This window comes from Mytilus trossulus, chromosome 5 (assembly GCF_036588685.1).
Source record: "Mytilus trossulus isolate FHL-02 chromosome 5, PNRI_Mtr1.1.1.hap1, whole genome shotgun sequence".
Lineage (NCBI taxonomy): Eukaryota > Metazoa > Mollusca > Bivalvia > Mytilida > Mytilidae > Mytilus > Mytilus trossulus.
The window spans coordinates 75,837,106-75,980,389 of NC_086377.1; the positions used below are offsets into that span (position 1 = coordinate 75,837,106).

Genomic DNA, 143,284 nt, shown 5'->3' on the forward strand with positions numbered 1-143,284 from the left:
TGAAATTAAATGATCTACCTACTGTGATCTGAAGGTTTATTACAAATAAACTCATCATAGACACCAGGATAAAAATTGTATATTGGTGTCTTCTCTTTCTTTGATTAGGTGGGTTCGATTGCTCAGTCTTCTACGTTGTGTTATGTGTACTGGTGTCTTCTCTTTCTTTGATTATGTGTGTTCCTGTTGCTCAGTGTTCTATGTTGTGTTATATGTACTGATGTCTTCTCTTTCTTTGATTTGGTGTGTTCCTGTTGCTCAGTCTTCTATGTTGTGTTATGTGTACTGGTGTCTTCTCTCTCTTTCACATTTAATTTTCGACTTATGAATTTGCATGTTGGTATCTTTCCCCTGTTCTAAGAATCCACATATGGTTTATTCAATGTTTGCAAAAATATGTTTAATTTTTGTAACAATAAACGAAACGTCCTATGCCCCACATTGGTCTGCGCGTCCACTCGTTCCTCTGTTTGTCCTGCTTCAAAATAAAGAACGATTTTCAATGCGACAACTATCTAGCAAAGACCAAACAAATACGTATCACCAACTATAGGACACCATACAACCGTCACCAGTAATCAAAAGCTCTACATGAAAAATAGGGCCTGGTATATGATAAAGCAATGAAGATAAAAAACATTATGGCAGATATCGACCAACGACAATCACAGAGTTTTAAATAGCGACGGACATATTTGACTTTATTGATAAATATATAAGGTAAAATCCAATAAAAAACATGATAGCACAATTATTGTCAGTTTCATTTGGTCGTAAAAATATTCATGATAATGTTAATATAATGAGTGAAAAAATAGAAATATGTCATTAACTAATTATGTTTATTTTTTTCCAAATTGCATTTTCAGGCACTGATCATTTGACTTTTTTTTCAGAAATGTGGATTCGGTGGATCTGGTGGTGGTGGTGGCTGTGGTGCCACTACTGCCACAACTGCATTCCAAGTGTTGTTTAATTGAAGGAATAAATATTCAGCCATTGTTTGGTCACTTTCACCGACACCTTGATAACAAAATATATGACATATAATGAACAAACTAGACATCTACATATCTATATATTTATTTCTCTAATTCTTCACTAATTTATCCCTTTTTACACCCAGTTTTCTACACATAATTTATTCAACGTGTGGTTCGTATGATCTCAGGTCTTCATTGACTAAAATCCGAATATGACGTCGAAAGTTCTTGCTTTCCTCTGAATGTCCTATTGTGACGGCAGGACGGCAGGACAAAATGCGACCGTGCCTGATGACGCCACATATAAAGAACACATCTGTTCGCTGGTCGTTCGAAAAGAAGGAATACTTTCTTTTGCCTGCATATTGTTTGAAATCATTAGACAAACGGAATCTACCACAAAATCTCGTGTAATACGATATCTTTCCAGCCTCACGTTTAAAAATTTTAAAATGTAACTGTCTCGAGTGGATAAATATCGTATTACACTCGATGCAGTGGTAGAATCTATATTTATTAAACCGACTTTAATATGAGATATTTTCATCAGCATATGTTCATCTAACTACAATACAAACTGCAATATTTGATATAGAATGTGAATAAATGAAAGCATTAAAACACAGACAGCCTTTAACATGATATTATATTTAAAATAAAACTATAGTTTTTAATCGAACATCTACATTAAAACATAAACAATGTTGATGAATTACTGTTCAAAGCTGTTGACATTATACAAAGAAAATAACTTAAGATTATCGTTAATTAGTTAATTAATCCTTATAGGCTGTACTCTGACGATAAATAAAGACAGCAGCAAATTTACTGCACCAAAAACCGATTCAGCAACAAAGAGCTCTTCAGTCATGTACAAGACCATTTATATAAAAGTTCTAGAAAAGAAAAAAAATCTGTATACAAAATTCTTACCGGTTTTCTCATTAAAATCATCTGTAAATAAAAAAAAAAAAAGGTTAATAGTTACTAGTATTTGAACAAGGTGCAATTGTATAGATTTTATTTTTGCAATTCATCTTTATACATTTTTGCATGTTTTGCAAACGTTTGTAAATATTGATCGGTATGGTATTGATTATCTACTTATCCAAGAACGCTATTATCTCTGATGGTTTTTTTATTAAGAATTTGATGGACCACAAGATGTCATAGCACATAACAAAAGATATTCACTATACACAAGAAAATGTGGTATGATTGCCAATGAGACATCTCTCCACAACAGACCAAGATGCCACAGAATTACAGAACATCTATAGGGCACCGTACGGCCTTTAACAATGAGCAAAGCCCATACCGCATTGTCAGATATCGTTAAAAGGGCCAGAAATGGCAATGCAAAACAATTCAATCAAGAAATATAACGGCCTTATTTAATTACAAAAATAAACGAAAAACGAATATGTAACAAATAAACAAACGAAATCACTGAATTGCAGGCTCCTGACTTGGGACAGACACTAACATCTACAATGTGGCGGGGTTAAACATTTAAGCGGGACCCCATCCTTCCCCTAACCTGGTACAGTGTATACCAGTGCATCATAAGAACGTTCTATAGATATCAGTCGAAAACGTGTTTAGAAAAGTTAAGTATGATTAACAATGGTGTATCTTTTATTCATAGAACTTGTATCACAAATAAAAGCTTTATTCCATTAGTCCTCAATATTCAGCCACATAATTGCTTTTACATATTGCGAGTTATTTTTTCATAGATGTTGTACTTGTAATAAGAGAAGGGAACTAATTTAAAAGGTTTGGCATGCGTGACGTTCGGAAACGAAAGACATGATGAAAAAGAAAATTGTTATGAGATATTGTAGTCTAAGTTGTCATATATATATATTCACTCCGGACTAAATGTCATGTGGCTACACATGATTAAGGATGTAGTCAGTTGAAATTAAAATAAAATCTTGATTTCAAATTGATACTTTAAATCAGAAGAGCATTTATATGTATACCGTGTGTATCATGGAAGTTTGTATGTCATTTCGTACACATATAAGATTTACATTTCTCCCCTTTCTTACCTCTTTGAATTATTATATGTATGCCATTTCATACCCCGTGAAAGATTTATATGTGTTTCAATTCTTGGTGCAAATATTTTAGTTCACCTTTTGTTGATTTTTTAAATCAGTATAACTTGGGATTTATGATATTTCTTTCAAGTATTGGAACGCGCTTTAGTTCAAATTATTGCGCTATAACATTGATGTTGTTACTTTGTAAACTTGTCAATAAAGCCACGTGTCGAACTGGCGTCTCGAGACTGGCATTAATACATGATAATATACGAAATGACTTGCTACCGAGTAACTTAAATACCACGGACAACCGATGTCGTGTACTCATTTCTTCGAAATTCGCTTAAGACATTTGTAATATCTGTTATTTTAGATAATACATACCATCTCCTTTGGGTTCTGAAAAAAAATGTATCATATTATTACAAGAAATCATACAAAAATGAGTTCCGCTTTTTAAGTGTTTAGTTTGAATATTTGTGACGTCGAATAATTTAAAAAAAAAAGAAACAGCAAGTCGACCATAGAGCTGAAAACCACCAAAGGGTCTAATGAAGCGAGAAACTACCGCACCTGGGGGAGTCTTTCAGCTGGTCCTTATACACATATGTATACTAGTTCAATGATAATGGACGTCATACTAAACTTCACATTATATACCGGAAACTAGAATTTAAAATTATACTGACATAGGGCAGAGGCTTGGGACAGGCGCAAACATGTGGCGGGGTTAAACATGTTTTTGAGATCTTAACCCTCCCCCTATACTTCAAGCCAATGTAGAAAAAAACCGCACTAACTACTCATTTACCAACATTTTGCATGTAACTCCAACGTTACGATGTTTTCATATTGATGTGAGGGTTTGATGTTGGAGCTGTGTGGTGTCGTAGAATCAGTCCCCGTGCTTGAAGTTATTGCCCTCTTAGTTTACAGTTATTGTTTTTTGCTCGTAAAGAGTTGTTCACTAATTACTTTGATGTATAGTTGTTTGCTTGACAATCATACCACATCTCCTTATGTTTTATATAGATAAGGTCGAATTAATAGTGACTCAACAAAATCTTTTCATTTAAATCATCATAATTCATACTTTTTTTTCTGGTATGCCTGAAGTAATCAAACGACCAACTGCAAGTCCTAAACCAATAGCAACGGTGATTTCTAGGCTTTCTTTGAACATTGTGATTGATGTGTCCTTTCTTAAAAAACGGAAAATAGACAAACAAAAATAAAATGAGAAAAAAGCTTTCAAATCACCGATGAAAGAAAACAAAATAGTTTCATTGTTGTATATCCCAAATCTCCTTTATTTCGTTTGGTATACATATAGTGCCAAATATGTCAATCCATGGGGGATGAAAGCAAGAATCGGGACATTTTTGTCTTCATTTAAAAACACCTGTACCAAGTTAGGAATATGACAGTTGAATTTGTTGTCCATTCGTTTGATGTGTTTTGTCAACTGATGTTGCCATTTGATAAGGGACTTTCGGATTGAACTTTCCTCAGAGTTCAGTATTTTTGTGATTTTACTTTTGGGATGACTTTTTTGGGAAAAGGTCGAATGATTGTCTATGTTGATCCGGATATGAAGTGTCAGTGTCAATCTGGGTATTCCATAAATCAGTATGTTCTTCTAGATACTACGTGTAATGAAATCTGGCAAACACATAAACAAAGAAAATAACAAATCATGCAGAATAATATGTTTCTGTATGTGTACTAACTGTCTTAATATTCACCAAATAATCTGCAGGGAATGTTCTGTTTATTAAATAGAGCACTAGTTTTGATCAACATAATTAATTAAGGATACAATTTCATGCAAAATAATACAAAGAACACTGGATGGAAGGTGTAACATTGGACAACACGATTCTTTGGATTTAACCAATGGAAATACATGCATTGTACAGTTTGACCGTTTTCAAAACATTGTTCTGGTCATAAAATAAAGACAATGTCATATTGTAGTTCCACTTGATATTTTAAGTGTGTATTTTATTTTCATAATACTATTGCTTACAGTAAATACACTCATCATAGATATCAGGACAAAATTTTGTATTAGGCCTGTCACGCATTTCGTCTACAAAAGACTCATCAGTGACACTCGAATCCCAAATAGTTAAAAAGGCCAAATAAAGTACGAAGTTGAAGAGCATTAAAGACCAAAATGCCTTAAAGTTTTGCCAAATACAGCTGCGGTAATCTATGTATAATAGTTATCAAAGGTACCAGGATTGTAAATTTGCCAGAAGCGCGTTTCGTCTACACAAGACTCATCAGTGATGCTCATATCAAAAAATTCATAAGGCCAAACAAGTACAAAGTTGAAGAGCATTGAGGATCTAAAGTAGTTAACGTTTTTAATTTTCAATTTGAATCTAAATTATGTCATTGCTTAATTTTTGAAGAAAATTAACGAAAACAGTTTTAAATGAAATCTCAAGATTTCTCTGCATTATTTATAGCAGATATTTTGCCTTCAATTGTCTCACCCAATATAGGTTTTATTTAATAAAAATACTTCGTCTTCATTTAACCGAAACACTTGCTGTTCAGTTTTTAAATTTTCTCTACAAGCTTTGGATTTCAAATGTTTTTGACACGAGCATCGCTGAAGAGAAATGTATTGTCGAAATGCGCATCTGGTGCAGGAAAATTGGTACCATTTATGTTATTATAGTTGACAAAGTATTTGAATGTATTTAAAAGTTATCGATCTTAAAAAATTATAAAGTAGCTCTAATTATTTTTTCGTATACATCATTGCATAAAGGTCTCGGTTGCCAAGTGGTTTATGTAGTCCTACTACTAGCCAGTCAACACTGAGGATGTTAGTCCGAACCCCGCTCGTGCAGGTGCATTCGAGTCCAATCTTAATTGACTGTGATTGTCAGTTGTCCTTGGTTTTTCAGGCACTTCAGCTTCCTACACTTATAAAAAATGACTCCAATTAATCAATAGCATATAATAACTTGCAAGTTCATTGATCCAAGTATAAATGATCTAGATCTCCGAAATTATAGATCTACACGTTGTATACGTACCTATATGTAATATATTTTGTAAAATATAGTGTCCACTAATCCGAATGTTGTGCAAGATAATATAACGTGAACATAAACAATCTGAAACACCAAAATGTGAACATCCAAGGTGAGATGTTATCTGCAGATGACTAGATGTTTATTTTTTGAAAAGTAAAATCACAAAAAAATCTGATCTACGAGGCAAATTCAAAATGGAAACTCCCTAATCAAATGACAAAATCAAACGATAAAACATATCAAACGAATGAACAACACCTGTCGTAGTCCTTACTTGTAGAAAATGATGATAAATTGTTTGTTATGATATAACTTAGCAAAATATCATTATCTAATTCCTTTTGCGTTGTTCAACATATTAGTCCACTTTTATACAATGCTGTGAATGTGGATAACATATTTATATTTGTGTAATACATTGGTTTATAATTATCATATGCTAATATATTTAGGTAACATATTGGTCCATTTTTTAACAGTTTCAATATGAGAGTTAATGTAATAGTATGTGGCTGTTGATTTGTTCCTCCTTTTATAACACAATCAAAGTTTCCATACAAAGGTATCCACCAATGACAGCTAATGTACTAGTATGTGGCTGTTGATTTGTTCCTTCTTTTATAACACAATCAAATGTTTGATGCAAAGGTATCCACCAATGACAGGCAATGTACTAGTATGTGGCTGTTGATTTGTTCCTTCTTTTATAACACAATCAAATGTTTGATGCAAAGGTATCCACCAATGACAGGCAATGTACTAGTATGTAGCTGTTGATTTGTTCCTTCTTTTATAACACAATCAAATGTTTGATACAAAGGTATCCACCAATGACAGCTAATGTACTAGTATGTGGCTGTTGATTTGTTCCTTCTTTTATAACACAATCAAATGTTTGATGCAAAGGTATCCACCAATGACAGGCAATGTACTAGTATGTGGCTGTTGATTTGTTCCTTCTTTTATAACACAGTCAAAGGTTGCATACAAAGGTATCCACCAATGACAGCTAATGTACTAGTATGTGGCTGTTGATTTGTTCCTCCTTTTATAACACAATCAAAGGTTAGCATACAAAGGTATCCACCAATGAAAATAGTACACCTTTAGATTCCTTGTAATGTCTATGTATTCTTTTTCTTATTATGTATACTATTTAACTATATTTTATAAGATTGAAAACAAATCTTTACGACAAAAGAGATGATTTCAGCTTTCCAATTGTGAACTTTCCATTTCTCAGTAGCAACATTCCAGCAGCATCTGCATACGGGGTTGCTTGCATTTTCTATCATGATTTTCTTGATAGAGGGTTGCTGCTCACAAGGAAGCTATTAAACCAAGAGTTCCAAATAGTGAAGTTGAAATCATCCCTTCGTAAATTTTACGGACGCCATCACGAGTTGGTTGACCGTTAGGTAATAACCGTTTCACAAATGATATCGGATATGTTCCTTACGTCGTAACTACAATCCCCTTCCCTTTCATGAATGTGACCTACCGAATTAGACTATTTATCGGATGTGTTATCACATAAGAACTCGACGGGTGCCAAATGTGGAGCAGGATCTGATTACCCTTTCGGAGCACCTTAGACCACCCCTAGTTATTGGTGGGCTTCGTGTTGTTTATTCTTTAGTTTTCTATGTTGTGTCATGTGTACTATTGTTTGCCTTTTTGTCTTTTTCTGTTTTAGCCATGGCGTTGTCAGTTTGTTTTATATTTATGAGTTTGACTGTCCCTTTGGTATCTTTCGTCCCTCTTTTCAAAACCACATATTAAATAACAAGAAACCGAATTATTTGCATTTGAGTTTTTATAAAATCTTTTGGGTTCATAATCATCAACTTATGATATGAATGTGAAAAAATGAATACGGACCTAAAATTGCACTACATGTACTAGTAGTAGATGTATTAGACATTATACAGAAATAACTATTACCTTCGTATCAAAACTTTTTTGTCGAGTGTTGAGATAACCTTAGCTTTATTAGGCATACCTTTTTGGTATTTAGGGTCATCAATGTTCTTCAACTTTGTAACTGTTTGGCTTTCTAATGTTTTGGATCTGAGCGTCACTGATGAGTCTTATGTAGACGAAACGCGCGCCTGGCGTATTAAATTATAAGCATTGTACCTTTGATAACTAATTAAATCGGTCACTTGTGCAAGGTTAGATTTCGACTTGATTCTAAAAGATGAACATACACATGTTGACATTGATATAGAAAGCATGTATTTATTGTGTGATATGAGGGTCGTAGAATTTTATCGCAAGTCCAAACATTATCGCAAAAGCAAAGACAAAATTATCATGTTAGCTAGTGTGTGATTAAATAGTAAAATGAACTTAAAGCCCATACAAAATAGGACCTACGGTATATTGACTTGAGATCCATGAAACTATACAATTTTAGAATCAGTATATGAAGGAACAGTGGTGGATCGAGAACTTTTTGTACGGGAGGCGCTGACTGACCTAATGGGCGTCCGTTCTAGGCACGCTTCTGTGATTCCTTTTTTAATACCGTTTAATATCTGCAGAAGTTAATTCTCTCCTAAAATATGTTTTCTTCAAATTTTCTATAATTATGTTTAAAGAAAATCTATAACACTTGACCTAAATAAAGTGAATTTGTACCTTTACTTAAGATAGAATTATATCTGCAGATATCTTATCTGTCTACTACCAATGAATTAGATACAAAGGGTTCAAATCCTTGACAGTATTTGATGCAGGTCTTCTATATTTCTCCGCCATATTTTTTTTTGTAAAACAGTAATGGTGGGCACGTCACGGTAAGGTAAACATAATCAATGTTTGTGTCCAAGCCACAATCCAGTAACAATGAACATGTATGCAGGTAATACTTTAGAAAAACAAATGTTTGCAACTATAAGACACAAAACGTTCTTAAAGTGAGAAAATAGTCATCAGTGATATCATACTTATTATTTAATACGCATGACGCATGCCTCGTCCAGATAAGACGCTCAGATTAAATAAGTGTAAAAGCCAAACAAGTATAAAGTTGAAACCTGTAAGCTATAAAAAAAAAAGATCCAACATGACAAAAAAAGATCATTTCAAACGCTCAAAAAAAATATGGCGGGCACATTTGACTACAAGTACAGCTATATGATACAATACGAGCACAACTAATGCTAGTTTCATCTGCTCGTAATGATGTTCATATATATTTACATAATGAGGATTCTTAATTTAGTTATAGTGAATATAAAACAAGATATTTTTTTTCTATGTTCATTGTAAGGCAGTATAAATTTGAAATCTGTAAGTTATAAAAAAAGATTCAACATGACAAAAACCAAAAACTTTTCAAACGCAAATACAAAAAAACCACAACAGACTGCGAGCACATTCGACTACAAATACAGCTATACAACACCGTTAGAGCAAAACTAATGTCATAATGATTTTCATATGAGTTCTTACATGATAGAGATAACTTCTAATGTTTATAAAACAAGACAATATTTAAATAAATTTATTGTAAGGTAGTGTGGATTAGGAGGGTCTGGTGGTGGTGGTTGCTGTGGTGCCACTACTGCGACAATTGTATTCATTATGGTAACTAATTTTCCCAAAAAAAAATTAGCCATTATTATGTCAATAGCACCAACACCTGGATCAGCAACAAATATATAACATATTCATTGAAAAGAGTAGATCAAACCATTTCTAATTAATCAATTAAGAAAAAAAAAGAGGTAAACCGATTTTTATCATGGGTGTTTTCATTTTCATAATTCATTTATCTTCAAGCCAAATCATTAGTCGTTAGACAGGGGAATTCTGCGATATTTGAAATTAGATCTAATTAAATCAAATGAACAAAGCTAATGATAACTTTTCACTCCATACTATGTGTTAAAACCTTACAATCCATCTTAACAATTAATATATATATATGAAAGCTATAAAGGGATAAATAAAATAATCGTGAACTTTGATTAATAATCCGTTATACTGGATAATCATCTGTGATAACAAGTATTCTTGATCACGGATGGACGGTCCTTTATCTCGATTTTCACCATGCAAAAAAAGATTTCAAAAAATGTTTTTCATAAATTTTTGACACTTATACAGTCATTCTGTTTTGGTAATTGAAAATTTGGTTACGTTAAGGTATCAAATATCATGTAAATCTACAATTCTTGTGTAGGATCGTTACTGCTGCCCAATTAAAAGGCATTGATTTCTGCTTTGTTTTGTCCTTTTTGCATGAATTGTATCTTTATATGTAATATTCATGATGTTAGCAATAAGGCATCCATGATTTTGATCATTAATCCAAGATCACTGACTTGCAATCCGATATATATATATATAGCGGATTATCAATCTATGATCACGGATACAGAATCACAAATTTGGAATCTGCGCAAACATATTATTAATCCAAGATATCGGATTAGGGAACAAATACAACGATTTATTAATCAAAGATCACCATTGCTTACAAAAAGCTTACCAACTTAGGTATGACACAGTTACAGTGATGATAATAACACAGTAACTGTCGGTACTTGCATTGGAATAGGGATTATATGCTATAAGAATAAGCTGTCACAACATTTTAGAAATTATTTCAAATTAAGTAATGCATCTCTCTCATACAAACCTCCTTGCCAAGATTTCACTATTTTCACTGTTTTGTCTTTTTCGACTAATATCTCTTCGTATTTTTGAGAAGTTTTAGATTTTCAATGATTTTGGCCTCGAGTATAACTGAAGAGATATTGATTTTCAAAATGCGCATCAGTTGCAGAAAAATAACACTCATTCCGTAGAAACCAATCCGCTGTGTATGCAGTTTATATTGTGTATGTTGTAAGAAATATTAAAATGATTGCACTTACACGTTATATGCGACTTCTTCATACAAAACAGTTATAATTGCATTCAAAAAGGGAAAGTAAACCATCCTCGTGATTATATAACGGTCGTTTTGTCTGAATGTTCATTCGTAAATAAAGGCAACAGTAGTATACCGCTGTTCAAAATTAATAAATCGATAGAGAAAAAACAAATCCGGGTCACAAACTAAAACTAAGGGAAACGTATTACATATAAGAGAACTACGACACAACAGAGACACAACACCGAAACGTAACACACAGAGGAACGAACTTTAATCTAACAATGGCCATTTTCCTGACTTGGTACAGGGCATTTTATGAAAAAAATGGTGAGTTTAACTTGGTTTTGTGGCATGCCAAACCTCCCGCTTTAATGGCAGTGTTAATTGTCAGTAATGTGATTTTGGTGCATTCTGGTTAAGTTTATTCAAACGAATGCATTACAATACTACATTTTTGATGGTGTGGATGGGGTTCACAGAAAAGAAAAAATCGCCAAAAAAAAAAGGAAAGAGAAAATGAGCAAAATAAAATTCAGAAAATACAAATGAATGAGATACAGTAGAATAAAGAAACACTGTTAAAATATAAACAAAAGTGAAGGGTTAAAGTTACTGATAACAGAATCGAGTACAGAATAAAGAAATCATATAGTTACAAAACAAATAAAATAAATCGAAAAGAGGTTTAGCTAGCAATACAACCAGGTTTAATCAATATTTAGCAGGAAAAGTTTGTACTAAGTCAGTTGTAAGACAGTTGGATTTTATTCGTTTGATGTATGTAAGCTATTGACTTTGCTATTTTGGAAGGGATTTTCTGTTCTGAATTTTTCTTAGAATCCGTTTTTTTTCTTTTACCTTTTGTGCTTCAGTTATTTAGTGTTTGTCGTTTTAATTCTCTCTGTGATGATTAAAGTATCTAAAACAGTGTTTTAAGTAATGTACTATTTGACTTCATCTTATAAACTATAAAATTAAGTTATATGAAGAAACAAGCGCAACGATTGGTTTCTGACTTCATTCAGGAATCTCTATCGAAGAAGTAGGCAATATCCTTTAATTTTACGTTCCGTTATATAGAGGATGTTCTCTCACAAAAATAATACGACATTTGGTGGCTAGATTGAACGACCTAGAGATAAAGGATGCTACAGATACGTTCCGTTATATAGAGGATGTTCTCTCACAAAGTAATACGACATTTGGTGGCTAGATTGAACGACCTAGAGATAAAGGATGCTACAGATACGTTCCGTTATATAGAGGATGTTCTCTCACAAAAATAATACGACATTTGGTGGCTAGATTGAACGACCTAGAGATAAAGGATGCTACAGATACGTTCCATTATATAGAGGATGTTCTCTCACATAGTAATACGACATTTGGTGGCTAGATTGAACGACCTAGAGATAAAGGATGCTACAGATACGTTCCGTTATATAGAGGATGTTCTCTCACAAAAATAATACGACATTTGGTGGCTAGATTGAACGACCTAGAGATAAAGGATGCTACAGATACGTTCCGTTATATTGAGGATGTTCTCTCACAAAGTAATACGACATTTTGTGGCTAGATTGAACGACCTAGAGATAAAGGATGCTACAGATACGTTCCGTTATATAGATGATGTTCTCTCACAAAGTAATACGACATTTGGTGGCTAGATTGAACGACCTAGAGATAAAGGATGCTACAGATACGTTCCGTTATATAGAGGATGTTCTCTCACAAAATAATATGACATTTGGTAACTAGATTGAACGATTCTATCCCATCGAACTAGAGATAAAGGATGCTACAGATATAGTTAAGTATGCCTCATACCATTGACTAACATATACAAATTGACAATGAGGGTCGGTGTTAAACAAAACTTTACGACACAAGAGATAATTTCAGCTTCTAAATTGTGAACTTTACATTTCTATGTAGCAACATTCCAGGAGCGCCTTCATACGGAGTATATATCTTTTAATGTTCTGATTGCAACGATATTCCCATGCTTGTATTCCCTATCGTAATTTCCTTGATTAAGGATTGCTGCTCACAAGAACACTTTTAAACCAAGAGTTCCAAATAGTGCAGTTGAAATCATCCCTTTGTAAATTTTACGGATGACATTACGAGTTGGTTGACCATTATGGAATAATCGGTTCACAAATGATATCGGATATGTGCCTTATGTTATAACTACAATACCTTTCCCTTTTCACGAATGTTGCCTACTGAATTAGACTTTTTACCAAATTTACCTAAACTCATGGTGGGATTCCTGTTACTTAGTCTTTAGTTTTCAATGTTGTGTCTTCTATACTATCATTTATTTGTTTGTATTTTGATTGTTATCCATGGCGTTTTTATATCATTTTCTATCCATGAGTTTTACTTTCCCTGTGGTATACCTCGTCCCTCGTTTTGCAGCCTGAATTGGTCAACCACTTTAAATGGTTTAAATATATTAAGTTGGTACAGAGCATAACATGGAAATGTAAAAACAGTTGAACATTTTAATCACTTTCTATTGTTTATGAATAGCTTCTGACGCATGAAATCTAGTGTTCGTCAAACTGCTATATACACAAGGAAATGGTTCCTATAAAATGCAATTTTTCGAAATATTTATGTTATTGTCCTAGGGTTAAAGTAAATACTATGTGAAAGTTTTATGAAATTTAAAAAAAAAATTTTTTTGGAAAGATGTTTCGTTCAACTTTAACTTCCCAACCACCATCCTACGATGTATTTATGCCACAAGGATTATTCAGAAGAAAAAAATGAAGATTACCATACCATGAAACATAGGCCTTTGGAGGTCTTTGGTAGTGTATTAGATTGAGTCGAGACTTAAAGAGGAACAAGAGATACAAGAGGGAGAGTCAAACAACGCCATGGCTATAAATGAAAAGACAAACAGACAAACAGACATTGCACATAAAACAACATGGGAAACCAGAAAATAAGTAACACGAATCCCACAAAAAACTGGGGGTTAACTCAGTAGCTCTGGAAGAGTAAGCAGATCCTAAAATACACATACAACGAAACTACATATTATCGAGCAGATGTCCTGTAAATTGATTTTCTTAGACTATTTATACTTTAGATTAATGTTTTACATTATAAAATATCAAATATGAGAGTTTGATTCATGTAGATAAACATAAATTTGACAGGTAAGTGGCCCTTCAAGGATCAAAATTTAAGAATACAAAAAACTGTTAATTTACTCACTGGAATGTCATAAATGTTGTCTAATTACAACGATCACCACTTTGAGACAACTAGCAAAAGCCTAGATACGAGCAACTATACGACATTAAACGACCTGAAAAATAAGCATATTCTGTAAGGTATGAAGAAACTCTAACATGACAAAACTAAAATCAATTCAAACACAAAAAAGGCATTATTGACCTTCCCAATAAACGGTAAAGCTAAATGATAACATATGAGCACAGAAAATAATAAGGACTTATGTAAATGGGATGTGAGGTTAACTTATAATGTATATTTAACAAAACGTGTGTTTTTTCGTACATTTATTTAAGGCTGTGACGTATCCTCAAATGTTAGGATTCGGTGGATCTAGTGGTGATGGTGGCTGTGGTGCAACTACTGCCACAACTGCATTCACAATGTTATCTAATTTTCGGAAGAATACATCAATCACTGATTCGTCCCCATCTCCAACACCTGGATCAACAAAATGAAAAAAAAGGAGAGCAATGTAATATGTTAACTAACGAATATATACAACATACCAAATAGCGGGTTATTTTCGCGGGGTACAAGTTTTCTCTGGAATGAAATTCAGCTAATTTAAGAATAAATAGCCAATGTTTTTTTTTTTTTATAAAAGTAATGAATCCGCCAAAAGATTAACCGACAAAGTATAACTTTTTTTTCAATTTGAACGTACAGAGAAATGCAGTTAATGTGAAATTACAATATAATGTATGCACAAAGTTTGAATAACATTAGTTATTTGATGTTGCCATGTGATTATGGATTTTCCGAATTGATTTTCCTCTAAGTTCAGTATTTTTGTGATTTTACCTTTTACCTGCATGCATGTCAGGATCACAGAGTACTGAGAAGAGGATAATATACTCAGCGGAATAATGAAATTTGCGTTACAAAAGAAACAACTAATGACTCTTTCGTCATGCGTGAGGTCAAACATTTAAAAATACTTTAAATAAAACCATAACATTCTGTACAGTACTAACCGCCTGTCTCGTTTAGATCATCTGCAACAGAAACATATATGTGTGCATTTTCTTTATGTTTTATTCTAAATTTTGAAAAGAAATCTCTGATTAATTTATAACGATTACTACTATGTACAAATAACGTTCTTTTAAATCTTTAGACGCGTTACGGACGCAAATTCAGTGACAGAACAATGACACCATATGTAGGGACCAAATAACAGCACCCTCCAAAAAGGAAACAATTGATAATGATGAATCAACATTTCACTTTTTTTCTTTCTTTTTAAAGATTTACGTAAGAATATCTGCATTCAAAAAAGACACTTCGATTCTGCCATCGATTTATTTATTTGTATACCATGCTTGGATTTTCATTGTCATGTATAGTTTCGAATTCTTTACGTACAAATATGATTTCACTCAGTACAATTTATTTAACGTGAACCTATCATGGTCTTGATTTGTATGTTTGTCTTGTGTTAACGTTTGCGTATCATGTTCTATTTTTAACTTTATGTCTGATAGTTACAGAAGTATTTGAGTCAAATAAAGACAACAGTAGTATACCGCTGTTCAAAACTCATAAATCCATGCACAAAAAACAAAATCGGGGTAAAAAACTAAAACTGAGGGAAACGCATTAAATATGAGAGGAGAACAACGACATAACACTGAAATATAGCACACAGAAACGGACCGAGCATAAAAAAAAACCACGAGAATAACAAATATAACATCAAAACCAAATACCTGAATTTGGAATAGACAAGTACCGTGACACGTCTTATCGCAATGTGAATTTACACTAAAAAATAACAGAAAACAAACGACGCTACTTTAAAATGTCACACACACACACACAGAGAACCGAACTATAATATAACAATGGCTATATTCCTGACTTGGTACAGGTCATTTTTAAAGGGAAAAATGGTGGGTTGAACCTGTTTTTTTGGCATGCCAAACCTCGCACTTTTATGGCCATGTGAAATATAACATCAAAATGACAACACACCACCACAGGACTACAATATAAATAAATTGGAGAACACAATTAACAAAGATTTAAAATGACAAGAAAAACTAAGGTCTTATACTCCTTCCGAAGAAACTGTAAAAAGAATGAACAAAGTATAATCATAAAAATACTGAAATGGGAATTGTAATATTATTGATTCGAGAAATCGTACACACAAACATATGGAAATATCAGATCATTATTACGATAAGGCTGCATGGTTATGTCAATGCATATTTATGGGTCTTAATGAAAGGGGTCTTTTATATATGTTTTTTTTAATTGTCGTATCAATTTTTATCTATTCTGTAGACTTATACTATTTTTCTTTATTCCTTAATTTTTAACAAATCTTGTAGATAATGTATTCTATAATTGTTAAATCTATTTTTCACTATTCCGTAAGCTATCCTCTTTTGCTATATTCTTCAGTCTTTAACACACCATTAATCTATATTCTCGGCGAGGGGTAAAAATAGTAATATAAATGCCCAACCTATAGTCAAACGAAAACAAATCTATTGCTGCCATGAGTTATTTCGATTCTAATGGGACAAATTCGATATTTTTTAATCTTGAAAGCTCTATATGCAGGATACTGTGTTTGGCTGTTCGAATTACCCCCATATGATAACATTTCTAAATTTATATAATCCCATACTCATTTTTTTTAATCGCATTTTTAGCTATATATGTTCTTCTAAAGTAAATTAATGCATTCTGAGGCGTACAAGAAGCTCGGTGCTTACCTTTGTTTTTTTGTTTAAGGATACATACATATGACGTAACCTTGTTTCGGAGTCATGCAAACCCGATGACATCTTTTCGCGGAATTTACGTTTTATGAAAATTTACCATTAAAAATCATTTTAAATAGACTAGCTATTTATTTTGCTTTAGAATAGAAATATCTGCATTGTAAACTGAATCTTGGCTTATGTAAACTGTGGGTTCTAATGTCAAAAATAGAAAATATCTGTTGGTATATTTAAGTTTGGAGTGACGCCGCAAAGCCAGTTTTGTGTGTAGTTTGCATGCGCTTGCGCTAAAAGTACTCATACTGTGATTATACTGGTTGACGATAATAGGTCGTCATATTAGAATTATAAATAACGTATAAAGGAACTGAACTTTACAGCAATAATATGTTTATTAGAAACATCAAGACAAAATTTATAATGGTGTTTTGAAAAATAATTTTTTTTTAAGTCATTTACGTTTTCACTAATCGATCGATATCTCTTTCGCTAGAGTTTTCCATGCGATGCTTCTTATATTTTATTTTAGTTAGAGTTCATATTGTAAAGAAACCTGGATTCACTTGGTCAGACACAACAGAAGGGTTACAATTTCCAGAATTCATAAGGTTCATTCATAATAGGGTATGCCTTTTCATGAAAGTAAGAAGCATGAATTTCAATGATGTCAAAGGTTTTGTTCGCAATTCTGAGTTACCCACAACAAAATGGTACCGTTAATTTTGCAAAATGCATTTGCAATTATGTAACGCTATTAATCCTTCTGCACCAGAAAATCAATTGTTTATTCAGTGATGCTCCCTGCCATGATATTTGAAAATAAAAAGCTTGAATAAGATGAAGAAGATGTAGGAAGATGTGGTATGAGTGGCAACGAGACAACTCTCCATCCAAATAACAATTAATAGAAGTAAACCATTGTAAGTCAATGTACGTTCTTCAACACGGAGCCTTGGCTCATATCAAAGAGCAATCTATAAAGGGTTGCCGAAATTACTAGTGTAAAACCATTCAAACAGGACAACCAACGGTCTGATCTACTTAAAAAACGAGAATCGAGAAACACATAGTAACTACCAAAACAGTCAATAAATACTGTTCATCAGATACTGGGAGCTATAAACAGAAAAGGACAAAAATGATTAGCAAAAGTCAGCCGAGGAATCAAAGATTTGCAAAAATACACAATGAAAGCTGATTTTATAATGCAAAAATATAATGTTCAATCACTAAACAAATATCATGTGAAATGCTATTTATTATCGAAAAAAATTAAACTAACAATACTGTTGTAAAATTCAATTTTATTTTATTTTGGCGTGTGTTTTGCTGTAAATCTCTGTCATTAATGATTATCCCATAACGGTTTTTTACTTTTATACATACAGTAATAAATAAATGAATAAAAGCAAAGAACAAAGTTGAACATAGTATGTTGAATTAAAATCATGTAAACAGAGCGGTGTTATATTAGTGAGGTTCTTCGATTATACTTAGTCGTAAATCACTTCACGAAAGCAATCTCTCAAAAATATAACTGACGTTAAGATAGAAACATAGATGTTTTTTTTCTTCATGTTATTCTACTCTCTACGTAATATGAATATGCCTGAATTTATATCTACAACAGAATACCTACCTCTTTCGTCTCGTAGATTTTCATGTATCCAACGACGAGCTGCACGTCCTAAGCCAATCACCCAATTACTCATTATGAATGCTGTGTCCTTTCTAAGATAAATAATTCTGACTTTACAAAAAAAAACGCATTTTAAATTACTGAATCTTTCTATTATCGTTTGCTTGCTGTCGCATTGTGATATACACTTAGTCTTCTGTTATGGACAGTTACAATATGGAAAAGTTTCAAATGTACATGTAAGGAACATTTATATATCATTGATTTATTGATAGATTGATGGTTGCTTAACGTCCAGTGGCAACTATTTCATGCATGTTCAGGACGAGAAAAATTAACAATAAATACAATAGGTTGGTCTCATCATAATAGAGGGCATTCGGGATGGTGGTCGGGGAAATGTGGACTGTCACTGGAAAATTAGGGTATATTGGATAGGAACAGAAATCTTAGATATTATTGATTTTGGTGATGAAATTCCATTATTCGTATTTGTACATAGTTTTAGATATGCGTATGAGGCTGTCTGTTTAAGACTAAAGCAGTTTTCAGATGCTCAAATCTAATAAATTCATCAGGAAGAAACAATGTATGTTTAAGTGATTGATATTACTATAAATTTCCACTACCTCGTACTATAAACATTAATATTATTTATGATAGATACTTCGAATTCCTTTCTTCATTTGAACTGTACATATATACCGTACATTTACCTGTGATAATTCAGAAAATGGCGGATTTAATTAGTTCAAGCTTTTTTATTTCTTCACATTTCACAGCGGAATAATACTGTAACTTTTCATCCCTTATTTTATTGATTTTGTATTTACATGGTACTATAATTCAAATGTATTCGTAAGTGTATGTCCACACGTGTTATTATGTCTTTTGATTGATAAACGCCATTTCAACTGATGTTTTATATTGCGTCTTTCTATGTTGTGACGTTTCACTATAGTTTCAGATACGGGTGAAGGTTTGGTACCTCAATACAAAGATTTTTTCTGATAACAAAATGAAATATATACTTAATCTAACCACTAGTCAGCAAGTGAAATATGCAGGCTCCTTTATTAAACAGTTTATGGAACTGAGGACAGGGGGCACTTGAGGTTATTTCTTGGGTAAAATCTTTTGGTTAATTTTTATTTTTTATGAAAATTATAATGTCTTTATTACATTATTGTTATTATATATAGTTATAAACATAGTATATATATAGTGGTATACAAAATTCTAACTGACATGTAACTATCGAAAACCGATGATAAAGAGTAAAATTATGTCAGAGATATTTCATACTGTAGTAAAAAGTAAAATTACAAAATACTGAATTCCGATGAAAATTCAAAACGGCAAAATCAAATAATAAAACACATCAAACGAATGGACATAAACTGTCATATTTCTGACTTGGTACAGGCATTTTCAAATGTAGAAAATGGTGGAATGGACCTCATTTTATAGCGCTAAATTTATATGTAAAGATATATACATTTCAATTGGCTGCTTGAAGAAAAGCAGTACAAAGAACTTTTTATACATTTTATACATTGTGACTTCGATGGAGAGCTGTCTGATTGGCATCCATACTGCATATGCCTATTTATAAACCTTTCTTTTATTTACGAATGAATATTGAAATAGTATAAATATTATCATATCATTACACTAGTTGGAAAATACCAAATAATTACAACATTATAACTTAATTTTGTGTCAAGTTGTTTATATATCTCAAATAGATTTTACACAGATAAACTAACAAAAGATAAACATTCTAAAGATATCCGTCCGCCATTTTTGTGGTTATTGATATATTTGATACACTTCGTTATCAAATGTAAATAATTGTACTTACACGCAAGTAAGGACTTCCTTATACAGAACAGTTTTAATTGATTGCAGTGAATGTAAAAGTAAACCAACAACGTATTTTTTTCCGGACTTATTTTTATTTTCCCGAACACTATACTTATCACTAGGAATTTTCAATTGTAAATAATGTGATTATGTTCTCATATAATGTTTACTCATATAATGTTTATTTATGCAATATAAAATAACCAGTCATAAAGATCTGATTGAGATTTACAATCGCCAAAAAAATGATAAATAGAGAAAAATGAGCAAATTAAATAGAGAATAGAGAATATATGATTGAAAAGACTAAAGAAGCACTGTAAAAAGAATTAGACATTATGGATGATCAATTTACTGATTACAGAACTGCGTATACAATGAAGAATTCATGTATTGACAAAATGAATACAATGATCAAATGATTTGCATTGGAAATTTACAGAATAAGGGTTTTAATAGTTATGTTATTTTACAACTAAGATGTACAATGAACACACGCTGTTCTATTCATATCTATTCATAGCTTGCTAAACGTCCCACTTATAAGACATATGTTATAGTTCCGTTATAATGACACAATTGTGTGAGCAACCCAGAAATAATAATTGTTAAACGTGACGATAATAAAGATCCAGCCGTAAAATACTCTTGTAGGTATCCAGAAGTTCACCAACTGTGCGTATTTCATGTCAGAACTCTAAACTATAGATCTTGGTATTTTATATCAATTTTGATATACACATTTAATAAATAAATGATTCTTGAATATTGCTGCACCTCATACATGAGTGTTGCCAATGTTTACTTACATCTCTGACAATTAATGTATTGCAGATAACTCATTCCGTCTCCAGTTTTCTTAATAGTAACTGTATTGAATGCGACTGTCATACAATTGATCAATGACACCTTTAGCTAGCAATAAACCAGTTTTAATCCATTTTTTACAGGAATTGCCTGTACCAACTCGGTAATATGACCATCGTTATTCATTCGTTTGATAATATGAGCTTTTCATTTTACCATTTTTGAAGGGATTTTCCATTTTGAATTTTTCGTTGGCGTTTGGAAATTTTTGTAATTTTACATTCTAAATTTTAGTTATTCGAAGTTTTTCGTTACATATGTATCTTTGATGATCTAAAACAGTGTTCTTTTGTCATGTTTATAGCTCGACTGTGCATCTTATTGTTAAGAACAGGTCATGCAGAAAAGCACATCGATACATAACAAGTGTAACAAACGGTATCATTAATTACATTTTTAGCAGCTTATTTTGGTCAATCAATATACATGTTTTATATATATCAGGATGGTACATAATACTTCAGGGAGATAACGTTTTATTAAAGTTTTATTGTTATTGGACAAATTAAGCTTCTCAGTCATTTAAATTGGCGTTTCATGTGTTTGTCAAACAGTTTTATATCGAATGAAACATTCCCGATAAAATTCGTGGTTCAAGTTTTTTGAAATATTAATGTTATTGCCGAAAGGTCAAAGTTAAACATTTATGAAATGTAGAAAAGGAAAAAATAAAGATGTTTGGTTCCACCTTCAACTGTGCTGACCACCATATTTATCTCTGTTCTACGAGCTATTCATTTCATCAGTATAAAATAAATGCAAAAGATTGCCAAACAACAAAAGGCGAAAGCTACAAATAAAAAAATTGAGAATGCCGAAAACTGTTCATTTACTCATTGGTATTTCACAAAACGCATGTTTTCTGAAAAGACAAAAACATATTTTTTTTTAGAAATGTGCATTCGGTGGATCTGGTTGCGGTAGTGGCTGCATTCACAATTTGATTTGACACCATGTCTCTGATCGTCATAGTATGGTCAACGTCTGAAGATATAAGATATATACTGAACTTTTTATATCTCTTGAATCATTTGATTCCACCCGGCCACCAATTTTTGGCCCCCATCACAAAATCCCGACCACCAATTTTTGCCCACTACATTACCTGTATTACTCTTGAATGATTTGATTCTACCAAGCCACCAATTTTTTGGCCACTTTTAACTTTATATATATCTCTTGAATCATTTGATTCCACTTAAACAATCCTTATACAATTATACACTCAAATAGCAAAAGTCACTTTTACAAATAACCTTATCAGCACGATTTAAGTATCAACAACAACAAATATACTACTTCTAAATTCAGTTACGTGTAGCCCTATATACAAGCATGCAAAGGAGCCTATTCAACAAGAACAAACAAATTAAATACATGTCACTAACAATTCAATCTAAATCAATTCTAAAACATATCATCAAAATTTCAAAGTTATTTAATATATTGTCATACAAATATTTTTCCATCTACAACCGTCTATGGTATCCAAAGATTGGTAATTTGTTACATTTATATGTTGGCGAGACAATTTTCAAACACTCACTTTTGAAATCTTGTGGCGAGGCAATTCTCAAACACAAGTTTAACTTCGTTCTGACTATCTGTTGCGAGGCAATTCTCATACACAAACACAAACTTCATTTTGAATATCTGTGGCGAGGCAATTCTCACACACACATCAAAACGATTGAAATAATGCTGCTTGGTTTTGGTGGCGAAACAGTTTTCACACACAAAAATAGACTCACAGTATCATTGGAGAAAACGGATTAAAATGTATATGCACTGGATCTAATATTTAACAGCTCAGCGGTTATCGGTTTTATTTTACATTAAAAAATGATTTTGAAACTAATAGATGTAAAAAAAAACCGAGAGAGTTTCATACACTGGCCTACCTCTAATATGGAAATGAAAATCCATCGTTAAATGTAACGTTCAGAAATAATAAGATGCATGTCCACAATACTATATAAAAACATCACGCTGCCGTATTTAATGTTCCTGAAAAGTCATTAGTAGGTAATAATTATATGTTTCAGTTGCTTACATCGCCGTTCTATCTCTACAGCAACAGCAGCACCTACGATATCCACAAACTGTTATAAAATCAGCCAACAAAAAAGTAAATAAATCCAAAGAAAAAGTTAGTGTATCCAGGAGAAAAAAACAAGCCATTATGAACTGTTTAAACAACTACCACGATATTAAAGTCAAAATATTAATAAAGACAATTTGAGTTTTCCACCCTGATCAGGCTGATAGATCCGTGTTTTACTTGCTCGAATTATAATCATTAATAACACTATTTTTGTATCTATACTATATTTTCAAAACTACATATGCACAGTTACGCTACAATTCTACAACTCGTAGTTTATGGCTACACTTGCTGATCTTATTCATCAAGTCATGAATATGCATTAGCTATGTAGGCGTGTCAAGATCGTATCATACGCGATAATGCCAGTCAGTTCACACTGCATCTCTGCACTGTTATGATTTCATTAACCAGTATAAAAAGATAAATATAACAATAAGAAGGAGTTATATGGAATAATTTTAGTTATAAAAATAAATTGCAATGGACGTTTTGCAGGAGACAGACCAAGTTGTAGAAAAATTGCACATCAGCACTGAGAAAGGTCAAAATGTCACAAGAAACAAAGGGGACAAATTCTTGGCAGTATATAGACGAATTGTAGATCCTTATCAACAAGCAGACAAAACTAACATGGATAATTCATCGCAAAGGGAGATTACAGGACAGACATATCAAATTATGAATACTTGATCGGTGTTATTACAGAAATTGTGTCATTAGCATAAATTATAATGATTTACTGTAAACCAACAAATTGTAGAGAGTGAATTATTTCAATTAATTTGTGAGATAGATAAAAAGAAAATAATGTGAATATAAAACATCATGTGAAGGTTCAACTTTGACCTTTGTATATATGCATACATCAACAGAGTTAGGAGAACATATTAAAACATGAAATTTGGCTAGTAAATGATTAACTAGACTAGAAGCTCTCAAGAGCCTGTGTCGCTCACCTGTGTCTACTGTGATTTTAGAAATAATGTCAAATAAGGTTAAAATCATAATTACTAGGATAATATACCCCAACAATGATAAGATACTAAATTTGTTTTAATTATGCCCAGTAGTTTAAATAAAGGCAGGTCATCTCATTGTAATGTTATTGTAGAACCCTTATCATTATTTTAATTAGTTTTTAAGTTTTCTATTGAACATTTTACATTTAACAATTTGCAAATAGACTTCTCTGGGCCAGAAGGGGTGAGAGACCTTTTCTCATCACTTCGCAGCTAGCAATGTCTTTTGTCCGGGAAACTACTCGGCAACCAAACGTTGCCAAAATTTTCATTATGTATCTACTACTACAGTGCACCCAATGCTCCCACCTTACCGCAGTCATAGTCGACATCTTGAGAATCGCATCTATCCCATCGAATTGGAGATAAAGGATGCTACAGATAAAGTTAAGTCGGCTTCATATCTTGACTTACATCTAGAAATTGACAATGAGGGTCGGTTGAAGACAAAACTTTACGACAAAAGAGATGATTTCAGCTTTCCAATTGTGAACTTTCCATTTCTAAGTAGCAACATTCCAGCAGCACCTGCATACGGGTTATATATCTCCAAATTGATACGATATTCCCGTGCTTGCATTTGCTATCATAATTTTCTTGGTAGAAGGTTACTGCTCACAAGGAAGCTATTCAACCAAGAGTTCCAAATGGTGAAGTTGAAATCATTCCTTCGTAAATTTACGGACGCCATCACGAGTTGGTTGACCATTATGGAATAACCGTTTCACAAATGATATCGGATATGTTCCTTACGTCGTAACTACAATCCCCTTCCCTTTCATGAATTTGACCTACCGAATTAGACTATTTACCGGATTTGTAATCACATGAGCAACACGACTGGTGCCGCATGTGGAGCAGGATCTGCTTACCCTTCCGGAGCACCTGAGATCACCCCTAGTTTTTGGTGGGGTTCGTGTTGTTTATTCTTTTGTTTTCTCTGTTGTGTCACGTGTACTATTGTTTTTCTGTTTGTCTCCTTTTATTTTTAGCCATGGCGTTGTCAGTTTGTTTTAGATTTATGAGTTTGACTGTCCCTTTGGTATCTTTCGTCCCTCTTTTGTAATAGACCAAACGCACAATAAAAGGTAGATTTAGGCTTATCAAGTAGAACATTTTCTATTGTTAGCCTGTATATAAACTGTCTGACATCCATGAAGACCTTGCAAGGTATGTACATACTAAATAAAGTTACCTTAGTATACATAATAAGAAATAAAGTAACATTTAAATAAAAAAATCAAGTATTTACTGAACCATGAACATGATGTCAAGGTCAATGGTCATATGGCAGATGGAAACTTCATAACATAAGGCATGTATACAAAGTATAAGGCATCCAGGTTTTTCACCTTCTAAAATATAAAGCTTTTAAGAACTTATATGTGTAGTTGACGCCCCTGGACTACTATCTCTTTGTCGGGCTTTTCACAACAGAAGTGACAGGCTCGACAATAAAACTTGTAATTATCAGATTGTTAATTTAATTGATCTTGTCGATTTATTTGTGAACTATATTGAAATTTTTCTCAGTTGATCAAAGCAAATTTTAATAGGGACTGTTTTGCAGGAAGTGTTCTGTTATTTCCATGTGGTCGAGATATAGCTACTGATTGTATATGATAACTATCTAACATGGATGAAGGATTACACTCATCAAAACCCCTGATGAATTTAATGTTCGAGACGATATTTCACTCAACGAAACCACAGTGTCAGAATCAATACATATTTAGATAGGAACTCTTTTTGGAGAGAGCGGTCTTGTGAAACCATCTGTTCATGTCAGCATGATATAACTTCCATGTTTAATATGATCCATATCATTGGCGGATGGAGATTTACACTCATTAAAACTCCTGGTAAATATAATTTTCAACCTCTACTGTCTAGAATGATTGTTTGATTAGGGAATTGTACAAATGACCAATGCTTTTGTTTCGCCGCAAAGGAACCTTTATTTTCATCAATAACGAAAAGTACATCCCTTTCATTGTTCGAAAAAAATCTTCTAGCTACCAGTTTTTGGTGCTTAGTCTAGTTTTTTATGTTACATTTTGTAAACTGTTGTTTATCTTTTTGGTCGCATTTATTTTTGCCATGGCGCTGTCAGCTCGTCTACAAATTATGAGTTTGAAAATGCCTTTGGTATCTTTCACCTCTGTGTGATTTTGTGGATGGTTGGACTGTCAGTCTCACCGTGTCGATGCTGCTTTGATTTCTTGGCACATAAATGAAAAGAACATGCATGTAGTTTTGATTTTACCTTTAAGGGTAGTAGAATGCACAAAAGTTTAGACATATCACAAGTATTATAAAGGGTAGTAAAATGCACAAAAGTTTAGACATATATACAAGTATTATAAAGGGTAGTAGAATGCACAAAAGTTTAGACATATCTACAAGTATTATAAAGGGTAGTAGAATGCACAAAAGTTTAAACATATCACAAGTATTATAAAGGGTAGTAGAATGCACAAAAGTTTAGACATATCTACAAGTATTATAAAGGGTAGTAGAATGCACAAAAGTTTAAACATATCACAAGTATTATAAAGGGTAGTAGAATGCACAAAAGTTTAGACATATCACAAGTATTATAAAGGGTAGTAGAATGCACAAAAGTTTAGACATATCAAAAGTATTATAAAGGGTAGTAGAATGCACAAAAGTTTAGACATATCACAAGTATTATAAAGGGTAGTAGAATGCACAAAAGTTTAGACATATCACAAGTATTATGAAGGGTAGTAGAATGCACAAAAGTTTAGACATATCACAAGTATTATGAAGGGTAGTAGAATGCACAAAAGTTTAGACATATCACAAGTATTATTAAGGGTAGTAGAATGCACAAAAGTTTAGACATATCACAAGTATTATAAAGGGTAGTAGAATGCACAAAAGTTAAGACATATCACAAGTATTACAAAGGGTAGTAGAATGCACAAAAGTTTAGACATATCACAAGTATTATAAAGGGTAGTAGAATGCACAAAAGTTAAGACATATCACAAGTATTACAAAGGGTAGTAGAATGCACAAAAGTTTAGACATATCACAAGTATTATAAAGGGTAGTAGAATGCACACAAGTTTAGACATATCACAAGTATTATAAAGGGTAGTAGAATGCACAAAAAAGTTCATCGTAATGTACCAAGACCTTGTTGATTAATATTTCGTATCAACTTCACAAATAATGCATGATGATCTTGATATATAGATTCTGCGTACTGACGTTGTTTATCATCTTTATAACGTGTTATATTGTTCTTTTATTTGTGTTTGTTCTGTTATTATTATTACTTTCACTTTTTGGTCTGTTTTCTGTGATATCTATTTGACATGGCTCGGTACTTACACATCCCGTCAATGTGTTGTTTGTATGATCTTTTATTTTTGTTGGTGTGTTTTGTACGTGTAGCTTTTTGTGTTTCTTGGGTACATAAAACGTGGCTCTGTACTTTTAAACATCATGTCATTATGTGACTATTCTACCATGATGCCATTACATTTTTTTTCTATGATAATTCTGAAATTATTTTACTTGCTTAATGGTATTAACCATAATTATTTGGATTTTTAAAAATTCTAAAGAACTTCCTGATAATTTTAAATCTCGGTGTTTTTTTCTGAAATTAGTTTTAACACAACTTTTAATGTTTCAACCCTGTATACCACCATCCCCTATGTGAAATTTAAATTTTGAAAATACTTAAATTATTTTATATTTCTTCCTGTGTGACATTTACATTCTGCCGTCAAACACGCGAATCTACCCTCGAGTTGATGTGAATCCAGTTACAGGACTTCAATTATTTTAATTCTTTATGGGTTGATTTAAAATACTTATATAATTAGTTATCAAAGGTACCAGGATTATAATTTAGTACGCCAGACGCACGTTTCGTCTTCATCAGACTCATCAGTGACGCTCATTTATAAAGCCAAACAAGAACAAAGTTGAAGAGCATTGAGGATCCAAAATTATAAGTTAGCAATGGATGTGGTTGTTAAATTTGATAGATTATGTTGGTGCTTCTTTGTTAAATATTTGTTTGCGTTTGTTTTAATTGAGATTGTGACACAGTGATGATTGCTGTAATCCTATTTTGACTATTTTACCTGTTATGTCTGTATTGTTCATGCATCGTTGTAAATATAATGGAATTTGATTCGACGGTCATACAAGTGAGATGCTTAGCGCTTTAAAACCAGGTTCAATCCACCATTTTCTACATTTAAAAATGCCTGTACCAAGTCAGGAATATGACAGTTGTTGCCCATTTGTTTGATGTGTTTTATGGTCTGATTTTGCCATTTGATAAGGCACTCTCCGTTTTGAATTTTCCTCGGAGTTTTTATAAATTTTTTAGCGAAGGCGTTTTCAGTTTATTATCGATTCATGAGTTTGACTGTCCCTCTGGTATCTTTCGCCCCCTTTTTAAAAGATTGTCGTTTGAAAATATTCTGGAAATCATTTTGTACATTTGCTCATGTTTTGACTGATGATTTTAAACATGTGCTACCTGGAACAATTGTTTGATTAGTGACTTGTAAAAATATACAATGATAATTTGTCACCGTAAATGAACCTTTATTTACATCAGGTGTTATTCATCTTTGAAAGAATGTTTCTATTGATAAACATGGGGTAACCAAAGTATGTACCTTTTATTTTTCAAAAAAAAGGGTTTCCATTTTTTTTAAGTCTTTGTGCTTCTCAGTCTATTTTTTATGTTGCATTTTGTAAACTGTTGGTTGTATTTTGGTTGCATTTATTTTTTGCCATGACATTTTAAGCTTGTCTTCGACTTATGAGTTTGAATATGACATTTGTATCTGTTAACTAGTTTCTGTTTTCATTAATGGTTGGACTGTCATGATCACTGTGTCGCTGCTTCTTTCATTTTGTGGCACAATAAATAAGAACAAGAACCTTTATTTACTTTTGATTTTACCTTTAAGGGTAGTATAATGCACAAACAGTTTATACATATATACAAATATAAGACAGTTCTTACACACATAAAGTGCTACAATAATCACATCAACAACAAAAACACAACTGTATCATATCATATCAAATTTGTAAATAACAAAGTTTCTATATATTTAAAACAGTTGTATTAATTTATAGCTAACTGTTTGAAGGCAAAATGTATAAGCATTGAAAAAGGCTGACAAATTGATGACACATCTGGCATAAGATTTTATAGTACACATTTGGGGTGATTGAGTGCAAGGAAAAAAATATAAAGCATGAAATCATACTATTAATATTGTTGCAAAATCATATCCGACAAAAAGCCTCCTCGTGGGGTTATTGGGTATTTCTTTATTCAGCTGTTTTTATAGTGGTTATTTGGTTATTTGGTTACCAGACCAAATATTTTATGATTATTTAAATATTTGATAATCTAGAACTCTATTTTTGATTATTTGATTATATTGTTTAGAAAAATAATTAATGAATCTGTGATTATATTGTTAAAAAAATTGTGATTATATGATCACTCGTACACCCCCATGAGAAATGCATGAAAGACAAGATTCGGTCTCTGATTTAGTTATTTCATATGTGCATACTTTAGTACCCATTAGACTTAAATTTAGAACTAAATTAACTATTAAGGTATTATTGAACAGCTTTATTTACTGGTATGATCTCTATAGTTCATCTCAAAGATACACACCTTGGGAATTTAACTAGTATACATACACATGAGTAGCAGTCAAACTAAATTCTGAGTATGACCAAACGTGAAGGGTGAGAAAGTACATAATTTGTGTATCAGTTTAAAATCTTATAAGTTTAAGGTATTTAATTGTTGAAAATATGCTGCACAGACTTACGTTTTGACCTTTCAAAAAATAAAAGTGCTAATGAACTTTCCATTCTTGGATTTAAATTCGTACGAAACTTCAGTGTAAAAATGGTACAGTTAAAGCTGTAAAAGAAGCTGAGAAATCACACTGTTTATATTTACAGAAATGCAACCTTTGTAAATGGGGAATTACAAATACAGATGGATACTTGTATACACATCACGGAAAGAAAGAAATTATAATAGCCATGTATTTGCAAACAATTTCAATCTAGCAGTTTATCAGTTGATCTCTGTCCGACATGTAAATGGTATTATTTAACTTTACAAATGATGATAAGTTTAAATTTAATTGATTTCTAAACACAGCTCATTTACCCACCAGCATAACAAATTAAGTATACTTTACGAGTTTTTACAATCAACGGGTTGATGCCACTGCTGGCGGTTGTTACGTTCTAACGGGTATAACCAGCGCAGTAGGTATGACATATCACGTGTGCAAATTATCTGTTTACTAAATTTTGTATTATCAAAAACACTAAGGTTTGTTCACATAGACGTATGTGGCCTTAATAAACTCGGAGAAATTTTCAAAATGGAAAGTCCGTAATCAAATGGCAAAATTAAGAGCTCAAACACACTACATGAATGGATAACAACTTTCATATTCCTGATTTTGTACAAACATTTGCTTCTGTCGAAAATGGTATATTGAACCTGGTTTATAGCTAGTTAAACCTCTCACTTGTATAAAAGTCGCATACAATTCCATTATATTGACGCCAATGTGCGAACAAAGCAAATAGACATAATAGGTAAAATTGTCAAAAATTAGGATACAGCAGTAAACATTGTGTTATAGTCTAAATCACTATAAAAAAATCAAAAAGGCATATAAACAAAGCATATTGGCAAAAACAAAAGCGAGAATACAAAAATTTACCATAGCAAAATAACACAATGACGGGCTGTATAACTACCACGCCACGTCAGATAAATATTGGAATTGATGTTTAGGAATCAACTCTTATAAAAGGGGTTAGTACATATTTTAGCTTTGTCCTAGCCATGGGTGACACTCACACATGAAATATGTTTAAGATAAAAGATTGTTATCACTATTACATTGTGATTCATTCACATACTGTACATTCAGAAATTATTTCGAGGTTTTTATTATAAATGTAAATAACCGCAGAGGTCGAACCCTGAACAGTTCGGGCAAGTATGGACACAACATCCAAGCTTGATACAGGTCTGAATTTGGATTGTGATTAAATATTTGACACAGCATAGGTTTCTGACACAGAATGAATGTGGCCTAAGAACTTAAAAATTTTAAATTGGACATTTACCTATTATGATCCAATATCCAAAATCTAAATACATGGTTAGATTCAGCAAATCAAAGAACCCCATATATTCAATTTTTGATGAACTCAAACAAAGTTTAATTTTGGACCTTTTGACCTCAATGTGGACAAATTTGATAACTAGGTCCAAAATCAATAATCAAAAATCTTAATACATGTTAAAATTCAGCATATTAAAGAACCCCAAGGATTCCACTTTTGTTGATATCAAACAAAGTTTAATTTTGGACCACGATTTGGACCAACTTGAAAACTGGGCCCATAATAAAAATTCTAAGTACATGTTTCGATTCAGCATATCAAAGAACCCCAAGGATTCATTTTTTGTTGAAATCAAACACAGTTTAATTTTGGACCACGATTTGTACCAAATTGAAAACTGGGCCCATAATAAAAATTCTAAGTACATGTTTTAGATTCAGCATATCAAAGAACCCCAAGAATTCAATTTTTGTTAAAATCAAACTTAGTTTAATTTTGGACCCTTTGAACCTTAATGTAGACCAATTTGAAAACGGGACCAAAAATTAAGAATCTACATACACAGTTAGGCATATCAAAGAACCCCAATTATTCAATTTTTGATGAAATCAAACAAAGTTTAATTTGGGCCCCTTTTTGGCCCCTAATTCTTGAACTGTTGGGACCTCAACTCCCAAAAATCAATCCCAACCTTCCTTTTATGGTCATAAACCTTGTGTTTAAATTTCATTGATTTCTATTTGCTTATACTAAAGTTATTGTGCGAAAACCAAGAATAATGCTTATTTGGGCCCTTTTTTGCCCCTTTTTCCTAAACTGTTGGGACCAATCCTCCCAAAATCAATCCCAACCTTCCTTTTGTTGTCATAAACCGTCAAAATTTCATACATTTTTATTTACTTAAACTAAAGTTATAGTGCGAAAACCAAGAAAATGCTTATTTGGACCCTTTTTGGCCCCTAATTCCTAAACTGTTGGGACCAAAACTTCCAAAATCAATCCCAACCTTACTTTTATGGTCATAAACCTTGTGTTTAAATTTCATAGATTTCTATTTACTTATACTAAAGTTATAGTGCGAAAACCAAAAGTCTTCGGACGCCGACGACGACGACGACGACGGACGACGATGCCAACGTGATACCAATGTACGACCAACATTTTTTCAATTTTTGCGGTCGTACAAAAAGTCAATAATAAATGCACGCAATAATTTCTGAATTTACAGTGGATCATTTAAGTGACAAAATCGTGATGCATTGGATTGACAATACCTCCTTCTATTGATTGTTAAATGATGGTTTTCCTAGCTGTTTTTTTTCTGAAAGAAATTACATTTCTTTTATTTCAAGCATTTATGAAGGGTTGCCATATCTGTGCTAGTAACTTCTGTCTTTTCTATTTGCTCTGCTAGGTATGCATAAATTGAGTCTTTTCGAAGGGCTTTGAGAAATTCATTAAATCCCTGTTCATTTTTACGCAAAAGCATGTCCATCAAATTCCTGTTCTTTTCCTGTGGTGTTTTACCCGATTCTATCTTCTTCCCATCATCAACTGACACTACCTCTCTTGATATTAGATGATCTACTATGCTTTCATGTTGTATATCGGTGATAACCTTAACGTAATTCTTTTGTAGACGAACTTTATACAACGGAACATTCCAAACTGAAAAGCCTACAAAATATAAAAAGAGAGATTTTATTTTCTTAAGTGCTATAGAATGATAGAATGATGAAATTTTACAAAACACAAATGTGTCCTACCTTTTTGTATCAACATCAACGAAAACGCACAAAGTTTACCCCAATTATACTATTCCTTCTACAGTAAAATATGGCCTTAACACATATTGTGATGAGATATATTCTACCCATGGTGTTAATTAGATTCTCAACAATTCTAAAGATCTACTGCTTAATCTCGGATCACAATCTCTGAAATTCTGTAGCAACATTAAGACTTTTCATTTTTCTACGCTTTACACTGCTATTTCCCATGGTCAATTGATAGATCGACTTCGCCATTTCATTAATCAGAGCTTTTTGTATATAAAAATTGGAATCGTAGATACAAATTTCTTGTTTTTGGTTATAATTATTCTTATTTTGTAAAGAACCATACTGATTCTAGCAGAAAATATACCGAAAATGATACTACCAAAATGATTGACTTTTTGATCGACAATATATTTGTTGAGTTTGGAAAATGATAATTCAACAGAAAGTCGGTATTCCAATGGGTACTAATTGTGCACCCTTACTGGCCAATTAATTTTTATACTCGTATGAAGCAGAATTCATTTTGAATCTTCTAAAAGACAATAAGAAAATCACCTTGCAAGTTTCTTTAATTTTACTCTCAGATATACTGATGATGTCCTATCACTGAATAACCTATATTCAGCCAGTACTTACATCTGATATATCCCAGTGAAATAAAAATTAAGAATACTACTGGCATTCGAAGGACTGCTTCATATCTTAATCTTTTCCTCATTATTGTTACAAATGATTGACAATGGTCAACTTCACACTAAAATCTATGAGAAACGAGTCGATTTAAACTTCCCAATTATCATTATATAGACTCCATATCCAGACGTGTGCTCCTACCCTAAAACTGCTCCAACAAAGTTTTGAGAAGGATATATTATTAGTTACATAGTGTGCTAGTGACCTTATACGATATATATGGGGTCAGTGAATTCCATATGGGGTGAGAGCGAAACCCCATATGGAATTTATTGACCCCATATATATTGTATTAGGACACTAGCACACTATGTAACGAATTTATCTCACCTACTTTCTTAACATGTGATATTTAGACAAGTGGCCTATAAAAATTATCAACTCTTCGATACCATTAGTATTAAGAATCTACTTCCATTAAACTATACAAAGAAAAATACCAACAATAACAATTTGTTAGTCTTAAATGTGTTTTATTAATTTATTCCAAATACATGAAAATATGAGAGAGAAACAAGTATGTGTCCATTATACACAGATGCTCCACTTGGATTATTATTTTCTATGTTCAGTGAACAGTGAACTTGGGGTAAAAAAAATAATTTGGAATAACATACAAAATATAATATTATCGGGAACATGTACTTCGTTTCAAATTGATTGGATTTCAACTTCACCAAACACTATCTTAACCCAGTTTAATCTGAACCGGGAACGAGAGACAGACGACCGGAGGGAGAAATGTACAGACAAACTAACAGACGGACGGCCGGAGGGAGAAATGTACAGACAAATGAACAGACGGACGGCCGGAGGGAGAAATGTACAGACAAATGAACAGACGGACGGCCGGAGGGAGAAATGTACAGACAAACGAACAGACGGACGGCTGGAGGGAGAAATGTACAGACAAACGAACAGACGGACGGCCAGAGGGAGAAATGTACAGACAAATGAACAGACGGACGACCGGAGGGAGAAATGTACAGACAAATGAACAGACGGACGACCGGAGGCAGAAATATACAGACAAATGAACAGACGGACAGCCGGAGGGAGAAATGTACAGACAAATAAACAGACGGACGGCCGGAGGGAGAAATGTACAGACAAATGAACAGACGGACAGCTGGAGGGAGAAATGTACAGACAAATGAACAGACGGACGACCGATGCAGAAATGTACAGACAAACGAACAGACGTACGATCGAACGGACACACACACAGAAATAACATAATGCTCATGGTTTGGGCATACACACAGTCAACAATACTTCATATTTATCATTCGTCAATAAACATTTATTTTTTTCTATAAGCTGTATCACTATTGAATAAAGTATTACAGGTAATACCAAGAACTTCAACTGTTATTGCCTTTTTTGGCAGCCAATAACGGATAATTTAGGCATTATATTATCTATCAAACGAGTTGATACGGATAGAGATGTTTAGTGTATTAACAGAGATGGCTTTAATTTTATATAAGAACTATTTTAATGCATTGTTTTCTTTAATTTTACTTAATGGATATGTATTGAAAGTTCATATGTTTCATTAATACAAATTTATTGATACACACCTATTGTATCTATAAAGTTTAGTCTTGATGCAGTGAAGATGTGTTTACCTTAATGCGGGAAACTATTGAAGAACAATTTATTTCTCATATATATGCAGTGATATTGATTTTTGCATCATTCAGTGGATTTTGATTTTCTATTGTTTCAAAATGAACCAATCCAAAAGAAATCAATTCCATCTGAGGAACTTTTTTGCATCTACAAAGTATTATCAAATCAAATACACTCTGTGTCGTGTGTTACACTAACATGCACAGAAGTACCAAAATATTTTATGTTTCAGTATAAACACTCGTTGCTTGTGTTTATGACCCCTTTAGTCATACCTTCATTTTCAGCAGATACTAATGTTGGACTTGGACTGATATCGTGTGTTACACATTCCAAATCATTAGCGATATCTTCGTATCCATAATTACGTAATCCATCAACAAACACACTGTAAGCAGGTTCTCTCCTTTTAATCACAATATCCAGCAATGCTTTGTTCTGGTCATCATGTCGAGGATAATGTTCAATATCAAGTCTGTCGTCTGCTGATATCACCAGATGTGTCATCATATGGTCTAAAATTTGACTGATTTGTATGTCCTGTATGATTCTGTCTGCATTATCTCTGATTTTATCTGTAATTGTAGTAATACAAAATTTCGGTTAGCATGTAAGTTGACTTACGATATCAAAATGTTTATATTTTGTATTCAGTCAGCATACTGCATGTACTGATTTCTTTTCAAAATATGTATTATCAAGCAAACGAAAAGTCTGAACTTTAGTTCAAGTTTTGAAATTGCACGCATACAAAATATGGAATATAAAAGCAACTATATGAGGAAAACAATGGAACAACAGAAACTCTGAAATGCTAAAAAAAAACAAATGCCTGCATACATAGAAACGGACTATTTGGTATCAATCTGACGAGTTAAGCACAGAGAGCCTTTTATTATTTGATTTTTATATATTCCTTTTACACAACTGTCACAGGTTAAAGGAAGGTTAGTTTTCAAGATTATTTCTAAATATAGAACTTAAAATATCAAACAATTTTCTGACACATATATATGCATTGAATTGACATGAACCAACACTAAACAAAGGAAACGCAGGTCATAACAAATGAAAAAAAAATTGGAGTGCATTACTTCACAAGAGTAGTATACCAATACTGCTAAAACATTTCAAAGAAATTAAATCAAAACCAAAAAACAAACCTTAACAACTAGAAGCAAAGATATACAAATAGTTTTAAAAAGATTCCTAGATGATTCAAAATGCCACCTGTATACAAATTGTCTGAAAAGCTACAGAGTTGACAGCAAGTGAATTGTGACGGAATATGACGGAATTATCAAATTTCAGATTAAGATTCATTTACGAATGCTACCTATTCCGTAAATAAAAATCTACTGAAAAGTTTCCATGCCTGTTTTCTGTCGCAGCATATTATTACCTGTAACTATTTCCACAGCTCTTAATGTTTTTGCATCTATGTTCTTCACAACCTCCTCTAAACAACGTACACCTTTTCTTATATTAACTAAAGCTTGTTTAATGACCCGTATTGTAGGTTTTACTGATCTGTCTTTTCTCCAAGTAAATAACACTTCCTTATTTTGGGCTGTCAAATTGGTACTACATTTGTCGATATTTTCTAAATCCGCAATGGACAATCCGAGTTCTGTTCCAAGTTGAAAAACCATTTTTCCAATCTGTGGTGCTAGCTTGTCTAAAATTTCATCTGTAGGTATACAATCTAATATATCGTCTGGAATTTCTATAAGAGAATTCAGATTTAAATAATACATGTAAGTGAATAATTTTACATGGACTCATGGACATTAGTCTAAAAGGAACTTTTTAAAAACCTTGTTCTTGCTTCATTAAAACAACAAGATTTCCTGAATCTCGATCAACTTTTAGTGTCAAATGGTATTTAATGACTCGATTCTGAACATGCGTTTTTCTTGTATTCGCATTCAAACTTTTTGCAAATTATACATTAATCACAATTCAATCAGGCCGTTACTCACACTGCCAGAAATCCAGAAGATCTTTTCCTTCAAATGATGTTTTAAACAATCATTATATTTTCTGGGACTTGTTTTAGCTGAAATGAACAACACGATGGGTACCTTCTGTGTACCCTTCTGGCGCACCTTAGATCACACACAATGTTTAGTGGGATTCTTGTTGCTTAGTCTTTAGTTTTCTGTGTTTTGTTTTGTATACTATTGTGTTTCTGTATGTCCTTGTCTTTTTAGCCAAGGCATTGTCAGTTTATTTTCGACTTATGAGTTTGAAAGTCCCTCTGGTATCAGTCGCCCCTCTTTTTGAAAGTGCTGTTTGTAAAATGCTTATCACATAATGCACAAATGTTATCAGTGCAGTTAGCTTTTTAGCTGGCATGATTAAAATCAAACTTTTTTCTATTAAAAGTATTTGTTGAAATGTTTAGAAATTATTACGGAAATAAAGTTCCCTCAGGCAAAATGGACCTTTAAAGGATTTTTCTAGGTCCTTTTTAGTCATACTGCTTCCCTTGTAAACAGCCTCTGAAAATTTACTTTCTTCACAAATAGACTCACAAGTGCACATGTGTTATCTCAGTGAATGACAAGAAAGCAAAGGGGCATACATGATCACTAGCCAAATCATTGGTCTAGTAAGAGTAAACAATAATGACAAAGTGATTATAAATAAGAAAAAAAATGCCCATTAATTGACAAAACATCACTTTCAATATAAGATCATGTTTGTGTTTTTTTCTAAACACAACAATTAACAAACACAATTCATGTTTATGCTTCTGTCAACTTAATTTCTATGAAAATACGTGCATTACTTAACAACATATGCAGTTTCAATGATTTTAAACTGAATGTTACTGTAAGACATTAGTTAATAAGAAGAATGAATAGACGGACATAGCACTATAGCCAACCCCACACTACGTTTGACCATGGGTTAATAAAGTCACTGTTAAGCATCATTTCTGTTGACAGTACAGTAATACAAAAATACTAGATTTCGTTTAAAGTACATGAATTCTTAAGATACATTTTACTTACTAGATTTCACTTGTTTTCTTCTCCGGACCTGAAAATGAAGTCGTATAAAACTGTATAAGCATTTATGAGGAGATCTGCAAACTTAAGAGAAGTTAAAAAATCAAATTCTTACTATTTAATATTATTCTTCCGGTGTATCTTTAATGATTGCCTCAATTCAATTCACAAATAAGTATCATCAGCATTGTTTTGTCATACAGATGTAAAAACATGTGTATAATATCGCGATTATTTGAGGACCATTTTCCAATAATATGGAGGCATTTGTTGTATTTCGTTATGTTTACATAATTTGATAAATGGCGTTAAGTATAACCGTTTATTTAAAAAAAAAAATTACCCAATAATTAAGAAAACATATACCACATGTTCATATCTATATATATATGGGTCATTTCTCCTGCTGAGTCGGCAAAGCTTGGGAAATAAACCTGATACATATTTAATGAAATATCATTAATAGTTATGTAACACGATATTAAATATCAATTATTGACACTGTAGTTTATTTCAACATTCCAGCGATCTAATTGTGAAATTTAAGTACATATGTTTGATGTAAGCAGCTCTAAAACTTGGATTTGATGTTGTCAAAATCGTAGCTAATATACTTTGAAGTGGCCATAATTGAAAGGGAGATAATAATTGCAAAAAAATACACTTTATCTCTATATAGCTTACCATGCATAATGTGTGTGTTGTTATTTTCATTTCTTGCAAACTTTTGTCTAGATCTCCAAAACATATTGAATAATTCTCTTTCAAGTGAATAAGTGTCAAAAACTTGACCATCTGTGTATTTCCTGTGTAATTCTTGCCAATATCTCTCCAATCTATCTCTTCCATTCCAAGACGAAGTGCTAATTCATGTATCAAGTCTTCCTCACAATTACCAGACAAACGAAGCAACTCGGGGTTACTTGGAGTTTGATCTAAAGAATATTCACTCAAACCTACAAGTTGTATAAAACGTAAACATTGTGAAAAGATAGTAATAATTATGTAAATGTGACGATACATTACTAGAACACTATTAGTCAATATTGGCAACAAATATGGATAGTAATTATATTTCAGAACTGTCTACCACCAAGAATAATTATCTATATTTCTATGGTCATGTCTGGCTATTCTATGAATAATATCTATATGGCCTTGTCTGGCTGTTCTAATATAAGATATATATTTATGACTGTGTTTGGCTGTTTTTAGGATATTCTACCATCAAGAAAAATTATCATTTTTATCTGTATAACCATGCAGTAAAGGGTACTACTTTTACAAGTTATCTTTATTTACTTGAAGAAGTCACAAAAATATACTTTTTCAAGTTAATTCTAATGTTTGAATAATCTCCCCTTAATTTTCTCAAAAAATTCTCTAAGTGAAATATTTTTACAATCCTACAAAAATTCTCCAATTTTGAGATGTAAAATTTTGGGGCCCTTTATAGCTTGTTGTTCGGTGTGAGCCAAGGCTCCGTGTTGAAGGCCGTACTTTAACCTATAATGGTTTAATTTTTAAATTGTTATTTGGATGGAGAGTTGTCTCATTGGCACTCACACCACATCTTCCTATATCTCTTTAATGATTTTTCCCAGGTTAGCTCGTAATTTTCTATTACAGTTCAATGTTTCATCTCATTAACTCAACAAAGAAACTGATTGCGCAAAGATCTTAAGTAATTGCGCAAGGCCTTCAAAAATTGCTCCTTGGGGGCTTGTAAATGAGCAATATTTTGAAGATAACAGACAAATGGGATTTCTTGCTTTTGAGCAATACACTGTGCGCTGTGCTGTTGTGCATTACTTAGTAAATCTGTTTTCAGACTATAAATAAAGAATTAGCAATTGTGACCCCCAATATTTTTTTTATATAACTCAAGAACTGTAAAAGTGACGCTCCCAAAATTTGTTCTTGATCTAAGCTTTTTGCATACGTTTTGTAACATTTGGTTGACAAAAACTAAAGTTAGAGAAAAGACACAAATATTTCAAGAATTTTTCCATTTGTAAAGAGGCATAACTCTAGAAAGGTAAAAGCAATGCCACCAAATTTCAAACTTGAACTGTGTTTTGTAGTAATAAGCATTGTGTATAAGTTTCATAACATTTGGTTGAGGCAAACTGAAGTGAAGGATCGGAAACGAACAATTCAGCAACTTTTCCATTTGTAAGGAGGTATATCTTTAGAACAGAAAAGTGACGCCACCAAAATTGTAACTTGATCTGTAGTTTGCAGTAATAAGCAATATGTATAAGTTTCATAACATTTGGTTGAGGCAAAGTAAAGTTGGAGAACAAAAACGAACAAGAGGCTCTCAAGAGCCTGAATCGCTCACCTTAATTCTTTTGGTTAAATCTCTCATCAATGATTATTTTGGCTTTTCAATTTATTTAATTGTTTTTTGGAGCGTCCTATTTTCTTCAAAAGCAAAAAAAAATCATTTTCTCCCATGTTCTATTTTAGCCATAGAAGCTATGTTTCTTGACATACAAGGAAATAAAATATAAAATTTATACTTGATACTATGAAACTTATTTAGCCTAAGTTTGGCTGAAATTGATACAGCAGTTTCAAAGGAGAAGATTTTTTAAAGTAAGTCAACATGATGAACAAATTGTGAAAAAAGTCTTTAAAGGGCAATGACTCCTTAAGGGGTCCATTGACAATTTTGGTCAGTTAGACTTATCTGTAGATCTTACTTTGCTGAACATTATTGCTCACTTTACAATTTATCTCTATCTATAATAATATTCAAGATAATAACCAGAAACAGCAAAATTTCCTTAAAATTATCAATTCAGGGGCAGCAACCCAACAACAGGTTGTCTAATTCATCTGAAAATTTCAGGGCAGATAGATTTTGACCTGATTAACAATATTACCCCTGTCAGATTTGCTCTAAATGCTTTGGTTTTTGAGTTATAAGCCAAAAACTGCATTTGACCCCTATGTTCTATTTTTAGCAATGGCGACCATGTTTGGTGATAGATCCAAACCTTGGATACAATTTATAAACTAGATACCCTAAGGAACATTCATTTAAAGTTTGCAAGTATTTGGCCCAGTAGTTTTAGAGGAGAAGATTCTTGAAATAGTTTACGACGACATACGACAACAGACGACGGACGACGACGGACGTCAAGTGATGGCATAAGCTCACTTGGCCCTTCTGGCCAGGTGAGCTAAAAATTCAGCAATTTTTCTATTTGTAAAGGGCATTACTTTAGAACAATAAAAGTGATGCCATCACAATTCAAACTTGTTCTGTGTTTTGTGGTAACAAACATTGTGTATAAGTTACATAACATTTCTCAGAGGCAAACTAAAGTTAGAGAACGAAAACCAATTTTGGGAATCCAAGAAGACGTACGTACAGACGGACAAGGGTAAAACTTAATGTACTTTCCGCTATGGTGGGAGCATACAATTAGTCCCCCCTTTTTTTTCAACTCCCCCCCTAATTCCAGAAAAAAAAATTTTGAAAGAAAAAAAACTTTACTTTTTATAAAATGTGGTACAGTTTAAGAGACATCAATGTACTAAAACAAGCATTATTGTCTGAAACTAGAAAAATGTTTGCTTTAGACCCTTTTGACCCTAAATTCATGTACAGATTGGGCATTTACCCCCAACATGAATCCCAATCTTCAACTTGTGGTATAGAACCTTGGGTACAATTTCAGAGCAATCAAAATACTTATACACAAGTTATTTTTCTGAAACTAGAAAAACGCTTGCTTGGGGACAATTTTCAACCCTAATTCCTAAACGGTTGGGACCATCATCCCCAAAAACCACACCGACTTTCCTGTTGTGGTATTAAACCTGTTGCTTAAATTTCATAGAGATCCATACACTTAAACTTAAGTTATTGAAAAACGAAATGTCGTCGGATGACGACGACACAGACAATGACGCCGATGAAGACATGATAGCATTTTACGATCCCTTTTTTTTTGCAGTCGTATAAAAAATATAAAAAGTATAATGTGTTCTCAAATAAATGTAAATGTTCTGTCAAGAAGTGCTGATTTAGAGTTTAAAATAGTGATAATCAAATGGATACATTTAAATTTGTATTTCATTTATTATCAAACTAGTTAGTTCATAATCTATGTTTCAAAGAGAACTATGAACTGAGTCTGCATTTCATATTATTACGATCGTTATGAAAACATGAGTAAGGCAATGTGTTACCTTTATACCTACTAAAGTATTGATGTTGACAACATTGCAAACCATTTTTTTTATATCTACCCATACAATCCAAACACTCTATAACTAAGCAATTTTCAGTTACATTTATCTTAAGACATACATGCAGTTCAATGTTCCAAATTATACGCTTATAAAACACCAATTTCTACAACAATGCTTTTTAACGTCGCTGATGAGTCTTTCGTAGAGGAAATGCGCATCTGGCGTAAAAACAAAATTTTATCACGGTATCTATGATGAGTTTATTATAGTGACAATAGAATCAAAATTTAAAAAAAAATCACATCCAAACTGTTCATGAGTTTACTCCATTATTAATAAATATGCCTTGATTATCATAACAATGCTATTTTTGCGCTATAAAACCAGGTTCAATCCACCATTTTCTACATTTGAAAATGTCTGTACCAAGTCAGGAACATGACAGTTGTTGTCCATTCGTTTGATGGGTTTTATCATTTGATTTTGCCATTTGATAAGGGACTCTCCGTTTTGAATTTTCCTTGGAGTTTAGCATTTTTGTGATTTTACTTTTTAGTAAACATCCTAACAATATTGGTAAGCAAGCCAACCAACTTTGGACCAACATGGAGTAGTGAAATCATGACAAAAACAGTAAAGGTTTGTATGCAAGTCAACTCTTATATATATCATGCAGATAAACTCATCATAGATACCAGGATTATTTTGGGATTTACGCCAGACATGCGTTTCGTCTACAACAGACTCATCAGTTACGCTTGAATATTTGCTGAGATTTTTTTGTGGTAATGGAACACAAATATAGCCGATACACATTTCAATTCCAAATGTTTAGAACTGGATTATTGTGAATCTTACTAATGTTTTGTATCTATGTTATCAGCTCACAATATAAGAAACCTCAAATAAAAAAAAATAATGCATATGTTTTTTTTTTATAACTCAATGGATAGTTTTCATTATAAAACTGATGTACATATACTTTTTTTCTGAAGAAAATTCTTTAATTTATTCATATTTAGAAGAAGTTTACTTTATTTTAATTGCTTCCTTGCAGGAAACAATTCCCCGACATATTTTCCGTATGCAAAGTGACCACAGGGTGACCCATCTCTTAAAAATCCCGTGATCACAATACGCATGGATGTCCTTTAAATAGACTAGTATCTGAATTTACATGTTAAACACGTGCTCAATTTCCATGCTTTTTTTGTTGATTTTTTGTCGATTGTTGACAAACAGGTGACAATCGTTAAACTTCGGCTTCAAAACACAAACTTTAAAAAAATTTGACGATTATAAGAAATTTACAGGAAAAAAAATAAAAAAATTGTGCACAGAAGACTAACCTTATGATGTTTGTATGCATAGGTTCAAGAATTGGAAGAACATTATTTTTCACCATGTTAAACATGTTAAATGGAAATGAAATATACTCCTAAGATACATATTTTACTCGAGAAGGAATTATGATATATTTGAGATCTTTTAACAGAAAAAGAAATAGTCAATACATTTACCTGGACAACTAGGATCACACTGCATTTGTTCCTATAGGAAAAGAAAAACCTTTTTATTATTCTACAATTATTTGTAGCTAACGTAATCTGGCTAACATACCAAGAAACAAAATCATACAATCTGCTTCTAAGTTAAATGTTAGTATAATGTTAGACTAGTGTTGATAACTATGCTGAACAAGTTTAATCAAGGCACAATTTGTATGTGCCTGTCCCAAGTCAGGAGCCTGTATTTTCGTTGTTGTAATTTGTTTGGTGTACATCCTACTTTTTTTCGTTCTTTGTATTATGCATGAATCAGTTCGTTAGTTTTCATTTTTGAAGTGTTTTACATAGATCTGTCTTTTCAGGGCCCTTTATAGTTGAAAATATGGTATGTTTTTTTTTCTAATTAGTGAAAGCCATACCATGACCTAGCATTGCGACTTTGTCAATTGATCTCTGGTGGAGAGCTTTCTCATTGGCAATCATACAACATTGTCTTGTTTTCATATTAATCATAATATTTGGAATTACAAAGTTACACCAATGAGGCTACCACAAATACCTTTATCTGACTTTTTTGGAGGGATTGTATGGTTTGTTGTGCGACCTTTTAATACACTGATCGTGTTGTCCTACCTATTATGACATTTTGAGTAAGTGTAAATTTGCATGGTGGTTGAAGCAGGCATAAGAAAAGAACACCATCATGTATAGCAACTGGTCTCTTTTTGTAGTTCGAAAGATTCTCTCAGTTTTGTGTTTTTTACTTCAGTTTGTAAGTTGTAAATGAATTTTCGAGATTTAAACATCATTCTGCTCAAAAAAAATGTCTGCGCCTAATGTATACTATTCATTACACTGTGTCTATGAATTGCAGCACATTGATTAGGGGTTTTATCAAATAATTGCTACACTGGCATTGCTGTTAATTATACTCCAAAAAGTTACGAAAAATATCAGATGGAAAGCTAGAGTTGAAAAAAAAAAATGATTGTTATCATACTGATGAATAAAATTGTCCTTGTATTTTTTTCTTTTATGTTTCAGCTTTAAATTTTGCGATTTGATAGGGGACTTTCCATTCCGAATTTTCCTTAGAGTTCCGTATTTTTGTATTTGTTTTTTTTTATTTATTTCTTTATAAAGAAACAAACCAACTATATCATGTCCATAAATATCTGTCTTTTATGCATCATAAGAAAATATTCAATATGAAAATAATTAAAGTAAAGTACATACCAGTTTCTGATTCCAAACTCTCCAGTTGTGTTTAATGTTTTCACCATGTTCGCAAAGAAATTCCTCTGTATCTACAACCATATATTCTTCTGGAGTAAAACAGTTTAATTTTGAGCAGGAATACTCAGTGTGGAATGGTAACTTGTTGTTGGCTTTACAATGGATAGTTGACTGATAAAATTCAGATATTCTCTCCAAAGTGACAAACAAACAATCCCGGACACTGGTGGCTATATCAGGTATTATCAGGCCCTTGGAGCGCTTGTGGACAAGGTGCAGTAAGATCTTATTTCCTTCTACACAGACAACAATATCATGCTCTTTATCAAATGATAACCCAACAAACCCAGAAAACATAAGTTTCCGTCCTTGGTATTCTTTTAATGTCCACATACTCAGACATGCACATATTAGACGGTTTGGTAAGGCTGGAGGTATGATGGTTCCTTTGAAAACAAAGGCCAAACTTAGTGTCCTCTCTGGTGTACATTCTTGTTTCAAGAAATCTGTATCATTTCTTTGGGTAAGCATACAGGGTACAAAGAAGTTTTCTATTAGTAGACGACTTCCTGTTTTTGTATCATATCTCCGTTGTTCGGATATGATATCTAGATGTATTAGCATATCAAATATGTACTCTTTAAATGGTAAAATCTGACAGAATTCTTCTTGTTCCCAAATCTGGTAGAGGTCTACTTTTTGTATCATTCCATTTTCAGACATCTTTTGAAAGGTTTTCCTTGTTTTATTTTCTTTGGGCCAAAATGCAACATCTATAAATATGAAATAAAGAAGATGTTATCAGACTTAATATATAGTTTATATTATGAGGTAATACCGGTCTATAAAAGCTAAATGATCAAACAATTGGTATCGCTAACTTAGATCATCACTGGAAAAAAACAAATTATTCTAATATTTAAATTGAATGTCCTTTATGTCAGGATTTGATGATCAAAGTTGAATTATTTACCATTTGGAAGAAAATAATCTGAAACAAGGCTTGCATGTGCTGTGGGAAAACTGCAAGTTTTCAACTGTTTGCATGGTTTCTACATGTTTTATTAGTTTTGAGGTAAGTTCCCAAGCTGTGATCGTATATATAAAGAAGACAACTATGTTAAACACACTGAATGTGTTTTTTTTCCTTGACAAATTCATGAAATATATTTATAAAATAGAAAAAAGACAGACAAAATATACCAGAGGGATATTTAAACTCATAAACTGAAAATGCCATGGCTAAAAAAGAAAAAGACAAACAGACAAATATGATATTATAAAATAGGGGCGAAATATAACAGAGGGACATTCATACTCATAAACTGACGTTGCCATAGATACGACATAATCCGTTATCATCTGTCAAACGAATATTTAATTAGACTATTTACCGGATTTGTAATCACATAAGCAACACGGCGGGTGCCACATGTGGAGCAGGATCTGCTTACCCTTCTGGAGCACCTGAGATCACCCTAGTTTTTGGTGGGGTTCGTGTTGTTTATTCTTTAGTTTTCTATGTTGTGTCATGTGTACTATTGTTTTTCTGTTTGTCTTTTTCATTTTTAGCCATGGCGTTGTCAGTTTGTTTTAGATTTATGAGTTTATTTTCCCTTTGGTATCTTTCGTCCCTCTTTCATAACAGTCAACCAACTCGTGATGGTGTCCGTAAAAATTACTTTCAACTTCACCGTTTGGAACTATTGGTTTAATTTAGCAGGCATTTCTGCTCTATTGGTGAGGTCTCACATTTCTGGATGAAATTTGTTCCCTCATATACATAGAAAGTGACACAGATACAACATGATGGGAGAACTAAGTATTAATAGTTGATATTTCATGATTATGAAGAATAAATGTCTGCAGACTTTCAGACAATTGATTAATCCAGGATATCTTCCATTAAAATACAAGTTTCATTTAAATCTGTGTATAAAACGTGTTGTATCTTTTGACAAATATTTCAAAAATGGGAACCAATGAATAATTTTTAACACTAGGCATCAATATGGGCACTTATACCATTTTGCAATTGTGTTTCATTTGTGGTCAAAATGCATTGATCCTGCAACAAAATTGAAAATACAAACATGGAATGCGCTTAAGAGACAACTACCTGACCAAAATGCAGAAAGCAGTCAAAGGCCACCAACACATCTAAAAAATCTCGTAACCCTAGGGGTGCATCAGCTGGTCTCTAAACAATAATGTATGTTAGTTTAGTGAAACTGAATGTCACACTAGCAATGTCTACATTCACCTTCTATAAAAAGCCTAGTATAAGAGTTTCAGTTTAAATATATAAAAACTACACATTGTTTTCTTAAGACATAATTGTGTTGGAAATCAACTCATAACGAGATAGAACTACTTGCATTCTCAAAGTTTTTTAGCATTTTTCAAATATATCTTATATTTTGAAACCATGTAGTTCTATAGTCATACCGATACCTTAATACTAAATAAATATCAGTTTCAGTTTAAATTGAAAAAAAATATATTATATTTAAGTTTCATAAAATTTTGATGAAGTAAACTTAAGAAAGAGAACAGAAACGAAAAATTCTGCATGCTTCCATTTCTAAGAAGTATAACTCTAGAATGCTAAAAGGGAAGGCACCAAAATTCAAACTTGATTTTTGTTTAGTGGTAATAAGCATTTTGTATAGAATTCATAAAGTTTGGTTGAGGCAGGAACTTTCTATACTAATGGGACTAGTCACTTATAACGATATCTATACACATTATTAGACTGATCTCGGTTGTAGCTGATGTCACTTGACTTTATAGCAAATCATTTCACATTTACGAAGTATTTTACATGAATACAAATAAACTATATATTCAAGTTTAACAAAAAATCGTGTTTATGAAATTTTATACATTTTGTCATTGCAAACTGCTTTTCATGTTTTTCAAAAGATTTCTCGTCTTTTAAATATTGATCTTTAAACTTTGAGGAATTTGTTCGTTGAATTTTCAGTGGCTGCCATCTTGTGTGATATGGTAACCATTTTACACAACTGGGGTGTGCTTCAAAACGATACGTCTCAGTTAAATGATTCATCATTCTTTCAAAATCTTATATTTTTTGTCATCTTAAATCGCTATTAATCAGATTTTATATATACAATTAATAATAATTATACAATTACAATGTACTGTGAAGTACGCAAATATATACTAGCATTGTATATCAGAACTAAGTTTATAGTTGGGTGGTAGCTTTAAGCAGGAGGCTGAGTAATCAGTTAAAATCAATAAAGACGAGTCCCGTTAGTATAGAAAGTCCCTGGTTGAGGCAAACTTAAGTAAGAAAATGGAAAAAAAAAATCAGCAATTTTCCCATTTATAAATTAAAGAGACATAACTCAAGTATAATAAAAGTGACGCCACACAATTCAAATCTGATCTAAGTATCTAAGTAAACTCCTCGGTTGCCTGCTGCCGTACATCACCAATTAAAAAACAACATTTTCATTCAGAAATCTGTTAAAAAATTGCATGCATTTCACATTTTTTAACAATGTGGATAAAAAAAAGATTAATCATTTTACTAATCATATTACATAAAAGTTCTCACATACCAACATAAATATTAGTATAAGATACTATCCAACAGTCTGTCACGCTCTAATAAAAGGTAGGTAAACTCTTTTTGGATATTGGAACATTTTTACATGCAATATTTATATTCTCTACACAATGAAAATACACACACCTGTGATAAAAGATCTCATAACTTCCACCATAAGAAGAGGGTTGATCATTACAATATCTCTCAGCTGGGGGGTATCGAAATAAACAATCTTCCCCAGGGAATGATGAAAATGTAGAAAATCAGTCAACTGCTCAGGGGACAGGACAGACACCTCGCTGATAGCATTTAATTCTTTAACTTCAGCCAATGACATTATTTGTTTTCCTTCTGCCACTAGTTCAGCGATCTCTAGCTCTAGTGGAACACAAGTATTGGGCATTCTTTCACCCCAGCATGGGTGGTCGAATGTAAGTTCTGTTATTGTTTTCTTCAGAACTTCTATTTCTGGGTCGGCTTGATCTTTGGCATTGACAAATATTAGAGGTCTAAGGACCAGATGATGTTTTCCCTCGTGGTCTTTAAACAACTCCTCAATTCCTCTGTAAAGCTCTTCACGTCTGGTCTCAATATTCTCCTGTTAAACATAAAAAGTTGACAGATTAATACACTGTAAAGATACTGTATCGCTCACCTGGTGATGTAAATGCATCTTCAATGGCGGAATAACAACAACAACAACAATACTTTATTTTAAGACAGTTCTTTGTCTAATACGTTCTCATATTTATTTGTATTGTAGTCCTGTAATATTATGTTGTCATTTCAATGTTATATTTAACATTGCCATTAAAGTGCGAGGTTTGGCATGCCACAAAACCAGGTTCAACCCACCATTTTTTCCTTTAAAAATGTCCTGTACCAAGTCAGGAATATGGCCATTGTTATATTATAGTTCACTTCTGTGTGTGTTACAATTTAACGTTGCGTTGTTTGTTTTCTCTTATTTTTGAGTGTAAATTGACATTGCGATAAGACGTGTCACGGTACTTGTCTATCCCAAATTCTTGTATTTGGTTTTGATGTTATATTTGTTATTCTCGTGGGATTTTGTCTGATGCTTGGTCCGTTTCTGTTTGTGTTACATTGTAGTGTTGTGTCGTTATTCTCCTCTTATTTTTATGTGTTTCCCTCAGTTTTAGTTTGTTACCCCGATTTTGTTTTTTGTCCATGGATTTATGAGTTTGAAAAGCGGTATACTACTGTTGCCTTAATTACACAATTAGCTAATCTTCCCTGAGGTCCTCATCATGAAAAAAAGAACAAAATGCAAACATATACATTGCATACATTAGTATAAAAAGTCAAGTATGATAATAATGTTCAATACAACTTGATAAAATGTGATGAAAAAATAAACATGATGACATAATCAGTTTTTAATATTATTTATACAGCTAGGTTGATTTCAATAAATGATCTGTTATAAATGTTGTATTTGAAAGAATTAACATTTGTAATATTTCTTCACGGTATTGGCAAAGTATTCCACATGAACGGTCTAGAATACATAACATTTTTTTTTGAACAATTCTGTTTTTGGTTTAGGGAGTATGATGTTTCCTTGAACAGCATTTCTCAAGGGGTATGTATTTCTGTCTGCAACATAATGATACTTGTCAGTTAGATATGATGGGGCATCATTTTTAATGCACTTAAATGTCATCACAAACTTGTGATATTTTATTCTCTGTTCAACTGTCAACCAGTTTAAGTGTTTGAATAAGGGCGAAGAAGGAGCGAAAGGGTCGGTTTCTAGTACTAATCTAGCTGCTCTCTTTTGTAATTTTAATATCCTTTTTAAATCCTCACTGCTACAACTACTCCACACTAAACAACAATAATCAATTGGTGGCAAGATAAAACCATTATAGAATATTTTTCTGCATTTTAGATTTAGAAATGTTTTAATCTTTAATAGTAGATATAGTCTAGAGGATATTTTTGAGCAGATCACATCAATTTGGATTGTCCATGTGAGGGAAGGGTCAATTTTAATGCCTAAAAGACTTTCGCATGTGGAAGATTGTATCACTTGATTGTAAATATTTAAACAACTGTCATTGTAATGTGGCTTTGCTCTTTGCTTCGTTCCAATAATCATATATTTTGTTTTATTTTTATTGATGAACATATTGTCATCATTGCACCATTCCTCAACACCATGTAAATCTTTTTGTACCTTTGAGTGTAGAGTTTGATAACAATGACCAGACAGATGTAAAGTTGAATCATCGGCATATAACAGTGAAACAATTTTTCATATAAAAATGAAGGTCGTTTATGTATAATATAAACAGAAGGGGGCCTAATATGGAGCCTTGGGGGACACCTTACTTGATATAATTTTTTTCAGAATGAGCATTACCAATTTGTACTTCTTTAGTTCTTTCATTCAAATATGATTTTAAAAAAGAAACAGCAGTATTATTAAATCCATAAATTTCAATTTTTTTACAGAGAATATCATGATCTACTAGTACTACATCAAAAGCTTTCTTAAAATCCAACAGGACTGCTAAGTTGATATCACCATCATTCATAACGCGTTCTACAATTAGATTTATCTCAAATTTTCAAGTGACATACATCTTCTCTCAAAGGTCAATTTTACACTTTTAACCTAGATCTTATACTTTCAAAGATAACAGACAGAAACTGTTATCAGTTGTTAAATCTTACACTCCAAGGGAAATAAAATGAAAAGGGTATTTTGAAAGAAAAACTTGCTATTGATATTTTTGTTTTGTAATTCATTTTACCTACCTAGTAAAGAAACACAAGTAAACAAAAGACACAATTAATAAGTTGGCAATAAATCTAAAACAGGTCAAGAGGGTATTTGCATGAACATAAAGATATTGTTTAATTTCCATTTTTTGTTGATAAAAATTGTACTTATTTTAAAACAAATCATGAATCGTCCGTCCTCATGCATTCCCTGTCACAATATTTTATTTCACAAACTCATCAACATTTGTATTACGTTTTGGAATTTCAAATATTTTGGCCTCTAACATCACTGAAGATACATTTATTGTTAAGACCTTCATCTGGTGCAGTACCACTAAATGCTAAACTTTCTTATTGTCAACATATTTGTTGAAATAAAACTGACTTAAAAAGAAAATACAAACTTTAACATTTAAACTGAGCAACTGTTTAAACTCAATAGACCATGACCGAGAGTGACACGGTAAAGAATCTCCATGACAATGAGATATATCAAATTGAATATTAATACAAATGCTAACCAATATCATTTTCTTATCTATAAGTGTTTCTTCATATATTCTACTCTAGTTATAGGCCCTGTAATCTGATCTTAATATTCTATTACCCACAAATCAATTAGGATCTTGTTCTTTCGAAAGTGTAGATTTATACGAAGTTTGGTCAAGTTAAGACATATGCCTTGGGCATATTATCATTATGTAAGCAGTTTTTACACATTATTCAATTGTTTCAAATGGCAATGACTTACTACTATATTTCTAACATAAGATCACTCACCATTGGTACTTTGTCCTTGTGAGTGGCAACAAACAAGATTTTTGGAATGCCTGCATATACAACCTTACAATAGGTCAGGATGGAATTGACCCAATATTGCAAGAATACTACAAAATAAAATCAGAATCTGTCATAAAAAAAGTATAAACTAGAGGTTCTAAAGAGGCTGTGTCTCTCACCTTGGTCTACGTGAATATTAAACAAAGGAAGAAGATGGAATACAAATTCATGACCAAATTTAAATATAGTCTAACTATTGCTTATAGTATCTAACAAACAAACTTAACCATGAAAACTAAACATTGATAAATGATCCATGACAATAAGGTCAAGGTCAGATGATACATGGAGACTGACATGTACATCATAAAATATTACCATACACCAAATATAGTTGACCTATTACATATAGTATTAGAAAAATTCGTGAGGGTTCCGAGGAACCCAGTGTCTAGCCTACTTTTGCTGTTAATCGCAGACTCAACAAAATGAGGAAAAACATCAATAAAAATTTCCCTCTCGATACTGTCTTTTGATTGAAAGAAGATTCCAAGTTTGGTAAAACAATCCAGGATAGTTTATGAATCTAATAAATGTTGTATAAACTTTAACTGCAGACTGTATGTAATGTTAACTAGAAGAAAAACTAAGTCCATTGATAAGTAAAATACGGAAAAAGTGAATTTTTTTTTACAAAATTTACTTCTGAATAATATCTGATGATCAGAAACAAGCTTATGTCTAAGTTTGGTAGAAATCGAGGATAGTTTAAGAACATTATAAAAAAAAAATTTAAAATTTTAAAAACTTAAACCACAGAGTGAATGTTTTGTTTCTGGTAAAAAAACTAAGTCCATTTATAAGTAAAATACGGAAAAGTGGAAATTTATTTTTACAAAATTTTCTTCTTGATACTATCTTATGATTATAAACAAGCTTCTGTCCAAGTTTGGTACAAATCAAAGATAGTTTATGAAAGTTATTAAAATTTTAAAAACTTTAACCACAGAGTGAATGTAATGTTTCCTCGCAGAAAAACTAAGTCCATTTATAAGTAAAATACGGAAAAGTGGAAATTTATTTTTACAAAATATTCTTCTTGATACTATCTTATGATCATAAACAAGCTTCTGTCTATGTTTGGTACAAATCAAGGATAGTTTATGAAAGTTATTAAACATTTTAAAACTTTAACCACAGAGTGAATGTAATGTTTCCTCGCAGAAAAACAAAGTCCATTTATAAATAAAATACGGAAAAAAATTGTAAGGGTTCCGCGGAACCCAGTGTCTCGCCTATTTGTTGCTGTAAATCGCAGGCTCAATAACAATGAGGAAAAAAATCAATAAAAATATTCCTCTTCTTACTATTTTATGATTGTAAGAAAATCTAAGTCCATTTAAAAGTAAATTACAGAAAAATTTAAGTAATTTTTTACAAACTTTTAAATACTTCTGGATACAATCTTATGATCATAAATAAGCTTCTGTTCATGTTTGGTACAAACCCAGGATAGTTTAAGAAAGTTATTAAAATTTTAAAAACTTTAACCACAGAGTGAATGTAATGGTTCCCCGCAGAAAAACTAAGTCCATTTAAAACTAAAATATGGAAAAATGGATTTATTTATTTACAAAATTTACTTCTGGATACTATCTTATGATTATAAACAAGCTGCTATTTAAGTTTGGTACAAACCCAAGATAGTTTCAGAAAGTTATTAAAATTCTAAAAACTTTAACCACAGAGTGAATGTTTAGTTTCCCCGCAGAAAAAACTAAGTCCATTTATAGTAAAATACGGAAAAAATGGAATTTCATTTTTACAAAATTTACTTCTGGATACTATCTTATGATCATAAAAAAGCTTCTGTCCAAGTTTGGTACAAACCCAGGATAGTTTAAGAAAGTTATTAAAATTCTAAAAACTTTAACCACAGAGTGAATGTTTTGTTTCCCCGCAGAAAAAAACTAAGTCCATTTATAGTAAAATACGGAAAAAATGTAATTTTATTTTTACAAAATTTACTTCTGGATACTATCTAATGATCATAAACAAGCTTCTGTCCAAGTTTGGTACAAACCCAGGATAGTTTAAGAAAGTTATTAAAATTCTAAAAACTTTAACCACAGAGTGAATGTTTTGTTTCCCCACAGAAAAAACTAAGTCCATTTATAGTAAAATACGGAAAAAATGGAATTTTATTTTTACAAAATTTACTTCTGGATACTATCTTATGATCATAAACAAGCTTCTGTCAAAGTTTAGTAGAAATCCAGTATAGTTTAAGAAAGTTATTAAAATTTCAAAAACTTTAACCACAGAGTGAATATTTGTTGACGCCGCCGACGACGCCGACGACGACGGAATGTAGGATCGCTTAGTCTAGTTTTTTCGACTTAAGTCGAAGGCTCGACAAAAATGGAATTTTATTTTTACAAAATTTACTTCTGGATACTTTCTTATGATCATAAACAACCTTCTGTCCAAGTTTGGTAGAAATTCAGTATAGTTTAAGAAATTTCAAAAACTTTAACCACAGAGTGAATATGTGTGGACACCGCCGCCGCCGACGACGCCCACAGAATGTAGGATCGCTTAGTCTCGCTTTTTCGACTCAAGTCGAAGGCTCGACAAAAATAATAAAACTCAATGAAATGAAAATGAGGTTTAGGTCAGATCACACCTACAATACTGTGCAATTGAAGATTTCTTGCTATTGTGCAATACTGTGCAATTGAAGATTTCTTGCTATAGCGCAATACTGTGCAATTGAAAATTTCTTGCTATTGCACAATACTTAATATAATAATTCACATATCCTGTTTGGTGTGTATCTCCTGCCATATCATTATTATTTGCTTTTATATATATATATATCAGACATTGTCAGATATAAACAAATTAAAATTAAAAAAAATAAAGAAAAAAAAAACAGAAAAAAAAATCCCCCCCAACTCTTTTGAACCCCTTATGATTCATCACCCCAAACTCAATCCCAGCCTTCCCTTTGTGGTATAATACATTGCAGTACAAAATAAGAGATCCATACACTTGAACACAAGTTATTGTCTGGAAACTAGAAAAAAAGCTTTTGTATGTCCTTTTTGGTCCCAAATTCCTAAATATTTAGGGCAACTGCCCCAAAACTCAAACCCAGCATTCCCTTTGTGATATGGAACCTTGTAGTATGATTTCAGAAAGATCCATACACTTACACAAAAGTTATTGTCCTGAAACTAGAAAAATGCATGTTTTTTTACCCTTTTTGGCCGCTAATTCCAAAAATTTTGAGGCAATTACCTTCAACATCAATCCCAGCATTTCCTTTGTGATATGGAACCTTGTGGTACAATGTCAGAGAGATCCATACACTAACACACAAGTTATTGTCTGGAAGTTACAAAAATGCTTATTTTTGGCCCCTATTTCCTTAAATGTTGGTACCATAACCCCCAAAATCAAACCCACCCTTCCTTTTGTGGTATTGAACCTTATGGTAATATTTCATAGAGATCCATTACTTAAACTTAAGTTATTGTGCAAAAACCAATATGTCTTCCGACGACGACAACGACGCCAACTTCATACCAATATATGACCGCAAAAATATAATGTTGTCTGTCAATAAATGCAACACTCTGTTCATGCTTATGATAACATCATCAGCTCCTTTTTTGTAAGAATTTACTCATTCAAAAATCTAAAGCACTTTCCGACGTACAAAAATTCAAACCTGGTATCTTTGATAAATATTATTGTCTTACCTCATATCAATGTTTCAAAAAGTGAGACATATTGAGGTTAATATTGTAGTTTGTAACAAGCTCAAAGTGGCAATGTAAACAAGTTACGTAAACATTTAGATTGGCTTAAATATGTAGACAATTTCAATTGTTTTTTTGAATTATCACCTTGCTGTTATAGAAATGTATCCTGTTTGCATTATCGGAGTGTAAATAACATGCACATTACCTGCTGGCGTTGGCGTCATGTGCTGCCCTGGAAAACACATCACATCAGGGACCTGTTCATGCAAATCTTTGCTCCCATCAAATACTACAAGAAACAATGCCCGGAACGTCATGAAGGTCTGGTGTGTTGTTAAATAAACGTATTGTCCACCAAAATCCCAGAAGATAAGACGTCCAACTTTCATTTTATACTTCCCACTTTTGAGGACCTTTTCCATTTTCTTTCTAATTTCTTCTTTAGTCATTCTTGTTTTCATTTTCTTTTCCATCTGTTTTACCGTGTGAGGCACATTGGAGGATTTCGTAGATGGTAGAGATTGGGCTGCTGCAGACCGTTCTGAGGTCAAAGAGGACTGTGTGGCTTTGGCATAACCAGTTGGGCTTGTTTCTGGAGCTTTGATGATCTTTTTGGTTAGTTCACTTTCCTCCTCTTCTTCCAGAGAGGTCATTAAAACCTTATGGTACACAACATCAAGGGCATTATCAGAGTCTGAAATTATATTTAATACATCAGGTAAATCAAACCCAAAACAGCTGCAGGCTGTCAAAATCAAGTGAAGAATGTAAGAAAAATCAGAATTAAGATAAGAATCATATCGTATCAGGTGTAACATTTACATAATGCTATTTACACATTTTAAAGAGAGTCATATTTTAACTGATTGATTGATGAAATTATTGATTATGGAAAATAAATGTTAATTCATTGCATAATTTAAACATTTAAATTCAATTTCAAAATATAAAAACCTTAACATCTTTCTAATGAGATTAGTAATGATGTTAAGATTTTCATACAAAAATAATATTTGGTATTGAATTAATATGGTGCGTGAAAAGAAGGCGCAAACAAAAATGGCTACAATGTGAAACTAATTTAAATCAGTGCTATAACATGTCTGCTGATAGCCCAGTCCATGCAATAGAGTTTTTTTTTAATGTGGTCAGATGTTTGTACTTATGCCCTTTCTCACCTGGATCAACAAGAATCCACTCTTTTGTAAGAATATCTAGGCCACAGCGACCTTCTACCAGAGAAATCCCATCTGTCGGGTGTCGACCATCAGGTATAATTTCTCCAGCTAACAGCTTAACAAGAGTCGACTTCCCAACAGAAAATTGGCCAGTTACCATGCATCTCATATCAAATGATTCATAGCTGCCCTTCCCTAATAAACGATTTAACATGGCAGACTGTTGCCCTTTTCCGATGGAATCTAAAAAAAAATAAAAAAATTGGAAAGTTTTGATTTGTTCATGTTGTGAAAAAAAAAATGTATCCATACAAACACTCATCATGCTCATAGATAATTTCTCCTCATTTGTTGGTTAATATGTTGATATGTCATCTTTTCGAAATGTCAATGTGTTAAATATGTCACAATGTCTTTATGTCTATGTGTTGATGTATTAGCCTGTTTATGTATTGAATGATTGGTGTAATGATGTAGAAGTCTGTTAATGTGTTAAGTTGTTAGTGTTTTAATATGTTAATGTGTTGATATATGAATATTTTAATGTGTTGAAATGTCAGTGTGTCAATATGTCTGTGTCGATGTATGAGTCTGCATGATAATGTGTTAAAATGTCAGTTTGTCGATATCTGTGTGGATGAATTTATCTGTTAATGCGTTAATTTATAAGTGTGTTGATATGTCTACATGTTGATGCACAAGTCTGTTAATTTGTTGATCTGTTAGTGTGCCAATATGTCAAGGTGTATGTATGAGTCATTCCAGCATTCCCTTTGTGATATGGAATCTGGGTAAATTTGGACTCAATATTTAAGCTTGATGCTGTCTGAATTTCGATTGTGATAAAATTTTTGAAATTATATAGGTTTCTGACACAAAATGAATGTGGTAAAAGACCTTAAAAATCTATTCTAAAAACTTTTCAAAAAAACCTTGTGGTACAATGCCAGAGAGATCCATACACTAACAAACAAGTTCAATTAAGTTATTGTCTGGAAGTTACAAAAATGCTTATTTTTGGCCTCTAATTCCTTAACTGTTAGTACCAAAATCTATCCCCACCTTTCTTTTGTTGTATTGATCGTAAAATTTCATAAAGATTCATTTACTTAAACATGTTAAACTTAAGTTATTGTGCGAAAACCAATGTGTCTTCGGACGACAACAACACCACCAACGTCATAACAATATACGACCTCAAAAACTTTTTGCAGTCGTTTAAAAATATGATGTTGCCTGTCAATAAATGCAACAAAAAAATCATCAGCTCCTTTTTTGTGAGAATTGTAATGATGTAGAAGTCTGTTAATGTGTTAAGTTGTTAGTGTTTTAATATGTTAATGTGTTGATATATGAATATTTTAATGTGTTGAAATTTCAGTGTGTCAATATGTCTGTGTCGATGTATGAGTCTGCATGATAATGTGTTAAAATGTCAGTTTGTCGATATCTCTGTGTGGATGAATTTATCTGTTGATGTGTTAATTTATAAGTGTGTTGATATGTCTACATGTTGATGTACAAGTCTGTTAATTTGTTGATCTGTTAGTGTGCCAATATGTCAAGGTGTATGTATGAGTCTGAAATTTTAGTTAATATGTCAGTGTGTCAATATGTTTATGTGTCGATGTATGAGTGTTAATGTATTGATATATCAGTGTGATAATGCATTGATGTTTGAATCTGTTAATGTGTTTATATGGCAATACCTTGATTTTTAAGTCTCTCAAGGTATCAATATGTCATTGTGTTGATGTATGAGTCTAGTTCTATGTAGATCTGTCAGTGTTTTGATGTATGAGTGTTAATGGGTTGATTTGTCAGTGTGTTGATGTATCAATGTGTAGATGTTTTAGTATGTTAATGTGTTGATATGTTGATGTTTTGATATGTCATGTGTAGATTTATGAATCTGTAATAGTGTTCATCTGTCAGTGTGTCAATATGCAAATGTGTTGCTGTGTGAGTCTGTTAATGTGTCGTAATGTCAACTTGTGGATGTTAGAGACTGTTAATGCGTTGATTTGACAGTGTGATGATGTAGAATTTGTTAATGTGTTGATTTTGTCAGTGTGATGATGTAGAAGTATGTGTATGTCTTGATTTGTCAGTTTGTTGATGTATGCATGTTAATGTGTTGATTTGTCAGTGTGGCGATGTGTCAATATGTAGATGTTTTAGTATGTTAATGTGTTGATATGTTAATGTGTTGATATGTTAATGTGTTGATATGTCATGTGTAGATTTATGAATCTATTAAAGTGTTCATCTGTCAGTGTGTCAATATGTCAATGTGTTAATGTATGAGTTGTTCAATATGTTTGTGGTTCAATCTGTCAAGAGTGTCTATATGTCTATGTATTGATGTATGATCCTGTCAATGTGTTAATATGTCGACGTGTGAATATTTTAGTCTGTTAATGTGTTGATTTGTCAGTGTGTCAATTTGCCAATATGCAAATGTTTCAGTCTGTTAATGTGTAGATCTGTCAATGTGTCAATGTATGAGTCTGTTAATGTGTTCATCTGTCAATGTGTTTATGTTTGAGTCTGGTAAGATGTTGATATTTAGTGTGTCAATATGTCAATGTGTTGATGTTTGAGTCAGGGAATGTGTTGATATGTCAGTGTGTCATTATGTCAATGTGCTGATGTTTGAGTCAGGGAATGTGTTGATATGTCAGTGTGTCAATATGTCAATGTGTTGATGTTTGAGTCTGGTAAGATGTTGATATTCAGTGTGTCAATATGTCAATGTGTTGATGTTTGAGTCAGGGAATGTGTTGATATGTCAGTGTGTCATTATGTCAATGTGCTGATGTTTGAGTCAGGGAATGTGTTGATATGTCAGTGTGTCAATATGTCAATGTGTTGATGTTTGAGTCAGGGAATGTGTTGATATGTCAGTGTGTCATTATGTCAATGTGCTGATGTTTGAGTCAGGGAATGTGTTGATATGTCAGTGTGTCAATATGTCAATGTGTTGATGTTTGAGTCAGGGAATGTGTTGATATGTCAGTGTGTCAATATCCAATGTGCTGATGCATGAGTCTATCAATGTGTTGATCTATTAGCGTGATGATGTATGTGTGCCAAAGTGTTGATCTGTCAATGTTTCAATATGTCAATGTGTTGATGTATGAATCAGGTTATGTGTTGATATGTAAGTGTGTCAAGTTGTCAATGTGTTGATGTATGAGCCTTTCAATGTGTTGATCTATCAGCATGATGACAAATGTGTGTTAACGTGTTGATTTGTCAGTGTGTTGATATGTCAAATTGTTGAAGTGGGAGGCTGGTAATATGTTGATCTGTCAGTGTGTCAATATGTCAATTTGTTGAAGTGGGAGTCTGGTAATATGTTGATTTGTCAGTGTGTCAATATGTCAATGTGTCTGTTCAATATGTCATTGTGTTGATGTACGAGTCTTTTAATATGTTGATCTGTCAGTGTGAATCTTTTAATGTGTTATGTTGGTCAATGTGTCAATATGTATATGTGCTGATGTATGGATCTGTTTATTTGTTGATTTGTCAGTGTGTCAATATGTCAACTTGTTAATGTTTGATTGTGTGTAAATGTTGATTTGTCAGTGTGTTAAAATATCAATGTGTTGATGTACCAGTCTGTTAATATGTTGATCTGTCAGTGTATCAGTATGTCAGTGTGTTGATGTGTTAAATCTGTTAGTGTGTCAATATGTATATGTGTTGATGTGTGAGTCTGTTAATGTGTTGATCTATCAATGTGTTGATATATCAAATGTTGATGTATGAGTCAGTTGATGTGTTGATCTGTCAGTGTGTCAATATGTTTATGTGTCGATGTATGAGTGTTAATGTATTGATATATCAGTGTATTAATGTTTGATGTTTGAATCTGTTAATGTGTTAATCTGTCAGTGTGTTTATATGGCAATGCATTGATTTTTAAGTCTCTCAAGGTATCACTGTCATTGTGTTGATGTATGAGTGTTGTTATATGTAGATCTGTCAGTGTTTTGATGCATGAGTGTTAATGGGTTGATTTGTCAGTGTGTCGGTGTATCAATGTGTAGATGTTTTAGTATGTTAATGTGTTGATATGTTGATGTTTTAGTATGTTAATGTGTTGATATGTTGATGTTTTAGTATGTTAATGTGTTGATATGTTGATGTGTGAGTCTGTTAATGTGTTGATCTGTCAATGTGTTGATATATCAAATGTTGATGTATAAGTCAGTGGATGTGTTGATCTGTCAGTGTTTCAATATGTCAATGAGTCGATATATGAGTCTGTTATTTTTTCTAATCTGTCAGTGTGCCAATATGGTAATGTGTTGATGTATGCATCTGTTCAAGTGTTGATTTGTCAGTGTATCGATATGACAATGTGTTGATGTATGAATATGTTTATGTGTTGATTTGTCAGTGTAGCAATATGCCAATTGATGAGTCTGTTTCGTGTTGATCTGTCAGTTTGTCGATATGTCAATGTGCTGATGTATGAATCTGTAAAAGTGTTAATCTATCAGTGTGTCAATATAGCAATGGGCAGACCTCGACAATAACGCTTGTCCAATTGTCCGGTACCAGAGGGAAAAAAGGTTGGACAAGTACAATTATTCTGCAGAAAAGAAACTTCATCCAACTTTAATGAACAAAGTATAATTATAAACAACAAACAAACAAAACAAATATTAATTTGACATGTTTCTGTCACGTGGTTTCTGTATTCTGTCTATTCAAATGCAAAACCTTTTTCTTCGACTTGCAATCGATAATTTTAAACTGGTTCTTTGTCAGGTACTTTTTAACAGGTCAAAAGTATACTATTCTCGGAAACCAGTCTTACTGATCCGAATCAATGCTGCGCTTTATAGATAAGGTAACTTTATAGTACAGTTTGTCACCTGGACAGGTTTAGCTCGAAGTTTAAAACAGTTTGGCACCGTAGGACACATATTTAGTAGACATGATTGATAGACAGTTTGGCAAGACAGGAGACAATTTGGGACCAAGACAAATCAGTATCTCATTTTCTTACCTTATTATGTTCTTTTTTAATAAATACCATATGAGTTTTCTCATTGGCAATCAGACCTCATCTTCTTTTTATTGATTGCATTTGAATAAAACTTTTTTCAACTAAAAAAAAATCCAATGAGTGTACAAGGCTATCAGATGGTGCCTAATGTTTAGATTCTGATGAGACTGGCATTGGTGAAAACTAGAACCTAAGTCCTGTGACATGACTAGATTCAGTTGTACTTGACTCATATTTTTGAATCTTTTTCAAAAGAAATTCATCAAATTCTATTCTATTATTTAAATCCGTTTTGTTCCTTTGATCAACTTAGAATTTAAAAAGGTTATTTTTAGTTAAAAAAATTTTGACAAGTAACAATTTCATTGGGACAGGTAAGTTTTGGTATGTACTTGTCCTACCGGACAAGTTGAAAAAAAAGTTATTGTAGAGGCCTGAATGTGTCGACGTATATATGAGTCTGTTATTGTGTTGATCTGTCTAAGTGTGGATATGTCAATGTGTCAGTATATGAGTCTGTTTAAGCGTTGATCTTTCAAGGTGTTGATGTGTAAAAAGCTTTAGAACTGTCAATGTATTTATATGTCAATATGTTAATTTGTCAACTGGTCAATGTGTCAATATGTCTGTGTCAATGTTTGAATTTGATACTCTTTTGATACCTCAATTTTGAGATGATGATCTGTCAATGTTTTAATATGTCAATTGATTAATATGTCAATTTATTAATAGGTCAACTGATCAATGTGTCTGTCTGTCTATGTGTCAATGCATTAATATGCCAAAAAACTACTTATTCTGTATAATCCAGTTAAGCCGATAGCTGGTTTTCAGCAATTCAACTTCCTCTTATTCGCATAAGAATCAACATCAAGACAAACACAAATCCATTAAAAACATTAAACATGAAATTGCAGATAGAGCAAAAAAATCTTACCAAACGTCCATGAGAACAATTATTGATCCACTAGTGGCGTCCATCAGTTTGTACTTGCAAAGAAACCCTTCAATACATAAGTATGTGATATCCTGTCTTTTAACTTAATTTATTTTATTAATCCACACTTTGTGAATACTGATAGTTTATTTTAGTGAGACATCAATTTTCACTGAACTTGTATACATTAAAGCAGCCTCTAGGTGTGGGATTTTCTCGCTGTGTTCGAGACGAATTGGTGGCCTTGGGCTGTTTAATGCTTTTTGATCTGGTTGAAGTCTCTTTGACGCATTCCCCGTTTCCATTCTCAATTTTAATCAAATATTCAATTGCTTGAGTTATATATTAACTAAGTTTCAAGTTGATGTGATCACAAACTACATGTTTATTTCAAAACTTTAACTTGATACTGGGACAGACGCACAAACCAGAAAACATCATGACCCTCTACTATTGTAGGCAGAACTTAAAACATCCATTTACTTGTCTTAGGCAGATCAGCTATATCCCACTGTGGCAATACTCTCAGAAAAGTATGGATGTACTTGGGACAACAAATATCCGTATATTAGAAACAAGTAATTATAAATCATTTCAGCCGGTATCTGAATGATTAACATTAGATAATTACCTTCAACTACTGGTGCTGCAGGTTCCTGTAAATGGGTGTCAGGAGTTACTTCTGGGGATGTCTTTGACATGACAGTCTACAAAAGAAAAATATGCTATAGACTATCATGTCCCATGTGAAAACTTGTCAAATAGTTTAATACCCCTACAGAAAAAAAAGTTGAGGGCCAGTTGAGGGCTAGCTGTTTTAAGCAAAAATAGTTAAGGGCTAGGTGTTGAGCAGCTTTATTTGGTTACATCTTCTGACATCCGACTCGAACTTCTCTTGAACTGAATTTTAATATGTATTGTTATGTGTTTACCTTTCTGCATTAGCTAGAGGTATAGGGGGAGGATTTAGATATCACAAACATGTTTAACCCCGCCGCATGTTTGCGCCTGTCCCAAGTCAGGAGCCTCTGGCCTTTGTTAGTTTTGTATTATTTTAACTTTTAGTTTCTTGTGTACAATTTGGAGTTTAGTATGGTGTTCATTATCACTGAACTAGTATATATTTGTTTAGGGGCCAGCTGAAGGACGCCTCCTGGTGCGAGAATTTCTCGTTGCATTGAAGACCTGTTGGTGACCTTCTGCTGTTGTTGTCTCTTTGACACATTCCCCATTTCCATTCTCAATTTTATAGCTCAACTCAAACCTTGTCAAGCACTGTATGTTTGATAGATGTCGCTCAACTGGCCCTCAACTGAACCTGGCCATTAAGTTGAGGAAGAGTTGAGCAATTGATCTTTGGTTTTCATATAGTTGAGCATTTGATCTTTGGTTTTCATATAGTTGAGCAAAAGTTGAGCATTCAGACTTTGATTTTTTTTTTTTGGTAGTTGAAGAAAAGTTGAGCAATTGATCTTTGATTTAACTTTTCATGTAGTTGAGCAAAAGTTGAGCAAAATTTGAGCAATTAGAAATATGAGCTGGTGATATCAATGTTATGTGGTCCATCTGTTTTCAATTTATCTCTGTGTACATGTGTAAAGTACAAGAAGACAGGAAATTGTATTGTAAATGTACACAGAGTTTGAGGCAAAATTAAGGGAAGCACATGTTTTTATATATTTTTCTTCAGGTATTTACTTAACTATAACTCATAACATAAAAATAAAAAAACAAACAGTATTTTTTTATTATAAGATCAAATATTCAAGATTTTGGTAATTAAAATAGTTATTATTAGGAGCAAATGTTAAAGGGATCACACTGTCACAATACCCTAAAAAACCTCAATCAAAGTTAAAATTTGAACTGGGCTCGAGCATGCACATGGCAAGCAAAGATGTCTTCTAGCTATCATGAATAAAATAAGAATTTTACAATGAATGTTTACTAATAACTGTTTAGACATTGAATAGTGCAGTGTATTCTTCTGATGGCATGACTTTTGGATTTAGGAAGATTGATGTTTTAACAAATATTTATGGAAACATCTTTTGGTAAGTACATTGCATTAGAATTTCCACCATTTTGAATAAGTGTGTATGCACATTTAGTTCAAAATAGTGATATTTAAAGTGTCTTCTTAACTTTTTACAGTGAAGAAAAAATTTAGACAATATATTTATGCATTAATTTATATATTATCAAGTGTGTAAGACAGGAGACATATTTATTTTATAATTAAGAGAATTTGTTTTATAAAGTATTACTAATATACTAATAAGAATATTCTAATACCGGTACATATATAATGAATATGGTATAAAACTATAGATATCTGGAGTAAGACTGCCAATAAGACATCTATCCACAAATGACAGATATATATATATATATATAACATCTTCATGCCTTATATAGCATGTACTGTAGTACGCCGCTAGATTAAAACTGACGTGGAAAGGTAACATATGCCCACCGAAAGCTCTTTTTTTGAGAGCGTAGGTGGTCGTGTGGTCTAGCGGGACGGCTGCAGTGCAGGCGATTTGGTGTCACGATATCACAGTAGCATGGGTTCGAATCCCGGCGAGGGAAGAACCAAAAATTTGCGAAAGCAAATTGACAGATCTAACATTGTTGGGTTGATGTTTAGACGAGTTGTATATATATATATATCATTTAATATCAGACTAAACAATCATCGGTCGTTTTATACAAAAGGAAGAAACTGTCCAATTACGAGACACCTCTTAAGAACAGGACATACTTTTGAAAATATCACCTTTCAAATAATTGAGGTAAACCAAAATTGGGACTCAGAAATGAGAAAAAAGAGAGAAAGGTTCTGGATGCATCAGCTACGTACTCTTGAACCTGATGGACTTAATGAGAGGGATGAAAAACAGTTCTACCCGAAAGCAAAGGAATAACTCATCAATTTTACTTCTATTTAACTAAAACAACTATTTGTTTTAATTTTTGAAAAAATTGTTTATGTACAATAAACGGCAAAAAATTGTTTTATACAGATCATTAATCAATATGTTAAACTTTTGTGTAGCTCAAGCTACAAAGATATTTTTTGTCATGCATCCGATTTCACCTTGATAGATGCACACGCCCGATGAAGCTAATTTGTTTAGCGAAATATTGCGTGAATAATATATAAAATATAACACCTAATTTTATAACACTCATTAGTGTGTTAAAGTTACATTCTTAGACACTTATATATATATATATATATATATCTTTTTTTTTCTTGTTAGACATGTTGAACAACACTTTCTGTTTTGAGAATTTCAATATATATCTAAATACTTCTCCTTCCATAAAAATTAATATGGCTGCATGATTAACTAGATTTATTTACTAGATAACTTTTAACTAAAGTCTCTAAAGAGCCTGTGTCGCTCACCTTGGTCTATGTGCATATTCAACAACTGACACTCTCCAACATTGTAGACAAGAATAGAATTCATTACAAAAATCAGTTTAGATGATCTTGTATTGCTTATCATTTAGCCTGTTTACTTTCTATCTAACTTCTTTAGTTTTTGCTCAAAACACAAAAGAAGATAAACAAAATTCTCATTTAAGGGCAATCACTCCTATAAAGAGTCAGTCTATTTAACTATATCGGCAAAATTTAAATTGTAAGTAGATCTTGACTTGCTGATCATTTTGTGATTTAAAGTGTATCTTTATCTATTATAATTTTCTATCATTTATGACAAAACGCAAAAAAAGGTGAAAATCATCTTTTAAGGGCAATAACTCCAAAAAGGAGTCGTCTGACCATTTCCTCCATATTGTCTTCATTGTAGATTTTGCTTTGCTGATCGTTTTTGTCTAGCTAATTTTCTATCTGTCTAATATAGTTTTAAGATAAAAGGCAAACAAGAATGTGTCCAAAGTACACGGATGCCCCACTTGCAATATCATTTTCCATGTTCCATGGACTGTAAAAATTGGGTAATAATCTAATTTGGCATTAAAATTAGAAAGATTATACTATAGGGAACAAATGTACTAAGTTTCAAGTTGATTGGACTTCAATTTCATCAAAAACTACCTTGACCAAAAACTTTAACCTGAAACTCCCTCTTTCATTTTCTATGTTCAGTGGACCGTGAAATTGGGTCAAAAGACTAACTTGGTTTTAAAATTAGAATGATCATATCATAAGCAACAAGTGTACTAAGTTTCAAGTTGATTGGACTTCAGCTTCATCAAAAACTACCTTGACCAAAAACTTTAACCTGAACAGACGCACAGACGAACAGACCAAAACACTAAAACTTAACATTGACCAATGAACCATGAAAATGAGGTCAAGGACAAATAACACCTGCCAGTCAGACATGTACACCTTACAATCATTAATCCATACACCAAGTATTGTTGACTTAACATTGATCAATGAACCGTGAAAATGAGGTCAAGGTCAGATGTACCCCTTACAATCATTCTATACACCATACATAGCTGACCTACTGCTTATAGTATCTGAAAAATGGACCTAATCACATAACTTTAACCTTGATCACTGATCCATGAAATGAGGAGGAGGTCAGGTGACCCCTATCTGACGGACATGTAGACGTTGCAAGGAACCCATATAGTCCATCAGCTGGTAGGGCAAAAATTCAGTTCTGTGTTACACCCCAGGGTACCGCAATTTTTTTGCATAAATTTAAAGAGTAATATCTGAAGAATATTTTAAGAGGTGTTAGACTTTTGAAAAAGTGTCCAAAAGGGGTTAAAAGGTGACTTATTTCAGGGTATATCAAAAGTTTTGTTTTGCACATTATTACAGAAAAATGTAAAAATAACCAAGTATTCAGTACTATACTTTTTATTAAATGGAACACATCATATCTTATTAAAACGCAGGCTAATTTTTAATTAATTTTTAAATCGTAGAGGACCAAGAAAAAAAGGGAGAGAGTCAATTTCCAAAAGTCATGATTTTGAATGAAAAGAAGCATACGTACTAATTTTCTTGATTAAATGGTATATTTTTTCACATTGAAACATATAGCATAAGTATATAAAGCCTGTTGGAAAAAAATTTAAAGGTAAGAAACAAAAACATAGAATCAACGACAAACACAAACATAGGCAATCAGAAATGCATGATTCTCTCACAAATTTATACATCGCATTCATGAAATAACTCACATATTAAAACACACAAAACTGTCAGGGTTTCTAGATTTCTAATTTTTTTTTAATTTAACAACCGCATCACCACATTTTAAGGTCACACATAAGGTCAATCCATAGAATCATTATCAGTTTAGTCACCTGCATCTACCGAAATATCATTATCATCTTTTCCATTATCTTTGTCGTCATCATTAGCAATATCAACGATTTGATAATGCTTATATCTACAAGCTTTCGAGCATTAACATACAGCTATCTGTTCAGGATAAACCTTGTTGAACAAATGAACATCTTTTTTGGCTCAACCAGCTTTACACGAACAGCACATCAGAATTACCAAAGCATCTAACGCTGGTGGTTGGTCTAGAAAATTGATACTGATTAAACCGCTCTAAACAATCCAACCATATTTGTTTGGCAACAGACCAGTGTTGTGTTTAAAAGCAGATTTACAAATCTTCGTCTGAAAGTTTGCTTGTTTAATGTGCTTTAACATTGCATCTTTTGCATTTCAAAATATTCTGATCTTTATTTATCGATATTTTTAATTTCCTAGCCATATATAGAACACGAAGACCTCTCGAGTGTTTTGACAACTCTTCGCCAACCTCTTCCAAGGTTTCACCAAGATGGAATAGACCTTCTAAAAACTCCACATAACGTTTAAAAAAGCCGAATGTTTTGCCTTTTTTGTACCAGACAAAACACTTACTGAATCACAACCTGTATTGGCGAAAAATCCTGGCAGTTTTCTACAAACATTCTCACCAAATTTGCACACATTGATTGCACATTTAATAATCTGCATTTGGGGGATGTATCTGTCAGACTTACAATGTTAGAATTGATATGCAACTGTGAAAATAGTAAGCACATACTTCCACAACAGTGTCAGAAGGTTTTTTAACAATGGAGTCGTAACCTTTGTCAGCTGCTTGTTTTTGCATTTTATTAAGAAACATTTTTTATCGGAGTCTTCCTGTTTAATTATAACCTAAAACCATTCTACGCTATTTCATTTTCAACATATATTTTGTGGCACATACTTCCTTGTGATACAGATAAATCAATACATTCAAGTGTACATCTATAGGATTGTTTACTCTTTTCAAAACAAAAGAATTCAACAAAAGCAACTTTGTTTCCCCCAACTAACAAACATTTCTTCCATTCCCAAGAACACAATTGTTATGGTTTAGAACTTATGGTAATGATTTGCCCTCCCAAGGACCTGCCGTTCTAATTTCGTTATGAATATTGTGCGAAACTATTCAGAGACAAAATCAATGCAGTACCACTTTTCGTAACTTAAAGAATGGTTTTTAAAATAACAATTGCCAAATCAAAAAAAGTGCTTGGTATCCTAGTTATGGTTTGAATAACTGCCATGTCATCAAATATCCACATATACTTTCCTTAGGAATGAGCCTTTACAGGACAGGTTTTTATTTTTCATTACATGTGTACCATCAAAGTTTGCAAAAAAAAAAGAGACATTGGAAGAGGGCCTAATTCAAACTAGAGAACCTATCGCATAACTTGTCTGGGATATGACAAGCAGGCGACATTTTTTTTCATCTGCTCTCAATGTTTTGTTGTTCTTATCAGCCATTAACTGCTTGCATTTTATTTCCTTTTTTGAATATGTAAGCAATGATTTTCTTTTGAGTGTTTTGAAGATATCGGTTGACTTTTGAATAAGCCGTTCCGTAATGAAAATTTCTGAAGCAAAATTACCTTTTTCATACGCATTAAAAATGTCGCACATTAATTTCGAAGAAGCAACAGAACTCGAGAACAAGCCATATAACTGCTCAGATGTTACAATGGAATTGGCCAGCTTTGCAGTGTCTGAAACAGTTTCAAAACATCAGTTTCGACTCGCTTCATTGGAGTTTTTCTGAGTTCTTTTGGGGTGGATGTTTCAGGGTTAGCCATTCTTACCAATTCTCGAAATTTTAATGATATTGAAGCTCTTTCATGTGCATTTATCAAACAACGTTTATCAGAATCTTTATTTTAACTGAAACCAACAAAGCCATTTGTTTGTATCTCTAAGAAACCTAAGAAAGTAAAAAGTATTGCCAAACCCTACAACTGACTATTTGACGTTCGTTCAAAGCGATGTTTGTCGAATGAATGACTTAACAATCTAAAGTCAATCACTTTATAGCTAAAACACAAAATGTTATCAAGCACACCTTTATTGAGTTCGATAGAGTGCACCTTTTTTGAACGCAAAAAAAAATCACCTTAATTTGTATTTTTTTCATAAATATTTCGTTACACATTTACTATATAAAATAACTTGACTCACAAAAACATCATAAATCGACAATTAAATGTTTGTTTTCAGTTGCAAATTGATAATGCTATTGTGTGAATACATTGTACATGTTGTATACTGAATCAAAGACGGTAATTTGATGATTTCCGGTATTTCACGAGTATTTGCACGTACATATATTTTATTAAATAATTCATATTTTAGATGATAAATAAATACTGCAAATGATTTAAACATTGCATAATGATTAATTCTCAAGTTTAATTAACTAAAACGGGTAATTGTATAACGAATGTCTTTACGAAAGGAGAAAATATGCCTTAATTTGAACCCAAAAAATCGGATTGTTTGTAATGTAAAAAACATTTTTTTTAAACAAAAAATCTTCCATGTTACATTTAATATGATAAGTTTTGTATCTGTTTTAGTTGTTTAAACCTATACTTTATTTTTTTTTAATCGATTTGTATTAAAAAACTTAATTAAAAATTAAAAACCAATTGTTCAGAGAACAATTGAAAGTCTTTCCACAGCAAAGAAATTTGGATAAGAAGGTAGTTTCTTCATACTGATGAGATAAATAATGGCTTAATTATCTTTTTGAGTGATGTAAGGGAGATAATATGCTACTTCCGGTCTCATTTGATGGCTTCTTTCACACTGATTCCAAAAATATATAGTTTCTATATACTTTTGTATGTAGAATTGGAGATAATTGGTCACTTCCGGTTTGTTGGAAGTCATTTTTAGTCTTCAGTCATCAGTTTATGTATATATATGACAAAATATATGGATTCTGAGTACTTGTATGTGAAAAAACTGCAAAAAAAGCTACTTCCGGTTTTCTCAAGGTCACTTCCGGTAGCCATTTTTCAAGGTGTTTTGTCACTTAACTTATTGTATAAGGTCAAATGTCTTTATAATGAATTTACTTGAAGTTATAATCAAATAACCTCATATCAAGACATTTCAGGGGCACCAACTCCTATAAGATGCCATTTAGTTGTATAAGACTAAATGTAGCATATCTTCATTACAATTAAGCAGACATTTTGCACTTGTTCTTTCATATGTATCTCTCAAAGTGAGGGAGAAAATGCAAAAACTAGCAAAAGTCACAATTGAGAACTTGACCTTGGACCTTGACCTCATATTTTAAGTTAGGACCTAGGGGACTCAAATAAAAACATTCCAGGGTTATACGGTTAACGGTTTATGTGTTGAAAAATCAAACCGAAAAATTTATTCCGTAAAGGTAGATAACTCCCATAAAATTTCATCGAATCGCTTCGATCCAAATACGCCATATATTAATGAGGATGTAACGAACATTTTTTTAAAAGCATTTTGTCGCTATCATTTTTTGTTACGAAGGAGATGCACACAGATGACAAACAGTTAATAGGGAGATAACTCTTACAAAGAAAATGGTTCGGCTTAGCAGGGTGAAATTTAAAAGCGAAAAACAATACGATACAATCTGAGAAATATCTAAGCGACATATTGCGAAACAAACATTTATCGCAAGAACAAAATTTGGCGGAAAAAAAAAAAATAATAATCAGAAGAAAAACAATAAGTCTTTCCACAGAAAAGTGGAAAGACTTAATTACTTAGTTGTGATTGCTAAAAGAGGGGACCATTGGAAGGGACGTTTTTAATTCTCTTTTGGACACTTTTTTTTTAGTCTAACACCTTGTATTTTATCAATAAGATAATGAAGTTGAATTCTATCAAAAAAAATCGCGGTACCCTGGGGTGTAACACAAACTCCTTAACTAGCGCGCTTTTGAGAACTAGCTGATGGACTAATATACCAAATATAGTTATCCTTTTACTCATAAGTGAGAAATTCACATAACAAAAAATTCAATTTTTTTTCACGCAGTCGCTGAACCATGAACATGAGGACAAGGACAATGGACATATGACAGAGGGAAACTTCCTAACATAAGGTATCTGCATACAAAGAATGAAGCATCCAGGTCTTCTACCTTCTGAAATATAAAGTTTTATACAAATAGTTTATGCCGCCAACGGATAGTAATACACATGTCTCACTCTACGACTTTCGTCACAGGCGAGACAAAAATGGAACATATATCCGGAGTCAAGAGTCAGTAATATGAAAATAGTCTATTTACAACAGAACCTTTTTACAAAATACTCAATAACTCAAAATAAAATTTTGAGTCATCACCAAAAAGTACACAGATCTTTAGATAAATATAACAAAGAGGTGTGTAAAGTTTTACGCAATAATCATAAATTAATTTTGAGATACGGCGCAACATGTAAAAAAAACTCCCCCTTTTTTACAAAATACTATGAAATTTTGAATCATCACCAAAAAGTGATAAACAGATATTAAGATTAATGTAACTAAGACGTGTGTAAAGTTTTAAGCAATAATCAAGCAATAATCAAGAATCGTTTTTGAGATACGGTGCTACATGTGAAAAAGAATCACACCACTGTTTTAGTTACAAAGTGCCATAACTCATAAAGTTTAAATCTTATTTTCACCAAAAAGTATACAGATCATTTGACCATCATAAGAAACAACTATATTCTGACATCAGACTCGGACTTCTCTTGAACTGAATTTTAATGTGCGTATTGTTATGCTTTTACTTTTCTACACTGGTTAGAGGTATAGGGGGAGGGTTGAGATCTCACAAACATGTTTAACCCCGCCGCATTTTTGCGCCTGTCCCAAGTCAGGAGCCTCTGGCCTTTGTTAGTCTTGTATTATTTAAATTTTAGTTTCTTGTGTACAATTTGGAAATTAGTATGGCGTTCATTATCACTGAACTAGTATATATTTGTTTAGGGGCCAGCTGAAGGACGCCTCCGGGTGCGGGAATTTCTCGCTACATTGAAGACCTGTTGGTGACCTTCTGCTGTTGTGTTTTTTTATTTTGGTCGGGTTGTTGTCTCTTTGACACATTCCCCATTTCCATTCTCAATTTTATTTTAAGTTTCATGAAATTTAAATAAGGTGTTCTCAAGTTATGGTGCAACATGTTTACGCCGGCAGGGATGATTCCAGTTGTTTTCAAATGGGTCCCTTCACCATCAAAATTGGGAATTTTCACCAAATTGGGAATTTTTTTCTGCATAAATTCTATGATGAAATACTATTATTTTCCTGTAAAAACGTAAATTGTATCAAGTTTCACCTGTTCCATAATGTGTGGATATACTATTTAATCATGAATGATCTATCAACATGTACATTGTACAATAATGTATTTTCAAAAATGCTCAGACAGAAGGACTCAGTGGCAGATCTAGAAATGTTCAAGCAAGGATACAGGTAGTCCAAATAATTATGACGTCTTGAAAGGCTATTCAGGGATGATTCCAGTTGTTTTCAAATGGGTCCCTTCACCATCAAAATTGGGAATTTTCTCCAAATTGGGAATTTTTTTCCGCATAAATTCTATGATGAAATACTATTATTTTCCTGTAAAAACGTAAATTGTATCAAGTTTCACCTGTTCCATAATGTGTGGATATACTATTTAATCATGAATGATCTATCAACATGTACATTGTACAATGATGTATTTTCAAAAATGCTCAGACAGACGGATTCAGTGGCAGATCTAGAAATGTTCATAAGTGGGGGCCCACTTACTGACCTAATAGGGGACCCGCTCCAGTCAAGCTTCAGTGATTCCCTATATAAGCAACCAAATTTTTTACCCAAAAAGGGGGGGGGAGGGGGGGGGGCGGCCCCCTAAATCACCCTCTGGGACTTTTGATTTGAGAGCCAGACAGAAATATTGATTTATATTTTTCATAAACATATTATAGGTTCTGTTGGGAGATCTGCTTTTACAAGATCGGCGCCCATTAAATTTATAAGTTTTACTCCCTGTTGAGGTCCACTTTCACGTGACACATTTTGACAAAAAGCATCTATTATCGATATACTTTAACGAGATCAAATACTTCCATAGCATTTTCTTCAATTTAATTGAAGAAAATGATTACGAGATCAAATACCTCCATAGCATTTTCTTCAATTTAATTAAAGAAAATGCTATTGGAATATTTGATCTCGTAAAAGCCTATTTCATTTATAGGTCTGCTTTTACGAGAACAAAGGTATTGAGAAACGTCTCAGATAACCACATAATAGCAATTATGATAACATAACTTATCTTAGCAATCTTCCGTTTACATCATTCTTATTCGGAATTTAAAACACTTTGAAGACAAATGGGGAAAATTGTAATTGCCTAAATCCGTGACGGAAACAGTTCCGGAAAAAAAAATTCTGAATTGGGAATTTTATTTTCACACAATTGTTTGGTGCCGCTGGAGGAATTCAGGGCCGCTCAGCGGCCCTAAACTATATAGTAGAATCATCCCTGGCCGGACAGACACCGGTCATTTGTATCCCATAATATGTCCCGTCAAAATGTTGACTTGCATATAAAACTAGAGGCTCTCAAGAGCCTGTGTCGCTCACCTTGGTCTATGTGCATATTACACAAGGGACACAGATAAATTCATGACAAAATTGTGTTTTGGTGATCATGATGTGTTTGTAGATCTAACTTTACTGGACATTCTTCTTGCTACAATTATCTCTATCTATAATGAACTTGGCCCCGTAATTACAGTGGAAAATATATTCTAAAAATTACAAAAATTTATGAAAATTGTTAAAAATGACTATAAAGGGCAATAACTCCTTAAGGGGTAAACTGAAATTTTGGTCATGTTGACTTATTTGTAGATCTTACTTTGCCGAACATAATTGCGGTTTACAGTTTATCTCTAGCTATTATAATATTCAAGATAATAACCAACCAGATGCTCCGCAGGGCGTAGCTTTATACGACCGCAGAGGTTGAACCCTGAACGGTTGGGGCAAGTATGGACACAACATTCAAGCTGGATTCCGCTCTAAATTTGGATTGTGATTAAATAGTTGACACAGCATAGGTTTCTGACACAGAATGAATGTATTCAAATGAACTCAGTTTTTTTGTTTTCTCTTAGAGCAATTCACTATGCTGTTGAATATTAATCCTCTCAAAAAAATGTTTGAAGAAATTTTCTTTTATTTATGAAATTTCAAATGAGAAAAATTGAACCCAATTTTTTAATCACATCCCCCTTTCCCTTATTCCAAAACTAATTTCAATTAAAATATTCTAATGGAGTTTGCAACAATTACTACTCATTTAAATACATCATAAAATATTAAGATGTAAAAAAACTGCTTGTTATCACTGAATGGTAAAGATTATTTAAATTTATCAGTTGGTAGTAAAAAGTGAATATACATTGTATATTGTATATAACAAAGATTTAAGTTGATTCTGGACAAAGAAAGATAACTCCAATTAAAAAAAATTATTGCAGATATTTCTTGCTTACTATACTGGACAAAGAAAGATAACTCTTATTTAAAAAATTTTTGCTATTTCACAATATTGTGAAATTAGATATTTCTTGCCATTGCACAATACTGTGCAATTGAAAATACTTGCTATTGCACAATACTTAATATAATAATTTTAGATCCTGATTTGGACCAACTTGAAAACTGGGCCCATAATCAAAAATCTAAGTACATGTTTAGATTCAGCATATCAAAGAGGCCCAAGAATTTAATTTTTGTTAAAATCAAACTTAGTTTAATTTTGGACCCTTTGCACTTTAATTTAGACCAATTTTAAAACTGGACCAAAAATTAAGAATCTACATACACAGTTAGATTTGGCATATCATAGAACCCCAATTATTCAATTTTTTATGAAATCAAACAATGTTTAATTTTGGACCTCGATTTGGGCCAACTTGAAAACTGGGCCAATAATCAAAAATCTAAGTACATTTTTAGATTCAGCATATCAAAGAACCCCAAGGTTTCAATTTTTGTTAAAATCAAACTAAGTTTAATTTTGGACCCTTTGGACCTTAATGTAGACCAATTTGAAAACGGGACCAAAAATTAAGAATCTACATACACAGTTAGATTCGGCATATTAAAGAACCCCAATTATTCAATTTTGATGAAATCAAACAAAGTTTAATTTTGGACCCTTTGGGCCCCTTTTTCCTTAACTGTTGGGAACAAAACTCCCAAAATCAATACCAACCTTCCTTTTATAGTCATAAACCTTGTGTTTAAATTTCATAGATTTCTATTTACTTATACTAACGCTATGGTGCGAAAACCAAGAAAAATGCTTATTTGGGTCCCTTTTTGGCCCCTAATTCCTAAACTGTTGGGACCGAAACTCCCAAAATCAATACCAACCTTCCTTTTGTGGTCATAAACATTGTGTTTAAATTTCATTGATTTCTATTTACTTTAACTAAAGTTATTGTGCGAAAACCAAGAATAATGCTTAATTGGGCATTTTTTGGCCCCTAATTCCTAAACTGTTGAAACCAAAACTCCCAAAATCAATCCCAACCTTTCTTTTGTGGTCATAAACCTTGTGTCAAAATTTCATAGATTTCTATTAACCTAAACTAAAGTTATAGTGCGAAAACCAAGAAAATGCTTATTTGGGCCCTTTTTGGCCCCTAATTCCTAAAATGTTGGGACCAAAACTCCCAAAATCAATACCAGCCTTCCTTTTATGGTCATAAACCTTGTGTTAAAATTTCATAGATTTCTATTTACTTTTACTAAAGTTAGAGTGCGAAAACTAAAAGTATTCGGACGACGACAACGACGACTACGACGACGACGACGACGACAACGTGATAGCAATATACGACGAACATTTTTTCAAAATTTGCGGTCGTATAAAAACTACAAAATGTCCTTAAAATTACTAATTCTGGGGCAGCAACCCAACAACAGGTTTTCTGTTTTGTCTGAAAATTTCAGGGCAGATAGATCTTGACCTAATAGATTATTTTACCTCAAGTCAGATTTGCTCTAAATGCTTTGGTTTAAGAGTAATAAGCCAAAATCTACATTTTACCCCTATGTTCTATATTTAGCCATGGCTGTCATCTTGGTTGGTTGGCAGGGTCACGCCACACATTTTTGTTAACTAGATACCACAAAGATGATTGTGGCCAAGTTTGGTTAAATTTGGCCTAGTAGTCTCAGAGGAGAAAAGTTTTGTAAAAGAATACTAAAATTTACGAAAAATGATTAAAAATTTACTATAAAGGGCAATAACTCCTAAAGAGGTAAACTGAGCATTTCGGTTATGTTGACTTATTTGTAAATCTTACTCTGTTGAAACATATTGCGGTTTACAGTTTATCTCTATCTATAATAATATTCAAGATAACAACCAAATCAGTAAAATTTCCTTAAAATTACCAATTTAGGGGCAGCAACCCAACAATGGGTTGTCCGATTCATCTGAAAATTTCAGGGCAGATAGATCTTAACCTGATAAACAATTTTACCCACGTCAGATTTGCTCTAAATGCTTTGGTTTTTGAGTTATAAGCCAAAAACTGCATTTTGCCCCTATGTTCTATTTTTAGCCATGGCGGCCATCTTGGTTGGTTTGGCAGGTCACTGGACAAAATTTTTAAACTAGATACCCCAATGATGATTGTGGCCAAGTCTGGTGAAATTTAGCCCATTAATTTCAGAGGAGAAGATTTTTGTAAAAGTTTACAACGCCGGATGACGCCGGACGCCAAGTGATTGGAAAAGCTCACTTGGCCCTGTGGGCCAGCTGAGCTAAAAATAAGAGACATCCAACAGATCAGAACACAGATTTTAAACATTTGTCTTTCACATATGGCAACATGTATATCAGGCAACAAGCTTGGAATTGTCAAAAAAAGAGGGACGAAAGATACCAAAGGGACAGTCAAACTCATAAATCTAACTTACATTGTTAACTGACAACAATTACTACAATGACATTGAAAACTACAGGCAAATGTTTAATTGTAATTTCTTTGTACCAAGTCTGTTTTGTCTCTCATAATCTGTAAATATCTTTTAAAGTAAGACAAGACTATTTACCTTAAGGAAGTCTATCACTTCTTTCTTCTCCTCTTCAGAACCATACCCTGATATTGCCAGATCATAAGGAGTCTCACCCTGAAATACAATCAAATAATCTTTCATTAATTATACACATATATATCTTTTATTTCAAAAACTATAAAACATTAAATAATAGGTAACTGTTGAATAAATTTTACCTATACAACATGTACAATGTAAAACGATAAATAATAGGTAATTGTTGCATTAATGTTACCTGTATAATTCAAAACGATGAATAATAGGTAAATTATTGCACTAATGTTACCTTTATAACATGTATAATGCAATAAAGTAATAGGTAACTGTTGCATCAATTTTATTTATACAATGCAGAATAGTCTTATTTATACTTGACATAAAGAACAGTGAACCTAAACCAACAACAAATATGAAGTAACATTATAAAGAAATCAATGAATAGTATTTGAGATTTTACTGTTAAAGAAATTATTGCAGTATGTAAAATATCACATTAAAACCAAATAAAATACGAGAAATCAATCTATCTTTATGATAATTCAACAATCTGTCTGGAAACTACACTTAATTTTGTCTGTGTCATTAACTTGTAATAAGTAACAACAGAGTGTAAGGGATTCTACTAACTCTACATATTTGAAACATATGAAAAATCTCATATTACTGGTACAACTGTTATATTAAAATACATTCTGCAAAATACAGCTGGGATTGTTTCTTTACTCACGTGATTTTTGTTTGATTCACATTGACAATGACAGTAATATTATTCTAGTAATTGCTTTATTTACAACTATGACACATGAGTAAAAAGTTTACATATGTTACTGTGGAGTGTTATTATTCGTGATTTTTGTTCGATTCACATTGACAATGAGAGTATTATTATTCTACTACTAGCTTTATGACAACCACTATGACACATGAGTAAAAGGCTGACACATGTTACTGCAGAGTATCATTTTTCGTGCTTTGTGTTCGATTCACATGAATAATAATATCATTGTTCTATAATGTGCTTCATTGAAAACCACTATGACACACAAGTAAAAGGCTAACATATTATGTTACTGTGGAGTGTCACTTTTCTTGTTTGTGCTCTTTTCAATATAATATTAATGACACATGAAGAAAACTGTAATATATGTCATTTTTCTTGTTTGTGCTGTATCTGCATTATAAAAGGCTGAAATATGTGGGCAACACTGTTTTTGTTTTATACTTTTTATATATATTGGCTAATTGATTAATTAGTGAATGCTTGGTATCAAGTGTGTTGGTAAAGTATAAGATTGTAGTTGTGTTGGTAGTGTATGATGTGTTGCTGGAGTAGGATTAGATCATAGCTTTGTAAGTAGTATATAATTGGTGTAAGGTATGTTGGTTGAATGTGATTAGATAGTAGTTATGATGGTAAGGTTTGATTGGATGGTTGATATGCTGGTAGTGTAGAATTTGTGTTAGATGTGTAATTGAACTATGATTAGATGGTTGATGTGCTGGTAGTGTATGATTGGTGTTAGATGTGTAATTGGATTGATGTAGGGTGTGTTGGTAGAGTATGATGAGATGGTAGTTGTGTCAGTAGTATATGATTGATGTAGGGTGTGTTGGTGGAGTATGATGGGATGGTAGTTGTGTCAGTAGTTTAGGATTGGTGTAGGGTGTGTTGGTGGAGTATGAGGAGATGGTAGTTGTGTCAGTAGTGTAGGATTGGTGTAGGGTGTGTTGGTGGAGTATGATGAGATGTGAGTTGTGTCAGTAGTTTAGGATTGATGTAGGGTGTGTTGGTGGAGTATGATGAGATGGAAGTTGTGTTAGTAGTATATGATTGATGTTAGGTGTGTTGGTAGAGTATGATGAGATGGTTGTTGTGTCAGTAGTTTAGGATTGATGTAGGGTGTTTTGGTAGAGTATGATGAGATGATAGTTGTGTCAGTAGTTTAGGATTGATGTAGGGTGTGTTGGTGGAGTATGATGAGATGGTAGTTGTGTCAGTAGTATATGATTGATGTTAGGTGTGTTGGTGGAGTATGAGGAGATGGTAGTTGTGTCAGTAGTTTAGGATTGGTGTAGGGTGTGTTGGTGGAGTATGAGGAGATGGTAGTTGTGTCAGTAGTGTAGGATTAGTGTAGGGTGTGTTGGTGGAGTATGATGAGATGTTAGTTGTGTCAGTAGTTTAGGATTGATTTAGGGTGTTGTGGTGGAGTATGATGAGATGGTAGTTGTGTCAGTAGTATATGATTGATGTTAGGTGTGTTGGTAGAGTATGATGAGATGGTTGTTGTGTCAGTAGTTTAGGTTTGATGTAGGGTGTATTTGGTAGAGTATGATGAGATGGTAGTTGTGTCAGTAGTTAAGGATTGATGTAGGGTGTGTTGGTGGAGTATGATGACATGGTTGATGTGCTGGTAGTGTATTATTGGTGTTAGATGTGTAATTGGAGTATAATTAGATGGTTGATGTGCTGGTAGTGTTTTATTGGACTTAGATGTGTAATTGGAGTATAATTAGATGTTTTGATGAGCTGGTAGTGTATTATTGGAGTTAGTTATCAAAGGTACCAGGATTATAATTAACTACATCATATGCTACTGACACACCTACCACCAATCCTACACTACTGATATAATTACATGTGTAATTGGAGTATAATTAGATGGTTGATGAGCTGGTAGTGTATTATTGGTGTCAGTAGTGTAGGATTGGTGTTAGGTGTGTTGGTGGAGTATGATGAGATGGTAGTTGTGTCGGTAATGTACGATTGGTGTTAGGTGTGTTGGTGGAGTATGATGAGATGGTAGTTGTGTCAGTAGTGTATGATTTGTGTTAGGTGTGTTGGTGGAGTATGATGAGATGGTAGTTGTGTCAGTAGTGTACGATTGGTGTTAGGTTTGTTGGTGGAGTATGATGAGATGGTAGCTGTGTCAGTAGTATTTTATTGGTGTTAGGTGTGTTGGTAGAGTATGATGAGATGGTAGTTGTCAGTAGTATATGATTGATATAGAGTGTGTTGGTGGAGTATGATAAGATGGTAGCTGTGTCAGTAGTATATAATTGATGTAGGATGTGTTGGTGAAGCATGGTGAGATGGTATTTGTGTCAGTAGTATATGATAGGTGTTAGGTGTGTTGGAAGAGTATGATGAGATGGTAGTTGTGTCAGTAGTATATGACTGATGTAGGGTGTGTTGGTGGAGTATGATGAGATGGTAGTTGTGTCAGTAGTATATGACTGATGTAGGGTGTGTTGGTGGAGTATGAGGAGATGGTTGTTGTGTCAGTAGTTTAGGATTGGTGTAGGGTGTGTTGGTGGAGTATGATGAGATGGTTGTTGTGTCAGTAGTTTAGGATTGATGTAGGGTGTGTTGTTGGAGTATGAGGAGATGGTAGTTGTGTCAGTAGTTTAGGATTGATGTAGGGTGTATTTGGTATAGTATGATGAGATGGTAGTTGTGTCAGTAGTTTAGGATTGATGTAGGGTGTGTTGGCGGAGTATAATTAGATGGTTGATAAGCTGGTAGTGTTTTATTGGACTTAGATGTGTAATTGGAGTATAATTAGATGGGTTGATGAGCTGGTAGTGTATTATTGGAGTTAGTTATCAAAGGTACCAGGATCATAATTTACTACATCCTATGCTACTGTCAGTAGTGTAGGATTGGTGTTAGGTGTGTTTGCAGAGTATGATGAGATGGAAGTTGTGTTAGTAGTGTAGGATTGGTGTTAGGTGTGTTTGCAGAGTATGATGAGAAGGAAGTTGTGTTAGTAGTGTAGGATTGATGTTAGGTGTGTTGGTGATGTATGATGAGATGGTTGTTGTATCAGTAGTGTAGTATTGGTGTGAGGTGTGTTGGTGATGTATGATGAGATGGTAGTTGTGTCAGTAGTGTATGATTGGTGTAGGGTGTGTTGGTGGAGTATGATGAGATGTTAGTTGTGTCAGTAGTTTAGGATTGATGTAGGGTGTGTTGGTGGAGTATGATGAGATGGTAGTTGTGTCAGTAGTATATGATTGATGTTAGGTGTGTTGGTGGAGTATGAGGAGATGGTAGTTGTGTCAGTAGTTTAGGATTGGTGTATGGTGTGTTGGTGGAGTATGAGGAGATGGTAGTTGTGTCAGTAGTGTAGGATTGGTGTAGGGTGTGTTGGTGGAGTATGATGAGATGTTAGTTGTGTCAGTAGTTTAGGATTGATGTAGGGTGTGTTGGTGGAGTATGATGAGATGGTAGTTGTGTCAGTAGTATATGATTGATGTTAGGTGTGTTGGTAGAGTATGATGAGATGGTTGTTGTGTCAGTAGTTTAGGTTTGATGTAGGGTGTATTTGGTAGAGTATGATGAGATGGTAATTGTGTCAGTAGTTTAGGATTGATGTAGGGTGTTTTGGTAGAGTATGATGAGATGATAGTTGTGTCAGTAGTTAAGGATTGATGTAGGGTGTGTTGGTGGAGTATGATGACATGGTTGGTGTGCTGGTAGTGTATTATTGGTGTTAGATGTGTAATTGGAGTATAATTAGATTGTTGATGTGATGGTAGTGTTTTATTGGACTTAGATGTGTAATTGGAGTATAATTAGATGTTTTGATGAGCTGGTAGTGTATTATTGGAGTTAGTTATCAAAGGTACCAGGATTATAATTAACTACATCATATGCTACTGACACACCTACCACCAATCATACACTACTGATACAATTACATGTGTAATTGGAGTATAATTAGATGGTTGATGAGCTGGTAGTGTATTATTGGTGTCAGTAGTGTAGGATTGGTGTTAGGTGTGTTGGTGGAGTATGATGAGATGGTAGTTGTGTCGGTAATGTACGATTGGTGTTAGGTGTGTTGGTGGAGTATGATGAGATGGTAGTTGTGTCAGTAGTGTACGATTGGTGTTAGGTTTGTTGGTGGAGTATGATGAGATGGTAGCTGTGTCAGTAGTATTTTATTGGTGTTAGGTGTGTTGGTGGAGTATGATGAAATGGTAGTTGTCAGTAGTATATGATTGATATAGGGTGTGTTGGTGGAGTATGATGAGATGGTAGCTGTGTCAGTAGTATATGATTGATGTAGGATGTGTTGGTGAAGCATGGTGAGATGGTATTTGTGTCAGTAGTATATGATAGGTGTTAGGTGTGTTGGTAGAGTGTGATGAGATGGTAGTTGTGTCAGTAGTATATGATTGATGTAGGGTGTGTTGGTGGAGTATAATGAGATGGTAGTTGTGTCAGTAGTATATGACTGATGTAGGGAGTGTTGGTGGAGTATAATGAGATGGTTGTTGTGTCAGTAGTTTAGGATTGATGTAGGGTGTGTTGTTGGAGTATGAGGAGATGGTAGTTGTGTCAGTAGTATATGATTGATGTAGGGTGTGTTGGTGGAGTATAATGAGATGGTTGTTGTGTCAGTAGTTTAGGATTGATGTAGGGTGTGTTGGTGGAGTATGATGAGATGGTAGTTGTGTCAGTAGTATATGATTGATGTAGGGTGTGTTGGTGGAGTATAATGAGATGGTAGTTGTGTCAGTAGTATATGACTGATGTAGGGTGTGTTGGTGGAGTATGATGAGATGGTTGTTGTGTCAGTAGTTTAGGATTGATGTAGGGTGTGTTGTTGGAGTATGAGGAGATGGTAGTTGTGTCCGTAGTTTAGGATTGATGTAGGGTGTGTTGTTGGAGTATGAGGAGATGGTAGTTGTGTCAGTAGATTAGGATTGATGTAGGGTGTATTTGGTAGAGTATGATGAGATGGTAGTTGTGTCAGTAGTTTAGGATTGATGTAGGGTGTGTTGGTGGAGTATAATTAGATGGTTGATAAGCTGGTAGTGTTTTATTGGACTTAGATGTGTAATTGGAGTATAATTAGATGGGTTGATGAGCTGGTAGTGTATTATTGGAGTTAGTTATCAAAGGTACCAGGATCATAATTTACTACATCATATGCTACTGTCAGTAGTGTATGATTGGTGTTATTTGTGTTGGTAATGTATGATGAGATGGTAGCTGTGTCAGTAGTGTAGGATTGGTGTTAGGTGTGTTTGCAGAGTATGATGAGATGGAAGTTGTGTTAGTAGTGTAGGATTGGTGTTAGGTGTGTTTGCAGAGTATGATGAGATGGTAGTTGTGTTAGTAGTGTAGGATTGGTGTTAGGTGTGTTGGTGAATTATGAGATGGCAGTTGTGTCAGTAGTGTAGGATTGGTGTTAGGTGTGTTGGTGATGTATGATGAGATGGTAGTTGTGTCAGTAGTGTATGATTGGTGTAGGGTGTGTTGGTGGAGTATGATGAGATGTTAGTTGTGTCAGTAGTTTAGGATTGATGTAGGGTGTGTTGGTGGAGTATGATGAGATGGTAGTTGTGTCAGTAGTATATGATTGATGTTAGGTGTGTTGGTGGAGTATGAGGAGATGGTAGTTGTGTCAGTAGTTTAGGATTGGTGTAGGGTGTGTTGGTGGAGTATGAGGAGATGGTAGTTGTGTCAGTAGTGTAGGATTGGTGTAGGGTGTGTTGGTGGAGTATGATGAGATGTTAGTTGTGTCAGTAGTTTAGGATTGATGTAAGATGTGTTGGTGGAGTATGATGAGATGGTAGTTGTGTCAGTAGTATATGATTGATGTTAGGTGTGTTGGTAGAGTATGATGAGATGGTTGTTGTGTCAGTAGTTTAGGTTTGATGTAGGGTGTATTTGGTAGAGTATGATGAGATGGTAATTGTGTCAGTAGTTTAGGATTGATGTAGGGTGTTTTGGTAGAGTATGATGAGATGATAGTTGTGTCAGTAGTTAAGGATTGATGTAGGGTGTGTTGGTGGAGTATGATGACATGGTTGATGTGCTGGTAGTGTATTATTGGTGTTAGATGTGTAATTGGAGTATAATTAGATGATTGATGTGCTGGTAATGTTTTATTGGACTTAGATGTGTAATTGGAGTATAATTAGATGGGTTGATGAGCTGGTAGTGTATTATTGGAGTTAGTTATAAAAGGTACCAGGATCATAATTTACTACATCATATGCTACTGTCAGTAGTGTATGATTGGTGTTAGGTGTGTTTGCAGAGTATGATGAGATGGAAGTTGTGTTAGTAGTGTAGGATTGGTGTTAGGTGTGTTTGCAGAGTATGATGAGATGGTAGTTGTGTCAGTAGTGTAGGATTGGTGTTAGGTGTGGTGGTGGAGTATGATGAGATGGTAGTTGTGTCAGTAGTGTATGATTGGTGTTAGGTGTGGTGGTGGAGTATGATTAGATGGTTGTTGTGTCAGTAGTGTAGGATTGGTGTTAGGTGTGTTGGTGGAGTATGATGAGATGGTAGTTGTGTCAGTAGTGTATGATTGGTGTTAGGTGTGGTGGTGGAGTATGATTAGATGGTTGTTGTGTCAGTAGTGTAGGATTGGTGTTAGGTGTGTTGGTGGAGTATGATGAGATGGTTGTTGTGTCAGTAGTGTATGATTGGTGTTAGGTGTGTTGGTGATGTATGATGAGATGGTAGTTGTGTCAGTAGTGTTTGATTGGTGTTAGGTGTGTTGGTGGAGTATGATGAGATGGTAGTTGTGTCAGTAGTGTAAGATTGGTGTTAGGTGTGTTGGTGATGTATGATGAGATGGTAGTTGTTTAAGTAGTGTATGATTGGTGTTAGGTGTGTTGGTGGAGTGTGATGAGATGGTTGTTGTGTCAGTAGTGTATGATTGGTGTTAGGTGTGTTGATTATGATGAGATGGTAGTTGTGTCAGTAGTGCATGATTGGTGTAAGTGTGTTGGTGGAATATGTTGAGATGGTAGTTGTGTTAGTAGTGTAGGATTGGTGTTAGGTGTCTTGGTGATGTATGATGACATGGTAGTTGTGTCAGTAGTGTATGATTGGTGTAAGTGTGTTGGTGGAATATGTTGAGATGGTAGTTGTGTTAGTAGTGTAGGATTGGTGTTAGGTCTGTTTGTAGAGTATGATGAGATGGTTGTTGTGTCAGTAGTTTAGGATTGGTGTAGGTTGTGTTGGTAGAGTATGATGAGATGGTTGTTGTGTCAGTAGTTTAGGATTGGTGTAGGGTGTGTTGGTAGAGTATGATGAGATGGTAGTTGTGTCAGTATTTAGGATTGGTGTAGGGTGTGTTGGTAGAGTTTGATGAGATTGTAGTTGTGTCAGTATTTAGGATTGGTGTAAGGTTAGTGGTAGAAGTGTAATTGAACTATGATTAGATGGTTGATGTGCTGGTAGTGTATAATTGGTGTTAGATGTGTAATTGAATAGATGTAGGGTGTGTTGGTACAGTATGATGAGATGGTAGTTGTGTCAGTAGTATATGATTGATGTAGGGTGTGGTGGAAGAGTTTGATGAGATTGTAGTTGTGTCATTAATTTAGGATTGGTGTAGGGTGTGTTGGTGGAGTATGATGGGATGGTAGTTGTGTCAGTAGATTATGATTGATGTGAGTTGTGTTGGTAGAGTATGATGAGATGTGAGTTGTGTCATTAATTTAGGATTGGTGTAGGGTGTGTTGTTGGAGTATGATGAGATGGTTGTTGTGTCAGTAGTTTATGATTGATGTAGGGTGTGTTGTTGGAGTATGATGAGATGGTAGTTGTGTCAGTAGTTTAGGATTGGTGTAGGGTGTGTTCTTCCATACAGCAAATATAGTTGACATATTGCTTATAGTTTAAGAAAAACAGACCATAACCCAAAAACTTAACACTGAGCAATGAACCCTGAAAATAAGGTCAAGGTCAAATAAAACCTACGCGCCTGACATATTGATCATAAAACATTTCCATACACCAATTAAAGAACCTTAGTGAGCAGGCTCACATACCCCATGTCCCCACATTGTCATTGGAGAAATTAAATAAGTATAAGAAAAAAAATTGTATAAGAAAAAATATTGAATAACAATTTCAATATACATAGTATGTCCTTATTATCTACAAAATTTCATGAAATTCTGTTGTGTGTTTTCAGAGGAGTTGCGATGACAAACTGTTGCAGAAGTACATTGAAGCAAATAAGTTCAAAGGGGCATAACTTGTAGAAAAAAAAATGAACCGTAATTTCCTGTCGATATGTCCTTATTATCTGAAAAGGTTTCGTGGAATTCTATTGTGTGGTTTGAGAGGAGTTGCGATGACAAACTGTTGAAGTAGTACATTAAAGTAAATAAGTTCAAAGGGGCGTAACTCCTAGAAAAAAAAATGAATAACAATTTCTAGTCGATATGCACAACTACATAGTATGTCCTTAATATCTGGAAAGGTTTTGTGAAATTCTGTTGTGTGGTTTGAGAGGAGTTGCGATGACAAACTGTTGCAGTAGTACATTAAAGTAAATAAGTTCAAAGGAGCGTAACTCCTAGAAAAAAATTGAATCACAATTTCCCGTCGATATGCACAACTACATAGTAGGTCTTTATTATCTGAAAAGGTTTCGTGAAATTCTGTTGTGTGGTTTGAGAGGAGTTGCAATGACAAACTGTTGCAGTAGTACATTAAAGTAAATAAGTTCAAAGGGGTGTAACTCCTAGAAAAAAAAATTGAATCGCAATTTCCCGTCGATATGCACAACAACATAGTATGTCCTTATTATCTGAAAAGGTTTCGTGAAATTCTGTTGTGTGGTTTGAGAGGAGTTGCGATGACAAACTGTTGCAGTAGTACATTAAAGTAAATAAGTTCAAAGGGGCGTAACTCCTAGAAAAAAAAATGAATCGCAATTTCCAGTCGATATGCACAACTACATAGTATGTCCTTATTATCTGAAAAGGTTTTGTAAAATTCTGTTGTGTGGTTTGAGAGGAGTTGCGATGACAAACTGTTGCAGTAGTACATTAAAGTAAATAAGTTCAAAGGGGCGTAACTCCTAGAAAAAAAATTGAATCACAATTTACGGTCGATATGCACAACTACATTGTATGTCCTTATTATCTGAAAAGGTTTCGTGAAATTCTGTTTTGTGGTTTGAGAGGAGTTGCGATGACAAACTGTTGCAGTAGTACATTAAAGTAAATAAGTTCAAAGGGGTGTAACTCCTAGAAAAAAAAATGAATCGCAATTTCCTGTCTATATGCACAACTACATAGTATGTCCTTATTATCTGAAAAGGTTTCGTGAAATTCTGTTGTGTGGTTTGAGAGGAGTTGGGATGACAAGAAACAGGACTGACGGACGGACGGACGGACGGACAGGTCAAAAACATTATACCCTCCGCAACTTCGTTGCATGGGGTATAAATATAGTTGACCTATTGTATATACATTGTGTAGTATTAGAAAAAAGACCAAAACTCAAAAAATTAACTTTTCGTTCATTTTTTTATATAAAAAAGGCAGTTAGTTTTCTCGTTTGAATTGTTTTACATTGTCTTATCGGGGCCTTTTATAGCTGACTATGCAGTATGGGCTTTGCTCATTGTTGAAGGCCGTACGGTTAATGTCTGTGTCATTTTGGTCTGTTGTGGACAGTTGTTTCATTGGCAATCATACCACATCTTCTTTTTTATATTTGACCATTCAACCATGAAAATGTGGTCAAGGTCAATTGACACCTGCCAGCTAGACATGTACACTTTACAATCATTCCATACACCAAATATAGTAGACCTATTGCATACAGTATAAGAAAAACAGACCAAAACACAAACACTTAACTATAACCACTGAACCATGAAAATAAGGTCAAGGTCAGATGACACCTGCCAGTTGGACATGTACACCTTACAGTCCTTCCAATAGTATCCGAGATATGAACTTGTCCACCAAAACTTAACCTTGTTGAATGTTCACTGATCCATGAAATGAGGTCGAGGTCAAGTGAAAACTGTCTGACGGGCATGAGGACCTTGCAAGGTACGCACATAACAAATATAGTTATACTCTTACTTATAAAAGAGAATTTAAATTACAAAATAAGTTTTTTTCAAGTAGTCACTGAATCATGAAAATGAGGTCAAGGACATTGGAAATGTGACTGGCGGAAACTTCGTAAAATGAGGCATCCATATACAAAATATGAAGCATCCAGGTCTACCACCTTCTAAAATATAAAGCTTTTAAGAAGTTAGCTAACGCCGCAGGCACTGCTTGATCACTATTCCTTTGCCGAGCTTTCTGAGATTAAAGTCAAAAGCTCGACAAAAACAATCAGTTTTAAGGGGGCTCGCGGGTCTGAATCATTTGTTTAATTTTAAAAAAAATGTGGTCACCATTCATTTACGCTCACAATCTGCCTTCGAAAGAAACATACATTTTTCTTAATGTCCTTTTTTCTGTTGACCTAATAGGGGAAATAGTTGTAATATCGAAATAAAAAAAGAACTAAATTACAGAAATCGCTTAAATTTTACAGTTAATTAGTTTATGTACAGCTTTTTCGAAAACAAAAAAAATTATAGGTCACCGATGAGTTAAAAAAGATATTTCAAATTTAATGCCAAAAATGGCATTTTTGCACAAAAAAGAGATGATTTTGAGCTTTTCCAATGATATCTACATTTTAAAAGTCACCTGAGGCCAACACCAATTGATTTATTGGAATGATTCTTGTACCATAATGATAAAGTAATAACTACTTAAGGTAATAAATGAAATTTGTAATGAAAAATTATTGTTTAATTTTTTTCTGAAAATCTTATACCCGTGAGCCTCCTTAAGAAAACTGTGTTCATTCATTAGGTGTATTAATGAAAAGGTTTGTCCCTCCATGTAAAAGTAACGCACAGACTGATTTCTTCATATTTAGTTTAACCTGTTTATTATACAGGTATTTCATCATAAAGTTGTACTTTATTATATATTATCTGCAGCTGTTTACCCTCAACTTACTATTGTATTTGTATTTATATTGTAATTGTACTTCCTCAGTTGACTTGTATTTAGTTTTTAGAGAATAAAATAACTATCTATCTAATAAGAATAAAACTGAATGTTACCTGTTTTGATTTCACCCAAGGACTGCATCCTTGATCTATCAACCATTTTGTTACATCAATCCGACCATTCTGAGCAGCATGATGTAAAGCTGTTCTTCCACTCTATATCAATATAAAAATATAAACATGTTAATGGTGTGTGATAATAAAATCATGAGAGGAGTCAAACAATTTACCAAATGTAAGAAATATAACATCGGGTAAGAAAATATCCAATTATATCAGTGTATAAACTATTAAATGGTATATTAAGATATATAAATTCAATGTATATTTTTTCTGATTCAGTGAAACAAAACAGGTGAAAAAATAGTAAACTCTTAATTATATAAGTGTAACAAGTCAAATAATAGCAACCCTCACTTTATATAAGTCAAACAAGTATTTGTTGACCATTTAACATGTATGATCAACAACATGATTTTATGTTGATTCAGTAGAATGATCAAAGTTAAAAAAAAACTTTTTTTCAAGAAACATTAAAACGAGTAATATTTTCTGATTCAGTACGAAGAGACAAGAAAAATAAGACCCCACTTTATATAATTCTGTCAAGTATTTGTTATTTTTAAAAGATGTTTTACATGAGATCTGTAGAATTAACATTATCCAACTAATGATGTTAACACAACTGGTTCTCATCAACTTCTCATTAAAATCAGATGTTAACAAAATAATTTTTCGTCAGGAAACAAAATTAAACCTTAACTATCTGATTCAGTTCTGTGTTACGAATAAAATGAGACCCCACTTTATATAATTCTAACAAATATTTGTTTTCCATTAAACCTGTCTGATTATCAAAATGATTTTGTGTAGATTCTGTATAAAGTGATGTTTGGTCAGAGTAAGGTCATTATATCTATCATTACCTTGGATGTAGCGTCTAACTGACTGCCGTGAGTGACCAGGTAAGTCACCACCTCCAGGTGTCTGAACCAAGCCGCCAACATTAATGGTGTCATTCCATACTGTAATATCAACATATAACAGACATCAAAACTTGTGTCATAAACTGGACAATGTTGTGTAATAAATATAAACAAAATATATATCACATGAATCAGTGGTCAAAACTGAATAAAATGACCAGTCACACTTGTATTTATATTCTACATAAACAACAAATAAACAACATGTTTTATTGTGAGATGTCAGAACTTCCATCAGAAATGTCAGGTTAAAAATAACTTTTTTCTAGAAACATAAACAATATTTATATCAATGGACTCAGCTGGACAAGACAATTAAAATGAGACCCCACTTTATATAATTCTATGAAATATTTGTTGTCCATTAAACCTGTCTGATTAACAAAGATTAAGAAGAATGACAAAAGTGAAAAAAAAACTTTTTTTCAAGAAACATTAAAACGAGTTATATTTTCTGATTCAGTGCGAAGAGACAAGAAAAATAAGACCCCACTTTATATAATTCTGTCAAGTAGTTGTTATTTTTAAAAGGCATTTTACATTAAATCTGTAGAATTAACATTATCTGACTAAAGATGTTAACACAACTTGTTCTCATCAACTTCTCATTAAAATCAGATGTTTACAAAATAATTTTTTGTCAGGAAACAAAATAAAACCTTAACTATCTGATTCAGTTCTGTGTTACGAATAAAATGAGGCCCCACTTTATATAATTCTAACAAATATTTGTTGTCGATTAAACCCCTCTGATTAACAACATAATTTTGTGTAGATTCTGTATAAAATGATGTTTGGTCAGAGTAAGGTCATTATATCTATCATTACCGGGTCTATAGCCTCTAACTGACTGCCGTGAGTGACCAGGTAATTCACCACCTCCAGGTGTCCTCCCTCAGCCGCCCACATTAATGGTGTCCTTCCACTCTGTAATATCAACATATAACAGACATCAAAACTTGTGTCATAAACTGGACAATGTTGTGTAATAAATATAAACAAAATATATATCACATCATTCAGTGGTCAAAACTGAATAAAATGACCAGTCACACTTTTATTTATATTCTACATAAACAACAAATAAACAACATGTTTTATTGTGAGATGTCAGAACTTCCATCAGAACTGTCAGGTTAAAAAAAAAAAAAATTCAAGAAACATTAAAACTAGTAATATTTTCTGATTTAGTGCGAAGAGACAAGAAAAATAAGACCCCACTTTATATAATTCTGTCAAGTATTTGTTATTTTTAAAAGATGTTTTACATTAGCTCTGTATAACTAACGTTAAACGACTAATGATGTTAACACAACTTTTTCTCATCAACTTCTCATTAAAATCAGATGTTTACAAAATAATTTTTCATCAGGAAACAAAATAAAACCTTAACTATCTGATTCAGTTCTGTGTAACAAATAAAATGAGACCCTACTTTATATAATTCTAACAAATATGTGTTGTCCATTAAACCTGTCTGATTAACAGTATTTTGTGTCTTTTCAAAATAATGATCAAAGCTTAGAAAATATTTAGTGGTATTTCCGTGTAAAATGTTGGGTGTCTACCAGCTGCTTCATATCATATGAGTTGTTGTGTATAAGGGTAATATAGCAATGGTGTATGTTTGTGGTGAGTATAAGGGTAATATAGCAATGGTGTATGTTTGTGTTGAATATAAGGGTAATATATATATATAGCAATGGTGTATGTTTGTGGTGAGTATAAGGGTAATATAGCAATGGTGAATGTTTGTGGTGAGTATAAGGGTAATATAGCAATGGTGTATGTTTGTGGTGAATATAAGGGTAATATAGCAATGGTGTATGTTTGTGGTGAGTATAAGGGTGATATAGCAATGGTGTATGTTTGTGGTGAGTATAAGGGTAATATAGTAATGGTGTATGTTTGTGGTGAGTATAAGGGTAATATAGCAATGGTGTATGTTTGTGGTGAGTATAAGGGTAATATAGCAATGGTGTATGTTTGTGGTGAGTTTAAGGGTAATATAGCAATGGTGTATGTTTGTGGTGAGTATAAGGGTAATATAGCAATGGTGTATGTTTGTGGTGAGTATAAGGGTAATATAGCAATGGTGAATGTTTGTGGTGAGTATAAGGGTAATATAGCAATGGTGAATGTTTGTGGTGAGTATAAGGGTAATATAGCAATGGTGTATGTTTGTGGTGAGTATAAGGGTAATATAGCAATGGTGAATGTTTGTGGTGAGTATAAGGGTAATATAGCAATGGTGTATGTTTGTGGTGAGTATAAGGGTAATATAGCAATGGTGTATGTGTGTGGTGAGTATAAGGGTAATATACCAATGGCGTATGTTTGTTGTGAGTATAAGGGTAATATAGCACTGGTGTATGTTTGTGATGAGTATAAGGGTAATATAGCAATGGTGTATGTTTGTGGTGTGTATAAGGGTAATATAGCAATGGTGTATGTTTGTGTTGAGTATAAGGGTAATATACCAATGGCGTATGTTTGTTGTGAGTATAAGGGTAATATAGCAATGGTGTATGTTTGTGATGAGTATAAGGGTAATATAGCAATGGTGTATGTTTGTGGTGAGTATAAGGGTAATATAGCAATGGTGTATGTTTGTGATGTGTATAAGGGTAATATAGCAATGGTGTATGTTTGTGATGAGTATAAGGGTAATATAGCAATGGTGTATGTTTGTGGTGTGTATAAGGGTAATATAGCAATGGTGTATGTTTGTGGTGAGTATAAGGGTAATATAGCAATGATGTATGTTTGTGGTGAGTATGAGGGTAATATAGCAATGGTGTATGTTTGTGATGAGTATAAGGGTAATATAGCAATGGCGTATGTTTGTTGTGAGTATAAGGGTAATATAGCAATGGTGTATGTTTGTGATGTGTATAAGGGTAATATAGCAATGGTGTATGTTTGTGGTGAGTATAAGGGTAATATAGCAATGGTGAATGTTTGTGGTGAGTATAAGGGTAATATAGCAATGGTGTATGTTTGTGGTGAATATAAGGGTAATATAGCAATGGTGTATGTGTGTGGTGAGTATAAGGGTAATATACCAATGGCGTATGTTTGTTGTGAGTATAAGGGTAATATAGCAATGGTGTATGTTTGTGTTGAGTATAAGGGTAATATAGCAATGGTGTATGTTTGTGATGAGTATAAGGGTAATATAGCAATGGTGTATGTTTGTGGTGTGTATAAGGGTAATATAGCAATGGTGTATGTTTGTGTTGAGTATAAGGGTAATATACCAATGGCGTATGTTTGTGGTGAGTATAAGGGTAATATAGCAATGGTGTATGTGTGTGGTGAGTATAAGGGTAATATAGCAATGGTGTATGTGTGTGGTGAGTATAAGGGTAATATAGCAATGGTGTATGTTTGTGGTCAGTATAAGGGTAATATAGCAATGGTGTATGTTAGTGGTGAGTATAAAGGTAATATAGCAATGGTGTATGTTTGTGGTGAGTATAAAGGTAATATAGCAATGGTGTATGTTTGTGGTGAGTATTAGGGTAATATAGCAATGGTGTATGTTTGTGGTGAGTATTAGGGTAATATAGAAATGGTTTATGTTTGTGGTGAGTGTAAGGGTAATATAGCAATGGTGTATGTTTGTGGTGAGTATAAGGGTAATATAGCAATGATGTATGTTTGTTGTGAGTATAAGGGTAATATAGCAATGGTGTATGTTTGTCGGGAGTATAAGGGTAATATAGCAATGGTGTATGTTTGTGGTCAGTATAAGGGTAATATAGCAATGGTGTATGTGTGTGGTGAGTATAAGGGTAATATAGCCATGGTGTATGTTTGTGGTGAGTATAAGGGTGATATAGCAATGGTGTATGTTTGTGGTGAGTATAAGGGTAATATAGCAATGGTGTATGTTTGTAGAGAGTATAAGGGTAATATAGCAATGGTGTATGTTTGTGGTGAGTATAAGGGTAATATAGCAATGATGTATGTTTGTTGTGAGTATAAGGGTAATATAGCAATGGTGTATGTTTGTCGGGAGTATAAGGGTAATATAGCAATGGTGTATGTTTGTGGTCAGTATAAGGGTAATATAGCAATGGTGTATGTGTGTGGTGAGTATAAGGGTAATATAGCCATGGTGTATGTTTGTGGTGAGTATAAGGGTGATATAGCAATGGTGTATGTTTGTGGTGAGTATAAGGGTAATATAGCAATGATGTATGTTTGTGGTGAGTATAAGGGTAATATAGCAATGGTGTATGTTTGTGGTGAGTATAAGGGTGATATAGCCATGGTGTATGTTAGTGGTGAGTATAAGGGTAATATAGCAATGGTGTATGTGTGTGGTGAGTATAAGGGTAATATAGCAATGGTGTATGTTTGTGGTGAGTATAAGGGTAATATAGCAATGATGTATGTTTGTAGAGAGTATAAGGGTAATATAGCAATGGTGTATGTTTGTGGTGAGTATAAGGGTAATATAGCAATGATGTATGTTTGTGGTGAGTATAAGGGTAATATAGCAATGGTGTATGTTTGTGGTGAGTATAAGGGTGATATAGCCATGGTGTATGTTAGTGGTGAGTATAAGGGTAATATAGCAATGGTGTATGTGTGTGGTGAGTATAAGGGTAATATAGCAATGGTGTATGTTTGTGGTCAGTATAAGGGTAATATAGCAATGGTGTATGTTAGTGGTGAGTATAAAGGTAATATAGCAATGGTGTATGTTTGTGGTGAGTATAAAGGTAATATAGCAATGGTGTATGTTTGTGGTGAGTATTAGGGTAATATAGCAATGGTGTATGTTTGTGGTGAGTATTAGGGTAATATAGAAATGGTGTATGTTTGTGGTGAGTGTAAGGGTAATATAGCAATGGTGTATGTTTGTGGTGAGTATAAGGGTAATATAGCAATGATGTATGTTTGTTGTGAGTATAAGGGTAATATAGCAATGGTGTATGTTTGTCGGGAGTATAAGGGTAATATAGCAATGGTGTATGTTTGTGGTCAGTATAAGGGTAATATAGCAATGGTGTATGTGTGTGGTGAGTATAAGGGTAATATAGCCATGGTGTATGTTTGTGGTGAGTATAAGGGTGATATAGCAATGGTGTATGTTTGTGGTGAGTATAAGGGTAATATAGCAATGGTGTATGTTTGTAGAGAGTATAAGGGTAATATAGCAATGGTGTATGTTTGTGGTGAGTATAAGGGTAATATAGCAATGATGTATGTTTGTGGTGAGTATAAGGGTAATATAGCAATGGTGTATGTTTGTGGTGAGTATAAGGGTGATATAGCCATGGTGTATGTTAGTGGTGAGTATAAGGGTAATATAGCCATGGTGTATGTTTGTGGTGAGTATAAGAGTAATATAGCAATGGTGTATGTTTGTGGTGAGTATAAGGGTAATATAGCAATGATGTATGTTTGTGGTGAGTATAAGGGTAATATAGCAATGGTGTATGTTTGTGGTGAGTATAAGGGTAATATAGCAATGGTGTATGTTTGTGGTGAGTATAAGGGTGATATAGCCATGGTGTATGTTAGTGGTGAGTATAAGGGTAATATAGCCATGGTGTATGTTTGTGGTGAGTATAAGGGTAATATAGCAATGGTGTATGTTTGTGGTGAGTATAAGGGTAATATAGCAATGGTGTATGTTTGTGGTGTGTATAAGGGTGATATAGCAATGGTGTATGTTTGTGGTGTGTATAAGGGTGATATAGCAATGGTGTATGTTTGTGGTGAGTATAAGGGTAATATAGCAATGGTGTATGTTTGTGGTGAGTATAAGGGTAATATAGCAATGGTGTATGTTTGTAGAGAGTATAAGGGTAATATAGCAATGGTGTATGTTTGTGGTGAGTATAAGGGTAATATAGCAATGATGTATGTTTGTGGTGAGTATAAGGGTAATATAGCAATGGTGTATGTTTGTGGTGAGTATAAGGGTGATATAGCCATGGTGTATGTTAGTGGTGAGTATAAGGGTAATATAGCAATGGTGTATGTTTGTGGTGAGTATAAGGGTAATATAGCAATGGTGTATGTTTGTGGTGAGTATAAGGGTAATATAGCAATGATGTATGTTTGTGGTGAGTATAAGGGTAATATAGCAATGGTGTATGTTTGTGGTGAGTATAAGGGTGATATAGCCATGGTGTATGTTAGTGGTGAGTATAAGGGTAATATAGCCATGGTGTATGTTTGTGGTGAGTATAAGGGTAATATAGCAATGGTGTATGTTTGTGGTGAGTATAAGGGTAATATAGCAATGGTGTATGTTTGTGGTGAGTATAAGGGTAATATAGCAATGGTGTATGTGTGTGGTGAGTATAAGGGTAATATAGCAATGGTGTATGTTTGTGGTCAGTATAAGGGTAATATAGCAATGGTGTATGTTTGTGGTGAGTATAAAGGTAATATAGCAATGGTGTATGTTTGTGGTGAGTATAAGGGTAATATAGCAATGGTGTATGTTTGTGGTGAGTATTAGGGTAATATAGCAATGGTGTATGTTTGTGGTGAGTGTAAGGGTAATATAGCAATGGTGTATGTTTGTGGTGAGTATAAGGGTAATATAGCAATGGTTTATGTTTGTGGTGAGTATAAGGGTAATATAGCAATGGTGTATGTTTGTGGTGTGTATAAGGGTGATATAGCAATGGTGTATGTTTGTGGTGTGTATAAGGGTGATATAGCAATGGTGTATGTTTGTGGTGAGTATAAGGGTAATAAAGCAATGGTGTATGATTGTAGTGAGTATAAGGGTAATATAGCAATGGTGAATGTTTGTAGTGAGTATGAGGGTAATATAGCAATGGTGTATGTTTGTCAGGAGTATAAGGGTAATATAGCAATGGTGTATGTTTGTCAGGAGTATAAGGGTAATATAGCAATGGTGTATGTTTGTGGTGAGTATAAGGGTAATATAGCAATGGTGTATGTTTGTGGTAAGTATAAGGGTAATATAGCAATGGTGTATGTTTGTAGTGAGTATAAGGGTAATATAGCAATGGTGTATGTTTGTGGTAAGTATAAGGGTAATATAGCAATGGTGTATGTTTGTGGTGAGTATAAGGGTAATATAGCAATGGTGTATGTTTGTGGTGAGTATAAGGGTAATATAGCAATGGTGTATGTTTGTGGTGGGTATAAGGGTAATATAGCAATGGTGTATGTTTGTGGTGAGTATAAAGGTAATATAGCACTGGTGTATGTTTGTGGTGAGTATAAGGGTAATATAGCAATGATGTATGTTTGTGGTGAGTATAAGGGTAATATAGCAATGATGTATGTTTGTAGAGAGTATAAGGGTAATAAAGCAATGGTGTATGTTTGTGGTAAGTATAAGGGTAATATAGCAATGGTGTATGTTAGTGGTGAGTATAAGGGTAATATAGCAATGGTGTATGTTTGTGGTAAGTATAAGGGTAATATAGCAATGGTGTATGTTTGTGGTGAGTATAAAGGTAATATAGCAATGGTGTATGTGTGTGGTGAGTATAAGGGTAATAAAGCAATGGTGTATGTGTTGTTGTGAGTATAAGGGTAATATAGCAATGGTGTATGTTTGTGGTGAGTATAAGGGTAATATAGCAATGGTGTATGATTGTAGTGAGTATAAGGGTAATATAGCAATGGTGTATGTTTGTGGTGAGTATAAGGGTAATATAGCAATGGTGAATGTTTGTAGTGAGTATGAGGGTAATATAGCAATGATGAATGTTTGTCGGGAGTATAAGGGTAATATAGCAATGGTGTATGTTTGTGGTGAGTATAAGGGTAATATAGCAATGGTGTATGTTTGTGGTGAGTATAAGGGTAATATAGCAATGGTGTATGATTGTAGTGAGTATAAGGGTAATATAGCAATGGTGTATGTTTGTTGTGAGTATAAGGGTAATATAGCAATGGTGAATGTTTGTAGTGAGTATGAGGGTAATATAGCAATGGTGTATGTTTGTCGGGAGTATAAGGGTAATATAGCAATGGTGTATGATTGTAGTGAGTATAAGGGTAATATAGCAATGGTGTATGTTTGTGGTGAGTATAAGTAAAGAACTGCAATAAGCCAAGTTTATTTTTTTCAAGTTTGCATTGCCTATAAGTGTGATCTGTCACTTGTTTGTGATGAGTGTTGTAATAATGTCATTGCTATGTCACATGTTGCTGTTGAGTATAGGAGTGTCAATGCAACGTCACATGTTGGAATTGAGTATAAGACTGTCATTGCTACGTCACATACATAAGTGTGTTGAGCATATGAGTGTCATTGATATGTCACATGTTGGTGTTGAGGTAAAGAGTGTCATTGCTATGTCACATGTTGGTGTTGAGGTAAAGAGTCTCATTGCTATGTCACATGTTGGTGTTGACTATAAGAATGTCATTGCTATGCCATATGTTGGTGTTGAGGTAAAGAGTCTCATTGCTATGTCACATATCAATGACATTCTTATACTCAATACCAACATGTGACATGTTGGTATTGAGTATAAGAATGTCATTGATATGTCACATGTTGGTGTTGAGTATAAGAGTGTCATTGCTAAGTGACATGTTGATGTTGAGGTATAGTGTCATTGCTATGTCACATGTTGGTGTTGAGCATATGAGTGTCATTGCTATGTCACATGTTGGTGTTAAATGTAAGAATGTCATTGTTATGTCACATGTTGGTGTTGAGTATAAGAGTGTCATTGCTATGTCACATGTTGGTGTTGACTATCATGTTCAGTACAAGAGTGGTAAATGAATGTTGTATGATCAGGTGTCACATGTCATGTTCAGTTCTGAAGTGGTAAATGCATGTTGTATGATCAGGTGTCACATATCATGTTCAGTACAGGAGTGGTAAATGAATGTTGTATAATCAGGTGTTACATGTCATGTTCAGTACAATAGTGGTAAATGCATGTTGTATGATCAGGTGTCACATGTCATGTTCAGTTTTGGAGTGATAAATGCATGTTGTATGATCAGGTGTCACATGTCATGTTCAGTACAGGAGTGGTAAATGAATGTTGTATACTCAGGTGTTACATGTCATGTTCAGTACAATAGTGGTAAATGAATGTTGTATGATCAGGTGTCACATGTCATGTTTTGTACTGGAGTGGTAAGTGAATGTTGTATGATCAGATGTCACATGTCATGTTCAGTACTGGAGTGTTAAATGCATGTTGTATGTTCAGGTGTCACATGTCATGTTCAGTACAGGAGTGGCATATGCATGTTGTATGATCATGTGTTACATGTCATGTTCAGTACAAGATTGGTAAATGCATGTTGTATGATCAGGTGTCACATGTCATGTTCAGTTCTGGAGTGGTAAATGCATGTTGTATGATCAGGTGTCACATGTCATGTTAAGTACAATAGTGGTAAATGAATGTTGTATGATCAGATGTCACATGTCATGTTCAGTACTGGAGTGTTAAATGCATGTTGTATGTTCAGGTGTCACATGTCATGTTCAGTACAGGAGTGGCATATGCATGATGTATTATCAGGTGTTACATGTCATGTTCAGTACAGGAGTGGTAAATGAAAGTTGTATGATCAGGTGTTACATGTCATGTTCAGTAAAGGAGTGGTAAATGAATGTTGTATGATGTGGTGTCACATGTCATGTTCAGTACAGGAGTGGTAAATGCATGTTGTATAATCATGTGTCACATGTCATGTTTAGTACAGGAGTGGTTAATGAATGTTGTATGATCAGGTGTCACATGTCATGTTCAGTACAGGAGTGGTAAATGAATGTTGTATGATCAGGTGTCACATGTCATGTTCAGTACAAGATTGGTAAATGAATGTTGTATGATCAGGTGTCACATGTCATGGTTAATGAATGTTGTATGATCAGGTGTCACATGTCATGTTTAGTACTGGAGTGGTAAATGAATGATGTATTATCAGGTGTTACATGTCATGTTCAGTACAGGAGTGATAAATGAATGTTGTATGATCAGGTGTCACATGTCATGTTCAGTACAAGATTGGTAAATGAATGTTGTATGATCAGGTGTCACATGTCATGTTCAGTTCTAGCGTGATAAATGAATGTTGTATGATCAGGTGTCACATGTCATGTTCAGTACAGGAGTGGTAAATGAATGTTGTATGATCAGGTGTCACATGTCATGGTTAATGAATGTTGTATGATCAGGTGTCACATGTCATGTTTAGTACTGGAGTGGTAAATGAAAGTTGTATGATCAGGTGTCACATGTCATGTTCAGTACAAGATTGGTAAATGAATGTTGTATGATCAGGTGTCACATGTCATGTTCAGTAGAGGAGTGGTGGATGAATGTTGTATGATCAGACGTCACATGTCATGTTCAGTACAAGAGTGGTAAATGAAAGTTGTATGATCAGGTGTTACATGTCATGTTCAGTAAAGGAGTGGTAAATGAATGTTGTATGATGTGGTGTCACATGTCATGTTCAGTACAGGAGTGGTAAATGCATGTTGTATAATCATGTGTCACATGTCATGTTTAGTACAGGAGTGGTTAATGAATGTTGTATGATCAGGTGTCCATTGTCATATTCAGTACAGGAGTGGTTAATGAATGTTGTATGATCAGGTGTCATGTCTCAAGTCATCTAGTCATGCAAGATTTTTTTGGGACCAAAGTAATGTTTTTTGTGTAGAATACTATGTTACGTGTAATAAAGTAAATCAATATTTCAATTGTATACAGTTACGAAGTATCAGACAGCAACTCTTTGACATACAAACTGGAGTGGTATTCATCAGTGTAATAAAGTTAATCACAATATATCATAATACTATGTTTCTTAATATTTTGAAGACAAGAGTATTTGCAATAAATAGAATGTACACGGAATCATTGAACACTAACAAGGGCAGTGTTTAACTGATCCACATTATGTGTACTATATAGAATAAATATCTGTAAATGGGTTAAACATTTTACTTCACTTACATCATCATCTCTACATTCCAAACTAGCTCCGTTCTTTATACATAATTCTACCTCTTTTATATTCCCATTCTCTGCAGCTTTAAGAAGTTTCTGTAAGCAAAACAAAGCTTTTACATTTTTCTCTAGAACATACAAATGTATTATAAATGTAATAATTCAATATAACAAGCTACATTTTTACAGTTTCAATAGTGTATACCAAATACAGTGATTACCAAGAAGGAGTGAAATTGTTGTCTATAATTTCTTTTTTTTAGAAAAGTCTGTAGACATTTATATTATGCATCAGTTTTGAGATCAGCCTAAGTTTTTGTTGAGGTTTGTGTTGCTCGGTCTTTAGTTTTCTATGTAATGTTTTGAATATAAAAAGAAGATGTGGTATGATTGCCAATGAGACAATTCAACAAAATAGACCAAATGACACAGAAAATAACAACTATAGGCCACCGTACAGCCTTCAACAATGATCAAAGCCCATATGGCATAGTCAGCTATAAAAGGGCCTGAAATGACTAATGTAGACTGTTGAATTTTGATTGTTTTTCATTTTTTTCCATGACGTTATCAGATTCTCTTCGACATAAAGAGTTGTGAATATCCTACATTATCTTACGTTTCTTTTTTTTTTGTCTCCTGGAATTTTGTATATTGAAATTCTGTCACTGTAGTCATTTTGATTTCTCCTGTTCTCCCCCTGAGAATACTGCACGCCTGTATCTTTATGTACAGTTTATAGACAACATAGGTCACATGACATAGGTCACATGACACTGACTGACTCTGAGAAGATTACACACCTGTATCTTTATGTACATTTTATAGACAACATAGGTCACATGACATAGGACACATGACACTGACTGACTCTGAGAATACTGCACGCCTGTATCGTATCTTTATGTACATTTTATAGACAACATAAGTCACATGACATAGGTCACTTGACACTGACTGACTCTGAGAATACTGCACGCCTGTATCGTATCTTTATGTACATTTTATAGACAACACAAGTCACATGACATAGGTCACACGACACTGACTGACTCTGAGAATACTACACACCTGTATCTTTATGTACAGTTTATAGACAACATAAGTCACATGACATAGGTCACATGACAATGACTTTTAAGAAGAAAAACTTACCTCATCCCAACTTGCCATTATATCCTGTAAAAGAAAATGAAATCATTGTATATTTACAAAAATAAGGAGATATGATTACCAAGGAGACAACTATCCACTTAAGTTCAAATGAAGTGGATGTAAGCAATTTTAGGCAATGGTACGGCCTTCAACAATAAGAACAAGAGGCTGTCAAGTGACAGCAAACTGGATTTTCCTGCATACAATGTAGGTCAAACCCTGAATAGTTGAACAAGTATTGACACAACATTTAAGCTTAAAACTGCTCTGAATTTGGATTCTGATTGAATATTTATAATAGATTATTTTCTAATTAAGAGGGAATGCCACGAACCATCAAGCTTCCTCCCTAAAATTTATTGAAAGTACATTTTTAATTAATAATGAAAATGATATTTGCAAATCTGAAACACAAACAGGATCATGTAAAAAAATAAACATTAACACACACAGCAAAAATGAATTACCACATAACAACTGTGACATCTACTTTAAAAAAAAGTCAAAAAGAAATTTTGATGTTATCATTACTCAGGTCAGGAACACTACCTTATATGGAAATGCATGAATTAGCATACTTATGTTCTCGCACATGTAATTGTTTATTTACGTGTGACGCAATTTATTGTTACCTGTTTTTTTTACCAATCCACTAAATGAGCAACAATGCATTATGGACTACTACAATGTACGTGTTTCCAATCAACCAAGAACACGTGCTACTTACTTAAATACAACACATTTTGTCGTGCAATGTGGGATTAACAATTTCGCTTAGTTTTTCATTTTTTGTATCCACATTTATAGTTCTTGATATAAAGTATTCGTTACATGCTCAGATTAATGAAGAGTTCTTTCTATGCGAAGAAAAAGTGTTTGATTTACCAGATATATAGCTATTCACGTGTTTGATGATGACATGCAGAATTCATGTATTTGTCCACCAGACAGCAACGAAACAACAGTGAAAAACACAATTACACATCAGACAAACATACAAGTGTAAAGTTAGCCGTCGATTACAGCCATGACAGCCGATGCTTATATTCATGTGTGCAGAAACTTTCGTATACATAGTTAAAGAGAAATGTGTGATCCATGAATTTAGAGTTCATACAAAAGACGAAGACTAAGAGTTTGTCAAGGATCTGATCACGCTGATGGGGTCACTAAACTTTTTGAGTTTAAAAATATATATTGCACCTACTTTTATGTTTAAAAAGTAATTTACATCGAGGACATAATGTGTTTATATATTTGTCTTTAAGAGACAATACTAGCGTATAATCATCAATCGTGGCCATTAATAGCCGACTTATAATACGGTATGGGGTTTTCTCATTGTTGAAAGCGTTACAGTTGCCTATCATTACTTACATCCACTTTATTTGTGCTTAAGTGGATAGTTGTCCCATTTGGCAATCATACCCCATCTCCTTATTTTTGTATATAAACCTCCCTCAGAAGTTCCGGTTTCCATTATAAAGTATTTACATACATCACAGTGTTTACTAAAAAGTATTGATTTTTGACATATTTCAGTATTTGGCACTTTCAAACTGTTCCCTTTGCTCTGACGGTAGTGGAAAAAAACTGTTGTTTCATATGGTTTTCGTCTTTGCTAAGATTTTTTTTCAAATGGAGATATTAGATTTTTTAAATTTTTGACGGACTCGTACTCGAACATTCACTGTGCTTAAACGGCCGTGGGTAACTTAAGTTACCCACAGCCCAAGATGGCGGACTCTAAACTCATTGAGATGATAGTTGATACGAAATCTACTTTTTGGAACGTTCTTCATGATCTATGTTAATATTGATAGGACTATTGAATAAAGAAATCACTTACCATCACTACAAATGTGTTAATTTTGATTTCACTTAAACGCAAGGCCAACTTTTAAAAAATGCATAAGAGGTCCGTAACTCATAAGTCAAAAATAATCAGACTGTCCGTAACTTTATTTTCCGATGTGGGTAACTTTTATTTAAAAATTGTAAGATTAATAATTTCAACAGTTTAAGGACAATAAACACTATCAAACCTCTTAATTATTACATAGATTTGTACAATAACGATATGCTTCAAAATAAACAAGAGAAAAAAGACCACAGCTATAAAAAAGCAAACCAGAGTGTCACGGATTTTCCGTTAATTTTTTTAAAATTATTCCTGTAAACGGGATCTGACGGTACGGCGAAATTTATCTTTCATTCTTTTAGCTTTTTAGATTGTTCACTGATGACTCCTTTGTCTTTGTAGCCGAGGAAAAACATTGATACCCTTTGCTTTAAATAATTTCTTAATTGTTAGCCAAACAAGTTTGGTCTCTTCACTATATCTAGTGTAATGTGTTGTTGACTGTGAAAATGCCAATATCTAAAGAGAAGATGGAAGGCTTTATTGTTGAACAGATGTCAGTTTATTATAGCAATAAAGGTAGATTTAAAATCTTCTAAAAGTGTCATTGACCTCATGAATTCAATAAGATCGGGTATCAAATCATACATATCTTCTTTAGAGGTTTGGAGGATTCATCTATGTATTTCTGCTAAGAATTGCCATTTGAATTTGATTTTCATATGTTCACTATTACTGAATGGTTTTAAAGCCTTTAATAATTTCCACAGTTGGAAGTGGTGAGATTTTTAACTTGCATGTCCTGTTTTTTCATCTAAACTTAAGCAGTTAACAATCTATAAGGACAGAAGAATGTAAGATACATTAATTTTGCCGTACAATTTTCTACTTAAGAAAATGCCTGTACCAAGTCAGGAATATGGCAGTTGTGATACATCGTTTGAGGGGTTTGACCTTTGGATTTGTCTATTTGATAAGGGACTTTCATTTTAGAGTTTTCTTCAGAGTTCAGTATTTTTGTAATTTTACTTTTTAAATGCCTGTACCAAGTCAGGAATATGACCGTTCTTTTCCATTCGTTTGGTGTGTTAATTTGAGCTTTTGGCTTTGCAATTCGATAAAGGACTTCCCTTTTTGAATATTCCTATAAGTTCGGTATTTTTGTTATTTATCCATTTTTAAAATAATTTCTTCCACGAAAAAAGATTCTTTGAAAGTTACGGACATCATGGTCGGTAGAAGGAAAAAAATTACGGACAAGTTGTTTTCAAGTTACGGACATCATAATTGTTTTGGAAAATCGTGCTGTAATCGTTTGTGTTATAGTATGTAATCACGTTTTACAGAGCTTCCCTAAAAGATGTATATACCTTTTTAATTACTGAACATTTCTTTTGTATTCATGGTATTGTAATTATATAGGAGTAAACTTCCTAACCGAAGCCAGGCGGCTCCATCTTTGGCTGTGGGTAACTTAAGTTACCCACAGCCGTTTAAGCACAGTGAACATTTATCAATCTTAATAAAATCATTAATGATGTTATCCATGTTTATGTTCGACAACGTGGGAAATTTGATATGTTTTGTGAAAATTGCACCTTTACACCTAAACCTACTATATTTCTTTTATGCATTGGATATAAAAATTTCTATATTTGTATATAAAATAAGGCTGATTTTTTTTATGTTATTTTACACAAATAATTTTTGGTCACTTTATAGCTTACTAATCGGAGATATTGCACAGGACAGCAGCCGAACAATAAAAATACCTATGACGGACTCTGCTGTTGTCTGTTCTATAGTCGGGTTGTTGTCTCTTTGACACATTCCCAATTTCCATTCTCAATTTTATGCATCGAGTGATGAAACTATACAAAATATGTTAAGCTATTTACCGTCTGAGCTTTCATGGCTTTAATAACACTTATTTTTAGCATACTGAATATTATGATGTTCAGATCCTGATAAAAAGTTTACACATCCAGACTCCAGTACATATATAGTGTTTCTGTGCCAGTTTTTGTGTTTTTCGAGGCAGAAATGTTTTTGGAATGACATTATATATGTTTTAAAGAGATTATAAAATTTTCATACTTGACAGTCATGACAGTAATCACTTCATACGAAATTTCACGGTTTCACATTGTGAAATTATTGCACAGGTACAATGCATAACAATGGAAAAAAAACCTGTGTAACTACTTTTACAAGGCGAGAAAGAAAGTCGAACAGCGAACCTCGTAAGCAATACTTTTTCAATCTGAGCATGCAAACTGAAGATTATGTAATTTTAAAGAAACGTGTTCAAGTAAAGTCCCTTACTTATTACAATACAAATAAATACCCAAAGTGAAATCTGTTGGTATGAGTTCTACAACCGTCAATATGGGATTACATGTGGGTCTTCGTCAAACTGTTATTGCAACTTCAGTATGTTATAGTCTGTCTTCAAGGCCTTAATGCCACTTTATATTCATACCCCTTCTGCCACCAGTCAATCAGAATCTGAAAAAAAGTTTTAAAATTTAAAACATGTAAACAGATTAAACAGAATAGAGAATGGAAACAAGGAATGTGTCAAAGAGACAAAAACCAAACCAGAGAGCAGAGACAGCCAAAGGCCAACAATGGGTCATCAACACAGCGAGGAAAATTCTGCACCCAGAGGCACACTTGATCTGGCCCCTAAAGGCTAAACAATAATGATTACTAGTTCAGCAAAGTAAACATGGTAAAGGCAAATATGTTTGTTATTTGTAAAATAAATCATAAATATATTTTAATTTTAAGTGGCCTCTAGGGAACTCTTGAAACTGTGCGCAGAAACTAAATGCATAGCCATGATAACTAATTTTTGAATTAAATTAATACATTTTTCATTAACCATGGAAAATCAATGAGACGAGGCTTTTAAGGGATAAACTTAGCTGTGATAACAAGGCTTAGTTATTTAAGGCATGTAACTTACTATATATGAGAAACTTGGGAATTACTGTCTGAGCAAATGCTTTGGAGTGATGAAGAGAAGCTGATAACACCCTTTAGTTATTACAGACATACATGTACTTTTTCTGTAATAACATAGGTGTACTATGCATGATTGGAAACTATGAACTGTTATATCTTTCTATAGTTGAGTATACATAAAGACAATAGTAATATCAATAGAACTTGTATACATTTTAACAAAACTAATGATGTACATGATGTATATTGTTCCTTTGAAACATGTAACATACATATATGTTATCACAGTTCTTTGATTTTTTAGTCCACAATAACAAATGTATGTTATTTTTCTGTAATAACTCTATAGAGTTATATCCTTGACTGACTGAACCATGAAAATGAGGTCAACGTCGGGTGACAGCTGCCAGTTGGACATGTACATCTTATAATGATTCCATATACAAATAAATTGGGAATGTTTCCATGGGACACAGAAGTTGCCCCCGCTTGCATATCATATAAAGTTATAAAGGGACATAACTGAAGAACGGTAAAGGTCACTATCAAAATTTGGTTGGGGCTAACTTAAGTCAGAGAACGGAAACGAAAAATTCAGCACCTTTACCAATTGTAAAGGGGCATAACTCTAGAACAGTTTAAGTGAAGCACCAAAATTCAAACTTGATCTGTCCTTTGTGGAAATAAGCATTGTGTATAAGTTTCATAACATTTGGTTGAGGCAAACTAAAGTTAGAGAACTGATACCAACTTTGGGACGCATGGACATATGTAGGGACAGATGGACACACAGACTGACCAGGGCATAAATATAGTAGACCTATTGCTTACAGTATTTAAGATGTGATAGATAGTTTATTCTCATAAAACCATGAAGTACATAGGTTACAGAGAAGTTAAAAACATGCATATGGACTTGACCCATACAAATTTAACCTTGCATGTTCACTGATCCATGAATAGAAAACAAACTGTCTGATGGGCACTAGGACCCTGTAAGGTACGCACGTACCAAATATAGTTATCCAATTACTCATAATAAGAGAGAAATTAAGAATACTAATAATCTTAATTTTTTTTTCAAGTAGTCACTGAACCATGAAAATGAGGTCAAGGACAATGAACATATGACAGACAGAAACTTCATAACATATATAAGGCATCTATATCCAAAGTACGAAGTATGAAGGATCCAGTTCTTCTATATACAAATGTAGGTAAATAAAATTAACTTGTATAAGTATCCTACAAATTTACATGTGAATACAGAGTTTATTCTGTGTATTGGATATTGTCAAAATGGCCAAATCCAACCTGCCACTGTAAGGATTAGGTGGGCAACCCTGCCTTAACCAATGAATGGTAGACAAACAAAGAGAGAGTCCAGGAGAAGGGAAATCATTTGACAAAGACACATGCGGGACAAGAATGTCACACCATGTCTTAGATATATGATTTTTTATTAGTTGGTATAGGCTTTGAGCTAGCTGTCAATACCTGAGAATACTCTCAAATCTGTACAATGTGTTTTTGTTGTTGTGAGGGATTTTTTAATACGCTGTCAAGTCCAGTATGTATATATATAAGTACTAAAAGTTTGTGTGCTTTGTATTTCGTAGATTCACATTCCCTAACATGATATTCATAAAATCACACGGGTTGGCATGGTTGGTGTCTTGGTAGAATCTGTAATTGCTCATCTTTTTGGAGCACATATTTCGTCCTATTTGTCATCTTATTTTTAAGGACCTGGGTTTGTATTTGTCTCTTTGTTTTTCTCATTTTGACTGACGCTACATTAGTCGCTAATTTCCGCGACAAAATTAATTGAAACAAGAAGTAATTGTAACAGGATGCTGTTAACGAAGTCTCCCAAACAAAGTTCCCATAATTTGCCATTCCCATGGTCACATATATTGATTTGATTTGTTTTATTGTCCCTAAAAGAATATATGGTTTAGGGGTTGGGATCCTTTGATCGTTTACAATTTATCAAACATGAGGGGGTGGGGGTGACCCCCACGGACTTCACCTATATTTCATTTAATTTGTTTAATTGTCCCTTACAAGAATATATATGGTTTAGGGGTGGGGATCTTGACCGTTTACAATTTATCAAACATGAGGGGGTGAGGGTGACCCCCAGGGACTTCCCAGGGGTTAAAAAATTTTGTTACAGCTAACTAGCCCAGGACTTATTGGCAGCAGGATTTTATTAGCCCTGATGGAAGAACTGCTAGTCCATCAAAACTGACCTGCTAGCCCTAGCTATATATAGTATGCCTTAACTAGAGGCTCTAAAGAGCCTGTGTCGCTCACCTTTGTATAAGTGAATTAAACAAAGGAAGCAGACAGTTCATGACAAAATTGTGTTTAGGTGATTGTGATGTGTTTGTACATCTTACTTTACTGAACATTCTTGCTGCTTACAATTATCTCTATCTATAATGAACTTGTCCCTGTAGTTTCAGTGGAAATGTTAGTAAAAATTTACAAATTTTATGAAAATTGTTTAAAATTGATTATAAAGGACAATAACTTCTTAGGCATAGATGCCAACCCCTTTTGAGACAATCAGTAACAAACTATCAAATGTTCCGTATTTTTGAAAAGTTTTCAGTAATCATTCAAAAACTTGCATTTACCAATAAAAATTACTGACGAGTGGTTGCAAAATGATGTGCACTAAAATTTGTCGTTCAACATGTTGTCTGTAGTATGAATTCCATTCATTAATTGTTTAGATGTTCTCGACTCGTACATTTTTGTCAAGGAGAAGTAGAGAAAGGGGGAAAGCTACTTCATAAAATGCAAGTTTTCCTCTTCGGAAGTCAGTTAGTTCCCATCAATAGGTTTATAACTCCCGAGAAACCGGAAACATTACATTGTCGTTTTCTAAATACCGGACTAGGACGGAAAAGTAATGATAAAAATCCGCGATTTACAAAATTGAACAGCGATGATTGGGAATCAGTAACTATTCGACTTTGACCGTAATAGCGTAGTTAAATGTATCGCAAAATCGGAAAAACTACGGAAAAATCGTAATGGTTGGCATCTATGCTTAGGGGGTCAATTGACCATTTTGGTCATTTTGACTTATTTTTTAGTCTTAAATTGCTGTACATTATTGCTGTTTAAAGTTTATCCCTATCTATAATAATATTCAAGATAACCAAAAACAGCAAAATTTCCTTAAAATTACCAATTTAGGGGCAGCAACCTAACAACCAAATGTCCGATTCATCTAAAATTTTTAGAGCAGATAGATCTTGACCAGATAAATAATTTTATCTCTTGTCAGATTTGCTCTAAATGCTTTGGTTTTTGAGTTATAAGCCAAAAACTGCATTTTACCCCTATGTTCTATTTTTAGCCATGGCGGCCATCTTGGTTGGTTGGCCGGGTAAAAAAAAACAAATTTTAAACTAGATACATCAATGATGATTGTGGCCAAGTTTCAGAGGAGAAGATTTTTGTTAACAACGACGGACGACAGATGAAGGACGACGACAGGCGACGGACGACGGAAGCCAAGTGATGAGAAAAGCTCACTTGGCCTTTAGGCCAGGTGTGCTTAAAATTAAGAGTTTGCTGCATAATACAAAGTGGGTGTCCTTTGTTTTGAAGGAGACATTATACACTGTATTTAATATTTTTTGTTGATCTGTAATTTATTATTTTGGTGCTTAACCTAACTTACTCAGGAGCCTGTAATTCAGTGGTTGTCGTTTGTTTATGTGTTACATATTTGTTTTTTATTCATTTTTTTACATAAATGAGGCCGTTAGTTTTCTCGTTTGAATTGTTTTACATTGTCATGATTGTCTTATCGGGGCCTTTTATAGCTGACTGTGCGGTATGGGCTTTGCTCATTGTTGAAGGCCGTACGGTGACCTATAGTTGTTAATATTTGTGTCATTTTGGTCATTTTGGTCTTTTTAGGATAGTTGTCTCATTGGCAATCATACCACATCTTCTTTTTTATATTAGTTGTTCCCACATTCAAAGCAGACTTTTTATTTGCGTGCTTGGGGCAACTAACGGCAATATTCACAGAGCATTGTCTGTTTTTTTCCTCAGCAACAGCCAACCTTGCCAGGGGAATCATTGTGTCCCAGTTCTGCCAACTTTTCAGGAAGTGAATGTGTGATTTTTTGGCCAAATTGTAAAGATCAAAGAGAAAAAACAATAGATCAAAGGAAAATGCCGCCAAATAAGCATGAACATGTGTGAGCACGCGCTAAAGACTTGGCAGCCCTTCTGTCCTGGACACTATAAAAAAATTTCCGCGACTTATCCCTGTCGTATTTAGCATTTTTTGGGGGATGAATTTTCAGCCTCGTTACTCCTTTCATCTACCGTTTTTCGTTTTGAAACTGACGAAGTTCCTGGGGTTCCCGTACTAAAATATCAAAAAATATTTTGTTGCATGGTTTCGTGCTCAAGAGCTGTGCAACAAGACAGGTCAATACCAATCAATACCTCATACCCCCAAATACAGTTAATTGAAAATCTTGGCACGATAAGCAATGTACAATACCCCAAGCCATGGTATGAGAAATCGATATTTAAAGTACAAGAATTGCAATCAACACATGATACCAGGCCACCAGACATGCCAGAGTTATTTGTTCTATTTCTAAAATATGTACAACTGTGGACCTGTACAAACCAGTTCAAATTCTTGAAATCCCAGATGATTTAATTGAATTGAATTGGCTAACACAGAATAGTGATGAAGGGATTTTTCACTTTCTATTTTGGAAACGTCAAGAATTTTTTGTTACTAGTCCGTTGGGCATATCGGATTACACATTTTAATTGCCCGAGGCGTAAATGATCTAGTCCAGGGCGTCGGGCTAGTGAATTTTTTAACCCCTGCTTCCCCTATATTTCATTTGATGTGTTTTATTGTCCCATATAAGAATATATATGGTTTAGGGGTGGGGATCTTGACCGTTTACAAGTTTGCAAATAAGAGGGGGTGAGGGTGACCCCCCAGGGACTTCCCTTTTATTTCATTTGACTTGTTTTATTGTCCCATACAAGAATATATATGGTTAACAGGTTTAGGGGTGAAAACTCAGAATTTATCATTAGGAAAAGGAGGGTTACATTAGTTTTTAGGTTTCTCTAACAAATTGCAGCACGAAGTGTCAAATCAATTACATGTCATTGGACTATTATACTAACGGGACTGGAAACTGATCGATCTGTTGAGATTTCAATGCCCCAATGGTTGGATTATAGATTTTTTGTTTTGATTGACAGCTTATCGTGTCACGTAGTAAATTAGCACTTTCGGTACATGTAAACAATAGAACTGTTAATATTGGTGGATTTGAAATAAAGAATAATTATTAAATCAATTAATTTATATGCGAAAAATAGATATTGTTTACGAAAAATTATCAATATAGTCAATATTTAACTTATAACATGTATAAGTGTGGAAAATAAACCAGATATAGTCGAAAAGCCAACACTTTACTTGACCGCTAAGAAAACAACGTGTCAAAGGTTAAAAGATCATAAATAATCCTGATAAAAACAATAAGTGTGCAATAAAAACGATGTTGACAATTTCAGTTCCTAATTAATTCATATAACAAACGCTACCCGGGTCTCATGAAAACATAGCCACATTGTTTTGAACTTTTGTGAACTTCGTGTTTACACCAAAATTTCAATATGGCGGTGCACGGTCGGGCCTACTTTTGTAGATCTAATTGTGGAACCTAGTGTACATATTTTTTACGAAGTCATATGCTAATGCCACCTGAAGACCATTACTAACTTAAGCTAAATTAAACCTGATTATTATAAAATATTGCACACATAAAAAGGAGTAGGCAATTTTAGAGGAAAAGTATAAATTATTTCAGAAAGAGATTTTTTTTCCACTTTTCACTCTAAAAAGTCAAATGAAAGTGAAAACTAAAAAATAAGCAAATCCAAACTATAACCTATAAATACGACTTAACAACAAACCGAACTTGCATATCTTTTTTCAATCAAAAGTTATAAGACATTTACTGAATCATATACCTTTTTCCACATCGTCCCCACGCTATTTTCATCCTGAAAATTTCAGTCTTTATAAGTTATTTTTACACTTACAGGGGTTAAAAAAATCCACTAGCCCGACGCCCGGAACTACAGCATTTAGGCCTCGGGCAACCAAAACGTGTAACCCAATATGCCCAACGGACTAGTAACAAAAAATTCTTGGAGTTTCCAAAATAGAAAGTGGAATATCCCCTCATCACTATTCTATCTTAGCCAATCAGATTTGACTACGTCATCCGGGATTCCCAGAATTTGAACTGATTTTGTACAAGTTTTAAAATAGAACAAATAACTCGAGTGGATTCCGTACTTTCAATATCGATTTGTCAGTACAGGGGGTTGTACATTGCTAATGCAACCAGAGAAATATAATGTAACCTGATTGTACCTCCTTCTGAATAATTTAAATCAAAATTTAAATTGGATAAATGACTTTTTAGCTGACAGGCAACAGCAAGTACTACTAAACGGTGTAAAATCTTCAAAATTAGCAGTTGATTCTGGTGTCCCTCAGGGAACAGTTTTAGGCCCAACATTATTTTTACTCTTTATAAATGACCTACCCGAAAATGTAACTTGCAATGCAATACCTTTTTGCAGATGACTGTTTATTATATAGAAATGTAAATAATAGTTCTGATGCACAATTACTTCAAAAAGATTTGTCTAGTTTAGTAAAATGGGAAGAGGATTGGCAAATGAATTTTAATCCTGAGAAGTGTTATGTAATTCATATTTCTAAAAAAAGTAAACCTTCCACTTTTGATTATATATTACATAATCATATTTTAGAAGCAGTAAAAGCCAGTAAATATTTAGGCGTAACTATAAGCCATGATCTTGATTGGGGAACGCATATTAACAATATTACTTGTAAGGCAAATAAAACCTTAGGTTTTCTTCGTAGGAACTTAAAAAACTGCACACGTAAGGTTAAAAACCTTACGTACACATCACTTGTCCGTCCGGTCGTCGAATACTCTTCCCCTGTCTGGGATCCATACAAAAAACAACACATCACTCAGGTTGAGCAGGTACAGCGTAAGGCAGCCAGGTTTGTCTTCAATGATTATAAAGATAGATCACCTGGAGCAGTTTCAAATTTAATAAAATCATTGGAATGGGAAAATTTAGAATTAAGAAGGAAAAAGGCTAGATTACCTATGCTGTATAAAATAAATTGGGGGTTAGTTGAAGTTCCTAAGGATAAATTAACAATTTCTGATAGACGCACTAGGGGGAAACATAAATTTAGGCAAATATCCACAAATAAAGATTTCTATAAATTTTCATTTTATCCTCGCACTATTTCGGACTGGAACTCACTACCTGAAGCAATAGGTATGTCTGACACCCTGGAATCCTTCAAAAGTGGCATATCCACTCAGGGATCATTCCAGGTGTTTTCAAATGGGTTCCTTGAATATCAAATTGGGAATTTTTATCCCAATTGGGAACTTTTATCCCAATTGGGATTTTTTTATGCATACAATCTAAGACGAAATAATATCATTTTCCTGTAAAAACGGAAAATGAATATTAAGTTAATTTCACATGTACACTGAGTGAAGAAATTAATGGATTCAGACCAGGGAAGTTGTAATACATGAATATGATGCACTATCATCAAAACTTTGGTAAACGAGGCCTATTACAAAAACATAATATACCACAAGTACCAGCTAATATAAGCCTATGGCAAGCCGTTTAGCTATTTATTCGAATTACAAATTATCTCATAATATATAAGATATCTTATGTAATATATAAGATATCTCATATAATATTTAATATTTATTTAAAATATCTTAAAGTATATGAAATATCTTATAAATATGTTTTGTATAAGATATCATGTATAATTTATTTAATCATATTAAGAAAATTATATGAAATATCTTCTAATTTATATACGATATCTCTAATAATATTTCTTATAATATATAAGATATCATAAATAATATTTTTTATAAGATATCTTATATAAAAAAGATATCTTATATAATATAGAAGATATCTAATATCGATTTTAAAATATATATCTTACATATATATACTTTAAATAAGATATCTTACAAATATACTTTAGATAAGATATCTTACAAATATACTTTAGATAAGATATCTTACAAATTTACTTTAAAAAGATATCTTATATAGTTTATAAAATATCTTATATAATTTATAAGATATCTGATAAAGAAAATTATATATATCTCATAAATTATTTAAGATATCTCGTAAACTATATAAGATATCTTATAAACTTTATAAGATATTTTTCAAACTATATCAAATATCTTATGAACTATTATATAAGATATCTTATAAAATTTATGAGATATCTTGAAGTTAGATTAAATAGCAATTTGACGGCTTGCCATATTAACCTGTGAAAAAAATCATCCATTGGGTGTTTTTTCAACAGATCATCTTTATAAACTTACCTTGATTTAAATGTATTTCAAATAGAACTGGCCAATTGTCGAATTCAGAAAAGCAATTACAAAAGTATATACTATTTACTTTAATTGATAAGATATTTAAAGCAATTGAACCAGTGAACTTTAAAATTATTAAGATCATTTTCATATCTTTTGAAACAGTTCCATAATGATGACATCGTATTTCAGGGGGAGGGGGTCTCATTTCATGAATGGTCTATCATCAACGTTATTTCTAAAACGCTCAAACTTTTGTCTTTTGCGGAAAAAATAGCAAATTATAAAATAATTTCTTCTACAAAACAAGTTTTAATCAAATTACATAACCGGCTCTGCTGGGCGATCTGCTTTTACCATTAAAATTCATTCATCAATGTTATATCAAAAATTTGAATTTGCTCTTTGCCGAGGTTTGTTTTGACACCCAATTTTATCACCGTGTATCATCGTACAGCGGATATAGGTACTAACCAAGCGGACGTGAGCGATTTCGATCTTACACGGTTAAAAAGTCTTTGTTTTGTTCCCATAATATCAATGTGTACTTCAATCTAAACATAATTGTTGTTTTAAGAAATGAATTGGTCGTAGATTGATGATTAGAGATGTCTCATTATTTTCCCAAAACAAGAACGATTACTAAAATCATGTGCAAATACTTGTAAAAGAAGTTGGCCCTCGTCTCATCTGATAAAATTCTATATTCATTGCAACTCTTTTTCTGATAGAAGGTCAATGGGTGTGTGTAATAAGTATAGCTGTTTCAATATTTGGCATTGAAATCTTTCATAGATATATTTTATCCCTAAAGAAGCATTGTGTACGGTGTTTAGCTGACCACATAAATCCTTATGTACAGTGCATAGTTAAGTTGTTGTACACCATACACAAAAACTTTATTTTCATACTCGTTTGTTACCCAAACAGTTTCAAGGCATGAGTAATCACAGGTAGGTTTATGATTGGTAACTATTACTGTTGCCCTGTATTAGGTTTCTGTCAGATAAAACATGTAAATTTCTCAACAACTGTATCGAAATTGAAAGTGGGTGTTGACTTTCACAACTATTTGCGCATGAACAAGTTAATTGTTCTTATTTGAATATCAAAGTTGTTTTATGAATAGGAAAACAATCGATGCAAAAATTATTTAGGAGCAGGAATTTCAAATGTTGAGAAATGTACATTGAATATTGATAAAGCAAAACAAAGATCTTCGTTACCTTGTAAGGTCAAAATCGATCATGCCCGCTTGGTTAGTACCTATAATATATCCGGTGTACTGATGATACACGATGTTGACAAAAAACATATTTTTTATCAACCTGCTGAGCGATCTACTTTTACGAGACCAAATACTCCCATAACATTTTAACTTCATTTGAATCCGGCCGCTAAAATTGTTTACCTCATGTTGACATAATTAAATCGTTGTTAATAAAATGCAATCATAGTCAGCATTTTCATCCGGATTTTACTACGTCAGTCAGAGCTCAGACATAAATAAGTCTGAATCTGCTTTTGACTCATAGAGGTCTAAATTTGTAAGTTTAGGATTTATCTCCCTTTAATGCAAGACAAAATACGACTTTAATAAGTAAAATATTGTTAAGCAAGAAATAATTGACCAGAATCAAAATGTTGCAAATATCGACTCCTACAAGTCGATAAGTTATCAAAATTGGTTAACTTCAAGACCCACGCATATTTATAAAAAGTTCATGCGTCTAAATCAAATAATGACTACATTGAAAGACAATGCTTTGTCTTCTAAAGAAAAATATGAATGAGAGTCTAAAAAATCGGAGATAATGTTAGTTAACCTTACAATGCACCCACCTGGAACCACACTTAATGAGGTAAAAAATCTGTGTTTCGTAAGGATGTTCAATTAGATAATTAAATATAGATAGCTCAAGTCCTTGTGAACTCTCAGACAGGTTTTTGCTGTCATAGGTGGTGTACTTTGGCCACCAAGTAAAATTAAGTATTTTCATCAACATAAATAGACCTAAACAAGTCTGTCATTTTCTGACTTAGATAAGTCTAAAATTGAAAACAAATTTTTATAATAAATACATGTTTTGACTTCTTCAAGTCAAAAACAAAACTTGACTTGTTTATGTCTGAGCTCTGACTGTACGTTTTGACAACAAACTATGAAAAATTATAGTTGCTCTAATCGGTGACGGAAACTTTTCCGGAAATACCGATTTTTGTTTTATTTTCCTGAATTGGGAATTTATATTTACAAACAATTTTTTGGGGCCCCTGGCCGATTTAAGGGCCGGTAAGCGGCCCTAAAATATATAGTGGAATCATCCCTGAAACAAGTCATCAGTTCACTACTTTTGACAACAAATTTTGATATCAGTGTCGCCTGGTGTCTAAAAAGTCTTACACTTTTTTAAGGTTCAAGTGGACCCTTTGGCGAAAATGGCAGTATTTTCACCTCAAAATTCACTCTGAGTACAGGCAAACCCGCGCATCTGTAAAAATGTTCAGGCATGGCATGCCCTAGATAAATAAATTTCAAATATGTTTTATGTTTAAGAAAAATAAAAACTTACCAGGATTTTGCAGTACACTTTTTTTCATTCCTCCACAGAAGAAGGTGGCAAAATAAACTAAGTTGGGAAACAGGTTTGAGAACTTCCCCACAGGTAATAATTGAAGTGAGCGGTATTGATTGACAAGGACAATAGATGGACAAGAGATACCTGACAATAATTGGTGATTTAGCTGTGTACCTGAGTGTACCATATCAGGGGAAACTCACAAAGGAACAAGTGCCTGTAGTTGATGTGTCAAAAATGTAACAAATATTTTTAAAATGAGCTAAAACGAGTATTTCATTTCTTCACATGAGTCAGATATAACAGAAATATTTAAAACTTACCCTTAAAAGCCCTCGAAATGATGTCTTCTTGGTGAAAAAAGAAATGTTTGCAGTTTGTCGATAGCAGCAAAGCGGAAGTTTTGTCAAAACGAGACACTGAATGACGGGATTGGGACAAGTCGGACCAAGAAAACTCGGACCACTTTAAAAGAAACTCAGATTAGATTGAAAGACAAATCGGACCAGTTTGAAACACTGATTGGGCCCATTTAAAACGGTTGATTCAATGGGAAAAAGGGGGTAGAGGCCGTAAGACCCCCCCCCCTTGTTTGATCGCCAAAAATAATAAATAATTATTCACGCTATATGTATGTACTGGTAAATGCCTCCGTTATCCGAAGAACCCCTCGAAAGCTGCGAGGGTACAGTGGTATCCATGTACACTACCTATCGGGATTAATGAAGATGTGTCACTAAAGTATATTTATACGACAATTATTTTTTAGAAGGACAATCAATCCCCACACAACACATTGTGAGTGCTAGGACACCGGGAAGTCTGTTATTATGGTGGAGGAAGCCGAAGAATTCTAGTCAAATCGGCACCTGGTTCAATCGGCACCTGGTCAAATCGGCACCCGGTATAATCAATTTGGCACCCGATGTAGTCATTTCGGCACCCATCATGTTGAATATGTTAATATATATCTTTTTTTCAGTATTTTAAATGCCAATTTAACCAGGTGCCGATTTGACTTTTTCTATAGGTGCCGATTTGAATTGTACCCGAAGCCGAAGTACTCGGAGAACACCACCGGGCCACTCGGTGGAAACAGACAAACCAGAGAGATATTAGAAGATTGATCTCCAGGTCAAAGTAGGGGCACACCAACCGAGGCCCCCAAAGTACCCATTCTAGTTTAAACTCCGGTCTGGGTACCAGAGATGTGTGTGAGAGGGTGACAATTACCTTTCTGATGTACTGATATTTTTAGCACCCGACTGAAAATCGAACTCAGGACCTTCAGCACTGTAACCATCGGTCTTAACCATAACAGAGAGGGGGTCAGGACCTTTTTAATCTCGGGATTTCGGGATTGACCCTTTCGGGATCCGGGATTTTTTTTTTCGAATTTCGGGATTGACCCTTTCGGGATCCGGGAATTTTTTTTTCCGAATTTCGGGATGTCGGGAATTGAATTTATTTAAATTCGGGACCTCGGGATTTCAGGTTTTTAAGCACGGGATTATTATTAGCAATGTTTTTTTGTAGAATAGTATATTTGTTTTCTACAAGTTCAACTTGTCTACAAAAACAGTCATGAACGTGCACTTAATTTTCTTGTTGGCTTTATTTGAAGAAAAAAAATAGTCAGTGTCGTGTTCCCTTGGGAAATGCAGGAATTTTCACCTCCGCACACAAAAGTCTTAACACTTTCTGATATGTCAAATCCTCTGTTTGCTTAGAATTTATCTCCTGGTAAAAGTTTCGTTAACAGTCGACAATTTAAAGTTATTTTCTGTTTACTAGCTAGATCGTCCACCCTCACTTTCATCCAACCTTTAGACAGACGGTATATAAGAGGGTGTGGATGGGGTATACAGAATAAAGAATAATGGGCAAAAATAAAGAATAGAGTAAAATGGGCAAAAAAGAGAATAGAGAATAATGGAATGCTAAAATATAATGAATAACTTCAAAATTTCAAGAATTGGGTAAACATATACTGATTATAGAAAAGAACAATGTTCTGTCAGAATACAGTTATCAAGTAATTACAGAATAGACACTATTATTTTTAAAGATAAAGAATAACGAGCGATTTTTTTTTTTAAATACAGAAAAGAACCGGTACCCCAATCAACCGTTGACCCTCATATAATGACACAGATAAACAAATCAAATGAACCGGGACCTTAATGAACCGTTGACCCACATATAATGACACAGATAAACGAATCAAATGAACCGGGACCCCAATCAACCGTTGACCAACATATAATGACACAGATAAACAAATCAAATGAACCGGGACCCCAATCAACCGTTGACTGAACCACATATAATGACACAGATAAACAAATCACATGAACAGGGACCCCAATCAACCGTTGACCAACATATAATGACACAGCTAAACAAATCACATGAACCGGGACCCTAATCAACCGTTGACCAACATATAATGACACAGCTAAACAAATCAAATGAACCGGGACCCTAGTCAACCGTTGACCAACATATAATGCCCATCTAAACAAATCAAATGAACAGGGACCCTAATCAACCATTGACCAACATATAATGACACAGATAAACAAATCAAATGAACCGGCACCCCAATCAACGGTTGACCCTCATATAATGACACAGCTAAACAAATCACATGAACCGGGACCCTAATCAACCGTTGACCAACATACAAATGTATAATGACACAGATAAACAAATCAAATGAACCGGGACCCTAATCAACCGTTGACCAACATATAATGACACAGCTAAACAAATCAAATGAACTGGGACCCTAATCAACTGTTGACCAACATATAATGACACAGATAAACAAATCAAATGAACCGGGACCCTAATCAACTGTTGACCAACATATAATGACACAGCTAAACAAATCAAATGAACTGGGACCCTAATCAACTGTTGACCAACATATAATGACACAGATAAACAAATCAAATGAATCGGGACCCTAATCAACCGTTGACCAACATATAATGACACAGATAAACAAATCAAATGAACCGGGACCCTAATCAACTGTTGACCAACATATAATGACACAGATAAACAAATCAAATGAACAGGGACCCTAATCAACTGTTGACCAACATATAATGACACAGATAAACAAATCAAATGAACCGGGACCCTAATGAACCGTTGACCCACATATAATGACACAGATAAACAAATCAAATGAACCGGGACCCCAATCAACCGTTGACCAACATATAATGACACAGATAAACAAATCAAATGAACCGGGACCCTAGTCAACCGTTGACTGAACCACATATAATGACACAGATAAACAAATCAAATGAACCGGGACCCTAATCAACCGTTGACCAACATATAATGACACAGCTAAACAAATCACATGAACAGGGACCCTAATCAACTGTTGACCAACATATAATGACACAGATAAACAAATCAAATGAACCGGCACCCCAATCAACGGTTGACCCTCATATAATGACACAGCTAAACAAATCACATGAACCGGGACCCTAATCAACCGTTGACCAACATACAAATGTATAATGACACAGATAAACAAATCAAATGAACTGGGACCCTAATCAACCGTTGACCAACATATAATGACACAGATAAACAAATCACATGAACCGGGACCCTAATCAACCGTTGACTAACATATAATGACACAGCTAAACAAATCACATGAACCGGGACCCTAATCAACCGTTGACCAACATATAATGACACAGCTAAACAAATCACATGAACCGGGACCCTAATCAACCGTTGACCAATATATAATGACACAGCTAAACAAATCAAATGAATCGGGACCCTAATCAACCGTTGACCAACATATAATGACACAGATAAACAAATCACATGAACCGGGACCCTAATCAACCGTTGACCAACATATAATGACACAGCTAAACAAATCACATGAACCGGGACCCTAATCAACCGTTGACCAATATATAATGACACAGCTAAACAAATCAAATGAACCGGGACCCTAATCAACCGTTGACCAACATACAAATGTATACTGACACAGATAAACAAATCAAATGAACTGGGACCCTTATCAACCGTTGACCAACATATAATGACACAGCTAAACAAATCAAATGAACCGGGACCCTAATCAACCGTTGACCAATATATAATGACACAGCTAAACAAATCAAATGAACCGGGACCCTAATCAACCGTTGACCAACATATAATGACACAGATAAACAAATCAAATGAACTGGGACCCTAATTAACCGTTGACCAACATATACTGGCACAGATAAACAAATCAAATGAACTGGGACCCTAATCAACCGTTGACCAACATATAATGACACAGATAAACAAATCAAATGAACTGGGACCCTAATCAACCGTTGACCAACATATAATGACACAGATAAACAAATCAAATGAACTGGGACCCTAATCAACCGTTGACCAACATATAATGACACAGCTAAATAAATCAAATGAACCGGGACCCTAATCAACCGTTGACCAACATACAAATGTATAATGACACAGATAAACAAATCAAATGAATCGGGACCCTAATCAACCGTTGACCAACATATAATGACACAGCTAAACAAATCAAATGAATCGGGACCCTAATCAACGGTTGACCCTCATATAATGACACAGCTAAACAAATCAAATGAACTGGGACCCTAATCAACTGTTGACCAACATACAAATGTATAATGACACAGCTAAACAAATCACATGAACCGGGACCCTAATCAACCGTTGACCAACATATAATGACACAGCTAAACAAATCAAATGAATCGGGACCCTAATCAACGGTTGACCCTCATATAATGACACAGCTAAAAAATTCAAATGAACTGGGACCCTAATCAACCGTTGACCAACATACAAATGTATAATGACACAGCTAAACAAATCAAATGAACCGGGACCCTAATCAACCGTTGACCAACATATAATGACACAGCTAAACAAATCAAATGAACCGGGACCCTAATCAACCGTTGACCAACATATAATGACACAGCTAAACAAATCAAATGAACCGGGACCCTAATCAACCGTTGACCAACATATAATGACACAGCTAAAAAAATCACATGAACCGGGACCCTAATCAACCGTTGACCAATATATAATGACACAGCTAAACAAATCAAATGAATCGGGACCCTAATCAACCGTTGACCAACATATAATGACACAGATAAACAAATCACATGAACCGGGACCCTAATCAACCGTTGACCAACATATAATGACACAGCTAAACAAATCACATGAACCGGGACCCTAATCAACCGTTGACCAATATATAATGACACAGCTAAACAAATCAAATGAACCGGGACCCTAATCAACCGTTGACCAACATACAAATGTATACTGACACAGATAAACAAATCAAATGAACTGGGACCCTAATCAACCGTTGACCAACATATAATGACACAGCTAAACAAATCAAATGAACCGGGACCCTAATCAACCGTTGACCAATATATAATGACACAGCTAAACAAATCAAATGAACCGGGACCCTAATCAACCGTTGACCAACATATAATGACACAGATAAACAAATCAAATGAACTGGGACCCTAATTAACCGTTGACCAACATATACTGGCACAGATAAACAAATCAAATGAACTGGGACCCTAATCAACCGTTGACCAACATATAATGACACAGATAAACAAATCAAATGAACTGGGACCCTAATCAACCGTTGACCAACATATAATGACACAGATAAACAAATCAAATGAACTGGGACCCTAATCAACCGTTGACCAACATATAATGACACAGCTAAATAAATCAAATGAACCGGGACCCTAATCAACCGTTGACCAACATACAAATGTATAATGACACAGATAAACAAATCAAATGAACCGGGACCCTAATCAACCGTTGACCAACATATAATGACACAGCTAAACAAATCAAATGAACTGGGACCCTAATCAACTGTTGACCAACATATAATGACACAGATAAACAAATCAAATGAATCGGGACCCTAATCAACCGTTGACCAACATATAATGACACAGCTAAACAAATCAAATGAATCGGGACCCTAATCAACGGTTGACCCTCATATAATGACACAGCTAAACAAATCAAATGAACTGGGACCCTAATCAACTGTTGACCAACATATAATGACACAGATAAACAAATCAAATGAATCGGGACCCTAATCAACCGTTGACCAACATATAATGACACAGCTAAACAAATCAAATGAATCGGGACTCTAATCAACGGTTGACCCTCATATAATGACACAGCTAAACAAATCAAATGAACTGGGACCCTAATCAACTGTTGACCAACATACAAATGTATAATGACACAGCTAAACAAATCACATGAACCGGGACCCTAATCAACCGTTGACCAACATATAATGACACAGCTAAACAAATCAAATGAATCGGGACCCTAATCAACGGTTGACCCTCATATAATGACACAGCTAAAAAATTCAAATGAACTGGGACCCTAATCAACCGTTGACCAACATACAAATGTATAATGACACAGCTAAACAAATCAAATGAACCGGGACCCTAATCAACCGTTGACCAACATATAATGACACAGCTAAACAAATCAAATGAACCGGGACCCTAATCAACCGTTGACCAACATATAATGACACAGATAAACAAATCAAATGAACCGGGACCCTAATCAACCGTTGACCAACATATAATGACACAGCTAAACAAATCAAATGAACCGGGACCCTAATCAACCGTTGACCAATATATAATGACACAGCTAAATAAATCAAATGAACCGGGACCCTAATCAACCGTTGACCAACATATAATGACACAGATAAACAAATCAAATGAACTGGGACCCTAATCAACCGTTGACCAACATATAATGACACAGCTAAACAAATCACATGAACCGGGACCCTAATCAACCGTTGACCAATATATAATGACACAGCTAAACAAATCAAATGAATCGGGACCCTAATCAACCGTTGACCAACATATAATGACACAGATAAACAAATCACATGAACCGGGACCCTAATCAACCGTTGACCAACATATAATGACACAGCTAAACAAATCACATGAACCGGGATCCTAATCAACCGTTGACCAATATATAATGACACAGCTAAACAAATCAAATGAACCGGGACCCTAATCAACCGTTGACCAACATACAAATGTATACTGACACAGATAAACAAATCAAATGAACTGGGACCCTAATCAACCGTTGACCAACATATAATGACACAGCTAAACAAATCAAATGAACCGGGACCCTAATCAACCGTTGACCAATATATAATGACACAGCTAAACAAATCAAATGAACCGGGACCCTAATCAACCGTTGACCAACATATAATGACACAGATAAACAAATCAAATGAACTGGGACCCTAATTAACCGTTGACCAACATATACTGGCACAGCTAAACAAAGCAAATGAACTGGGACCCTAATCAACCGTTGACCAACATATAATGACACAGATAAACAAATCAAATGAACTGGGACCCTAATCAACCGTTGACCAACATATAATGACACAGATAAACAAATCAAATGAACTGGGACCCTAATAAACCGTTGACCAACATATAATGACACAGCTAAATAAATCAAATGAACCGGGACCCTAATCAACCGTTGACCAACATACAAATGTATAATGACACAGATAAACAAATCAAATGAACCGGGACCCTAATCAACCGTTGACCAACATATAATGACACAGCTAAACAAATCAAATGAACTGGGACCCTAATCAACTGTTGACCAACATATAATGACACAGATAAACAAATCAAATGAATCGGGACCCTAATCAACCGTTGACCAACATATAATGACACAGCTAAACAAATCAAATGAATCGGGACCCTAATCAACGGTTGACCCTCATATAATGACACAGCTAAACAAATCAAATGAACTGGGACCCTAATCAACTGTTGACCAACATACAAATGTATAATGACACAGCTAAACAAATCACATGAACCGGGACCCTAATCAACCGTTGACCAACATATAATGACACAGCTAAACAAATCAAATGAATCGGGACCCTAATCAACGGTTGACCCTCATATAATGACACAGCTAAAAAATTCAAATGAACTGGGACCCTAATCAACCGTTGACCAACATACAAATGTATAATGACACAGCTAAACAAATCAAATGAACCGGGACCCTAATCAACCGTTGACCAACATATAATGACACAGCTAAACAAATCAAATGAACCGGGACCCTAATCAACCGTTGACCAACATATAATGACACAGCTAAACAAATCAAATGAACCGGGACCCTAATCAACCGTTGACCAACATATAATGACACAGCTAAACAAATCAAATGAACAGGGACCCTAATCAACCGTTGACCAATATATAATGACACAGCTAAACAAATCAAATGAACCGGGACCCTAATCAACCGTTGACCAACATATAATGACACAGCTAAACAAATCAAATGAACCGGGACCCTAATCAACCGTTGACCAACATATAATGACACAGATAAACAAATCAAATGAACCAGGACCCTAATCAACCGTTGACCAACATATAATGACACAGCTAAACAAATCACATGAACCGGGACCCTAATCAACCGTTGACTAACATATAATGACACAGATAAACAAATCAAATGAACCGGGACCCTAATCAACCGTTGACCAACATATAATGACACAGCTAAACAAATCAAATGAACCGGGACCCTAATCAACCGTTGACCAACATATAATGACACAGATAAACAAATCAAATGAACCGGGACCCCAATCAACCGTTGACCAATATATAATGACACAGCTAAACAAATCAAATGAACCGGGACCCTAATCAACCGTTGACCAACATATAATGACACAGCTAAACAAATCACATGAACCGGGACCCTAATCAACCGTTGACTAACATATAATGACACAGATAAACAAATCAAATGAACCGGGACCCTAATCAACCGTTGACCAATATATAATGACACAGCTAAACAAATCAAATGAACCGGGACCCTAATCAACCGTTGACCAACATATAATGACACAGATAAACAAATCAAATGAACCAGGACCCTAATCAACCGTTGACCAACATATAATGACACAGCTAAACAAATCACATGAACCGGGACCCTAATCAACCGTTGACTAACATATAATGACACAGATAAACAAATCAAATGAACCGGGACCCTAATCAACCGTTGACCAATATATACTGGCACAGATAAACAAATCTAATGAACCGGGACCCTAATCAACCGTTGACTAACATATAATGACACAGATAAACAAATCAAATGAACCAGGACCCTAATCAACGGTTGACCCTCATATAATGACACAGCTAAACAAATCACATGAACCGGGACCCTAATCAACCGTTGACCAACATACAAATGTATAATGACACAGCTAAACAAATCAAATGAACCGGGACCCTAATCAACCGTTGACCAACATATAATGACACAGCTAAACAAATCAAATGAACCGGGACCCTAATCAACCGTTGACCAACATACAAATGTATAATGACACAGATAAACAAATCAAATGAATCGGGACCCTAATCAACCGTTGACCAACATATAATGACACAGTTAAACAAATCAAATGAACCAGGACCCTAATCAACCGTTGACTAACATATAATGACACAGCTAAACAAATCAAATGAATCGGGACCCTAATCAACCGTTGACCAACATACAAATGTATAATGACACAGCTAAACAAATCAAATGAATCGGGACCCTAATCAACCGTTGACCAACATACAAATGTATAATGACACAGCTAAACAAATCACATGAACCGGGACCCTAATCAACCGTTGACTAACATATAATGACACAGCTAAACAAATCACATGAACCGGGACCCTAATCAACCGTTGACCAACATACAAATGTATAATGACACAGCTAAACAAATCACATGAACCGGGACCCTAATCAACCGTTGACTAACATATAATGACACAGCTAAACAAATCACATGAACCGGGACCCTAATCAACCGTTGACCAACATATAATGACACAGATAAACAAATCAAATGAACCGGGACCCTAATCAACCGTTGACTAACATATAATGACACAGATAAACAAATCAAATGAACCGGGACCCTAATCAACCGTTGACCAATATATAATGACACAGCTAAACAAATCACATGAACCGGGACCCTAATCAACCGTTGACCAATATATAATGACACAGCTAAACAAATCACATGAACCGGGACCCTAATCAACCGTTGACCAATATATAATGACACAGCTAAACAAATCACATGAACCGGGACCCTAATCAACCGTTGACTAACATATACTGACACAGCTAAACAAATCACATGAACCGGGACCCTAATCAACCGTTGACCAACATACAAATGTATAATGACACAGCTAAACAAATCACATGAACCGGGACCCTAATCAACCGTTGACTAACATATAATGACACAGCTAAACAAATCACATGAACCGGGACCCTAATCAACCGTTGACCAATATATAATGACACAGCTAAACAAATCACATGAACCGGGACCCTAATCAACCGTTGACCAACATACAAATGTATAATGACACAGCTAAACAAATCACATGAACCGGGACCCTAATCAACCGTTGACTAACATATAATGACACAGCTAAACAAATCACATGAACCGGGACCCTAATCAACCGTTGACCAACATATAATGACACAGATAAACAAATCAAATGAACCAGGACCCTAATCAACCGTTGACTAACATATAATGACACAGCTAAACAAATCACATGAACCGGGACCCTAATCAACCGTTGACCAATATATAATGACACAGATAAACAAATCAAATGAACCAGGACCCTAATCAACCGTTGACTAACATATAATGACACAGCTAAACAAATCACATGAACCGGGACCCTAATCAACCGTTGACCAACATATAATGACACAGATAAACAAATCAAATGAACCGGGACCCTAATCAACCGTTGACTAACATATAATGACACAGATAAACAAATCAAATGAACCGGGACCCTAATCAACCGTTGACCAATATATAATGACACAGCTAAACAAATCACATGAACCGGGACCCTAATCAACCGTTGACCAATATATAATGACACAGCTAAACAAATCACATGAACCGGGACCCTAATCAACCGTTGACCAATATATAATGACACAGCTAAACAAATCACATGAACCGGGACCCTAATCAACCGTTGACTAACATATAATGACACAGATAAACAAATCAAATGAACCGGGACCCTAATCAACCGTTGACCAACATACAAATATATAATGACACAGCTAAACAAATCACATGAACCGGGACCCTAATCAACCGTTGACCAATATATAATGACACAGCGAAACAAATCACATGAACCGGGACCCTAATCAACCGTTGACCAATATATAATGACACAGCTAAACAAATCACATGAACCGGGACCCTAATCAACCGTTGACCAATATATAATGACACAGCTAAACAAATCACATGAACCGGGACCCTAATCAACCGTTGACTAACATATAATGACACAGATAAACAAATCAAATGAACCGGGACCCTAATCAACCGTTGACTAACATATAATGACACAGATAAACAAATCAAATGAACCGGGACACTAATCAACTGTTGACCAACATACAAATATATAATGACACAGCTAAACAAATCACATGAACCGGGACCCTAATCAACCGTTGACCAATATATAATGACACAGCTAAACAAATCACATGAACCGGGACCCTAATCAACCGTTGACTAACATATAATGACACAGATAAACAAATCAAATGAACCGGGACCCTAATCAACCGTTGACTAACATATAATGACACAGATAAACAAATCAAATGAACCGGGACCCTAATCAACCGTTGACTAACATATAATGACACAGATAAACAAATCAAATGAACCGGGACCCTAATCAACCGTTGACTAACATATAATGACACAGCTAAACAAATCAAATGAACCGGGACCCTAATCAACCGTTGACCAACATATAATGACACAGCTAAACAAATCAAATGAACCGGGACCCCTCATTAACCGTTGACCAACATACAATTACACAGATAAACAAATCAAATGAACCGGGACCCTAATCAACCGTTGACCAACATATAATGACACAGCTAAACAAATCACATGAACCGGGACCCTAATCAACCGTTGACCAACATACAAATGTATAATGACACAGATAAACAAATCAAATGAACCGGGACCCTAATCAACCGTTGACCAACATATACTGACACAGCTAAACAAATCAAATGAACCGGGACCCTAATCAACCGTTGACCAACATACAAATGTATAATGACACAGATAAACAAATCAAATGAACCGGGACCCTAATCAACCGTTGACTAACATATACTGACACAGCTAAACAAATCAAATGAACCGGGACCCTAATCAACCGTTGACCAATATATAATGACACAGCTAAACAAATCAAATGAACCGGGACCCCAATCAACCGTTGACCAACATATAATGACACAGCTAAACAAATCACATGAACCGGGACCCTAATCAACCGTTGACCAACATATAATGACACAGCTAAACAAATCACATGAACCGGGACCCTAATCAACCGTTGACCAACATACAAATGTATAATGACACAGATAAACAAATCAAATGAACCGGGACCCTAATCAACCGTTGACCAACATATAATGACACAGCTAAACAAATCAAATGAACCGGGACCCTAATCAACCGTTGACCAATATATAATGACACAGCTAAACAAATCAAATGAACCGGGACCCCAATCAACCGTTGACCAACATATAATGACACAGCTAAACAAATCACATGAACCGGGACCCTAATCAACCGTTGACCAACATATAATGACACAGATAAACAAATCACATGAACCGGGACCCTAATCAACCGTTGACTAACATATAATGACACAGATAAACAAATCAAATGAACCGGGACCCTAATCAACTGTTGACCAACATATAATGACACAGATAAACAAATCAAATGAACAGGGACCCTAATCAACTGTTGACCAACATATAATGACACAGATAAACAAATCAAATGAACCGGGACCCTAATGAACCGTTGACCCACATATAATGACACAGCTCAACAAATCAAATGAACCGGGACCCTAATCAACCGTTGACCAATATATAATGACACAGCTAAACAAATCAAATGAACCGGGACCCCAATCAACCGTTGACCAACATATAATGACACAGCTAAACAAATCACATGAACCGGGACCCTAATCAACCGTTGACCAACATACAAATGTATAATGACACAGATAAACAAATCAAATGAACCGGGACCCTAATCAACCGTTGACCAACATATAATGACACAGCTAAACAAATCAAATGAACCGGGACCCTAATCAACCGTTGACCAATATATAATGACACAGCTAAACAAATCAAATGAACCGGGACCCCAATCAACCGTTGACCAACATATAATGACACAGCTAAACAAATCACATGAACCGGGACCCTAATCAACCGTTGACCAACATATAATGACACAGATAAACAAATCACATGAACCGGGACCATAATCAACCGTTGACTAACATATAATGACACAGATAAACAAATCAAATGAACCGGGACCCTAATCAACTGTTGACCAACATATAATGACACAGATAAACAAATCAAATGAACAGGGACCCTAATCAACTGTTGACCAACATATAATGACACAGATAAACAAATCAAATGAACCGGGACCCTAATGAACCGTTGACCCACATATAATGACACAGATAAACAAATCAAATGAACCGGGACCCCAATCAACCGTTGACCAACATATAATGACACAGATAAACAAATCAAATGAACCGGGACCCTAGTCAACCGTTGACTGAACCACATATAATGACACAGATAAACAAATCAAATGAACCGGGACCCTAATCAACCGTTGACCAACATATAATGACACAGCTAAACAAATCACATGAACAGGGACCCTAATCAACTGTTGACCAACATATAATGACACAGATAAACAAATCAAATGAACCGGCACCCCAATCAACGGTTGACCCTCATATAATGACACAGCTAAACAAATCACATGAACCGGGACCCTAATCAACCGTTGACCAACATACAAATGTATAATGACACAGATAAACAAATCAAATGAACTGGGACCCTAATCAACCGTTGACCAACATATAATGACACAGATAAACAAATCACATGAACCGGGACCCTAATCAACCGTTGACTAACATATAATGACACAGCTAAACAAATCAAATGAACCGGGACCCTAGTCAACCGTTGACCAACATATAATGCCCATCTAAACAAATCAAATGAACAGGGACCCTAATCAACCATTGACCAACATATAATGACACAGATAAACAAATCAAATGAACCGGCACCCCAATCAACGGTTGACCCTCATATAATGACACAGCTAAACAAATCACATGAACCGGGACCCTAATCAACCGTTGACCAACATACAAATGTATAATGACACAGATAAACAAATCAAATGAACCGGGACCCTAATCAACCGTTGACCAACATATAATGACACAGCTAAACAAATCAAATGAACCGGCACCCCAATCAACGGTTGACCCTCATATAATGACACAGCTAAACAAATCACATGAACCGGGACCCTAATCAACCGTTGACCAACATACAAATGTATAATGACACAGATAAACAAATCAAATGAACTGGGACCCTAATCAACCGTTGACCAACATATAATGACACAGATAAACAAATCACATGAACCGGGACCCTAATCAACCGTTGACTAACATATAATGACACAGCTAAACAAATCAAATGAACCGGGACCCTAGTCAACCGTTGACCAACATATAATGCCCATCTAAACAAATCAAATGAACAGGGACCCTAATCAACCATTGACCAACATATAATGACACAGATAAACAAATCAAATGAACCGGCACCCCAATCAACGGTTGACCCTCATATAATGACACAGCTAAACAAATCACATGAACCGGGACCCTAATCAACCGTTGACCAACATACAAATGTATAATGACACAGATAAACAAATCAAATGAACCGGGACCCTAATCAACCGTTGACCAACATATAATGACACAGCTAAACAAATCAAATGAACTGGGACCCTAATCAACTGTTGACCAACATATGATGACACAGATAAACAAATCAAATGAACTGGGACCCTAATCAACTGTTGACCAACATATAATGACACAGCTAAACAAATCAAATGAACTGGGACCCTAATCAACTGTTGACCAACATATAATGACACAGATAAACAAATCAAATGAATCGGGACCCTAATCAACCGTTGACCAACATATAATGACACAGATAAATAAATCAAATGAACCGGGACCCTAATCAACTGTTGACCAACATATAATGACACAGATAAACAAATCAAATGAACAGGGACCCTAATCAACTGTTGACCAACATATAATGACACAGATAAACAAATCAAATGAACCGGGACCCTAATGAACCGTTGACTCACATATAATGACACAGATAAACAAATCAAATGAACCGGGACCCCAATCAACCGTTGACCAACATATAATGACACAGATAAACAAATCAAATGAACCGGGACCCTAGTCAACCGTTGACTGAACCACATATAATGACACAGATAAAAAAATCAAATGAACCGGGACCCTAATCAACCGTTGACCAACATATAATGACACAGATAAACAAATCACATGAACCGGGACCCTAATCAACCGTTGACTAACATATAATGACACAGATAAACAAATCAAATGAACCGGGACCCTAATCAACTGTTGACCAACATATAATGACACAGATAAACAAATCAAATGAACAGGGACCCTAATCAACTGTTGACCAACATATAATGACACAGATAAACAAATCAAATGAACCGGGACCCTAATGAACCGTTGACCCACATATAATGACACAGCTCAACAAATCAAATGAACCGGGACCCTAATCAACCGTTGACCAATATATAATGACACAGCTAAACAAATCAAATGAACCGGGACCCCAATCAACCGTTGACCAACATATAATGACACAGCTAAACAAATCACATGAACCGGGACCCTAATCAACCGTTGACCAACATACAAATGTATAATGACACAGATAAACAAATCAAATGAACCGGGACCCTAATCAACCGTTGACCAACATATAATGACACAGCTAAACAAATCAAATGAACCGGGACCCTAATCAACCGTTGACCAATATATAATGACACAGCTAAACAAATCAAATGAACCGGGACCCCAATCAACCGTTGACCAACATATAATGACACAGCTAAACAAATCACATGAACCGGGACCCTAATCAACCGTTGACCAACATATAATGACACAGATAAACAAATCACATGAACCGGGACCATAATCAACCGTTGACTAACATATAATGACACAGATAAACAAATCAAATGAACCGGGACCCTAATCAACTGTTGACCAACATATAATGACACAGATAAACAAATCAAATGAACAGGGACCCTAATCAACTGTTGACCAACATATAATGACACAGATAAACAAATCAAATGAACCGGGACCCTAATGAACCGTTGACCCACATATAATGACACAGATAAACAAATCAAATGAACCGGGACCCCAATCAACCGTTGACCAACATATAATGACACAGATAAACAAATCAAATGAACCGGGACCCTAGTCAACCGTTGACTGAACCACATATAATGACACAGATAAACAAATCAAATGAACCGGGACCCTAATCAACCGTTGACCAACATATAATGACACAGCTAAACAAATCACATGAACAGGGACCCTAATCAACTGTTGACCAACATATAATGACACAGATAAACAAATCAAATGAACCGGCACCCCAATCAACGGTTGACCCTCATATAATGACACAGCTAAACAAATCACATGAACCGGGACCCTAATCAACCGTTGACCAACATACAAATGTATAATGACACAGATAAACAAATCAAATGAACTGGGACCCTAATCAACCGTTGACCAACATATAATGACACAGATAAACAAATCACATGAACCGGGACCCTAATCAACCGTTGACTAACATATAATGACACAGCTAAACAAATCAAATGAACCGGGACCCTAGTCAACCGTTGACCAACATATAATGCCCATCTAAACAAATCAAATGAACAGGGACCCTAATCAACCATTGACCAACATATAATGACACAGATAAACAAATCAAATGAACCGGCACCCCAATCAACGGTTGACCCTCATATAATGACACAGCTAAACAAATCACATGAACCGGGACCCTAATCAACCGTTGACCAACATACAAATGTATAATGACACAGATAAACAAATCAAATGAACCGGGACCCTAATCAACCGTTGACCAACATATAATGACACAGCTAAACAAATCAAATGAACTGGGACCCTAATCAACTGTTGACCAACATATGATGACACAGATAAACAAATCAAATGAACTGGGACCCTAATCAACTGTTGACCAACATATAATGACACAGCTAAACAAATCAAATGAACTGGGACCCTAATCAACTGTTGACCAACATATAATGACACAGATAAACAAATCAAATGAATCGGGACCCTAATCAACCGTTGACCAACATATAATGACACAGATAAATAAATCAAATGAACCGGGACCCTAATCAACTGTTGACCAACATATAATGACACAGATAAACAAATCAAATGAACAGGGACCCTAATCAACTGTTGACCAACATATAATGACACAGATAAACAAATCAAATGAACCGGGACCCTAATGAACCGTTGACTCACATATAATGACACAGATAAACAAATCAAATGAACCGGGACCCCAATCAACCGTTGACCAACATATAATGACACAGATAAACAAATCAAATGAACCGGGACCCTAGTCAACCGTTGACTGAACCACATATAATGACACAGATAAAAAAATCAAATGAACCGGGACCCTAATCAACCGTTGACCAACATATAATGACACAGCTAAACAAATCACATGAACAGGGACCCTAATCAACTGTTGACCAACATATAATGACACAGATAAACAAATCAAATGAACCGGCACCCCAATCAACGGTTGACCCTCATATAATGACACAGCTCAACAAATCACATGAACCGGGACCCTAATCAACCGTTGACCAACATACAAATGTATAATGACACAGATAAACAAATCAAATGAACTGGGACCCTAATCAACCGTTGACCAACATATAATGACACAGATAAACAAATCACATGAACCGGGACCCTAATCAACCGTTGACTAACATATAATGACACAGCTAAACAAATCACATGAACCGGGACCCTAATCAACCGTTGACCAACATATAATGACACAGCTAAACAAATCACATGAACCGGGACCCTAATCAACCGTTGACCAATATATAATGACACAGCTAAACAAATCAAATGAATCGGGACCCTAATCAACCGTTGACCAACATATAATGACACAGATAAACAAATCACATGAACCGGGACCCTAATCAACCGTTGACCAACATATAATGACACAGCTAAACAAATCACATGAACCGGGACCCTAATCAACCGTTGACCAATATATAATGACACAGCTAAACAAATCAAATGAACCGGGACCCTAATCAACCGTTGACCAACATACAAATGTATACTGACACAGATAAACAAATCAAATGAACTGGGACCCTAATCAACCGTTGACCAACATATAATGACACAGCTAAACAAATCAAATGAACCGGGACCCTAATCAACCGTTGACCAATATATAATGACACAGCTAAACAAATCAAATGAACCGGGACCCTAATCAACCGTTGACCAACATATAATGACACAGATAAACAAATCAAATGAACTGGGACCCTAATTAACCGTTGACCAACATATACTGGCACAGATAAACAAATCAAATGAACTGGGACCCTAATCAACCGTTGACCAACATATAATGACACAGATAAACAAATCAAATGAATCGGGACCCTAATCAACCGTTGACCAACATATAATGACACAGATAAATAAATCAAATGAACCGGGACCCTAATCAACTGTTGACCAACATATAATGACACAGATAAACAAATCAAATGAACAGGGACCCTAATCAACTGTTGACCAACATATAATGACACAGATAAACAAATCAAATGAACCGGGACCCTAATGAACCGTTGACTCACATATAATGACACAGATAAACAAATCAAATGAACCGGGACCCCAATCAACCGTTGACCAACATATAATGACACAGATAAACAAATCAAATGAACCGGGACCCTAGTCAACCGTTGACTGAACCACATATAATGACACAGATAAAAAAATCAAATGAACCGGGACCCTAATCAACCGTTGACCAACATATAATGACACAGCTAAACAAATCACATGAACAGGGACCCTAATCAACTGTTGACCAACATATAATGACACAGATAAACAAATCAAATGAACCGGCACCCCAATCAACGGTTGACCCTCATATAATGACACAGCACAACAAATCACATGAACCGGGACCCTAATCAACCGTTGACCAACATACAAATGTATAATGACACAGATAAACAAATCAAATGAACTGGGACCCTAATCAACCGTTGACCAACATATAATGACACAGATAAACAAATCACATGAACCGGGACCCTAATCAACCGTTGACTAACATATAATGACACAGCTAAACAAATCACATGAACCGGGACCCTAATCAACCGTTGACCAACATATAATGACACAGCTAAACAAATCACATGAACCGGGACCCTAATCAACCGTTGACCAATATATAATGACACAGCTAAACAAATCAAATGAATCGGGACCCTAATCAACCGTTGACCAACATATAATGACACAGATAAACAAATCACATGAACCGGGACCCTAATCAACCGTTGACCAACATATAATGACACAGCTAAACAAATCACATGAACCGGGACCCTAATCAACCGTTGACCAATATATAATGACACAGCTAAACAAATCAAATGAACCGGGACCCTAATCAACCGTTGACCAACATACAAATGTATACTGACACAGATAAACAAATCAAATGAACTGGGACCCTAATCAACCGTTGACCAACATATAATGACACAGCTAAACAAATCAAATGAACCGGGACCCTAATCAACCGTTGACCAATATATAATGACACAGCTAAACAAATCAAATGAACCGGGACCCTAATCAACCGTTGACCAACATATAATGACACAGATAAACAAATCAAATGAACTGGGACCCTAATTAACCGTTGACCAACATATACTGGCACAGATAAACAAATCAAATGAACTGGGACCCTAATCAACCGTTGACCAACATATAATGACACAGATAAACAAATCAAATGAACTGGGACCCTAATCAACCGTTGACCAACATATAATGACACAGATAAACAAATCAAATGAACTGGGACCCTAATCAACCGTTGACCAACATATAATGACACAGCTAAATAAATCAAATGAACCGGGACCCTAATCAACCGTTGACCAACATACAAATGTATAATGACACAGATAAACAAATCAAATGAACCGGGACCCTAATCAACCGTTGACCAACATATAATGACACAGCTAAACAAATCAAATGAACTGGGACCCTAATCAACTGTTGACCAACATATAATGACACAGATAAACAAATCAAATGAATCGGGACCCTAATCAACCGTTGACCAACATATAATGACACAGCTAAACAAATCAAATGAATCGGGACCCTAATCAACGGTTGACCCTCATATAATGACACAGCTAAACAAATCAAATGAACTGGGACCCTAATCAACTGTTGACCAACATACAAATGTATAATGACACAGCTAAACAAATCATATGAACCGGGACCCTAATCAACCGTTGACCAACATATAATGACACAGCTAAACAAATCAAATGAATCGGGACCCTAATCAACGGTTGACCCTCATATAATGACACAGCTAAAAAATTCAAATGAACTGGGACCCTAATCAACCGTTGACCAACATACAAATGTATAATGACACAGCTAAACAAATCATATGAACCGGGACCCTAATCAACGGTTGACCCTCATATAATGACACAGCTAAACAAATCAAATGAACTGGGACCCTAATCAACTGTTGACCAACATACAAATGTATAATGACACAGCTAAACAAATCATATGAACCGGGACCCTAATCAACCGTTGACCAACATATAATGACACAGCTAAACAAATCAAATGAATCGGGACCCTAATCAACGGTTGACCCTCATATAATGACACAGCTAAAAAATTCAAATGAACTGGGACCCTAATCAACCGTTGACCAACATACAAATGTATAATGACACAGCTAAACAAATCAAATGAACCGGGACCCTAATCAACCGTTGACCAACATATAATGACACAGCTAAACAAATCAAATGAACCGGGACCCTAATCAACCGTTGACCAACATATAATGACACAGATAAACAAATCAAATGAACCGGGACCCTAATCAACCGTTGACCAACATATAATGACACAGCTAAACAAATCAAATGAACCGGGACCCTAATCAACCGTTGACCAATATATAATGACACAGCTAAACAAATCAAATGAACTGGGACCCTAATCAACCGTTGACCAACATATAATGACACAGATAAACAAATCAAATGAACTGGGACCCTAATCAACCGTTGACCAACATATAATGACACAGCTAAACAAATCACATGAACCGGGACCCTAATCAACCGTTGACCAATATATAATGACACAGCTAAACAAATCAAATGAATCGGGACCCTAATCAACCGTTGACCAACATATAATGACACAGATAAACAAATCACATGAACCGGGACCCTAATCAACCGTTGACCAATATATAATGACACAGCTAAACAAATCAAATGAACCGGGACCCTAATCAACCGTTGACCAACATATAATGACACAGCTAAACAAATCAAATGAACCGGGACCCTAATCAACCGTTGACCAACATATAATGACACAGATAAACAAATCAAATGAACTGGGACCCTAATCAACCGTTGACCAACATATAATGACACAGCTAAACAAATCACATGAACCGGGACCCTAATTAACCGTTGACCAACATATACTGGCACAGATAAACAAATCAAATGAACTGGGACCCTAATCAACCGTTGACCAACATATAATGACACAGCTAAACAAATCAAATGAACCGGGACCCTAATCAACCGTTGACCAATATATAATGACACAGCTAAACAAATCAAATGAACCGGGACCCTAATCAACCGTTGACCAACATATAATGACACAGATAAACAAATCAAATGAACTGGGACCCTAATCAACCGTTGACCAACATATAATGACACAGCTAAACAAATAACATGAACCGGGACCCTAATCAACCGTTGACCAATATATAATGACACAGCTAAACAAATCAAATGAATCGGGACCCTAATCAACCGTTGACCAACATATAATGACACAGATAAACAAATCACATGAACCGGGACCCTAATCAACCGTTGACCAACATATAATGACACAGCTAAACAAATCACATGAACCGGGACCCTAATCAACCGTTGACCAATATATAATGACACAGCTAAACAAATCAAATGAACCGGGACCCTAATCAACCGTTGACCAACATACAAATGTATACTGACACAGATAAACAAATCAAATGAACTGGGACCCTAATCAACCGTTGACCAACATATAATGACACAGCTAAACAAATCAAATGAACCGGGACCCTAATCAACCGTTGACCAATATATAATGACACAGCTAAACAAATCAAATGAACCGGGACCCTAATCAACCGTTGACCAACATATAATGACACAGATAAACAAATCAAATGAACTGGGACCCTAATTAACCGTTGACCAACATATACTGGCACAGATAAACAAATCAAATGAACTGGGACCCTAATCAACCGTTGACCAACAAATAATGACACAGATAAACAAATCAAATGAACTGGGACCCTAATCAACCGT

The 143,284-nt window shown here is 34.1% G+C and overlaps 1 protein-coding gene across 1 annotated transcript; it reads right to left on the reverse strand.

Moving 5' to 3' along the window:
• Positions 1-33,008: 33,008 nt before the first annotated feature.
• Positions 33,009-104,170, reverse strand: LOC134718316 (uncharacterized). Its single transcript, XM_063580811.1, has 18 exons — positions 104,153-104,170; positions 103,004-103,093; positions 92,880-92,978; positions 91,992-92,090; positions 91,120-91,221; positions 79,205-79,282; positions 64,402-64,477; positions 57,808-58,050; positions 56,835-57,323; positions 52,860-52,966; positions 49,470-49,923; positions 45,746-46,518; positions 44,522-44,552; positions 39,477-39,748; positions 38,796-38,823; positions 37,178-37,501; positions 36,051-36,350; positions 33,009-33,343 (listed from the first exon to the last, which is right to left on the reverse strand). The coding sequence occupies exons 1-18, from the start codon at positions 104,168-104,170 to the stop codon at positions 33,009-33,011; spliced, it is 3,918 nt and encodes a 1,305-aa protein (XP_063436881.1).
• Positions 104,171-143,284: the final 39,114 nt, after the last annotated feature.

Coding starts and splice junctions, on each gene's coding strand:
- LOC134718316 (XM_063580811.1), bottom strand. Junction 46,519..49,469: donor TATGAGATCTTTTATCACAG/GTGTGTGTATTT, acceptor TCATATTTATAG/ATGTTGCATTTTGGCCCAAA. Junction 36,351..37,177: donor AGCTGTGGAAATAGTTACAG/GTAATAATATGC, acceptor CTACAATTACAG/ATAAAATCAGAGATAATGCA.